Source organism: Salvelinus fontinalis, chromosome 5 (assembly GCF_029448725.1).
Source record: "Salvelinus fontinalis isolate EN_2023a chromosome 5, ASM2944872v1, whole genome shotgun sequence".
In the NCBI taxonomy this organism is placed as follows: Eukaryota; Metazoa; Chordata; class Actinopteri; order Salmoniformes; family Salmonidae; genus Salvelinus; species Salvelinus fontinalis.
The window spans coordinates 31,760,282-31,882,177 of record NC_074669.1 but is presented as its reverse complement, the minus strand read 5'-3'; the positions used below and the strand labels follow the sequence as shown (position 1 = coordinate 31,882,177).

The following is a 121,896-nucleotide window of genomic DNA, read 5'->3' as shown; positions in this document are numbered from 1 at the left end:
ATCTAATATGAAATATTAATTGGGCAAAAAGTACACGGACCTGTAACAAATAATCAAACTTTATTTTTGATTCGAACTTTGGCTCAAACTGTGTGAAAACGACCTTAGGCCAACAGCCCGAGGCGTAGCAAGCCACACATCGATTGAGCTGCCACTGTCTGGTCTCCCTACATATGCCGCATTTAAAACAACTGGGTACTCGGGGGTAAAAATACCATGTCAAATCATGACGTCAGTGATCTTCTGGTCGGAGCTCTAGACAGAGGCCCGAGCTCCCGAGTTAGATGACAGTTCAAATCGTTATTTCCCAGTCGGGGCTATTTTTTTTCCCGAGTTCCCAGTTATTTTGAACGCTCCGAAGTCGGAGATTTCCTAGTTCCCCGTTGTTTTGAACGCGGCAATAACATGACCACCACTGTGCTGCCACAGCAAGCAACTGTAGAATTCAACATGGCTGCCTTTCACGGTCAGTAAGGGAGTTATTTTCAAGTCAGAAGCGGATAGTTAGCGTTTCACTATCTAAATCCAGAGATAAATACATTTTCGTAGTTCGGGCCTCTCAAGCAGACCGCGATGGCTCAGTGCGTACAGTCGGTGCAGGAATTCATCCAGGACTCGTTTGTCCCTATGGTGGCGGTCCTGTGCAGCGAAGATGCAGAGAAAGTGACTCGTAAAAACAACCTGAATTTCTCGGAGCTGCTAAGGCCCTTCTGCCGGTTAACATCCGAAGGTAAGGGCTTTGACACACAACAACTAAACCTGTTTATGCTCCAGACCGACACATGACACAGAGACATCTTAAACCAAGCTATGTTTGCGGCATTGTGTGTACACAATTGTTAACTAGTTAGCTTTAGCATGATGCTGTCCTCCTAGCCAACTAAGCTAACGTTAGCCAATTGCATTTACCGCCGTCACTTGGCTGTGTCAAGTCAAGTGACAGGAAGGACTAACCAGCAGTAGCAGACGTGGTGTTGGAACAGGGGCCTTGTCTTGTTTCTTGAATGTGTCACACGATAGGGCCCACTTGACACCCAAGATATCTGCCAGTGTGCGGCTGTAACCGCCTTGGGTGCCTTTGTAACGTTTGTTAGTTAAAATTGCTTTCGTTTCAACGCAGCGGGGAAGAGGCCCACTTCTATTAGGGCCGGGGATGGGAAGGACGACTTGGGAGTTAACTAAGCTTCGCCTGTCATGCTAATTTAGCTAGCTAAATTGCTTAGACACCCTTCCTTGAAGTTGCAGCTATCGGCTTGCTATCTATATTAGCTAGTTAGCCAAATTCAGAGGTGCTTAGCCAGCAATCAGACAGTCATCTCGTGTGACACTGCATCAGACAGTCATCTCGCCACTGACTGAGCAACGCCCAACAACAACATTTGACTTAACGTAGCTAGTAAGCTCGCTAACTGGCTAAGCAAGATGGATTCTGAGACAGAAATAGACATTCAGTTGAACTTGGATTAAGCAGCCACTAGCCAGAGTGTCTTTGGCTAGAGTAGATGACGGTTGTATTCGTAATTCGGTTTAATGCTTGTTTACCACTGGCATTTAAAACGCCAGGTTACTCATGGTCAGACTGACAATCCAATGGCTTGGTTCCTCACTCATTATGTAATCTAGCTAGCTAGTTACCAACCTATATCCATCCCATAGGTACCATATAATATCTTTCCAAAGGGCAAGGCCTACCAATCACATCTAGTGTTTATTTTTGCTATGGCTGAAGTGAAATTGGAAAACTGCCGTGTTTTGCAAACAAGGCTCTAGGTTTTGATTATCAGGCTGTGATAAACTCACAGCCATAAGTGTCATTGCCCTATCATAACCATAGTTGTCAAATAATGAGTCCTCTCATAGACACAAGACACCATTTCTATTCGATTAATCAAATGTATAATCTCCCCAAGAGGAGCAGGAAACAAGGAGTGGCAATTTCACAAAACTCCAGAGAATAAGCTCTTGGTGTGTGTTTAACTTCCAGCACATTTAATAAAAAATCTGGAGGAATGTGTCCAGATTGTTGACGGGGCTGACTCAGAGGACATCACTGTGAAGAAGTGCCAGAGTGTTTTCCATGGAGCCTCAAAGTGGAGGGGTCATAATACACTTTAAAACCTAGCGGGGATTTTAGAAACACTTAGAATAAGGGCTGTGTTTCGTGTAGACTTACCCTGGCGTGACGTTTTGATAACCATTTAAATCTCTTGGGCAAGGTGACTTTCATCAATATATTCAGCTCTATTTAGTGATTTGAAAATGTTAATTAGCATCAACGTAGACATCATGCCAAACTACAAATCCCTGCAAGGTCCTGCGTGTCATCTCTAGCTGACACCTTTGCTAACAGCTGTAGTGTCAAACAGTGGCAACTTGTCATTCAGTGCAGGTGGGGCAGAACCCCACTTGTTTTGAGCCCCGCCTTTCTAGCCCCAAAATAATTAATCATATTTTTTGCCATTTAAGGGTCACACATCAGTTTGCAAACAATGTAAAATATATTGTTTTGTACAAAAATTGAGTTCATAAAGCCATATACAAACTTGGTCTCTTTTTTTCTTAAGGCAGCTCCAAAATGCAGGCGTTTCAGCCAAACTCAGTGCTTTCTGTAGTGGTGGGGCAGCCAGTGGAAGATACGGAGCCTAAGGGTTGGTACTTTCTCTAGTTGCGCCGTGATTGGCTCAGTCTTCTGTCACTCATGTGGATACTATGTCACTGCCAAATCTAAGGGTAGCGCTCGAATAGTCAAGCCCCTTGGGTGCTGCCATGGAGTTACATTAGAAGTGCTCTCAAGAAGGCACAAGGTCATTGGTCATAGATAAAATGACGTCAAATCACGTTATATCTATCATACTTTCAAAATCTTAGCTAGCAAGCTAGCAGTCATCATGAATCAAGTAGACATTCTACTGGCAAATCTTTTTTAATCCTTTTCATATGAAGAGAAATTATAAATAAAATGTATCTGTGCTCATCGGCCATTGGACATAAAAATTACACAAGTTGGAAATCGCAAATTCAAAAACGTGCACCGAATACAACAGGTGTAGTCCTTACAGTGAAATGCTTACTTACAGGCCTTAACCAACGGTGCTATTTTTAAGTAAAAAATAGGTATTAGGTTAACAATAAATAAGTAAAGAAATAAAAACAACAGTAAAAAGTCAGTGAAAAATAACAGTAGCGAGGCAATATACAGGCACTGGTTAGTCAGGCTAGTTGAGGTAGTATGTACATTTAGGTATAGTTAAAGTGACTATGCATATATGACAGAGTAGCAGTAGAGTAAAAGAGGGGGTGGTGGGACACAATGCAGATAGTCCGGGTAGCCAACGTGTGGGGGCACCGCTTAGTCGGGCTAATTGAGGTAGTATGTATATGAATGTATGGTTAAAGTGACTATGCATATATGATAAACAGAGAGCAGCAGCTTAAGAGGGGTTGGGGGGGGGGGGATGCAAATAATCCGGTAGCCATTTGATTACTTGTTCAGGAGTCTTATAGCTTGGGGGTAAAAGCTGTTGAAAAGCCTTTTGGTCCTAGTCTAGGTGTTCCGGTACCGCTTGTCATGCGGTAGTATAGAGAACAGTCTATGACTGCGGTGGCTGGGGTCTTTGACAATTTTTAGGGCCTTCCTCTGACATCGCCTGGTGTAGAGGTCCTGGATGGCAGGCAGTTTAGCTCCATGTACTGGGCCGTACGCACTACCCTCTGTAGTGCCTTGCGGTCGGAGGCCGAGCAGTTGCCATACCAGGCAGTGATGCAACCAGTCAGGATGCGAACTTAATGATGGTTTAGGAGTTGTGCCTGGCCACACAGTCGTGGGTGAACAGGGAGTACAGGAGGGGACTGAGCACGCACCCCTGAGGGGCTCCAGTGTTGAGGATTAGTGTGGTCGAGGGTGTTGAATGCTGAGCTGTAGTCATTGAATAGCATTCTCACTTAGGTGTTCCTTTTGTCCAGGTGGGAAAGGGCAGCGTGGAGTGCAATAGAGATTGCATCATCTGTGGGTCTGTTTGGGCAGTATGGGTCTAGAGTTTCTGGGATAATGGTGTTGATGTGAGCCATGACCAGCCTTTCAAAGCACTTCATGGCACTTCACAGCCGTGATTGCTATCTGCTCTCATGCATGCCTCAGTGTTGCTTGCCTTGAAGTGAGCATAGACGTAATTTAGGTCGTCTGGTAGGTTCGTGTCACTGGGCAGCTCGCAGCTGTATTCCCCTTTTGTTGTCTGTAATAGTTTGCCACTTAAGACAAGCGTCGGAGCCGGTGTAGTACGATTCACTCTTAGCCCTGTTTTGATGCTTTGCCTGTTTGATGTTTTGTCGGAGGGCATAGCAGGATTTCTTATAAACCTGTGGGTTCGAGTCCCACACATTGAAAGCTGCAGCTCTACCCTTTAGCTCAGTGTGAATGTTGCCTGTAATCCATGGCTTCTGGTTGGGGTATGTACGTACAGTCACTGTGGGGACAACGTCCTCGATGCACTTATTGATAAAGCCAGTGACTGATGTGGTGTACTTCTCAATGCCATCGGAAGTATCCCAGAACATGTTCCAGTCTGTGGTAGCAAAACAGTCCCGCAGTTTAGCATCTGCTTCATCTGACCACTTTTTTTTTATAGACCGAGTCACTGGTGCTTTGTTTGCTTGTAAGCAGGAATCAGGAGGATGGAATTGTGGTCAGATTTACCAAATGGAGGGCGAGGGAGAGCTTTGTATGCGTCTCTGTGTGTGGAGTACAGGTGATATAGAATTTTTTCCCCCCTCTGGTTGCGCATTTAACATGTTGATTGAAATGAGGTAAAACTGATTTAAGTTTCCCTGCATTAAAATCCCTGTTCACTAGGAGCGCCACCTCTGGGTGTGCGGTTTCCTGTTTGCTTATTTCCTTATGCAGCTGACTGAGTGCATTCTTAGTGCTAGCATCTGTCTGTGGTGGTAAATAAACAGCCACGAAAAGTATGGATAAACTCTCTTGGCAAATAGTGTGGTCTACAATTTATTGTTGGATACTCATCTTCAGGCGAGCAAAATCTAGAGACATCCTTAGATTTCGTGCAGACCCCCCCCCCCCCCCATCTTACTGGAATGTGCTGTTCTATCTTACCGGTGCAGCGTAAATCCCGCTATCTGAATATCCATGTCATCGTTCAGCCACTATTCCGTGAAACATAAGATGTTACAGTTTCTGATGTCCCATTGGTAGGATATTCGTGATCGTACCTTGTCTATTTTATTGTCCAGGGATTGCATGTTGGCAAGAAATTGACGGTAACGGCAGCTTTGCCACTTGCTGTCTGTGGATGCTTACGAGGCACCCCACTCTGTGTTCTCTGTACCTGTGTGTCTTTATCTTGGAAATGACGGGCATGTTGGCCTTGTCGGGTGTTCGAAGTAAATCCTGTGGGTCCTGCTTGTTGGAAAAAATAAATAAAATAATAATCTTTGTCTAATTCGAGGTAAGTCAACGTTCTTCTGATATCCAGAAGCTCTTTTTTGCCGTAATATACGGTTTCAGAAACATTGTGTATAAAACAAGTTGCAAAAAACCCACATAATAGCACAATTGGTTAGGTGCCCGTAAAACTGCTGCCATTTCTTCCGGTGCCATTCTACGCCTAAAGTGGTGAGTGGTTTGGAATTGCAAGTCGGGAACTCGAGGCTCTTTCTAGAGCTCGGACCTGAAGCTTACTGACGTCATCATGATTTGACTTAGTTTTTTTCCCGAGTTCCCAGTTGTCTTGAAAGCACCATAAATTCAGAGAATGCCAGAATCTGATGACAAAGTTTGCCACGAAGGACCGTCGTGCCACATTCCACAACGTGAGTCCAAAAATGTATTGTTTGCTTCTGCATAAAATATGTATAATGAGAGGGAGATATGCATACTGTAGCTAAGAAAGTAATACTAAGTATGTTGTGTAGTAAGCTGTTAGTAGCCCATGTGCCTCACCCTAATAATTTGGTCCCGTTTCCCTTCCTAATTTCACCTACAGTCGTGGCCAAAAGTTTTGAGAATGACACAAATATACATTTTCACAAAGTCTGTTGCCTCAGTTTGTATGACGGCAATTTTCATAAACTCCAGAATGTTATGAGGAGTGGTCAGATTAATTGCAAAGTCGCTCTTTGCCATGCAAATGAACTGAATCCCCAAAAAACATTTCCACTGCATTTCAGCACCGCCACAAAAGGACCAGCTGACATCATGTCAGTGATTCTCTCATTAACACAGGTGTGAGTGTTGATGAGGACAAGGCTGGAGATCACTCCAACATGCTGATTGAGTTCGAATAACAGACAGGAAGCTTCAGATGGAGGGTGGTGCTTGGAATCATTGTTTGTCCTCTGTCAATCATGGTTACCTGCAAGGAAACACGTGCCATCATCATTGCTTTGCACAAAAAGGGCTTCACAGGCAAGGATATTGCTGCCAGTAAGATTGCACCTAAATCAACCATTTATCGGCTCATCAAGAACTTCAAGGAGAGCGGTTCAATTGTTGTGAAGAAGGCTTCAGGACGCCCAAGAAAGTCCAGCAAGTGCCAGGACCGTCTCCTGAAGTTGATTCAGCTGCGGGATCGGGGCACTTCCTAACTAGCTGGATTGAAGCAAGGGTATGAATAGTAGACATGCAAGTGTATCCGTTCACTGTTTACAACAGGTTTTCAGCTCCCCAGACCTGTCATCAGCCTGATGGGGTGCCGTCGGTTTGTTCAGTTTACACCTGTGCTAATCTGTGTGTGTATAGCAATGGAATTTAACATCCAACCAATGCATCAAGTGTCGTGCTGTAGGTCCACCACACACCCGCAGGGTTGTGGGGTCCTGTCCAGAAACAACCCCTAGACCTAGACACGTGTTGAGATCTGAGACAATTGGACACGTGTAAGCAAAATTCCACCAAGCCTATCAGAGGGTAAGGTGGCGCGCTCAGTGTCACCACCCATCAATCCCTCTCAGATCTCACAAGTTCAGATGACAGTCTTATAACATGTTATTCAATAAATCTGTTTTGTTCGAAAAATGTGCATATTTCAGGTATAAATCATAGTTTACATTGCGCCTACAATCAGAAATTGCACCGAAAGCAGCCAGAATAATTACAGACACCAACGTGACATACCGAAATACTCATCATAAAACATTTCTGAAAAATACATGGTGTATAGCAAATGAAAGACAAAGATCTTGTGAATACAGACAATATTTCCGATTTTCTAAGTGTTTTACAGCGAAAACACAATATAGCATTATATTAGCTTACTACAATAGCCTACCACACTACCGCATTCATTTATTCATCAAGGCATGTTAGCGATAGAAATAGGCACGTTAGCGTTAGCGAATAAACCAGCAAAAGATATTACATTTCACTAACCTTCATAAACCTTCCTCAGATGACAGTCCTATAACATCAGGTTATACATACACTTATGTTTTGTTCGAAAATGTGCATATTTAGAGCTGAAATCCGTGGTTATACAACGTAGCATAACGTAGCATAACGTGCTAACGTAGCATCTTTTCCCCAGAATGTGCGGATATTTCTATTAGACTCTCACCTATTCTGACCAAATAGCTATTCATAAACATTACAAAAAAATACATGTTGTATAGGAAACGATAGATCCATTAGTTCTTAATGCAATCACAGTGTTAGAATTCTAAAAATATCTTCGTTATGACATAAGACTTAGTTATGGTAAGGGAATAACCAAAACCTGAGCGCAAAGCTACTAGTACACAGTTCGACAGATATATGAAATAGCATCACAAAATGGTTCCTACTTTTGCTGATCTTCTATCAGAATGTTGTACCTTTGGTCCTTTGTCCAGAAGCGTCTTTGTTTGGATTCAGAACGTTCTTTATCCCTCTTGAATTAGCAAGCACACTGGCCATGCGGCGCTAAGCTCTCCAACGTCAACAAAGTCAAACAACGCAACACAACTAACGTCCCGAATAAATTTCAATAACCTAATGAAACTATATTGAAAAAACATACTTTAGGATGATATTGTAACATGTATCAAATAAAATCAAAGCCGGAGATCATATTCGCCCATAACGACTGGTTTCCAGTAGGCAATAACAGGTCCCAACACGCGCCTTGCAGAAAACAGAAAATTGGGGACACGTTGTTCCAAGAAGGCTTATTCACCGTCAGACAGAGATAATCAACTCATTTTTCCTCTCACTTCCTCTTGACACCCGGGTGAAGGTGTATGACGTGCACATATAGCCATACCTATCATGCCCATTTATAGGCAGTCACATGAACAGAACATAGATTTCAGACTTTCCACTTCCAGGTCACAAAGTGTGCTGCCAAATGAGTTCTGTTTTACCCACAGACAAAATTCAAACGGTTTAAGAAACTAGAGTGTTTTCTATTCAATAGTAATAATAATATGTATATTGTACGAGCAAGAATTGAGTACGAGGCCGTTTAAATTGGAGACGTTTTTCCCCAAAAGTGAAAACAGCACCCCCTGTCCTCATCAGGTTTTAAGATCAAATTCTTATTTACAATGATGGCCCACCCCAGCCAAACACGGACGACACTGTGCCAATTTTGCGCCGCACTATTGGACTCCCAATCACGGCCGGATGTGATACAGCCTGGATTCGAACCAGGGACTGTAGTGATGCCTTTTCTACTGAGATGCAGTGTCTTAGGCTGCCGGGCCAAATTATAATTTTATTGGTTATTATTGTCAATGATTCTTTTTGATAGAATGGGTTCTATCATATGAACTATAGAAATGAAGTTTTTCTTTTGCATTCTTCTGGGAGGTTTAGCATGGCTGTAAATGATAGAGATGTTGACTATTTGAAGCACAAATAGACCTGGCTACCAGGCATGACAACAGTGACCATGTGACATTTTGAATGATTGTATATGTTTTGTTGTTGCTAGGAGTTATGGCCTCATTGTGCCTATCGAGATTCTTATTCCGGTAACTACACATGTGAAGCTGCAAGAAAATCCTATTTAAATGTATTTCATACCTTTTTGAAATGTTGACCCTGATGTTACACGTTTGCCTATTTATGGATAGAAATACCCATTTCAGATAGAATAAAGGCATTAGAATGAATCAGAGTCTGCCACAAGTAGAGCTCCTTCTGCAATAAACATCACGCTGGGTGCAAGACCATTGCTGCACGTCTGAAGTTTGCAAAAGTGCACCTGAATGTTCCACTGCGCTACTGGCAAAATATTCTGTGGACAGATGAAACTACAGTTGTGTTGTTTGGAAGGAACACACAACACTGTGTGGAGGAAAAAAAGGCACAGCACACCAACATCAAAACCTCATCCCAACTGTGAAGAATGGCAGAGGGAGTATCATGGTTTGGGGCTGCTTTGCTACCTCAGGGCCTGGACAGCTTGCTATCATCGACAGAAAATTGAATTCCCAAATTTATCAAGACAGCCTTACATTCTCTTGCAAAATATCTGTCTGCCAATTGAAGCTCAACAGAAGTTGAGTGATGCAACAGGACAACGACCCAAAACACAGAAGTTAATCAACAACAGAATGGCTTCAACAGAAGAAAATACGCCTTCTGGAGTGGCCCAGTCAGATTCCTGACCTCAGCCCGATTTTGAGATGCTGTGGCTAGACCTCAAGAGAGCAGTCCACACCAGACATCCTAAGAATATTGCTGAACTGAAACAGTTTTGTGAAGAGTAATGGTCCACAATTCCTCCTGACCATTGTGCAGGTCTGGTCCGCAACTACAGAAAACATTTGGTTGAGGTTATTGCTGCCAAAGGAGGGTCACCCAGTTTTTAAATCCAAGGGTTCACATACTTTTCCCACCCTGCACTGTGAATGTTTACACGGTGTATTAAATAAAGACATGAAAACATTTAATTGTTTGTTATTAGTTTAAGCAGACTGTGTTTGTCTATTGTTGTGACCTAGATGAAGATCAGATCAAATTTATGCAGAAATTCAGGTATTTCCAAAGTATTCACATACTTTCTCTTGCCACTATGTGTTTCAGCATGTTCGATGTGATCACTTTTAAACAAGATGTTGTTTTGAGATGCAAGATCACTGATTCTATGCAGTCTCTCAAACACACTTTCTGTCTCGTAGGTCACATGAGGGACCCCAACAACCAGGTGCAGGTGGTAAAGAACCTTCGTATCAGCGTCAACAACGTGGTGACACGCCCTTCTGTCCCTGCCTCCGGCGTCCCTGGCCATGCTCACCGACGGCTGCTCAGCGAGGTGGTGTTGACATGCCAACCGGCTGAGGGTGGTGTTGCCAATGTCATTACTGCTGGCGACTATGACCTCAATATTAGTGGTGAGTATATTCACAGCCCTTGACTTTTTCCACATTTTGTTGTTACAAGTTGGGATTTCATAGCCTTTTTTTTGTCAACAATCTACACAAAATACTCGAATGTCAAGGTGGAAGAAAAAGTATAACATTTGTATAAATAAAATCTTCATTACATAACTATTCCACACCCCTGAGTCAATACAAGTTAGAATCACCTTTGGCAATGATAACAACCAAGTCTTTCTGGGTCTCAAAGAGCTTTTCAGACCTGGATTGTGCAACATTTGCCTATTTATTTTTTTCTAAATTCATCAAGCTCTGTCAAATTGGTTGTTGATCATCGCTGGACAACCATTTTCAAGTTTTGTCATAGATTCTCAAGTAGATTCAAGTCAACTGTAACTCGGCAACTCAGGAACATTCATAGTCTTCTTGGTCAGCAACTCCAGTGTAGATTTGGCCTTGTGTTTTAGGTTTCCTGCTGAAAAGTGAATTCATCTCACAGTTTCTGGTGGAAAGCAGACAACCAAGTTTTCCTCTAGAATATTTTCCTGTCCCTAGCTCCATTCCGTTCATTTTTTTTATCCTGAAAAACTACCTAGTCCTTAACAATTACAAGCATACCTGTAACTTGATGCAGCCACCACTATGCTTGAAAATATGGAGAGTGGTACTCAGTAATGTGTTTTATTGGATTTGCTCCAAACATAACACTTTGTATTCAGGAGAAAATTGCTTAGAAGCTGTTGAGGAGCCTCTTGGTCCTAGACCTAGCGCTCTGGTACCGCTTGCCGTGCGGTAGCAGAGAAAACAGTGAATTACTTATGTGACTGGAGTCTCTGACAATTTTATGGGCTTTCCTCTGACACCGCCTATTATATAGGTCCTGGATGGCAGGAAGCTTGGCCCCAGTGATGTACTGGGCCGTTCGCACTACCCTCTGTAGTGCCTTACGGTCAGATGCCGAACAGCTGCCATAGCAGGCGGTGATGTAACTGGTCACGATGCTCTCGATGGTGCCGCTGTAGAAACCTTTGCGAATCTGAGGACCCATGCCAAATCTTTTCATTCTCCTGAGGGGGAAAATGTTTTGTGTCCTCTTCATGACTGTCTTGGTATGTTTGGACACCAAGGAACTTGAAACTCTCGACCCGCTCCACTACAGCCCCATCGATGAGAATGGGGGCCTGTTCGGCCCGCCTTTTCCTGTAGTCCACGATCAGCTCCTTAGTCTTGCTCACATTGAGGGAGAGGTTGTTGTCCTGGCACCACACTGCCAGTTGTCTGACCTTCTCCCTATAGGCCGTCTCATCGTTGTCAGTGATAAGGCCTACCACAGTTGTCATCAGCAAACTTAATGATGATGTTTGAGTTGTTTGGCCACTCAGTTGTGGGTGAACAGGGAATACTAAGTACACACCCCTGAGGGGCCCCAGTGTTAAGGATCAGCGTGGCAGACGTTTTGTTGCCTACTCTTACCACCTTGGGGCGACCCGTCAGGAAGTCCAGGATCCAGTTGCAGAGGGAGGTGTTTAGTGCCAGAGTCCTTAGCTTAGTGATGAGGTTTGTGAACAGCATTCTCATATACGTGTTCCTTTTGTCCAGGTGAGAAAGGGCAGTGTGGAGTGCAATAGAGATTGCATCATCTGTGGATCTGTTGGGGTGGTATGTGAATTGGAGTGGGTCTAGGGTGTCCGGGAGGATGCTGTCGATGTGAGCCATGACTAGCCTTTCAAAACACTTCATGGCAACCGACGTGAGTGCCGCAGGGCGGTAATCATTTAGGGAGATTACCTTTGCTTCCTTGGGCACGGGAACTATGGTGTTCTGCTTGAAACATGTAGGTTTTACTGACCCGGTCAGGGAGATGTTGAAAATGTCAGTGAAGACACTTGACAGTTGGTCTGCACATGCTTTGAGCACACGTCCTGGTAATCCGTCTGGCCCAGCGGCTTTGAATGTTGACCTGTTTTAAAGGTTTTGTTCACATCTGCTGCCGAGAGGGTTATCACACAGTCATCCAGGACAGCTGGTGCTCTCGTGCATGCTTCATTGTTGCTTGCCTCGAAGCGAGCATAAAAGGCATTTAGCTCGTCTGGTAGGCTAACGTCACTGGGCAGCTCGCGTTTGGGTTTCCCTTTGTAGTCCGTAATAGCTTAAGTCCTGCCACATCTGACGAGCGTCAGAGCATGTGTAGTAGGATTCAATCTAAATCTTGTATTGACGCTTTGCTTGTTTGATGGTTCGTCTGAGAGCATAGCGGGATTTCTTATAAGTGCCTGGATTAGTTTCCCGCTCCTTGAAAACAGAAGCTCTAGCCTTTAGCTCGATGCAGATGTTGCCTGCAATCCATGGCTTCTGGTTGGGATATGTACGTACAGTCACTGTGGAGACGACGTCATCGATGCACTTATTGATGAAGCCAATGACTGATGTGGTGTATTCCTCAATGCCTTTGGATGAACAGAACATATCCTAGAACATATTCCAGTCTGTGCCAGCAAAACAGTCCTGTAGTGTAGCATCTGCCTCATCTGACCACTTCCTTATTGGGTGAGTCACTGGTACTTCCTGCTTTTGTTTTTGCTTGTAAGCAGGAATCAGGAGGATAGATTAGGGGTCAGATTTGCCAAATGGAGGGCAGTGGAGAGCTTTGTATGCATCTCTGTGTGTGGAGTAAAGGTGGTTTAGGATTTCTTTTTCTCTGGTTGCACATGTGACATGCTGGTAAAATTTTGGTCAAACTGATTTAAGCTTGCCTGCATTAAAGTTAAAGTTATCGTTTTTTATGTCCTGTTGGTAAGGTAAACTTAATCGTAGGTTATATATTTTGTCATCCAATGGTTGCACGTTAGCAAGAAGAATGGACAGCAGTGGGAGTTTACTCGCTCGCCTATTGATCTTCAGAAGGATGCCCGATCTGTGGCCCCTTTTCCTGCGTCTTTTCTTCACACAAAAGGCGGGGATCTGGGCCTGTTCCAGTGAAAGCAGGATATCCTTATATGAAGGCTATTCCACGTGAGAAATTGCCAAGAAACTGAAGATCTCGTACAACGCTGTGTACTACTCCCTTCACAGAACAGCGCAAACTGGCTCTAACCAGAATAGAAAGAGGAGTGGGAGGCACCGGTGCACAACTGAGCAAGAGGACAAGTACATTAGAGAGTTTAGTTTGAGAAACAGATGCCTCACAAGTCCTCAACTGGCAGCTTCATTAAATAGTACCCGCAAAACACCAGTCTCAACCTCAACCGTGTAGAGGCGACTCCCGGATGCTGGCACTCCTCTTTCTATTCTGGTTAGGGCCAGTTTGCGCTGTTCTGTGAAGGGAGTAGTACACAGCGTTGTATGAGATCTTCAGTTTCTTGGCAATTTCTCGCATGGAATAGCCTTCATTTCTCAGAACAATAATAGACTGACCAGTTTCAGAAGAATCGTCTTTTTTTCCTTCCCATTTTGAGCCTGTAATCAAATCCCCAAATGCTGATGCTCCAGATACTCAACTAGTCTAAAGAAGGCCAGTTTTATTGCTTCTTTAATCAGGACAACAGTTTTCAGCTGTGCTAACATAATTGCAAAAGGGTTTTCTAATGATCAATTAGCCTTTTAAAATGATAAACTTGGATTAGCTAACACAACGTGCCATTGGGACACAGGAGTGATGGTTGCTGATAATGAGCCTCTGTAAGCCTATGTAGATATTCCATAAGAAATCTGCCGTTTACAGCTTCGATAGTCATTTACAATATTAACAATGTCTACACTGTATTTCTGATCAATTTGATGTTATTTTAATGGACAAAAAATTGGCATTTTTTTTCAAAAACAAGGACATTTCAAAGTGACCCCAAACTTTTGAACGGTGTTTGTGTACCTTTGTATACCTTTATTATTCCCCGCAAGCCCTACCACACCTTCCCCATTTGGAGTAAACTAATAAACAATAACACTTAGGCTTCTACTTCCAGCTTATACATACTATACACATCTTACAGACACAATCTATTTTACAATAGTTATATTTTGTTTTTAGTCCTGGCCTTCCTCTATTTTTGATGTCCATGCAGTTTGATTTCTATTTGCCATGTATTTGTAACTGTGCTATTTCACAAAAGTTCTTAACCTATATTCATTTTACAGACCCCGTATGTTTTACGTTTTGTCTTGTTATTATTAGTCCCACCCGTCAGCTCCATTCAACCCCTTCCATCTATCTCTTAACACCCTCCATTTTGGATTTCTATTTGCCATATTTTTCAACTGTGCTGTGATGCTTCACGGAAGTACTGAACCTTTTTATTCTCATAGTTTCTACAGATTATGAATTTAAATAAACTTTTTTGCTGAAACAATTATTATATTATTTATGACTTTTTAAATCACACAATCAATCAATCAAGTTTATTTTATATAGCCCTTCGTACAGCAGCTAATATCTCGAAGTGCTGTACAGAGACCCAGCCTAAAACCCCAAACAGCTAGAATGCAGTATTGCTATCTGCAGCGTTAGCTCTAGGTAAATGTTGCAATTCCTGTATCTGTGACCAAATATGAGCTACATATGGACAGTACCAAAATAAATGATCTAATGACTCTGCCTCCTCGCAGCAAAATCTGCAGAGCTGGGAAGATTGTATCCCGTGTGTGTGTGTGTGTGTGTGTGTGTATATATGTGTGTGTGTCATTTTGCGTGTCAATTCATAAACCATGTGCCAGGGAATCGGTACATCAAAAATCTCTTTCCAACTATATTGCAATTTATATGGCACAGCTGTCAATTTTTTTCGCCCTTAAATGAAACTGGTGTATATTTTTTATTTACGATAATTTATTTTTAACCAATTTTGGTCACTTTTTCCCCCTTCCACTTGCCTCTTCCATTTTTGTGGCAATGGTGCAATTAGTTCGTTGTAATTTTGGGTAGAGTAGACATTTCCATATGTCTGTGTTAGCTGCATATGTGACAACTCCACCAGTCCTATTGATATCATTTACAAAGATTATACCTTTTTTTTAATCATTTAAGGTTTTTTATCAATTAGTATATTTGAGTTTAACCACAATATTTGTTATATTATTTCTGTCTTTTCTGGTGGATTAAACTGAAATTGCAACCAACTTTATAAGGCTTGTTTAAAAAGAATTACGTTTTGGAGATTTTGTTTTCAAATAACTGAAAGTGAGCGGTTGTAATCTGAATAAAGGGAAAAAGACCATTCTTGAACATGGGGGGAGACATTACTAATTTACTCAGATTTAAGTATAACTTTTGTATAACTGATGCCTTTAGTGAGAGGTCTAATGATTTTAAAATGTAATCATTTCTTCCCTCCGAATTCATATTCATTATATAAATAGACCCTTACATTTTTTTTCTTGCCATTCCATATAAAATTGAATATTTTTTTCCTCATATAATTTAAAAAGCTGGTTGCTAGCTGTAGGAAAAACCATAAGCAAAATAGGTTAACTGTGATATGACTAAAGACTTAATAGCGGTGATTTTTCCACAAATAGACAGGTATTTTTATTTTCCGTGGTAGCAAGATCTTAACTATTTTTGGTGACTTTCTATAAAAATGTATTGGAGTGAGATCATTTCTGTCTTTCGGGATATGTGTATCGAGTATGTCCACATCTCCGTCAGACCATTTTATTGGTAAACTAGTTTGTGATTCAATACGTAATCATTTACACTTATCATAATTTGGTTTTAATCCAGAGGTTAGAAAAATTATCTTGAGGCTGTGGAGGAATTGTAATTGTGGATTTAAAAGAACATCAATCAGTGTACAATTACACCTTTCTTTATTGAGGCATTATCAGAAGTGTAAATCATAACTTACCATGCTCAAAGGGATATTAAATGTCTCATTTTATTTTACCCATCTACCCACCTTCTTTGTGAGGCATTGGAAAACTGCCCTGGTTTTTGGATGAATCTGTTTTTTTAATTTACCTTTTTATTTAACTAGGCAAGTCAGTTTAGAACAAATTCTTATTTTCAATGGCTTGTTCTGCCCCTGAACAAGGCAGTTAACCCACTGTTCCACGGTAGGCCGTCATTGAAAATAAGAATTTGTTCTTAACTGACTTGCCTAGTTAAATAAAGGTGTAAAATAAAATACAAATATGAGGTTTAGAGATGTGGTAGTCCTTCAAAATTCATGTTTAACACTATTGCACACACTGAGTCCATGCAACAAAGCAATTTTTTTACTCCTGAACTTATTTAGGCTTGCCATAACAAAGGGGTTGAATACTTATTGACTCGACATTTCAGCTTTTAATGCATTTGTAAACATTTTGAAAAACATAATTCCACTATGAAATTATGGGGTATTTTGTGTAGGCCAGAGACCCAAAATCAAAATGTTAAGTCATTTTAAATTGAGGTTGTAACACAACAAAATGTGAAAAATAAGCCAAGGGGTGTGAATACTTTCTGAAGGCACTGTATGTCTATTTTGTTTTTGTAGCCCTGGTTGTCCTGGAAAGGAAATGGTTAAATATAAGGGCTGTACATGCAGATAAATGAAAAGCCATTTTTGCTTTTTGGGGGGGGGGGACTGATAGGGTTAACTTCTTCTGGGCAGGTGGGACGGTAGCGTCCCTAAAACTTAAATAATCTATAAAATTTAAGACGGATAAAACTGTTTCTAATACCCGGATAAAAACAGCGTGAAGCGCGCTCCAGTTCACGCGCATCAAAACAGTAGAGTCCACCTGGAGTGACAATTACAATGAATAGGACTACTTCTTCATTTCTCAAAAGAAAAACATAGAACAATTTCTAAAGACATTTGACATCTAGTGGAAGCCGTAGGAACTGCAACCAGGTTCCTAATAATAAGGGTATCCCATAGAAAACAATTGGAAAATCGTATGACCTCAATTCTTTTCCCCCCTGGATAGTTTGTCCTCAGGGTTTCGCCTGCCATATCAGTTCTGTTATACTCAGACATTATTTTAACAGTTTTAGAAACTTTTGTGTTTTCTATCTAAATCTACCATTTATATGCATATTCTAGCTTCTGGGCCTGAGTAGCAGGCAGTTTACTTTGGGCACGCTTTTCATCCGGAGGAGAGGTTAAGGTTGAGCCCTGGGCTTGTGTTTTCTATGCAAGATAAATATTCCTCTCGAGGCGCATTCATGTTATGCGTGCCATAGGGAGGGAAACATGCATTCCCTTTTTTCTACTTTTTACCCCTTTTTCTTCACAATTTCTTGGTATCCAGTTGGTAGTTACAGTCTTATCGTTGCAATTCCCATACGGACTCGGGAGAGGCGGCGGTCGAGAGTGGTGCGTCCTCCGAAACACAACCCAACCAAGCAGCACTGCTTCTTGACACAATGCCCTCTTAACCCGGAAGCCAGCCACACCAATGTGTCGGATGAAACACTGTGCGCCTGGCGACCATGTCAGCGTGCACTGCGCTAGTGTGCGATGGGACAGGGACATCGCTGCCGGCCAAACCCTCCCCTAACCCGAATGACGCTGGGCAAATTGTGGGTCTCCCGGCTGCGACGGAGCCTGGACTCGAACCCAGAATCTCTAGTGGCACAGCTAGCACTGCGATGCAGCGAGAAGCCCTGGTAAACATGCATTCTGACAAGCAGTCAATGCACAACAATTCTTGCAATCATGGGGAAAACAGCAGTTTTAATGGCCGTTGTTAAAAGACATACACATAGCCTCCCGGGTGGCGCAGTGGTCTAGGGCACTGCATCGCAGTGCTACCTGCGCCACCAGAGTCTCTGGGTTCGCCCCCAGGCTCTGTCGCAGCCGGCTGCGACTGGGAGGTCCGTGGGGCGACGCACAATTGGGCCAGCGTCGTCCGGGTTAGGGAGGGTTTGGCCGGTAGGGATTTCCTTGTCTCATCGCGCTCCAGCGATTCCTGTGGCGGACTGGGCGCAGTGCGCGCTAACCAAGGGGGCCAGGTGCACGGTGTTTCCTCCGACACATTGGTGCGGCTGGCTTCCGGGTTGGAGGCGCGCTGTGTTAAAGAAGCAGTGCGGCTTGGTTGGGTATTGCTTCGGAGGACGCATGGCTTTCGACCTTCGTCTCTCCCGAGCCCGTACGGGAGAGCGATGAGACAGATAGCGATGAGACAGATAGTAATTATTAGCGATTGGATACCACGAAAATTGGGGAGAAAAGGGGATGAAAAAAAAAAGACATACACATATTTTACAGTAAAATATGGGTATTTAGACTCCGTGTAGGCCATACATTTTATTTTGTTTTGTATTATTTAAACTTAGATAGATAATGCATTTCAAACATTTCCATCAGCCGGTAGAGTTTCCCAAAGATGCACCTTATGCGAGCCATTTCATGTGACGGAGATGAACATCTCCATTAAACTTAGAGGGCAAATTTTTATATGCAACAACTAGGATGGGTTGTTAATGTGACTAGGATTGTGCCTTTGGCTTCTGGACAACCATAGACAGTTGATATGAAAACCAGTAGGACAGAAATGCGGTGAGTTTTTTTGTTATTAGCTTAGCTGTTCGCTGCTTCGTGCTGCTCCTCTCTCTCCCACTGATCCCTGCAGCCTCCGTCTGTGAGTTGCCTAGCAGCAAGTCTCCGCTCTGGCTTGCTCACTCTAAATAGAGACAGGCATTAGTTGATGTAAGAAAGCTACTTTCTAGCTCTATAAACTCACTGTATGTTATTTTTGGCAAAATAATAATTCCGATCCATCAAGACACTTCCTGTTTTATGACTGACACAATTTGTTAAATTCTGACACCAATTTAATTCTGCAAAACAATGCAAATGAACCTATAGACTGATAAGCATGTCCAGTCAAATTTCTTTTCAGATGCTAACTGGAGGCAAGCATGGTTTCTGTCTGCCAAATTAGTGTGACAGTCAGGCAACCTCCATAGTGCTGTCAAAGTAAAACTGAGAAGTTGGGCTTGGGCAGCCACAAGCCATAGCTGACTCCATTGAGTACACAGTACCACCAAAGCTGTTATCTGTGGTACAACCTCAGTCCCTTCTAAATTCCTATCGTGTCAAATCAGCCTCAAGTCCATTGTGCGTGAGATGGCGCTGTCGATCACGATTAAACGTCATTGAGCAAGCAAACGCTGAGACGAGGGCGCAGAGGAGAGATGAGTGCCGCGGGCACACAGGCCAGTCAAGAGTGAAGAAATGGTCTCGAGAGAGCAGAGGATGTCCCGCAATCCAACAGGCCAGACTTGAGAGCTTGCAAGTGTGATTTTGGGCAAGCAGAACCTCATTGCTCCAGATCACCTTTGGGTTTCAACAATTGCTTTTTTCCCCCCGATTTGAAATCCAATCTAGTGGTGGTGGTGGGCAATCTATCTGGTGCGTGTCTAGAAACCTTTGATTGGTCACTTACACTGGAGTGATGCACAAACGAACATGCTTACCCATGGCCAGTCCAGAGTGTGATTGCATGACATCCAACAAATCGATGTGCTTCAGAGCCGGCTGTTTAGCTTGCAAGCCAGCTTGAACAGTAAGCACAGAACGATTCATTTTAAATGCAAAGGAATTACCTAAAAATCATACAATGTGATTTTCTGGATTTTTGTTTTAGATTCCGTCTCTCACAGTTGAAGTGTACCTATGATAACAATTACAGACCTCTACATGCTTTGTAAGTAGGAAAACCTGCAAAATCGGCAGTGTATCAAATACTTGTTCTCCCCACTGTATATGTAGAGAAATGAATGTAGCAACTACATCCACTACAGATTGACCCTTTTTAAGTCTTTCAAAACTGTGTGATGTGTTCATTAGACTAATGGATTTATTTATTTATTTTCCGCATGAATTAGCTTGAGCAATAAGACCTACTTTTATTCCAAAGGCTGGGGTCCTCACTATGCAGCTGTTATGAGCTCATTTTTCACTGGCTGTCCACTTGTTTCAAAAACAATGATTGATCGGCAGCTTAAACTTCTTGAATTCAACCATTTTTGGGTTCAAATACACATTTAGATTTGTTTACAGCCATCCACAACAACCACAATCCGTAAGTCGCAAATAGCTAAATGAGAGGGCAGAAGTGTGATTCACATCCGTGCGCTATGTAGATATCAATAATATGTAATATCCGTATCGCCGTAGACTACACTTCTGTCATCCTTATCGCCAAGTGTTTATTAAAGTTGGATAGTCTTTGGAGCTTGACAGCAGTTGCACCATTGGAAGATATACCTTGGACTGTAGCCTACAAAAGCCTGTTCCTGCACTTTTCCTGCGCTCGATCAAAAACATTTGGTGTCGCCGCAGTGGTCTCTGACTTGTGGTCAGACTCGCTCAGGTGGAACAAATTTAAACTTATGCCTTTTTTCAATGTTGATTTGAATGTCATTGAGAAAACAACATGTGTCAGATTTTTTTTCTTCTCACAAATCCTTTCTGAATTGAAGTATAATCATCTTAGTTTTTCAAAAGTATCTAATCTGATTACAATATGTTTGCTGGTAACGGATTACAGTTACCGTTTTTTGTAATCCCTTGCATGTAAATTTCCCCAACCCTGCATGTGGGTACACAAATAATAATGGCATGATGGTAACATTGAAAGGAAGGGCTCGTTAAGAGAGTGTGCAGAAATTGAGAGAAAGGCAGGATTTAATATTTAGGGTATTTATTAAGCCCACAAGTACACAAAGCATATGGGGATTTTTTATAATATGGAGACACGAAGGGGAGACCCTTCTACATTAACAGTACATAACCAGTGCCAAATAATAGAATGTAAACTGAAATGAATGATTAACCAGCTAAACTCAGGTTAACATGTAATGATTGTCCACACTACATTCAAAGGAGGACTGAGGAGAAGCACCGCCATGCGTTCTCCAAACATTTCATTGAGGAAACAGATTTGTTTTATAGTAATTGTCTAATTTCACAGACAATAGTAGTTCCCAAATCAGTGTCAAAATATTTCAATTTGGCATTTTTTGTTGTTGTTTTGATTACATGCAGTAATACAGAAGTAAAATCGCATAGGTAGTCTCATCAGCTGTTATCAGCAAGCTAGAGCCATCTGTGGAAAGAGCACAAAGTCGATCAAAGATGTACTGAACAAAAATATAAACGCAACACATTTTACAATTTTTCTGAGCTACAGTTCATATAAGGATATCAGTCTATTTAAATAAATTAGGCCCCAATCTGGATTTCGCGTTATTGGGCAGGGGCGCAGACATGGGTGGGCCTGAGAGGGCATAGGCCCACACTCTTGGGAGACTGGCCCACCCACTGGGGAGCAAGACCCAGCCAATCGGAATTAGTTTTTCCCCACAAGTGCTTTGTTAGACATAACAAAGCACCTTGTTAGATCCCGCGGGTGAAGAAGCCAGATGTGAATGTCCCGGGCTGGCCTGGTTACACATGGTCTGCGGTTGTGAGGCCGGTTGGACGTACTGCCAAAATCTCAGAATCTGGGGTTCAGAACTTCACATTTTAGTGGCCTTTTATTGTCCCCAGCACAAGGTGCACCTGTATAATGATCATCCTGTTTAATCTGCTTCTTGATATACCAAACCTGTCAGGTGGGTGGATTATCTTGGCCAAGGAGACATGCTCACTAACAGGGATGTATACAAATTTGTACACAAAATTAGATGAATAAGCTTTTTGTGCATATGGAACATTAATGGTATATTTATTTCAGCTTATGAAACATGGGACCAACACTTTACATGTTGCATTCATATTTTTGTTCAGTGTGTATATATTTTGACATGTAGTAATTATCTCTGTCTGTGCGCTCGTGAGACCCATCTGCTTGCTGGACCACGTTCTGTGCTCTCGACTGGTCTGTGCACTAGTGGCACTCATTCTCTGCTCGCAGGACCCCGTTCTCCACTCATTGTTTGCTTGCTCAATGATGGACTTTAGAGGCTGATTTGACGCCATAAGTTCCTGGGCCAAGACCGATATGAGAAGAATGAACTCTGGCCACAGGTTCAGTAAAACTAAGACACAACAGAGGCCTGGAATCATCACCTGGTTAATGAGCTGTAGGATTGTAGTGTTGACGAAGAATGTGAAGTCCTGTAGTTCCCCAGACTGTCCTGTAGAGGGAAACAGACACTAGGGAGAGAACATGGGGGAGAGGGATGACCTGGAGTTATTTAGTATTTTTTGTTGTTGACAATAACAGCAAATGTATATTTTATTTATTTTTATTTTACCTTTATTTAACTAGGCAGGTCAGTTAAGAACAAATTCTTATTTTCAATGATGGACTAGGAACAGTGGGTTAACTGCCTTGTTCGGGGGCAGAACGACAGATTTTTACCTTGTGAGCTCGGGCATTCGATCTTGCAACTTTTCGGTTACTAGTCCAATGCTCTAACCACTAGGCTACTTGCCGCCCCAAGTATAGTGTAGTATGGGGGGTGATTTCCATGTTGATTTATTTTGTTAATTTCCTCTGCTGACCTTCTTCCCTCATTTTATTTTCTCTTTTACTCACCTGGATGACCCTTGGGTAAGAGCCTTCCTACAATCTCTGCCCTCTAACCTATGACTTTACAGGTCACACCTTTTGACAATGGATTATAAATATCCATAAAAGCTTTTGTTTACCTTAAATCAGCTCTGTGAAATGCTCTTTGCAGGACATTCTTTCTCACTGTATCTGATATGAATGTAGCCTAGAGAAATAATATATTTTGTGTTAAATTTCAGGAAAGTATAAAACAAAAAAGCAGGTTCATGAAGATTCTGGTTCCATTTTTCAAAGAATGAGCTTTGGGCAATGTTGTTGTGGTGATGTTACCACAGAGTGTGTCCCTCTTACGGTCCACTTCCTCAAACCTCTCCAATCCCCTCTATTGCTCCCATACTATTAGTGGACCTTGCTTGGGTCAAACAGCCTCCTCTAACCCTAACCTAAAGTTAAGTCAATCCAACCATGGCCCTCCTATGTCTCCCGTTGACCTATGAATGGAGCATACACATTACATGTTCTGTCGTCAATGTTTTGTTGAATGCTAAACTGAAAGCTAAGCTTGTGATTTGGGCTAACCTTTTCTCCAAGCTATATATAGGAGCACATTTGTAGGTTAAAGTGAGAGCCATGGTGGTAAGATTGACCCTAGTCTCAGTCTCCTATAATGCTGCGCTTCCCTGGTTTTATTGGTCATAACTACAATCTACTATGTGAGATAGTGTATATCTATGATGTTGGTACTGTAGATCTATGAGTGGTGAACATCAGTGGGTGCTCCTGTACAGGTAATGGGATGTTGCTAACGCTAGTCCCTGACTCTCTCCCCCTGTCAGATCGCTCTCTTAAAGCTAGCGTCCCCTGGTACAGTGACTGGAGGGACACACTAACGGAACTCAGCACCTCCAAGCACTACACAGGTACCTGTACTCTCACCTCACCTCACCTGGCCCACAGGTGTGTGGGGGGGAGGGCCCTCCCTCTTCTCTCCATTTACAGCTATCCCTCCCTCCCTCCGTTCCTCCCTCCCTCCTAACTGTGTAGCAGACTGTCCTTTTCTCCTCTCTAGTCTCTCCGTAGCAGACCCGTGTAGTGAACTCTACCATCTCTCCTTATTCTTTCTGCTCTCTCACAAGGTAGTAGTTTCAGATGTCCATATCAGGGATGTGATTTTTTTTCTTTTCTTCTTACATTTTCTTCCATGTATAAACAAAAATCCCACATTTCATGTTTTTACTACGTTGTCCTGATCACATCCCTGCATATGTTTGTGTACTTTTCCATATAAGTAAGTGTACTCTGTACTGGTTGTCTCAGAAATGGTCTTGTTATGTGGGTTCATGAAGTGACTCAGGGCATTAGAGCTCATTTTGATATAATCTTGATAATGGAACTATCTTTTCCTGCATCCTACACCAAAAGGAAGAACATTGGACACATAAAATAGTCTCTTCATATATAAAGGATGGGTGTAAAGTGGGAGCATTTAGTCAGTGGTCTTCCGTCTCCCATTTATATATAATTGGCCTAGGCCTATATCTAAATCCCAGGATATTAGATAGGGTGTCTTGTAAGATATCCGCATTCCAGAGTCCTGAGACTTGAGCCAGTGGAAATGGAAACTATGCTTTCTATCTTAGTCTGTTTGAAGTCAGGGTGGGGAATTGTTTATGTCCTGAACACTCTTCCTGTACTCTCACTTCTGTGCTCTATCAGTTAATTAGATTTTATTTATACAGGCCTCAAAGTGCCTTACAGTCATACATAGGCCCCCTAATTGGCTATGGCCTATTGCTTTCTGAGCCGCATCTCTAGGCACTCAGACTTCCCCCCGGCATTAACTCTTACTCCAAGTTAAAGGGTTTTCTCTCAAACAGTGAATTAAAGTTGATAACAGGGAATTGGAATTGATTCAAAACAGAAGGCTTTAAACTGAGATGAATCTTGACTGCCGCGTGCGTGCTTCTCAGTTACTGAGATCACTCACTGACCTGACTGAAGTGAGCTCTCTGATGCTCACTCCTGACTCACTCACGCAAAGTTTCCCTTGTATCCTGTGGCTTTATTTAGTAGCAAACAGACCTGGGTTCAAATACTAATACTATTTGGAATAATTTCAAGTACTTTGTTGCCTGGAGTGCCCGGTAGGCAGTGTTTGCACTTTTGGGACTTTTCTATTGGTCCTGTTGTGCCAGGCAAGCTCAATCAAGCACAGGTTAAGTATTGGAAATGATTTCAAATAGTACTTGAAGCCAGGTCTGTAAGTAGCATAGAACTCCTGATCTGTTTGGTTTTCTCTCAATCAGTAGGTTACTAACTGGTGGTCCTCGTGATGGAAGACACATAGCATGCCTGTTTGTACACAAGCATAGCACAAGTGTTAAAAACACAGACAATTTGTTTGATGAAATCCAATGTTGGTGTATTTGGTCGTTCTGGGTACACTTGTCCCCAAATTTGTGGACAGTGACACTAACAAATTGTTTTGACTTGACGTCATCTTTTGTCTTCACATTTTTCAAGGCTGAGCACTGGTTGCTTTAGAGATTCTTTTGAATAATTTGCCTGCCATAAAATGACTGTAAATGTATTACTGCCTAATCATCTGTAAAATGGGTCGCATGTTGATCCTCAATGCTGTTGTGCCTGTGTTGTGATGAATGTGGAAAGAGAGAGTACTAGTCTGAGGTGTCACGAAGGAGCTGTTCAGAGAACTCACACCAGAAATGGCAGAATTACCCGGGTTGTGTTCATTAGGGCACCCCATTTTTAAAGCTCATGAGATCTTCTTATTGGACCAGTTCAGATAGTACCCGAGTCAGTATGCAGACCAAGCTTCGCACTCATTCTTTGTTCACACACACACACACACACACACACACACACACACACACACACACACGTGTGTTACTTTACGTAGTTGATGTCTACATTTGGCCATGGTAACATTATATACTCCTGCTGATTTTTGTTATTCGGACAATAATTGGTGAATCTCTTGATGACAAATGTAGTCTACAACGAGCAGCGTGATGCTCTCTGCATCTCGAATGGGTTTAGGATAAAAGAAAATCCGGAAGTGGTACAAACCCTACTCTCATCTGGCTAATCAGTAATTCATCTAATTTCTCTCAGAGTATCATTTATTGCGGCTCCGCGATCAGACCCTTCAGCTGTGTGTGTGTGTGAGGGTTAGGCGACGTCGACCTTTGTCCTATCGTGATTATATACCCATCAAACTTGCTATACATAGTATTTCTTCCTATTGGCCAGCCCCAAACTCAACTTAAGCGACTATTGGGCGAAAGATAATGATGTTTAAAGCCTGGGCAGAGGCGAAGTGCATATTTTTTTCAAATATTCCTTTCTGGTGGACGAGCTTCAGCATGGAACAGGTGTGTCTGTGTGGCGCGCACATGATGGAGCAGTGACTGTTCCTCAGACAGTCTGTCTTACCATAGTGAGTTAGGTTAGACATCATGGGCTGGATAGAAGCAGTGTACCGTATTCAGAACTGGAAAATTACTATTCGATGAGGCAAATAAAGCAAGTAAAGAACATTCTAGATCTCATAAAGCTGTGATTGAGAAAAGCCTACGCTTTAGGCTGTAGATTGTTCGTCTTGTTAAAGCTGCAACTTTAGGACAGCGCCTTAAGCTAGAATATTTGGGAAACAAGCTACTGTTCCTAACTTTAACTTTTATGATAGGCCTAGTAGGAGGATAAGTTATTAGTCATTTTTCAGTCCTGCATGGATAATTTCTTTCTTAATAAGCTTAAACTTGTGCGAGACTCTGTTTCTTTACTCTGCGGCGCCAGTGAAGTTAAAGTAGGCTAAGCCATCGTCTGTCGCGTCCCCATTGATGATGGCTATCAATCATTGATAGACTATGCTATCGTAATATCGCTCAACCCTAGTGTGTGTGATGGCTTCTCCTGGCTGGTTGACCCTGGTGTGTGTAGACCTCTCTCTGCAGCCCCCCCCCCCCCCCCCCCCTTCCGGGTGTCGGCTACAGGTGCTCTATGCAGCTCCACTACCAGGGTGGGGGTGAGACCTGGTTAGAGTAATGTTCTCTCTCTCTCATCTTGTTGTCCTATCTCTCCAGCCACGACTCCCTGGTTTGAGGCGTACAGAGAGAGCTTCCTCCAGTCCATGCCTGCCTCCGACCATGAGTTCCTCAACCACTACCTCGCCTGTATCCTTCTCACTGCTTCAACGTAGTAGAATGAACACTGATGATGAGAGACAAGTTCTCTCGCTCTCTCTCACACTCCTCCTTTTTCTCACGGTCTTCTTTTGCCTCTCCTCTGTTTTCACCGTCCTTTCCCCACCCTTACTCGTTCTCCGTCTGCGTGGTTGCCTCCCCCTTTCCTTCTCAATCTCTTTGGTTGTGGTTCTTTGACGGCCGTCCCTGCAGGTCTGTTGGTGGTGTCGTCCAGTGAGGCTGTACCAGTGGAGAAGTTCCTCAAGCTGTCTCAGGAGCAGCACAGGATCCAGCACAGCGGCGAGTACACCAACCCCAAGTGGTTCATCCCCAACACACTCAAGTACTACGTCCTACTGCACGACATGAGCCAGGGAGACGAACAGAGGTGAGTAGTAGTGACGCAAACACCGCAGACATGCAAGTGCGCACACAACATCTCAGACAGCCAGGCTTATGACCTCGGCTCTCCTTCTCTTTAATCCACTGACCTCGGCTAACCCTGTGTGCGCGTGCCACCCCCCCCCACCGCCACGTCATTAGACCGAAGCAGTAATCAGGAAGGTGTTGACACCGCTCCTCATCAGCAGTTATGGATTCCCTTAATTATCTCTCTCTCCCCCTCTCTCAGGGCTGACTCTGTGTATGAGGATATGAAGCAGAGGTATGGTGCTCAGGGTTGTTACCTGTTGAAGGTCAACTCTCGTACGGCGGCAGCGGGAGCAGACGAACAGATCCCAGACCCATGGAGCCAGTACCTTCACAAGAGTAGCCTGCAAAGCCAGGTACAGTTGGGGCCCAGACAAAGTGTTCCAAGTATCTAGTTGCTAATGTACAGTAGCATACAACCGACAGTACCATTGTCGGGTTCATTAGGACACATTGTTTTGCGATGGAAAAAGAAGAACGTTGATTATTGGACAAGTTCAGCTTAGCACCTTCCTGTTTTACTCCGTTTCTGAATATTTTCTTCCGTTGCGTGCCTATTAAACATGACTCATCATTTTGTGTTTGCTCATGGCTGTTCCAGGATCAGTATGAGGATCCAGCCCCTGTAGTGGTGAACAACACGGCTGTAGAGAACAACGTAGGAGGAACATCCGAGGTGGACGGACACGACTCGGAAGAGAAAGGTGAGCGTAGCCACTTCGGCAGTACTCGGGAGCTGAAGATTTCCATGTCGTCGGCCACTCCTCAATTCGACTGCGTCTACGCGTACTCGTGGCTCAGCTGAAAAGAGCTCGGCGCTCAGCAACTCCAAGGTGGTTGGGAGTGCTCATCCACGGAAATGTATTTCAAACGTGTAAAATACACATTTGTATAGTTGAAGCCTCTTTTACACCTCCGTTGTGTATCTGATTCGTTCCTCTCACTCTACTGAAAGATTGATGGCATAAATAAATAAATACACAGCTCTAGTTCAGCTGACTTATTTAATGCAGATATACTCTATGCTCTTTACTAATCTATCTGAAGCCTGCCTGTGTTGACAACGTGGTGTTGATGATTTGTTCAGATTGAGTTTCCCAACATTCTGGACGCACATCCATCATGTGCTTAATGTACTTGACCATGTTTTGTTGTTGTTTACCCAGACGGAATCACCAACAGTCTGGCCACACGCCTTCACATTGTTGACAATGACATTGTGTGTCGTTTATCAGACGGAGTCTTGGTCAACAGTCTGGACAGCACCCATCCCCTCCAGCTGGATGCACCCAGTGACACGCCCGGTAGCCTCGACGCTCTCAGGGCCGTCGCCGTGGAAACCAAGCCACCGCCCCTCGCCACGGGAGTGGCAGCGGCCACCAGCCATGGGGCGTGCCTCACGCTGAATGACCACGACCGCATCAGACTGTTCATCCAGGAGTTTACCTTCAGGGGACTACTGCCTCACATAGAGAAGAACATCAGACAGCTCAATGACCAGGTAGAGACACGCATGCACAATGACCATTAGACGGCTCAGTGACCGCGTAAACGCGTGCTCCGGTACACTCTGTGTTGTTCTTATATTGACACGTTTATTGGTAACTGTCCGTCCGTGACTGCTGCCATATCAACCTCCTGTCAATATTGATTCATCAGTCCTTCTGCTATTGCAATTTTTTTTTTTTTGCAAAATCGCCAATTCCCTGCATGTTATGCGAGGATTTTCAAATGTAACCAATAACCACATAAAACAGTCAAATCACTTCAATATTACAGCATAAAACTGTCAAGTTACTGCACTACAAAAAAAAAAATGTGGACAAAATCATTGTAGATTGCCATGCAAAAATCAAGCATTTTTGCCTGCAAAAAGCACTCCCAAAAAAAGCTGCGAAATCTTGGAGGGATTGATGGACATGATCAATGATATGACCGTTGGCCTCCTAATGATCTGAACTCATTCATTCTCTCTCCCTCCCTCTCCCGCTCTTCATCCCTCCCTCTGTAGCTGGTCTCCAGGAAAGGCTTGAGTCGCTCTCTTTTCTCTGCCACTAAGAAGTGGTTTGGAGGTGGGAAAGTTCCAGAGAAGAGTATCGCTGAACTGAAGAACACTTCTGGCCTCCTGTAAGTACATCCCCTTCCTCCTCAACTTCCTCTTCATCACCATCATATCACCATTAGCGAGGAGATTGTCCAGTTAGCTTTGGTCTTAGCACTTACGATCACACTGCTTACTGACTAGTGTTTGTCAAGGACGGCCGAGTCCTCTCATTATTAACAGATAAAGCCTTCGATCACACTGTGTGCATACCATATGTACCAGACAATCACATTTACTGTGTTCAACCATCCATGTGTCTGATCAAAGGTGCAGAAGGACAGGATGGAGAGAGTTAGAACTCATCAGAGATTAGCTCTAGGCTTTCACCCAAAGCAGTGTACAGTTTGCATATTGAATTCTTCTGGATGGAGGTTTGCCATCAGCCTATGGGCCCTGGTCAAAAGTAGTACACTAAATAGAGAACACTAGGCTGCCATTTGGTGAGGCAACTTCAGAATGGTTCTGGATGGCAGTTTGCTAACACCTTCATCTCCTGAGCTGTCTGACCTTTGCTCTTCGTCCTGTGTGATGTCATTAGCTATCCCCCAGAAGCCCCTGAGCTGCAGATCAGGAAGATGGCTGACCTTTGTTTCCTGGTTCAGCTCTATGACCTGGCGTACAGCTGCTACCACACGGCCAAGAAGGATTTCCTCTCTGACCAGGCCATGCTCTATGCCGCTGGGGCACTGGTGAGAACACGCACATACACTGATGGAAAGAGAACACACACGCGCATACACACACACTCTCAAAGAGAACGCACACGCGTGAACACACACGTGCATACACGTGCTCATACACACACGTCGCATGCGCACACGCAAAATACATTGTCTTGAAGGTTTGTGAACTGTCTCGAGGAAAGGACACAGCAGGATGTAAGGTTGAGATGCCAGAAGGTAAAGTAAGTGCTTGGCGGCAGCAGCAGCACATCAGCAGTACTGAATCTGAGCACACGCACATCAATCTACCCTGTACCTCTGAATGACGTCAGCAAAACATGTTTTTGTTGTACTCTTGGAGACCTGAGCAGTACGATATCTACCACAGCAGACTAGACAGAAAATAAATGTGGAGTTTTTCCTGTAGAATGTTCAGAGGAGTCATGGAACATATAGAACAAAGACTGTAATTTGATGTCTGGGAGAACCGAAGCGTAATTGAAGCCACAGAGACAGAACTAGAGGTGGCGTCACCGGTGCACATCTGAAGAAAGCATCGTGACAACATCGTAATCTTACTTTCCCTAGACAGATATACAACACTGAATGATATTGGAAAATGGCCACACACACACACCGTATTGATCTCCCTGCCCTCTGCTGCCCGTCCTAGCATCCTGCGGTTTTAAGCATGCTGCCACGCCTCATGGCTTTCTGGGTCACCGGAATATTAATGGCAGACAGGTGTGTGTGTGTGTGTTTAGCCAGAATATTAATGGCAGGCCGATGGTCTGGAACCGTGACCGCCCCTCACGTGTCTGATACCTAGCCACATCACACCCACCATTTATAACACTCAACACTGATGGTTGTATGGATATATGAGAAATATATTTGAAATGATTATCTTTCTCTTCTTTTGCTGCCCCTCTCTCACTCTGCTCTCTTTCTCCTCTCTCTCATTCATCTCTTTCCCCTTATCTCCCCCCTCTCTCTCTGCATCCATCCATCCCTCTCACTCATCTCTCTCTCTGTAGGAGATGGCAGCAGTGTCTGCGTTTCTACAAGTTGGGGCTCCAAGGCCGTATCCAGCACACTACATGGACACGGCAATACAGACATACAGAGATGTGTCCAAGTACGACATTCTCACACACACACACACACACACACACACACTTTCAGGTGCTGTCACAAAAATGCACATTGACTAACAATGCCCGGTAGGCTAAAATAACCAGCCTCATAGCTGAAAAGCCGCATGCAAGCCACAAAACTACAATAGGCTCTCACCCCTGTGGTAGTGTGTGTGTGTAAGAATGTTTTATGAAAGTCTTTCCCCCCATACAGGAACATGGTCCTAGCTGAACGTTGTGCTCTGCTCAGTGCTGAGATACTAAAGAGTCAGGCCAAGTACTCTGATGCTGCTACCCTCCTCATCAAGATGACCAGTGAGGTGAGAAGACTACTAGAGCACGACCGATATATCGGGTCACCGATATTATCGGCCAATATTGGCCTTCTAACGCTATATCGTTATTTGCCGATAATTCCACCGATAACCAGTAAATGGGATGGAAAAAGTCTCATTGCTTATCTGAACACTTGCGGCCATTCTCATGTCATTATTGTCACAATGTAAGAAGTCAACATGTGAAGCATTTTTCTTAGACAATTGCTCTGTTGGGATTGACAATAATGACAATTCATTGTGGAGTAATGATTTAATTTCCTCGCTGTTAAACAGTATCGATAAGTGTTTGTCCCCCCAAAGAATCGGTATTGGACCCAAATAAACAGTGATCGGGCTCTAGACGCTACTTCCGATTTATCATTATATCAGGTTCTTTATTTTTACACTGTCGATTAACCTCTGGCTCTGTGTAATTCTGTAGCGAATCACTGTTACGTGTAGCCTATATTTGTGTGAAACTTTTGTAATGTTACTGCCGTTTTGAACAGGTTTCTCTTGCAAACAAGATTTTATCTCAGTTAGACTAACCTGTACAATTAAAATGTTGTGTGGCATGTCCAAGGTATTAGCTAACCTGTATAACCCTGTCTATCTCCCTCCCAGGACTCTGACCTGCGTTCTGCCCTCCTATTGGAGCAGGCAGCCCACTGTTTCATTAACATGCGGAACCCCATGGTCAGGAAGTTTGCCTTCCACATGATCCTGGCAGGACACCGCTTCAGCAAGGCAGGGCAGGTGAGTGGGACTGAAATAGGCTAAAGTTAGGCTTTGTTCTGTAGACATGCAACTGAAGAGGGCGAAACAGGGAGATACCATGTACTTGGGTATGTAAATTCCTGTTAAAGAGGAATTGCGGGTGTATAAACACCAATCAGGCCTTTGTAAAAGCAGAATGTGGTGATCTGAGACGAGGTGAGACAGGAGTGATTCTACTGGTGGGTCAGACGGGTGATATGGTTTCTGTCCTTCTGAAGCCCCGTTTGAGCGGGAGGCCTGACGTCTTCAAAGTTCTAGAATTGTTAGAGCATTCCATTTCAGAACTCTTGATGGAGCGTGTTGATTGTTTTCTCCCCCTCCTCTCTCTACCTGTCATTATCTCCCCCTCCGCTTTCTTCGGTCTTCCTCTTGCCCTCTGCTGTTTCTCCCTCCCTGTAGAAGCGCCATGCGTTGCGGTGTTACTGCCAGGCCATGCAGGTGTATAAGGGTAAAGGCTGGTCCCTGGCTGAGGACCATATCAACTTCACTATCGGCCGCCAGTCCTTCACCCTGCGCCAACCAGAGAATGCTGTCACAGCCTTCAGACACATCCTCACCAATGACAGCCAGCAGACCTCCACTCAGCAGGGAGCCTTCCTCCGGGAATACCTCTACGTCTACAAGGTAACACACTTACAATGTTAATAAAATCCTATCACAACCTTAAAACAACCTTTCCACAGCGTTGGCACATTATTACAACCCCACAGCAGGGAGTCAAAGAAACAAGATCACAACACAACCTATACATAACCTCAATATTACCTTAATACAGCCTACCACAGGGAGGCTCAGGAAGCCTTCCTTAGAGAACCTCTATACCCCTGAACAAGGCAATGGTGTGATAGACTCTGGAATGACACAGGCTGTCCTTGTGTTGCATCGTGTACAGGTACAATATTCATATAAATTCATACACTGTGTACAAAACATTAAGGACACCTATTTCCATGACATGATGTCACTTCAATCAATGTAGATGAAGGGGAGGAGACAGGTTAAAGAAGGATTTTTAAACCTTGAGACAATTGAGACATGGGTTGTGTATGTGTGCCATTCAGAGGGTGAATGGGCAAGACACACAAGATTTACGTGCCTTTGAATTGGGTATGGTAGTAGGTGCAAAGTGTACCAGTTTGTGTAAAGAACTGCAATGCTGCTGGGTTTTTCCCATGTGTATCAAGAATGGTCCACCATCAAAAGTACATCCAGCCAACTTGACACAACTGTGGGCAGCATTGGAGTCAACATGGGCCAGCATCCCTGTGGAATGCTTTCAACACCTTGTAGAGTCCATGCCCTGATGAATTCAGGCTGTTCTGAGGGCAAAAGGGGCAGATGCAACTCAAAATTAGGAAGGTGTCCTTAATGTTTTGTACACTCTGTGTATATTCAGTTTATTTAACATGGGCTGTCACTCAAAAAAGTTACGAAAGTAAGAAATACATACAGAAAAATGATCATATTGGTCACATGTGATTTTCAGGTGGCCTATACCTTCCAACTCCCCATTCCACCCAGCCCAACATGTTTCTGTCCTGCTCCCCATCCTTATCTTTACTATCTTTATCATGTGGTATTGTGTGTAGATGGATGAGGACAAACTTTTTTTTTTTTAATAAGGCTGTAATGTAATAAAATTTGGATAAAGTCCAGAGTGCTGTGTGTGTGTGTGTGTGTGTGTGTCTACAGTGTCTATCTGTTTGACTTCATATGTTTGTTTATTTGTTGGTGTTGGACTTTAGCTGAGATTATTCTTTACAGAGCCAAGTATACAGTAGTTGACTAGCACCATTCATTCTCGCTGTTGATAATTCAAATGTTATAACTTCTAATAGTAACTGTAACCACTGGCGAGTTGGGAAGAGTGAGTTGATTGCCATCTAAGAGCCAACATCTTTTTTGCAACAGTGCTGCCTGCCAGCAGTCAGATTCAAGGAGCTCAAATCAAATGTTATTAGTCACATGCGCCGAATACAACAGTTATTCCTTACAGTAAAATGCTTACATACAAGCCCCTAACCAACAATGATATCATTAAGCAACATAGCAGACTTCATTTTTACATTCATGCACTTCTAAATTAATTTTGTAATTTGTCCCAGAAGCATTTAACTGCAGGGCACTCCAACATAATTACAGAGGAACGTGTCTGCCTGATTTTATGGTACACAGTGAACAGTTGGGAGTTGGGGCCAATTTCATTGTTAAAGGTTTCCTTGGTGTTAAATGCAGTCTGTGAACAAACATAAAATGTTTAAGTTGTGATGCCATGGTCACATTTTCCATATTCTGTTCCAGTTAAGGGTTGTTCAAATTCACTTAGGTCGAGGCTTGGGTGATAGCTGGGGTATACGTATATTTCGAAATACCGACTATGATTTTCAATACCGTAAGTTGGAGGCAGCTTATGGTATAGAAATGAACATGAAATCCTCTGGTAACAGCTGGGCATTCCTGCAGTCAGCATGCCAATTTCGTGCTCCTCAAATCTTGAGACATCTGTGGCATTGTGTTGTGTCAAAACTGCACATTTTAAAGTGGGCCTTTTATTGTCTCCAGCACAAGGTTCACCTGTTGATCACGCTGTTTAATCGTCTTTTTGATATGCCACACCTGTCAGGTGGGTGGATTATCTTGGGAAAGTTGAAATGCTTATTAACAGGAATGTTAACACATTCGGCAACAAACATTTGAGAGAAATAAGCTTTTTTGTGCATATGGAACTTTTCTGGGATCTTTTATTTCAGCTCATGAAACATAGGACCAACACTTTACATGTTGCGTTTTTGTATTTTCTGTTCAGTGTATAAGTACCTATGAGTAATCTAAGATGTGTGAAATAAACTATATCCAGCTGTGCATTTGGTTTGCTAACTTTCAAGCTAAGTGCCTGGATGTCAAGATCAAGGGCTTGGTTACAGAAGAGACATTCAATCCCCTCCTTGATCAAGATCCTTGTTTTTTGTTGTGATGCCCCTTGTGTGCACATTTTGGTAATATCATATACTGCGGTATGGTTTGGCGGTTTAAAAAATGTGGATCCCGTTCAACCCTACTTAGATCTGTGGATCATACTTTTTTTAATGGCTAGCCCTGAATCTGAACTTTCCAGAAGTTATTTATACGTCGTATGAAATTAGATTTGATAAAGATCAGTTCTTTTGGGAACCCATATAATTTATTGATAACAACTGACCTTCTCACAGCTCTTCTACAGTCCTGTTTTTTTTGCTTTGTTGGTGTTTTGGTATCGAGCATCATGGTACTAACACTGGTATCGGTATCAAAGTCAAAATTACGGTATCGTGACCTTACTCTGTCCCCTGGCCCTCCCGACTAGAGTGGGGGCATGTTGACTCACTCCTGGGTTCGCTCCAGCCAGTGGGAGCGAATCATTGGCTAGCCTGCTGTCCCTCAGGACTCCATTACCCAGAAAGACATGAGGCAGTTATTTTGATAGATACATGTTCCATCTTAAATAACCTAAAACCCCCCCCCCACTAATTTCCTTGTATTTTGGTCCTTTTAAAACCTGCAGTATGTAGAATAGTGTGCTATAGCTTGGACAATAAATAAATATGGATAGGACTCCTGATGACAAAAACATGTTGTTTTCTACATTAGGTATGGGTGAACAGAGAATACATTTTCTTCCCGGTACAGGACCTCCTATATGTGCGTGCACCCAAACAATGTATGGGCGTAATCATAGAATTGGATACAGTATAGAATCCCTATTAATTCAATAGGTTTTCTGTGGGCCTAGTCGTAAAGATTTGTCATTTTAACTTTTTGAATGCATTACCTTTTATTGTGGCATTAACACAACCAGTCATGTTTTCATCGCATTGTCAAACAATCACTTCAAAGTTTTTCTTTACTAGGCTACCTGCACACGTTCAATTCACTTGCAACATATTTCCAGCCTCCAAACAGTGGTGAATGGAAAGAGACATCTCTTACACAAAACACCAAAAACTGTCACGACATTTGGTAATCGTCATTAGGCCAGAATTTATGCATCCATTGCTGTCTGCACGTGTCTCGGTTTTGGCCAAATTTCCATGTTCTCGTCGAATCGCATTTTGGAGAGTAGGCTATACAAACTTTTTTTTCTACTCCATTCGCACATTTTTCATGCATCTGAAATGCAGAAGTGATAAAAAAAGTGGTGTAATAGCCTAGATTTTACTTGACATTTTTCTTTAATTATTGTGATGGGCTCATGTTTTACCGGTACGGCATACCCCCAATATTACCGGATTGTACCGCCTTACTATTCACCCCTAATATTAGGGCTGTTTTCCTAAAGAAATCACATCCACTTCGTATTTTGTTTCCTTGTCGCAATACTGTTGTCGTCAGTGCCCTACTGTACACACTACAGAACTCTGGTACTGTGTGTGTACACTAAGTGTATTGCAATAGTGAAATTGCACGTTTCTTTTGAGTGATAGCCGTATTAAGTTGTGTCAATACGAAAATGTGACAATCCTCTAATCTGGCATTTCTTAATTTGTATACTAGACTAATATTTAGAAGTAATATTAACTTGAATAATAATGAAATGCTACACAATAGTGTAGTTGTGGAGAAAAGCCACGTGTTTCTTTTGAGTCGTCGTTCCCTCCCCCCGTGTACTTTGGCCTGGCCAATTTCTGTAACCTCATTCCAAGACCGTCACAGCCTTGTGTGTTAAGTGTCTCCTTGCTCTGTACCTTTTCCTCCAGAATGTTACGGGGGCATGTGAGGTGGCGCTACCCCAGCTGCCCCTACCCTGCATCAACAGCTCTGCCACCAGGGTCTACTTCGGCCATGAACGCCGCCTGGCAGAGGGTAAGACTGAGACAAACACACACACTGCTCACCAATCATACATTTCAAGCTGCAAAAAATAGCAGTGTGACAGAGTGCATTGTGTGTGAACTTAAATGTGCGTTTTGAGACTGTGAAACGAGACGTACGTCTAGTGTTTGCGCACTGCTGCTGAGCGACTATCTTCGTCATTAAAGAGTCAAACTTTGAATGAAGATCAGAGGAGTCAAAGATCATGTCCCAAATGGCACCCTATATAGTGCACAACTTTTGATCAAGTAGGGAATAGGGTGCCGTTTCAGACATTACCAAAGTGTGGCTGCCTGGGCTGAAGAAAGTTCCTTCCTGCCGTCCACTGATTACAGCTGCTTCATTTAAACAGGCCCTCAAAACAAAACATCATTTAATTTCCTACCATACCTTCTGTCCTTAGATATTTAATTTAGGATTACTATGGCCTGAAGACATTTCAAATCAAAAACACATTTTCAGCACAAAAGAAGGTATTGTCCTGTGAGGTTTGAGACGTGGCATACCGTTACATACGTGTGTGTGTCATAAGTGGGGAGTGTTGGTGTTGAGTACTGAAGGTCACATAAACATGAAGTTAGATGAGTAATTTATCCCCTGACACTGTGACAACAGAGCCAACAATAGAGTGTGTGACATTTATGGAATGTTTGTAGGAGTGTGTATGTTTGTATCCCTTTTGTACCAACCAACTCATATAGCCATTTTTTTTTTACCCAAAATGTCCTTGTTCAGTTGTATTATTGCACTATGCATTATGTGCTACTGCATAGTGCTGGTTTGATCCATAATGACCTGATTGATTGATCAATCAATTGGTTGTGATTTTGATCGATTTAATTGTAGAGATGTGCATCTTTCACTTTCAAGACGATTTGATACGCATCTAGATACATGGGCTCCGATATGACACAGGAACGATATGTTTTAGTTTGAAATGATTTGGTGCAATTCTGAGCTGAGCCATAGGGGAAACTGGGCATCTACCACACCACTATCAGTTAGGGGGTGGGGCAATGTTTGCTTTTTGTCCCCTCCCCACTTTTGATCTGAAATCACAATCAGCCATCAGTCATTTTTGCAGATTTAAAGTGTAATTTATCAATATTTATATTTTTAAATTAGCTATGACATATCCGAAGTACTGCTATATATTTATTGGCTTCAACCCGTCTCATAATCCTTTTATTTTTTGACCGTTTTGGAAGTTTTGACGGACTCTGAGCTTCTTTTCTGCTGTCCATGTTGTGAAATGATTAACTTTATCCTGTAAATCTAAAAATGACCATATATACTGATAGTTTTGGTAGTTTTGCTTAAATAATTGCTAATGGTGAACCTGAACAATCAAAATAAAATGGAATGTGAGCCCTGATCAGCGTGTAGCCTACCTATAGCCAGATAAGAGTTTTCTCTGGCGGTAGCATAGGCTTCTTTCATTCCGGTAAAACATCATTTTCAACTGCGCAGTTGATTAACATAACCCAGTTAATTTACATTGGTTTTCACTCAACTTATAAAGCAGCTTTGCGCAAGCCATTTTGGACATATCAGATCAGGAATAGGTCTACCTCATTGGGCAGCACGCGAAGCTGCGCACAGTTTGGCTACGCTACTGATAATGCCTGTTAGTTTTTTACATGCAAAATGACTTGTAGATCAATGACTGTCAACACAATGACATGCTTAGTTCGACACTGAAGAAGAGGACGCAGTTGGCACAAAATATGAGGTATTTTCGGAACTGATGCATATCGGTGAATCGTTGCATCCCTAATTGATTGTGATATTGATTTATTAATCAGGTGAGAAGCAGGCAGCCACCCACGTGTCCTTGGACCAGGAGTTTGACCGGGACCTAGCTGCCATGTGGCAGGACCTCGAGGAACAGGTGGTTGCCGCCGCGAAACGTGGTGTCGTTCCGGCAACGTTTCAACCCACCCAATGCTGCCTGAACAGTCAGACGGACAACCTCCGCTTCCCACTTGCTGTTGTGGAGGGTAACTACACTAGCACTTCTGTCTCTCATCCCTCCTCCTTTTAGCACGGCTTTCTGTTCTTATCCCCCCCCCTCATCTCTCTCTGTCTTCTATTCAACTTTAAGTCTGATAGCTTGATAGTTAACCCACTCACACAACCCTTCACCTACAACCACACGCATATTATAAATAGTATTACATTCACTATCCTCACATAGTGCCTTTCGGAAAGTAATCAGACACCTTGACTTTTAACACATTTTTTCCCCTCATCAATCTACATACAATACCCCGTAATGACAAAGCAAAAACTGTTTTCTGTCATTTTTTGCAAATGTACAATATCGTTCAAAAGTTTGTGGTCATTTTAGAAATGTTCTTGTTTTTGAAAGAAAGCACATTTTTATGTCCATTAAATTAACATCAAATTCATCAGAAATACAGTGTAGACAATGTTGTAAATGACTTGTAGCTGAAAACGACAGATTCTTTATGGAATATCTACAGAGGCCCATTTTCAGCATCCATCACTCCTGTGTTCCAATGGCACGTTGTGTTAGCTAATCCAAGTTTATCATTTTTAAAAGCTAATTGATCGTTGGAAAACCCTTTTGCAATTGTTAGCACAGCTGAAAACTGTTGTTCTGATTAAAGGAGCAATAAAACTGACCTTCTTTTGACTAGTTGAGCATCAGCATTTGGGTTCGATAACAAAATGGCCAGAAACAAAGACCTTCAGAAACTCGTCAGTCTATTCTTGTTCTGAGAAATGGAGGCGGCCCCGGTGCACAACTGAGCAAGAAGACAAGTATATTGGAGTGTCTAGTTTGAGAAACAGATGCCTCACAAGTCCTCAACTGGCAGCTTCATTAAATAGTACCCGCAAAACACGAGTCTCAACGTCAGCTGTGAAGAGGCGACTCCAGCACTCTTGTCTCAAACCTGAAAGAATTACTCAAAACCTGAGTTCCCTTTGTCATTATGGGGTATATTGTGTAGATTGACAATTTTAGTAATTTAATACATTTTAGAAGTTGTGTTGTCTGTGTTCTTATCCTGCTCCCTTCCTCTTGTCTCTTCCTTTTGCTGATACCTCGCTATCCCTTTCGCCGCTACCTCCCTCGCTCGGCCCCTCGCCCCCCCCGTTGCTCTCTCTCCCTCTCTCTCCCTCTATCTCTCTCCCTCTAGAACCCATCATAGTTGAGGTGGTGTTCCGGAACCCTCTAAAGGTTCCACTGGTTCTCTCTGACCTCTCGCTGCTGTGGAAGTTTACACTCAAAGACTTCAATCGACCGCATCCACAGGACGACTCGGTCGGAGATGCTGTGGCCATCAGCAATGAGAAGGAGGCCAGCGTTCCCAGGGTAAGAGTGTGTGTTACCTTTGGTCTTTGAGGCTACAGTACTGTAAGAGCAGGGTCGTATTCATAAGTACACACTGTAGCAAAACACCTTTTTCTTATTGGATAAGTCCCACAGTTTCAGTATGTTTTCTATCGTTTGGTGCCTGTTGAATAGGACCCTACTATTCTTCAATCGGCTTGTCATGTCTGCAAATGTCATCAGCAAGCTCATTTAACCTCTACTTTTTACAATCCCTCTTGTTGCAGACCCCACAGAAAGATGACGTCATTGCCACAGAAGTCATCCCAGAGTTCTACCTGAGCCCTGAGGAGACGAAATTGGTAAGCTGCGTTTTATGATTCTCTAGTTCTCTCTTCTTGCTGTCTTTCCTCTCACCCTAATTTTCTGTGACTTCTCTCTATGTCCGACCCTCAGTCTTTTCTTTTTCTTCTTAAAAGTCTATCAATTTCTTCTGTCTGATTCCTCTCTGTCACCTCTCTCAGGCTCGTCTGAAGCTGCTGCCCCACCAGACAGGTCAGCTCAACATCCTGGGTCTAGTCTATAACCTGGCCTCCACCTCCTCTACTGGAGACACTACTATTAACAGCACCGCAGCCTCACAGAGCGAAGGTAACATACACATGGTCATGTAGTCACACACACAGTGAAACCAGTACTATAATTAAGCAATAAGGCCCGAGGGTGTGTGGTATATTGCCAATATACCATGGCTAAGGGCTGTTCTTAGCACAGCTTACACGGAGTGCCTGGATACAGACTTTAGCTGTGGTATATTGGCCATAATACCACAAACCCCCGAGGTGCCTTATTGCTATTATAAACGGGTTACAAACGTAACTAGACCAGTAAATAGTAATTTTCTGTCATTCACGAGGAATAGGACCTGATATACCACGGCTTTCAACCAATCAGCATTCAGGGCTTGAACCACCTGGTTTATAATCCTGTTTTGGTCCCGCTCACCTGACGGTTGCGATCCTCTCAACAGGTCCCTCAGCGGCAGAGGGTACTTCAGTTCGTGGTCGACAGGACCTAGAGATCCAGGGACCGCGGTTGAACCAGACCAAAGAGGAGAAGACCTCAGTCAGTCACGGTCCTGACCGACGTCTTGACCCCACCATCACCCCTCCCATGCCCCTGCTAGAGGTATTCACTCAATTCCAAATCAACCCTTAGCCCCTTGATCTCTAGGTCCCTACTCACTGGACACTTCTGTAGATCTGAGAGGATTGGATTGGTGGAAGTAATTCTTAGATTCACAGGAATGGCCAGGGGGTAAATGTTTGATTCAGGGCTCGTCCTTTATCCTCTGCTGTCTGCCCTCCTCTTTCCCTGTATGACTGATGGTTTGATACCAGCGATGTGAATCGGTCTGTGGTAGATTTCATCTACCATTTTTCCCATCTACATTTTCAATTTCTGCGATGTATTACCATTTAGATTGAACTGGGCAGTATATGAGTAATTATGGGATGGATTCAGACTGGTCTATATTCAAATGACTGGCAGCCAAGTCCCTCCCTATCACTGCTTTATATATCTGCCAATCTCATGAGAAGGGCTGTTACACTGTAACTTGTCACACACTAACTAACCTCTCTCTGTCCCCATTTCTCTATCACTATCCCACCCCTCTTCCTCGCTCTCCCATTTCTCCCCCCCAGGTATTCTTCCTCCAGTTCCCTACTGCCCTGCTATGTGGTGAGATCAGGAAGGCTTACGTGGAGTTCTGTAACATGAGTCGCGTTACCCTGTGTGGCCTGCGGGTGGCGTCCACGCACCCAGACTTCTTTACCTTTGGAAGCTCCTCCTTAGCCACACCTCTCACCCCCCTCAGCCCCACCTCGTTTGAAAACTGCTCTGCCTACAAGACCCTGGCCACACCCCCTGGCGCCACGCCCGGGTCTGTTGCCGCGGTGACACTGGTTTCAGAGGGGGACTTTGGGTCAGGGACAGGGTTGAGGGGAGGAGGAGTGTCCGGTGCGGGTATGGGGGGTAAAGGGATAACGGAGATCCCTCTAGGAGAGGGGACACTAAAGCCTGGAGAATCTACCCAGCTGCCCCTGTGGCTGAGAGGACCGGACCAGGAAGGAGTCCACGAGATCCACTTCCTGTTCTACTACGAGAGCGCCGAGAAGGGAGGCAAGATCAGGTAGGATATTCACTACACAAGCCAAGATCAGGTATGGGAGAGTTATTCAAGAACAAAGTATGATACACACTGCATACTGAAAAGCCACATTGGACCAGCCATTAAAGCAGGGAAGAGAATCCAAATCAGGTTGGGGAGAGCGAAAGAGCAACCTTTCATAATGCGATAGGGCAGAGGTTATTAAAAAGAGAGGCCTCTTACTCATTGCACATTAGGCTTACACCAGCCATCCAGAAATGGGAGAGAGCTGCCTGTTAATCAGGTAGAAGAGAGAGCAGGCTATTCTATTCAGGTAGGACCTTGGGGAAGCTGCCTGATGCAAGACATGAATGCAAGAAACTATCTCATTATAATTTTTTAAATAAAAGATGGATTGGAGCTGATAGAATCCTAAAACAAAATGGTGAAAGCTGCCTACGTTTGAAGTCTTCACACAAAACTACACAAGTTAAGATCAGGTAGAGGAAGAGAAGACTGATATTCACTCATTAGTCAATGCACATTAGTCAGTGCACAAGCCAAATAGTGTAACACGAAGCGCTAAGGGGAGAAAGTAGTTGAAGTTGAATGAAAAAGTTTTAATTTCACATATTTTAGAGCAACTATTCTGTTCGAGTGGACTTGATGGGTGTAGTCAAGCAGTAGAAAACTTACGATGAGTACCGGCCAAACTTAAGCACTGCTATTTTCTATACTTTAGAACCAGAATTCCCAATAGAAGCTAGCCAGCTAACTAGCTAGTAGTCAGTTAGCCACTGCTAGCGGTCATCAGCTAACCTTAGCCCAGTCAACTCCTGCCAGTATGCACAGCGAGATTCAACCCAGAGCATACCGGACTGCTTTTTCTCCACCAAATCTCCATGTCTCCGGATTCCTACTGCAAGCTCTGAATCTTTTCACCTGGATCATCGCAGCTAGCTAGCTGCTCTTCGAGTGGCTACTCCTGGCTAACGTCTCTGTCCCGAAGCAAGTACCGGTTAGCCTGGAACTAGCCTCGTGCTAGGCCCATCTCCCGGCTAGCTGAAGAGGTTCATCAGCCACTCCTTGGGCTACAATACCTATTTTGCAAATTGTCCTGGAACCCTTTTACTGCCGACATAGAGCCCCGCCGATCCATCACGACTGGTCTACAGAAGTAATCTGCCCGAAGGGGTTTCAACAGGCTCGTCCGTTGCGACGTCCCCTGAAAGGCCCATCCGCTAGCCGCGGCCCACTAGCTGTCTAGAGTATATCGGACTGTTAGCTGAAGAGGTCCATCAGCCAATTTCTTGGGCTACAATACCTATTTTGCCAGCTACAATACCTATTTTACCAATTGGCCTGGACCCTTTTACTGCCTACACGGAGCCCTGCCGATCCATCACGACTGGTCTGCTGACGTAACCATCCGCGGGGGGGCTACAACTGACTCTTCCGTCGCGACGTCCCCCTAAGGCCCTTCTGCTAGCCCCGGCCAGCTAGCTGTCTGAATTGCCGTGTCTCCAGCTCGCCTAGCTACTCACTGGTCCCTATGATAACTCGGCTATGCATGCCTCACCATAATGTCAATATGCCTTGTCCATTGCTGTTTTGGTTAGTGATTGTCTTATTTCACTGTAGAGCCTCCAGCCCTGGTCAATATGCCTTAGCTAGCCCTTTTGTTCCACCTCCCACACATGTGGTTACTTCACCTGCTTTAAATGGTGTCTCTAGAGACAACCTCTCATCGTCACTCAATGCTTAGGTTTACCTCCACTGTATTCACATCCTACCATACCATTGTCTGTACATTATGCGTTGAATCTATTCTTCCACGCCCAGAAACCTGCTCCTTTTACTCTGTTCCGAATGCACTAGATAACCAGTTCTTATAGCCTTTAGCCGTACCCTTATCCTACTCCTCGTCTGTTCTTCTGGTGATGTAGAGGTTTATCCAGGCCCTGCAGCGCCTAGCTCCACTCCCATTCCCCAGGCGCTCTCATTTGTTGACTTCTGTAACCGTAAAAGCATTGGTTTCATGCATGTTAACATTAGAAGCCTCCTCCCTAAGTTTGTTTTATTCACTGCTTTAGCACACTCTGCCAACCAGGATGTCCTAGCCATGTCTGAATCCTGGCTTAGGAAGGCCACCAAAAATCCTGAAATTTCCATCCCTAACTATAACATTTTCCGGCAAGATAGAACTGCCAAGGGGGCGGAGTTGTAATCTACTGCAGAGAGAGCCTGCAGAGTTCTGTCTAACTATCCAGGTCTGTGCCCAAGCAATTTGAGATTCTACTTTTAAAAATCCACCTTTCCAGAAACAAGTCTCTCACCATTGTCACTTGTTATAGACCACCTTCAGCCCCCAGCTGTGCCCTGGACACCATATGTGAATTGATTGCCCCCCCCCCATCTATCTTCAGAGCTCGTATTGTTAGGTGACCTAAACTGGGACATGCTTAACACCTTGGCTGTCCTACAATCTAAGCTAGATGCCCTCAATCTCACACAAATTATCAATGAACCTGCCAGGTACAACCCCAAATCCGTAAACACGGGCACCCTCATAGATATCATCCTGAACAACCTGCCCTCTAAATACACCTCTGCTGTCTTTAACCAGGATCTCACTGCCTCATTGCCTGCGTCCGTAATGGGTCCGCGGTCAAACGACCACCCCTCATCACTCTCAAACACTCCCTAATACACTTCAGCGAGCAGGCCTTTATAAACGACCTGGCACGGGTATCCTGGAAGGATATTGACCTCATTCCGCCAGTAGAGAATGCCTGGTTATTCTTTAAAGGTGCTTTCTTCACTTTTTTAAAAGTGCTTTCTTCACAAGCATGCAACCATGAACAGATATAACCCTTGGTTCACTCCAGACCTGACTGCCCTTGACCAGCACAAAAACATCCTGTGGTGTACCGCATTAGCATCGAATAGCCTGCGCGATATGCAACTTTTCAGGGAAGTTAGGAACAAATATACACAGGCAGTTAGGAAAGCTAACGCTAGCTTTTTCAAACAGAAATTTGCGTCCTGTAGCACAAACTGTTCTGTGACAGTAAAGTCCATGGAGAATAAGAGCACCTCCTCCCAGCTGCCCACTGCACTGAGGCTAGGAAACACTGTCATCACCGAAAAATCCAGATAGCTGATGTTCTGAAAGAGTTGCAAAATCTGTACCCCTACAAATCAGCTGGTCTAGACAATCTGGACCCTCTCTTTCTAAAATTATCCAACGCAATTGTTGCAACCCATATTACTAGTCTGTTCAACCTCTCTTTCGTATCGTCTGAGATCCCCAAAGATTGGAAAGCTGCCGCAGTCATCCTCTTCAAAGGGGGAGACACTCCAGACCCAAACTGCTACAGACCTATATCTACCCTGCCTTTCTAAGGTCTTTGAAAGCCAAGTTAACAAACAGATCAACAACCATTTCCAATCCCACTGTACCTTCTCCGCTATGCATTCTGGTTTCCGAGCTGGTCATGGGTGCACATCAGCCATGCTCAAGGTCCTAAACGATATCATAACCACCACCGATAAAAGACAATACTGTGCAGCCGTTTTTATCGACCTGGCCAAGGCTTTCGACTCTGTCAATCACCACATTCTTATTGGCAGACTCAACAGCCTTGGTTTTTCAAATTACTGCCTCGCCTGGTTCACCAACTGCTTCTCAGAGTTCAGTGTGTCAAATCGGAGGTCCTGTTCGGACCTCTGGCAGTCTCTATGGGGATACCACAGTGTTCAATTCTCGGGCCGACTCTTTTCTCTGTATACATCAATGATTTTGCTCTTGCTGCGGGTGATTCTCTGATCCACCACTATACTGTCGCCACCGTTCTGTGTACTTCTGGCCCTTCTTGGCCACTGTGTTAGTTAACCTCCAGACGAGCTTCAATGCCATACAAAACTCCTTCTGTGGCCTCCAACTGCTTTTAAATGCAAGTAAAACTAAATGCATGCTCTTCAACTGATCGCTGGCCCCACCTGCCCGCCAGTCCAGCATCACCTACTCTGAACGGTTCTGACTTAGAATATGTGGAAAATTACAAATACCTCGGTGTCTGGTTAGCCTGTAAACTCTCCTTCCAGACGCGCATTAAGCATATCCAATCCATAATTAAATCTAGAATCGGCTTCCTATTTCGCTACAAAGCATCCTTCACTCATGCTGCCAAACACACCCTCGTAAAACTGACAATCCTACTGATCCTTGACTTCGGTGATGTAATTTACAAAATAGCCTCCAACACTCTACTCAGACTGCATCCAATTTGCTATCACAGTGCCATCCGTTTTGTCACCAAATCACCATATACTACCCACCACTGCGACCTGTTTGCGCTCGTTGGTTGGCCCTCGCTTCATATTCGTCGCCGAACCCACTGGTTCCAGGTCATCGATAAGTCTTTGCGAGATAAAGCGCGGTCTTATCTCAGCTCACTGGTCACCATAGCAGCACCCACCCGTAGCATGCGCTCCAGCAGGTTTATTTCACTGGTCACCCTCAAAGCCAATTCCTCCTTTGGCCGCCTTTCCTTCCAGTTCTCTGCTGCCAATGACTGGATCGAATTGCAAAAATCACTGAAGCTGGAGACCCATATCTCCCTAACTAACTTTCGGCATCAGCTGTCAGAGCAGCTCACAGATCACTGCACCTGTACATAGCCCACCTGTACTGTACATAGCCCATCTGTAAATAGCCCATCCAACTACCTCATCCCCGTATTGTTTTTTTTTGTTACTCCTTTTTACCCCAGTAACTCTACTTGCACATTCATCTTCTGCACATCTATCACTCCAGTGTTTAATTGCTAAATTGTAATTACTTCACCACTACAGCCTGTTTATTGCTTTACCTCCCTAATCTTACCTAATTTGCACACACTGTATATAGATTTTTTCTATTGTGTTATTGACTGTACGTTTGTTTATTCCATGTGTAGCTCTGTTTGTGTCGCACTGCTTTGCTTTATCTTGGCCAGGTTGCAGTTGTAAATTGTTCTCAACTTGTTCAATGAGGTGAAATAAAATAAAACATTTGCTCATTGGAGATCGAATGAGATCAAATTGTGGCACTTTTGAAAAGCCATATCATTCTACTTTAGAAAGTAATACATCTTTCTGTTAAAGGACCTTTTGCATTTTACAGAATGTGCCTGATCATCTGTTTAAATCAAATGGTTTACTTGTAACGTGGTTTCTGTAGTTTCAATTATGGTGAGCCTGCTGCATTACTAAGCACGACGATTATGAGTTGGAAATGCATTACATGAACTCAATCTCTTTCCTCGTCTCTCGTTCCCTCCACCCGTTTATCTTTTTACCATCCCTCCATCTAACTTCTGCTCTCCTTCTGTCACTCCACTCATGTTCTCTGCTTTCCTCCATCTCAAACCCCTCTCTCTCTCTCTCCCTAGTCACCGGGTGTTGCGTCACACAGTATTTATTTGTGCGAGTCGTTCGCTGTCTGTTCGGGCCACAGCTTGTCGTAGTAACACACTGCCTGAAGAGGAGGAGGAGGAGAGGAACGGCAGCATGCTGGTGTTTGTTGACGTGGAGAACATCAACTCGGTGAGCTCCACAAGCATGCTGTATACACACACTAACACGTTCCATTGTAATACTCATACACACACATACTATTTCAGTCACACAATCACTCGCAGTTAAGCTGATGTTTGATGGAACATTGTTATTCAAGGTTCCGCTTTTGTGTTCTGTACAAGTATGCTGATGTGAAGATTTGATGTACACATGAAGGTTATGACAGACATTGCTGTTCAATGTGTTGACTTTAAATGCTGGTCGTTATGATACATATTCGCGCTTTCTCTCTCTCTACAGAGCGAGGCTGGGGTGCGTGAGTTTCACATTGCACAGGTCTCTAGCAGCAGTAAACAGTGGAGACTACACAAGTGTATAAACCCAGCAGAAGACAAAGGTTTGTCCCTCTCTGCTCTCCGTAGCCATCTCAGAAGGGACTACAAATAGTCTTAAACTCATTTACTGGATGACTAACATTTCGGTCTCAGCGTTTGATCTGTGCATTTCCATTCAAAGATGCTTGATTTAAGAAGTTTCAGTTTGTGGCATTTCACTCTTTTCTCTTAATTCTTTCGCTCTGTGTCTTTCTGTCATTTAATTTGGAAGGATTTGATTTAGATTTTTGTGTTGCTGAGGAGTCTATCACTAGGTGATATCTTGTCTGTGGAAACTAAGTCATTTCCTAGTTAGCCATGTGGCAGACTGGCTTAGGAATGTTTCACTTCATCCACTGGATTGGTTTGATGTGTTGGGTTGTGTTGCACAGCTGTTAAGTTCATTAGATAGATGCCTTTTGGTGGTTTGATCAGTTAGGTTTACTTGTTTGGAGGGGCTACCTTGATTTGACTATTTAATTTATCCTTTATTTAACTAAGCAAGTAAGAACAATTTCTTATTTACAATGACGGCCTACCCCGGCCAAACCGGGACGTCACTGGGCCAATTGTGCGCCGCACTATGGGACTCCCAATCACTGCCGGATGTGATGCAGCCTGGATTCGAACCAGTTACTGCAGTGATGCATGCCTCTTGCACTGAGATGCAGTGTCTTAGACCACTGCGCCACTCGGGAGCCCTTCATTTGGTCTATGCTCCTAAGTCACAGAACATTTTAGAATCACATTTTAGTCATTTAATAGACAGTCTTATCCAGAGCGGCTTACAATTGGTGGCTTTTTATGCTATCCTATAGTTATGCGACCGCCCCCCATTCAGCCACAAGCGTTAGTGAGGTCGGGTACTGTTGGGTGATAAGCCTAGCTCGCAGTCGGCATTCCAATTCATCCCAAAGGTGTTCGTTGGGGTTGAGGTCAGGGCTCTATGCAGGCCAGTTTTTTCTTCAAGTTTTTCCACACCGATCTCGACAAACCATTTCTGTATGGACATCGCTTTGTGCACGGGGGTCTGGGGCTGATTTTCATGTTTCGGGCTAGGCCTCTTAGTTCCAGTGAAGCAAAATCCTGTCATGCTGAAACAGGAAAGGGTCTTCCCCAAACTGTTGCCACAAAGTTGGAAGCACAATCATCTAGAATGTCATTGTATGCTATAGCGTTAAGATTTTGCTTCACTGGAACTAAGGGGCCTAGCCCGAAACATGAAAAACAGCTCCAGACCATTATTCCTCCTCCACTAAACTTTACAGTTGTCACTATGCATTCGGGCAGGTAGCGTTCTCCTGGCATTCACCAAACCCATATTTGTCCTTCAGACTGCCAGATGGTGAAGCGTGATTCATCACTCCAGAGAATGCGTTTCTACTGCTCCAGAGTCCAATAGCGGCGAGCTTTACACCACTCCAGCTGACGCTTGGCATTGCGCATGGTGATCTTATGCTTGTGTGAGGCTGCTCGGCCATGCAAACCCATTTCATGAAGCTCCCAACGAACAGTTATTGTGCTGATGTTGCTTATATAGGCAGTTTGGAACTTGGCAGTACAGTTGAAGTCGGAAGTTTACATACACTTAGGTTGGAGTCATTAAAACTCGTTTTTCAACCACTCCACACATTTCTTGTTAACGAACTATAGATTTGGCAAGTCGGTTAGGACATCTACTTCGTGCATGACACAAGTCATTTTTCCAACAATTGTTTACAGACAGATTATTTCACTTCTAATTCACTATCACAATTCCAGTGGGTCATAGTGACATAATTTGAGTCAATTGGATGTGTACCTTTGGATGTGTACCTGTGGATGTATCTCCTTCCGTCATACCGCTCCGGAAGGAGTCGCGTTCTATCTCAAGAGATGAATGTATTTTGGTGCTAAAAGTGCAAATCAATCCCAGAACAACAGCAAAGGACCTTGTGAAGATGCTGGAGGAAACGGGTACAAAAGTATCTATATCCACATAACTTGAAAGGCTGCTCGGCAAGAAAGAAGCCACTGCTCCAAAACCGCAATAAAAAAGCCAGACTACGGTTTGCAACTGCACATGGGGACATGAATAGTACTTTTTGGAGAAATGTCCTCTGGTCTGATGAAACAAAAATATAACTGTTTGGCCGTAATGACCATCGTTATGTTTGGAGGAAGTGGTGATCCTAACTGACCTTAGACAGGGAATTTTTCCGAGGATTAAATGTCAGGAATTGTCAAACTGAGTTTAAATATATTTGGCTAAGGTGTATGTAAACTTCAGACTTCAACTGTATGTGTCACTACCGCGCTTCATTACTCGCCGCTCCTGTTCTGTGAGCTTGTTTGGCTTACCACTTCGTGGCTGAGCCATTGTTTCTCCTAGACATTTCCACTTCACAATATCAGCACGTACAGTTGACCAGGGCATCTCTAGCAGGGCAGATATTTGACCAATTGACTTGTTGGAAAGGTGGCATCCTATGATGGTGCCACGTTGAAAGTCACTGAGCTCTTCAGTAAGGCCATTCTACTGCCGATGTTTGTCTATGGAGTTTGCATGACTGTGTGCTCGATTTTAAACACATGTCAGCAACAGGTGTGGCTGAAATGGCAGAAACCACAAATTTGAAGGGGTGTCCACACTTTTGTCTGTATATGTATATAGTGTACCTTGATTCAGATCCAGCTCATGTTATTCAGCTCTCTGCGAGGCTGGTTAAACTATCTCCGTGGGAACCAGCTTCATGACTGATGACCAGTGGCGTGGTCGGTGGCCAGGACACATAGCCGAGTGCAGAGTGAACTTTTAGCCACTCCCTAGATCAGTGTGTTATATTATAGTTCCAGGAATCAGCACACACACCACAGGGTGGCAAGTCTGGAAGTCGGTCACTTTGCTCATTTTTGCTCTGTTATCAGACATGGAATTGTGGTGGTATAAGGTGGCAGTGACCAGAACAGAGTGGAAAAGAGACCCCCCCCCCCCAGCACAGTAGACTTGCCCCCATAACATTACACATTCACATTTAATCAGAATGGCTATCTGTGGTGGTTATTCTTCCTCAAGTGTGTGTGTGTCTTGCAGACAGCTGCCCCGGTAGGTGTGCTACGCCACACTGCTGACGAGCTAATTAGCCACAGCAGGATGACTCGATAATGCACACAGCGTCAATATCCGTACTCCTCTGCCAATACTATCTCTTATCCTTTCCTCCCCCTCTTTCCATTGTTCTCCCTCTCATACTAGTTCACAGCCTGCGGCTGGCGTAGAAGTGCTAGTTGGCTCCATACAATACATTAAGCTACATCATGTTTTCCTTCTATAATAGTAATTGCTGTTTGTTAATAGGGATGGGAATTGCCAAGGATCTCACATTATGATATTATCACAACACTTAGGTGCCGATATGTAATGAGATTCTCACGTTTCTATATGTATTGCGATTCAATACTGCAATTTGATGTTCCAAACATATTGCTCACGATGTCTGCTGTAGAGAGACTTCTACTTCAGGGGTAGTAGAAGTGATGAAAATGTGGTGGTCCACTAGAAAAAAAGTGGAAAACAAGCTATAGGATGAAGAAAATAATAAAGTATTGACACAGGTACAGCCGACTAGCGCTTGGTAAGGCTACCTACAGTAGCAAATATATATATAACATATTAATGGACAGCATATTTTTGCTTTTTATCAATAACAAGGACATAGAAAAGCAACAAAAAAATTAATTTAAATAACATAAAATTGATCATATACTGTGCGCCTTGCATTCTAAATAAGTCAGTGTCACAAGCAAAGCACCCCCTCCATGCTTCACTGTGGGAACCACACATGCGGAGATCATCCGTTCACCTACTCTGCGTCTCACAAAGACACGGCGGTTGGAACCAAAAGTTTTAAATTTAGACTAAACAGACCAAAGGATACATTCTTCCGGTCTAATGTCCATTGCTTGTGTTTCTTCGACCAAGCAAATCTCTACTACTTATTGGTGTCCTTTAGTAGTGGTTTCTTTGCAGCAATTTGACCATGAAGGCCTAATTCACGCAGTCCAGTTGGATGTTGAGATGTGTCTGTTCATTTAACTCTGAAGCATTTTTTGGGGCTGCAATTTCTGAGGTTGGTAACTGTAATGAACTTATCCTCTGCAGCAGAAGTAATCTCTGGGTCTTCCTTTCCTGTGGTGGTCCTCATGATAGCCAGTTTCATCATAGCTCTTGATGGTTTTTGCGACTGCACTTGAAGAAACTTTCAAAGTTCTTGGAAGTTTTCCGGATTGACTGACCTTCATAATATGGGCTTGGTCTTTCACCAAATAGGGCTATCTTCTGTACTCGACTCCTACCTTGTCACAACTGATTGGCTCAGACGCATTAAGGAGGAAAGAAATTCCACAAATTAACTTTTATCAAGGCACACCTGTTAATTGAAATCCATTCCAGGTGACTACCTCCATGAAGCGGGTTGTGGAAATGCCAAGAGTGTGCAAAGCTGTCACCAAGGCAAATAGTGGCTACTATGAAGAATCCAAAATTGAAAATATATTTCGATTTAGCACTTATTTTGGTTACTACATGATTCCATATGCGTTATTTCAGTTTCACAGTTTTCACAGTTCCACAGTCTTCACTATTATTCTACAATGTAGAAAAAAAAAACTGGAATGAGTAGGTGTGTCCAAAACAGGAAAACCTTCCTAATAGTGTGTTGACAGCCTCAATTTGTCAGGGCATGGACTCTAGGTGTCGATAGCATTCCAAAGGGATTCTGGCCCATGTTGACAACTGTGGGAAGCAGTGGTCAAGTTGACTGGATGTCCTTTGGGTGGTGGACCATTCTTGATACACACCAACTGTTGATCATGAAAAACCCAGCACTGTTGCCGTTCGTGACAGACTCATTGGATTTAATAGGTGACGTCAATAAGGGATTATAGCTTTAACCTGGTCAGTCTGTCATGGAAAGAGCAAATGTTCCTAATGTTTCATAAAGTGTGTTTGTGTGTAAACATTATTTATATATATTTTTACAAAATTCGAGTTAAATATCATTGTCTAAAAATAATAACATAAGTAACTTGTTTCCCCCCCACCACTTTGTTAATCACACACACATTTCCGTGGGCTTAGAACAAAAATCGCACACACACTATCCACTTAGAACTGAGCTGCAGATGGCCCATAATGGTAATCAGTGAGCTGAAAAGAACATCAATGTGTTAGAACATTAGATGTCTTTTATAGCTTTGTGTGTGCGCATGCAGGGAGAGCAGCCAACCTGTTAGCTCTCTGAATCATCACCCACTCTTAGACTTTAATTGGCTAACTTAACAGTTGACATTTTAAAATATGCTCTTTGTTAGCAGTAAAGAGAGCTGGCCTTATCTGATACATAGCTAAATCATTTATTAGCATGCCTTCATACAGTCCAAGGGTGCGTTTTTTTATTTTTTTTATTTAACTAGGCAAGTCCGTTAAGAACAAATTATTATTTACAATGACGGCAAGGCAAAAACCCTCCAGCGGGGACGGGGGCTGGGATTAATAATATGACAAAACTCACATCACGACAAGAGAGACAACACAAGACTACATAAAGAGAGACCTAAGAAGACAACAACACATGACAACACAGCACTGTAGCAACATGGCAGCAGCACAAAGCATAGTACAAACATTAGTGGGCACAGATAACAGCACAAAGGGCAAGAAGTTAGAGACAACAATACATCACGCAAAGCAGCCAAAACTGTCAGTAAGTGTCCATGATTTGAGTCTTTGAATTAAGAAATTGAGATAAAACTGTCCAGTTTGAGTGTTTGTTGCAGGTCATTCCAGTCTCTAGATGCAGCCAACTGAAAAGATGAGCGACCCAGTGATGTGTGCGCTTTGGGGACCTTTAACAGAATGTGACTGGCAGAACGGGTGTTGTATGTGGAGGATGAGGGCTGCAGTAAATATCTTAGATAGGGTGGAGTGAGTCCTAAGAGGGTTTTATAAATGAGCATCAACCAGTGGTTCTTGCGACGGGTATATAGAGATGACCAGTTTACAGAGGAGTATAGAGTGCAGTGATGTGTCCTAGAAGGAGCATTGGTGGCAAATCTGATGGCCGAATGGTCAAAAACATCTAGCCACTTGAGAGCACCCTTACCTGCCGATCTATAAATGATTTGTCTGTAATCTAGCATGGGTAGGATGGTCATCTGAATCAGGTTTAGTGAAAGAGGATTTAACTTTAGCCTGCAGCTTTGATATGTGCTGAGAGAATGACAGTGTACCGTCTAGCCATACTCCCAAGTACTTATATGAGGTGACTACCTCAAGCTCTCAACCATCAGAGGTAGTAATCACACCTGTGGGGAGAGGGGCATTCTTCTTACCAAACCACATGACCTTTGTTTTGGAGGTGTTCAGAACACGGTTAAGGGTAGACTAAGCTTGTTGGATACTAAAATTCTTTGTCGTAGAGCATTTAACAAAACATCCCGGGGAGGGGCCAGCTGAGCATGACTATCATCTACATATATAAGCATGAGAGAGCTTCCTTCTGCCTGAGCTATGTTGATGTAAATTGAGAAGAGCGTGGGGCCTAGGCTTGAGCCTTGGGGTACACCCTTGGTGACAGGCAGTGGCTGAGACAGCAGCTGTTCTGACATCATACACTGCACTCTTTGAGAGCGGTAGTTAGCAAACCAGGCCAAAGACCCCTCGGAGACACCAATACTCCTTAGCCGGCCCACAAGAATGGAATGGTATCAAAAGCGTTTGTCAAGTCAATAAAAATAACAGCACAACATTGCTTAGAATCAAGGGCAATGGTGACATCATTGAGGACTTTTGAGGTTGCAGTGACACATACATAACCTGAGTGGAAACCAGATTGCATACCAGAGAGAATACTGTAGACATCAAGAAAGCAAGTCAATTGATTATTGACAAGTTTTCCAACACCTTTGGTAAACAGGGAATAATAGAAATAGGCCTGTAACAGTTAGGATCAGCTTGATCTCCCCCTTTAAATAAAGGATGAACTGTGGCTGCCTTCCAAGAGATGAGGACATGTTGGACAGGCAAGGAGGCATGTCTGAGTCAAATAGGAATCCTAACTTAATGACTTGATTTAAAAAGCTCAGCCATGTGCTTCTTGTCAGTAACAACCATATCATCAACGTTAAGGGACATGGGCAGCTGTGAGGACGAGGGTTTATTCTCCAGGTCTTTAATCGTTTTCCAGAACTTCTTGGGGTTAGACCCACAGAGAGAACTGCTCCTTAAAGTAACTAACTTTGGCCTTCCGGATAGTCTAAGTGCACTTATTTCTCATTTGCCTGAACGAGAGCCAGTCAGCCTGAGTGTATGCGTGTGCCGAGCCTTTCGCCAAATGCAATTCTTGAAGTGGAGTAACTGCCAGATCACGGTCGAGCCAGGGGCTGAACCTGTTTTTCATTTTCATTTTCTTAATGGATGCGTGTTTGTTAACAATGTCACTAAAAATATCAAAAAGAAGGTTCACGTGTCTTCGACAGAAGGGATCAAGCTGATTCCATACCTGTTTAGAGGCAAGGTCATAAAGGACGTCTTACTCATTCAAGTTTTTAGCAAGCGTCTATGACCAATCAAGACAGGTCGTTTCACTGATCAGCCATTACGAACACAGGCTGTAAAACAGTGATTACTAAGGTCATTACAGAAAACACCAGACTGATACCTCTCAGGATAATTTGTGAGGATAACATCGAGGAGAGTAGCCTTTTCTGAGTGTTTTGAGTCATACCTTGTGGGATTGGTAATCTGGGGAAGATTTGGGGAGTCCCATTGCTTTAGCACTTGGTCAAGTGGTTTAGGCATGTCCCAGTTTAGATCACCTAGCAGGACAATTTCAGACTTAGTGAAAGGGGCCAGGAGAGTGCTTAGGGCATATAGGGTACAGGCCGGTGCTGATAGAGGACAATAACACCCAGCAACAGTCAACAAAGAGCTATTTGAAGGTTTAATGCTTAAAACCAGCAAATCAAATTGTTTGGGGACAGACTTGGTGGGGACAACCGAGCACTGAAGGGGATCCTTGGTAAAGATTGCCACACCTTTGGAAGATCTGTCTTGCCGAAAAAGGTTATAACCAGAAAGGTTAACATCAGTATTCAAAACTTTCTTAATAAGGGACCGTACATTTGCAATATGGAGATCCTCATCGATCATATGGGAAATGCCACTCGCCTCCCTTATGTAGGTAATAAGCTTCTAGTGTTAACGTGCAGAAAACCCGGGCTTTTACAAGAGCAGAAATCAGTGAAGCAGATATCAAAGCACAAGTCAGAATTGTGGCTAGAAACAGTAGATGGGTCAGGGTTGTGTACATGCACATTTCCAGATATCATCAATAGTAATACAATCAAGGCATGGCAGAGGACAGGGAGAGCTCTGCGATGTTGATTTATGACATTTGAATGTGCATTAGATGGCAACAAGATCATATTATACAGCAATTTCATCAGTTAACATAAATACAAAGCTGGCGAGAAGTGGTTAGAATAGGATGGGAGGCCAAAAGTCTGTATAACCAATAGAGAGTCAGAGTCCTGAGTGTGGGAACAAACATAGTCTGTCCCATGGTTGGGTAAAGAAAGTTCGTAGCCAGCAAAGCATGCAGGAGGCAAATAGCAAAATGCACAAGAAAACAAATATAACGATTTGGGGCTAGCCATTGTAAGTTCAGAGTTACCTGCCCCAACAGTGCCTGTGTGCTGGAGGTGAGCAAAAGCTCGGGAGAGAGGGGGGAGTGTGGTAGGGGCAACAACCAGGGCAGACTTTGAACAGATCACCAGGTGGAATCCAAGCAGCAGTGTAGCAGGCAACTGGAGTAGGTGCCACACCCACTTGGGAAAAGCTTTAATTTCTGGAGGCAGATTTCTTGTATTAAAAAAAAATGCCAGCAGATGGTCTCTGAACAGCAGGAGGGGGCTTCCATGCCCTTGGATTTGGGTGGGGTAGCCTGCCATTTGTTGGGCTCATGCTTCGACACCTCTCACTTCATACCTCAGGGCTAATTGAAGTTGTATCTGGTCTGTCTCAGTTCCAGGTTGGATGGTGTCCTTGGTATTATTAATCCTTCCAGGTAATTTTGTCCAAAATTAGGTTGTAGGTTTGGAGTTTTAATCTGGAGGGAAGGTTTTGCTGTGTGGGGTAGCATCCTGTATATGTCCCTCCCGAAAAAATCCAAGTTTAAAACATGTTGGAAAATGTGAGAGCTCACATGCAGCTGTGTCTATCTCGCGCTCTCCCCCTCACTGTGTATATGTAGTGTGTGTCATGATCATGATGCTTTGATAGTTGTTCTTAGAGGCTTTCTGAGTTACTGTAAGAATGCTGTTCAAGAGTGTTTGTTAGAGTTCAGAGAGGGAGGTCGTTCCTTTCATCCTCCTCTTGTTGTCATTCTAGACTGCAAACTCACCAGCAGAGAGAGAGGAAAGCTGTGCTTCAGAGCAACACGATGCAAACCCCTGCAAGGTAACATGATACGCATCACACACACACACACACACTACCAGCAATATCGGTCAATATGGAGAATCTCTTTTCTCTCATGCCTGTTTTTAACTTCTGTTTTTCAGTTCCCTTGAAGGCAGCAGAGAAATACACATTTGCAGACCTGAGCCTTGGGAATGAACTGGTATGTGGAGGAAACACATTGTTGTTATCTGTGACTGTCAATGCTGTCATGTTATTGCTGTGAATGCATTATAAAAGAGGGGAAAAAACGATCAGCCTTTCCCTTCCTCTCAACGTCTGGTGTCTCCTCTCCTCAGATCATCACCTCCACCACTCCATGTGCAGATTTCTTCTTCCGGAGGTGTCAGCCCTTGGAGTCACTGAGACCTCCCGTTGCCATGGAGATACAGGGGAGACATTCCAGGAGTCAGGGGGTGGGGCATGGGGGCGGGGCCAAGGATATAGCGGGCGTGGTCAGGAAGTGTAACGAGGTGGACCTCGACATCATCATCCTCTGGAAGGTAAAACCACAGAATTAAAGGGACTCTTACCATTACTAAACTCAGCAAAAAAAGAAACTTCCCTTTTTCAGGACCCTGTCTTTCAAAGATAATTAGAAAAATCCAAATAACTTCACAGATCTTCATTGTAAAGGGTTTAAACACTGTTTCCCATGCTTGTTCCATGAACCATAAACAATTAATGAACATGCACCTGTGGAATGTTAAGACACCAACAGCTTACAGACGGCAGGCAATTAAGGTAACAGTTATGAAAACGTAGGACACTAAAGAGGCCTTTGGACTGACTCTGAAAAACACCAAAGGAAAGATGCCCAGGATCCCTGCTCATCTGCGTGAACGTGCCTTAGGCATGCTGCAAGGAAGCATGAGGACTGCAGATGTGGCCAGGGCAATAGATTGCAATGTCCGCACTGTGAGATGCCTAAGTCAGCGCTACAGGGAGACAGGACGGACAGCTGATCGTCCTCGCAATGGCAGACCACGTGTAACAAAACCTGCACAGGATCGGTACATCTGAACATCACACCTGCAGGACAGGTACAGGATGGCAACAACTGCCCAAGTTATACCAGGAATGCACAATCCCTCCGTCAGTGCTCAATAGGCTGAGAGAGGCTGGACTGAGTGCTTGTAGGCCTGTTGTAAGGCAGGTCCTCACCAGACATCATCAGCAACAATGTCGCTTATGGGCACAAACCCACCGTCGCTGGACCAGACAGGACTGGCAAAAAGTACTCTTCACTGACTAGTCGCGGTTTTGTCTCACCAGGGGTGATGGTCGGATTCGCGTTTATTGAAGGGATGAGCGTTACACTGAGGCCTGTACTCTGGAGCGGGATCGATTTGGAGGTGGAGGGTCCATCATGGTCTGGGGCGGTGTGTCACAGCATCATCGGACTGAGCGTGTTGTCATTGCAGGCAATCTCAAAGCTGTGCGTTACAGGGAAGACATCCTCCTCCCTCATGTGGTACCCTTCCTGCAGGCTCATCCTGACATGACCCTCCAGCATGACAATGCCACCAGCCATACTGCTCGTTCTGTGCATAATTTCCTCCAAGACAGGAATTTCAGTGTGGCCAGCGAAGAGCCCGGATCTCAATCCCATTGAGCACGTCTGGGACCTGTTGGATCGGAGGGTGAGGGCTAGGGCCATTCCCCCAGAAATGTCTGGGGACTTGTAGGTGCCTTGGTGGAAGAATGGGGCAACCTCTCACAGCAAGAACTGGCAAATCTGGTGCAGTCCATGAGGAGGAGATGCACTGCAGTACTTAGTAGCTGCTGCCATTGACTGTTACTTTTTCTTTTGACCCCCCCCCCCCCCCCCCCCCCCTGTTCAGGGATACATTATTCAATTTCTGTTCGTCACATGTCTGTGGAACTTGTTCAGTTTGTCTGTTGTTGAATCTTATGTTCATACAAATATTTACACGTTAAGTTTGCTGAAAATAAATGCAGTTGACAGTGGGAGGACGTTTCTTTTTTTGCTGAGTTTACTTAGTAGTAGTACGACTATTACTAGTATTAATACGACTACAGAATTTAAATAGACCTCAAATGCGATTAATACTAATATTGTACTAGCCATATATAGGGCTGTGGTATTACACTGCACAAAACATTAGCAACACATGCTCTTTCCATGACAGACTGACCAGGTGAATGATCCCTTATTGATGTCACTTGTCAAATCCACTTCAATCAGTGTAGATGGGGAGGAGACAGGCTCAATAGGGCTTGCTTGACATTAACATTTGTCTGTGTGCCCGGGACAAATTAAAAACATTGTTAGACAAGAAGAATATAGAATTAAATTGTCCCAATGGACAAGTAAAAAAAAAAAAAAAAATTCACACAAAAATCATAATATCAAACAATTAGACACTGAGCCATTTCTGATGAATGTATTGTAGGGATGCATTGGCAGGCACGAGCCGTCTTTCAATCATACAGTTTTTGAGATCAAAGCGAGCCACGTGTGCACATTTGTTCATAAACACTACATGACCAAAAGTATGTGGACACCTGCTCGTCGAACTTCTCGTTCCAAAATCATGGGCATTAATATGGATTTCGTCCTCCCTTTGCTGCTTTAACAGCCCAGTCTTCTGGGAAGGCTTTCCACAAGATGTTGGAACATTTCTGCGGGGACTTGTTCCCATTCAACCACGTCGGGCACTGATGTGGGCCATTAGGCCTGGCTCGCAGTTTGCGTTCCAGTTCATCCCGAAGGTGTTTGATGGAGTTGAGGTCAGGGTTATGTGCAGGCCAGTCAAGTTCTTCCACACCGATCTCGGCTAACCATTTCTTTATGGACCTCACTTTGTGCACAGGGGAATTGTCATGCAAAAACAGGAAAGGGCCTTCTACAAACTGTTGCCACAAAGTTGGAAGCACAGAATTGTCTAGAATGTCATTGTATGCTATAGCGTTAAGATTGTTCCTTCACTGAAACTAAGGGGTCTAGCCCGAACCAGATGAGGTGTGATTCATCACTTCTGAGAACGCATTTTCACTGCTCCAGTGTCCAATGGAGGCGAGTTTTAGACCACTCCAGCCGATGCTTGGCATTTCACATGGTGATATTAGTCTTGTGTGCGGCTGCTCAGACATGAAATCTCATTTCATGAAGCTCCCGACGAACAGTTATTGTGCTGAGGTTGCTTCCAGAGGCAGTTTGTAACTCGGTAGTGAGGGTCACAACCGCGCTTCATCACTCGCCGCTCCTGTTCTGTGAGCTTGTTTGGCCTACGACTTTGTGGCTGAGCTGTTGTTTCTCCTAGACCTTTCCACTTCACAATAACAGCACTTACAGTTGACCAGGGAAGCTCTAGCAGGGCAGAAATTTGACGAACTGACTTGTTGGAAAGGTGGCGTCGTATGACGGTGCCACTTTGAAAGTCACTGAGTTCTTAAGTAAGACCATTCTACTGCCAATGTTTGTCTATGGAGATTGCATGGCTGTGTGCAACAGGTGTGGCTGAAATAGCTGAATCCACTCATTTGAAGGGGCGTCCATATGTTTTTGTATTTAGACTCACTCCAGGCTGCCCGGCAAGAACAAGGCAGACGTGTCCATATACAGAGTTTAATTGGCTCATGGTCAGCACCACACATTAGAACACACAGGCTTGAAGTGAGCTTCATGTTACAATTAGGAATGGACTTGTGGTTCTGAAAGGTAAGAACCAGTATATGTTGTTAAGCTATGCAGTAGGAATATCTACTCAGGAAAGAATCGCATAGCATTAGGGATGCCCCGATATGAAAGTTTTGGCCAATGCCGATATCCGGTATTTTCCTTGCCACAAAAAAATAACGATTCCGATACCGGCCTTTTTAAGCATTTTTGTACTGTTAAATAGTTAACACACACGGTAAAGAGGCTCAGAGAGAATGCCACCGAGTACTTTTAAGTTTTAACCCCACGGTTTATGTCGGCAGTTTTGTTGAGCAAGCGTTTCAATGCCTTGACCGAGGGTATCACGTCTGCTGCAGACGCAGTTGATTATCTTATGTCTCGAGTCAGTTGTTCGAATGGCGCTAGGAGTGTGTTCATGTCTCCAAGTTTTAATGGCATGTTCTCCATTGAAATTGAAGCAGGAGTATGAGAACCAGCACATTCTTGAGCATGCAATACGGCTTTCCTCAGTAAAAATCCTCGTCAACCCACTGTGCTGTCAGACTTAGCATGCTCATGGGGCTGACATCGCTGGTCCAAATGTCAGTGGTGAAGCTAAAAGCCAACATCATCCACAACAGAGAACGGTTGATTGTCAAGGGCAATGAATTCAATTATCTTGGCGTTAATGGTTTTCGCTTTCGAGTTGTCTCGCTGAAATGTTCTTACTCTTTCAAATGACTGCTCAACTTGAACTTGTTTAGTTGTTTGAAGTTAATTGTATTTTTTGTGGCATCATTGTCATCTACTTACCTTATACGTATGCACATCAGCTTTGACATTGGTTTTGTACATCGCCTTTAAACTAGACATCGGGCCGATGCCGATGTTGGCATTTTTAGTTAATATTGTCCAATTCCGATATGCTCACCGATATATTGTGCATCTATACAGGGATATACTGGTAACCTAGTGGTTAGAGCGTTGGACTAGTAACCGAAAGGTTGCAAGATGGAATCCCCAAGCTGACAAGGTAAAAATCTGTCGTTCTGCCCCTGAACAAGGCAGTTAACCCACTGTTCCTAGGCCGTCATTGAAAATACAAATTCGTTCTTATCTGACTTGCGTAGTTAAATAAAGGTAAAATAAAAAAAAAACAGTCACATAACAGCATACATTAACAGCAGTATATGTATAAACATCTCACAGGAGAGAGAACTTACTTAGACATGATTTATGGCCCTTGCTCTCAGGACTGGTGGTGCTCTTATCTGATCTTTTTCTGGTGCCATTAGTCAAATCTCACTGCGCATGCAGAGCCGAGGACAGACTGAAACTTCTAGAATCTCGCATCATGACTTAAAGATGCACTACTATGCAGAAGTCACTCCGCCATGTCCTGGTTGCTACAATTCTAATAGTTTGCTTAATTCCAGTTTGTGTCAAAACAAGCAGGTATAGGGTAGAGCATCATTGTACCATCCAAACCGCTGTGAAATATATTTTCCATAACCAAAAACATTTTATTTTCAGCTTTTTGAAACTGGTGTACAAAACAGAAGGTAAAACGCAAAAACTGAACTTTAAGAACGGGAAGCATAAAAATAGCACGCATAGAACTTATCTACCGCTTTTTTAGACTTGCTTTGAATGAGAATGACAGATCTATAACTCTTTCTATGTGAAATTGGTCGGGTTGCCCAAAAAGTGACATATTGCAGCTTTAACAGTAGCGCAAACTGTGAAAGCGCAGAGGTAAAGTGCGCATTACAGGCTATAGGGAATAACCATCTCTATACAAGAACGTCTGTTGCACAACACTCATGCATTCAATTCAATACAGGCCCTTATAAACGACATGCACATTGAGTGTCTGAAATGTACATCCGCTCCAGCGGTACTATACAGCTACAGTCACATGCGCAGACCTAGCCTTTTTTATGTGCTCCATTGTTTAATTATGCATTAGTAAAATGCACTCTTTATGTTAAGTTTTTATTGAGGTATTTGCTGCTGTTTTGCTTTTGGCATCAGGCCAAATGATGTTGCTAATGTTTGTTGTTGTAGAAAGGCCTATGATAGTTGACAATATTTATTTGTTTGTTTACAGGCATTTGTTGTTGAGGACAACAAGCAGGTGATCCTAGAGGGACAGCTTCATGTGGCCCTACAGACCATCGACAAAGAGGCCTGCTCTTTGACACAGAAAGAGGTACACAAATGTATTGAGAAACAATTGTAAACGTTCAAATCACCATTTTGTTCTGTGTAGTGTACACACAAGCTGAATAACTATACACACTCCTAGACTCCTTTGCATTGCGACTCAAGCACAAACAAAACAAAGCGATCCTACTTCTTGGAGAATGCACTCTCTCTCTTATTCACTACCTAAAAGCCCCTATATCTCCCTGCCAAGGTCCAACAGGGCGCTGAGTGTTTACTTGGTAACCTCCCAAACACCCTGTAAGCTGTGGGGCCAGGGTGACACTGGAAAGCTTGGTATGTTGGACTCAAGCCTGGTAGAGGTTTTTACAGGGTTAGTGTCTACTCTGACGTATGCTCCTCATGGGTGTATAGGCCAACATGAGTAAGGAAGGGTCTACTCTACACAGATGAGTGCTTAAGAGGCAGGCCCATGCTTTGCTATCTCAAAGCTGAGTGGAAGAGTTTTTTTTATTTAACCAACTTTATTGATCCCCAGAGGTAAAATTAAATTGGTCACCACTCAACCGGCATAGGAGACATACAGTAAGGGAGGCAATATACTGTACACAGATACATCAACACATATACAATGCATTCGGAAAGTTCAGCCCCCTAGACATTTTCCACATTTTGTTCCGTTACAGCCTTAATCTAAAATGGATTAAATTGGTTTTTCCCCCTCATTAGTCTACACAAAATACACCATAAAGACAAAGCAAAAACAGGTTTTTATAAATGTTTGCAAAAACGGAAATATTACATTTACATAAGTATTCAGAACCTTTACTCAGGACTTTGTTGAAGCACCTTTGGTAGTGATTTACAGCCGCAAGTCTTCTTGGGTATGACTCCACAAGCTTGGCACGCCTGCATTTTTGGAGTTTGTTCCATTATTCTCTGCAGATCCTCTCAAGCAATGTCAGGTTCGAAGGGGAGCGTTGCTGCACCGCTATTATCAGGTCTCTCCAGAGATGTTCGATCGGGTTCAAGTCCGGGCTCTGGCTGGGCAACTCAAGGACATTCAGAGACTTGTCCCGAAGCCACTCGTGCGTTGTCTTGGCTGTGTGCTTAGGGTCGTTGTCCTGTTGGAAGGTGAACCTTCACCTCAGTCAGGTCCTGAGTGCTCTGGAGCAGGTTTTCATCAAGGATCTCCCTGTACTTTGCTCTGTTCGTCTTTCCCTCAATCCTGACTAGTCTCTCAGTCCCTGCTACTTAAAAACATCCCCACAGCATGATGATGCCACTACCATGCTTCACGGTAGGGATGGTGCATGGTTTCCTCCGGACGTGATGCTTGGAATTCAGGGCAAAGAGTTCAATCTTGGTTTCATCAGACGAGAGAATATTGTTTCTCATGGTCTGAGAGTCATTTAAGGTGCCTTATGCCAAACTCCAAGTGGGCTGTCATTTGCCGTTTACCTAGGAGTGGCTTCCATCTGGCCGTTCTAACATAAAGGCCTGATTGCTGGAGTGCTGCAGAGATGGTTGTCCTTCTGGAAGGTTCTCCCATCTCCATAGAGGAGCTCTGTCAGCGTGACCATCGGATTCTTGGTCACCTCCCTGATCAAGGCCCTTGACTTTAGGAAGAGTCTTGGTGGTTCCAAACTTCTTCCTTTTAAGAATGGAGGCCAGTGCTCTTGGATCTTCAATGCTGCAGAAATGTTTTGGTACTCTTCCCCAGATCTGTGCCTCGACACAACCTTGTCTCAGAGCTCTACAGACAATTCCTTCAACCTCAATAGCTTGGTTTTTGCTCTGACATGCACTGTCAACTGTGGGACCTTATATAGACAGGTGTGTGCCTTTCCAAATCATGTCCAATCAATTGAATGTACCACAGGTGGACTCCAATCAAGTTGTAGAAACATCTCAAGGATGATCAATGGAAACGGGATGCACCAGAGCTCAGTTTCGAATCTCATAGCAGTATCTGAATACTTATGTGAATAAGGTATTTCCTTTTATTTTTTTTGTAATACATCTGCAAACATTTCTCAACCTGTTTTCATTTTGTCATTATGGGGTATTGTGTGTCAATTGATGAGAACAATTAATACAATACATTTTAGAATAAGGCTGTAACATAACAAAATGTGAAAAAATGCAAGGATTCTGAGTACTTTCCGAATGCACTGTACCTGAGCGTGGATGGCTAGTCAAAGTACAATATATGACGTCTATAGAAACGTACTCAATTCAAATAGGTTTTTATTGACGTCATATCATTCTGATGTATACCTTTTTAAATCTATATTGTCCTTGCTGTATGTATCCTATGTTGGTGACGGTATTTAGTCTCTATGGATCAATAAAGTTGATCCACTTCAATTAAAATATGTTTCTATGGAATGCGTCACTCCTGTATACCAAGCAGTATGTTATGTTTCATACCACCATTGTACTCAGCTGGAATGATAAAGTTTTAAGATAGTTGAATGTTTTATTAGTGACGCTCTCGGTGCTGTCAGTGAACCAACCAACGCTTGCGCTCTTCAAAACGTTTCTCTCCAGCAGTAGTCAAGGATGAGCTTAGAGCTTAGCAATGTCAAGTGTATCCAACTAACTGCCACACACATGTTCATGAACATACTCACTTACCTTCTCACATACACACACATCTTGCACTTTGCCAGGGTGTTCAAGGAGTGTGTGTGTGTGTGCGTATGTTGATGATGTCATGCTGTCTAACAGTGTATACGGAGGGGGGAATGCCCTTCAGGAGTGATTGGTGCAGAGATGAACAGTGGCTCCCTCCATCTCTGCTTAAATGAGTAAGGAAGGTCAGATGACTTGTTTAGTAGGTGGAGAGAGGGATGGCTGATGGTTTGCTGTACTGAGAGTGAGAGCTGTCTCCAGAGACTGGCCAGTGGAGGGCATTGAGGGACATAGAAGATTCTTAGTCTGTATGTAGTCTAAGACTTCTAAGTACCTCAGCTCCATACTCTACTGATGTGCCGTTATAGGCCTACTATACAGATGGATGTTTATATACAGTACCAGTAAAAGTCTGGACACACCTACTCATTCAAGGGTTTTTCTTTATTTTTAGACAAAAACTATGAAATAACACACATGGAATCGTGTAGTTTCCAAAAAAGTGTTAAACAAGTCAAAGTATATTTTCTATTTGAGATTTTTCAAAGAAGCCACCCTTTGCCTCGGTGACAGCTTTGCACACTCTTGGCATTCTCTCAACCAGCTTCATGAGGTCATCACCTGGAATCCATTTCAATTAACTGGTGTGCCTTGTTAATTTGTGGAATTTCTTTCCTTAATGCATTTGAAAAAATCTGTGGTGTTGTGACATGTTAGGGGTGGTATACAGAAGATGGCACTATTTGGTAAAAGACCAAGTCCATATTATGGCAAGAATAGCTCAAATAAGTAAAGAGAAACAAAAGTCCATCATTACTTTAAGACATGAAGGTCAGTCAATCTGGGAAATTTCAAGAACTTTGAAAGTTTCTTCAAGTGCAGTCACAAAAACCATCAAGCACTATGATGAAACTGGCTCTCATGATGACCGCCACAGGAAAGGAAGACCCAGAGATTACCTTCTGCAGAGGATAAGTTTATTACAGTTACCAGCCTCAGAAATTGTAGCCCAAATAAATGCTTCAGAGTTCAAGTAACAGACAAATCTCAACATCCAACTGTTCAGAGGAGACTGTGTGAATCAGGCCTTCATGGTTGAATTACTGCAATACTAATGGACACCAATAAGAGAGATTTGCTTGGGCCAAGACGCACGAGCAATGGACATTAGGTCTGAGTGAGTCCAAATTTGAGATTTTTGGTTCCAACCGCCGTGTCTGTGAGACGCAGAGTAGGTGAATGGAGGATCTCCGCATGTGTGGTTCCCACCGTGAAGCATGGAGGTGGTGTGGGGGCGTTTTGCTGGTGACACTGTCAATGATTTATTTTGAATTTGTTTTGATGTCTTCACTATTAATCTACAATGTAGAAAATAGTAAAAATAAACAAAAATTAGTAGGTGTGTCCAAACTTTTGACTGGTACTGTAGGTGATATTTGGCTCTGGATCCAGATTTTGCTGATTGAAATGTTTTCAACTTTGACACACATACACACACACACACTTTATCACACGCCACAGGCCCAAAGTCACATTCAGCAAAGATTAAAGATGGTGTCTTTTTTTTTTGGTCTTCGTGAAGACATATCAGAGGGTGACGAACCAAGCCATTAAGTGTTTGTGTCTGTCTGTGTGTGTGTGAGAAAGTGACACCTTATCACACTTTACAAAATATGTCAGTGAAGTTTTTTTCTCTTCACTTTTAGCATACACGATCACATGCACATCACAGCGGTACACTACCCTCCCACACACAGTAGTGGGATTTAATGACAGAGTGGGTTTAATGTATGAGTATTTCTGTGATTTGATGTGGCTCTGCAAATTCACGGGATGCTTTGGAGGCAAAGCCAAATGTAAACTGAGGTTTTTGGATATAAATATGAACTTAATCGAACAAAACATACATGTATTGTGTAACATGTTGTCCCGGGAGTGTCATCTGATGAAGAATATCAAAGGTTAGTGATTAATTTGATCAATATTTCTGCTTTTTGTGACTCCTCTCTATGGTTGAAAAATCGCTGTATGCTTTCTGTGACTAGTTCCTGACCTAACATAATGATATGTTCTGCTTTCGCTGAAAAGCTTTTTTGAAATCGGACACTGTGGTTGGATTAACGAGAATTTGATCTTTAAAATGGTGTCTAATACTTGTATGTTTGAGAAAATTGAATTATGAGATTTCTGTTGATTTGTATTTGGTGCCCTGCAATTTCATTGGCTGTTGGCGAGCGGAACCCCAGTCCCAGACAGGTTTTAAGTGTACATCTGTAAGGAACAGACTAAAAATGTACCCACTGGCCGACACAAGCAGTCTCCATCTCTCTTCTGCCTAGCCCTGTGGAAGTGTTTTTTTGATTTGGTTTTAGCATGAGATCCTCACTCCTGTCTAAAAATAACTTTCCCCTTTCTACCTCTTCCACCCGCTCACCCGGCCTGACCACATCATACCACCCTGCATAACACTGCTGGCTTGCTTCTGAAGCTAAGCAGGGTTGGTCCTGGTCAGTCCCTGGATGGGAGACCAGATGCTGCTGGAAGTGGTGTTGGAGGGCCAGTAGGAGGCACTCTTTCCTCTGGTCTAAAGAATATCCCAATGCCCCAGGGCAGTGATTGGGGACACTGCCCTGTGTAGGGTGCCGTCTTTCGGATGGGACATTAAACGGGTGTCCTGACTCTCTGAGGTCATTAAAGATCCCATGGCACTTATCGTAAGAGTAGGGGTGTTAACCCCGGGGTCCTGGCTAAATTCCCAATCTGGCCCTCAAACCATCATGGCCACCTAATAATCCCCAGTTTACAATTGGCTCATTCATCCCCCTCCTCTCCCCTGTAACTATTCCCCAGGTCGTTGCTGCAAATGAGAACGTGTTCTCAGTCAACTTACCTGGTAAAATAACGGTAAAATAAAATAAATAAATAAACATAGACATTGCCAGACTTTCTAAAAAAATGTATTATTGTTTGTTGTTTTAAACTCCCCCCTCACACACACACACACACCTTCCTCCAAGACAAGCCGTTGCATAGCAGCAGTGTCCATGGCGCGCTCATTCATAACGCTGGACAGAACTTCTCTCATCCCTTATTCCTGTAGCCTTTTATAGCTCTGCACGTGAGTCGCCAAGACACCCTTTTTCCCTCCCTCCGTCTCTCTCGAACCCTCGCTTTCTCATAAAGACCCTCATTTCCTAACTGGAATTGCCTTTAGCAAAAGTTTGCTAAGAATTACTTAGTGATTGTTTCTACCTACCCTGGCTTGAATATCAGAATGCCATGTAGGTGAATTGCATTTATAGGGCTCATAAATGTATAGAAATAGAACATGTTCATGTTTCCAGTGCATGACTAGCTATATGGATGACTTGACGTCCTGTGTTAATGTTTTGATCAACACCCTCCCAGCCTGTTAATCTCTGCCTCTAACCCGACACTCTCTCACACACACACACACACACACACACACACACACACACACACACACACACACACACACACACACACACACACACACACCAGCTGAAAACTGTTCCTATTATCAAAACGTGGAATTACAGTTCTATGAATGTCTCCAGGAAGGAAATGTTGTCAGAGGCCATTAATAATATTTTTTAAAAGCAAATGTTCTGCGCAGAGCAGGCTGCACAATGGTGAACAAATTATACCACAACAAATAGTCTGTATAGTTACATGTACAGGTAACTGCCAAAATAAAGGCAACACTTGAGTAAATGAGGGATAGAAAGTGTATTGAAAACATGTGTTCCACACAGGTGTGGTTCCTGAGTTAATTAAGCAATTAACATCCCATAATGCTTAGGGTCATGTGTAAAAAATATCCAGTTGCCCATTATTTTTGCTACCGTGGCTAGAAGAGATCTCAGTGTCTTTGAAAGAGGGGTCTCAAAGGAGCATAGGGGGTTTAAAGGGGGTGGGGTGTGTGTGTGTCACCAGATCTCAACCCAATTGAACAACTATGGAAGATTCTGGGAGCGATGCCTGAGAGTATTTTCCACCACCATTTTCCATCACCAACCACACCAATTGATAGAATTTATTGTGGAAGAATGTCACGTCCCTCCAGACCTGTAGAATCTATATCAAGGTGCACTGAAGCTGTTCTGGTGACAGTTACCTTTATATACAAGCAGTATGTGTTTGACATAAGGGTCTCTGACTTAGTGGTAAGAAAGTTTGTGAACCCTTTAGGGTTTTCTGTATTTCTGCAAACATTTGACCTAAAATGTTTTCCGATCTTCATCTCTTCTACTAATAATAGATCAAGTGAACCCGATTTTAAACAAATAACAAACAATTCTACTTTTTCATTTCGTTATTGATCAAATTGATCCAAAATTATATTTATTTGTTGGAAAAAGTATGTGAACCTCTAGATTAATCCGCTCAATAAAGTGTATTAAAGTAGTCAAAAGTTTAGTGTTTTGCCCCATATTCCCAGCACACAATGACTACATCAAGCTTGTGACTCTACAAACTTGTTTGATGCAGGACCTTTGGCAGCGATTACAGCCTCGAGTCTTCTTGGGTATGACGATACAAGCTTGGCACACATGTATTTGAGCAGTTTCTCCCATTCTTCTCTGCAGAGCCTCTAAAGCTCTGTCAAGTTGGATGGGGAGTGTCGCTGCACAGCTATTTTCAGGTCTCTCCAGAGATGTTCAATCGGATTCAAGTCCAGGCTCTGGCTGGGCCACTCAAGTATATTCAGAGACCTGTCCCGAAGCCACTCCTGTGTTGTCTTGCCTGTGTGCTTAGGGTTGTTGTCCTATTGGAAGGTGAACCTTCGCCCCAGTCTGAGGTCCTGAGCACTCTGGAGCAGGTTTTCAATAAGGATCGATTTCCCTCGATCCTGACTAGTCTCCCAGTCCCTGCTGCTGAAAAACATCCCCACCGCATGATGTTGCCACCACCATGCTTCACGGTAGAAATGGTGCCAGGTTTCCTCCGGACGTAATGCTTGGCATTCAGGTCAAAGAGTTCAATCTTGGTTTCATCAGATGAGAGAATCTTGTTTCTCATGGTGAGAATTTTTTAGGTTCCTTTTGGCAACTCCAAGCTGGCTGTTGTGCCTTTAACTTAGTTGCTTCTGTGTGGCCACTAGCATAAAGGCCTGATTGGTGGAGTGCTGCAGAGATGGTTGTCCTTCTGTAAGGTTTTTCAATCTCCGAAAAGGAACTCTGGAGTTCTGTCAGTGTCCACAGGAAACAGGATGCACCGGAGATAATTTGTCTCATAGCAAAGGGTCTGAATACTTATGTAAATGTATTTCTGTTTTTAACACATTTCTAACCTGTTTTCGCTTTGTCATTATGGGGTATTGTGTGTAGATTGAGGAAAATATTTAAATACATTTTAGAATAAGGCTGTAACGTAACAAAATGTAATGGAAAAAGTAAAGGGGTCTGAATACTTTCCAAATGCACTATGCATCGGCAGTGTGTTTGAGGTAATGGTGTTGACGTTTGCTCTTCCTGCATCCTGATCTGATTTGTGTTCCTCTGTCCTGTTGTAGGATGCTCAGGAGATGGTGCTGCTGAAGTTTAAACCGGAGCTGCCGCCTCCAATGACACGGCCCTCCATGGAACAACTCTCCCACCTCATCAAGACCAACCTGCAGTACCCAGAGAGCTACAGCCACCCCTTCAATCAGAAGAGGTAGCACAGACGCGTAACATGACCAGCTAGCCAAACAATATAATTACCAAACCAAGAAATAGCATCTTGAGAGTAATTTAAAACAGCCAGCAAGCATTGACTGCAGCGGTGCTCCGTGTTATGCGACTGAAAAGTTATATGCGGTGAAGAAAGGGAGACATGATTAATGGTGTAAAAAAAAATATATATTTATGTCTCTTTTGGCTCTTTTCCCCCCCGGTAGTCTGTGTATGGTTCCAGTCACTTTGACTCTGTCTAACTGCTCCCTGGCTCAAGTTGATGTCATCATTGACCTACGCCACAAACCTACCAGGTAAACATAACACAAACTCACTCTGTACTGTTAAATCTGCCATCTGTTCCTCATGTTCCTGACCAAATGTTTACCTGATAAACTGCATTCTATTTATCCTCCTGGTTGGAGTGAGCTTTCGATTTTCTTCTCTCCCTCTGCTGTCATCCCTCTTTCTCTAACTTTTCTCCCATCCCTCTACTCCCTCCATCAGCCCCGAGTCTCTTGAGGTGCACGGTTCGTTTACATGGCTGGGCCAGACGCAATTCAAGCTACAGTTAGGGGCACAAGAAGTGATGCGAGTGCAGCTGCGAGCTTGCTTCCTGCATGCGGGCGTCTATAATCTGGGAACGCCACGGGTCTTTGCCAAACTGGCGGACCAGGGAGCCATGTGTGAGACCAGCCAGCAGACGGCCACGCCAGCACTCATCATCATCATCAACAGCACCTGAACATTGTCCCGCCCCATCATCAATAGCCAATTAACCATCTGTCAATCATCACTACCAAGGCTCCAGAGTCCCCCATTGGTTGGCAACAACAGGGTTGAGAGACGCACCCAGCAAGAAATATCTTCCACATCCCATCTTTCCACCCAGTTTCAAATCACCCACTCCACTCCCCGCCCTAAAAAGTTGACACATTTTTCCAATTATCTAAAAACAAAATAGAATGTTCAAATTAAATTGTGCATCAGTTCAGCTTGTAACCACTTTGATGGTCCGACTGTTAACTATTTTATGTCCCAGCAACAAAGCAAAACATCATGGACTTACATGTGGAAGAAGGGACTATTTTCTCTCTCTCTGCGTATGAGTCTATCATCTCAGTGGAGGTGCTTTGGATTTGACCTTTTTTTATTTTATGAAATCAACCCGTGAAAGGGAAGGACACAGAACAGACAAAGACAATGACCTGTCTCCTATGGTAACGGTGGCATCTGTCTGCTGCCAGAGATTTTTATTTTATTTTTACTGTTGAAAAACGAATCACAGGGTGTTGAGTTATCACAGTAGTGATTGCATTGTTTACTTCCTGGATTAACCTGGATGAGGACGTAGGAAGAGCTACCCCACATGGACCAGACTGTCGGCACATCACAAACCCTTTAGAATATGAACCAGAGGTTGACCACTATACTATGATAAACGAATCCTTTGACTGACAGGCCCTGATGCTGCCTGCCCACCTGTCTGTTGTTGGTCTGTAGTCCATCTGGATTTACTGTGCAGTCAGTCCCCACGAGCACACATGTAATTTTCTACAAAACAAACTAATGAATCAATCAAATCAATGTGTTCCCTATACTTCTCCCTCATTGTCCCTCCTCCACCTTGTGATCAAGCTGTTATTTAAATGTATGTATTTACTCAACTGCTTTTCAGATGAAAATGATGTATTATATTTATAACAAATTTACTGTAAATAGAAATAAAACGTAACCAATGATATGGGCTGTGAGATACAGTAAATGTCTCCTCTGTATAGTGAAATGTGTGGACGACGTGGTGATTTGTAATACTTTTCAGGGCAAGTTTTATTTGGAAATTCCAAATGGCACCCTGTTCCATATATATTACACTACTTTTGACCAGATCTCAGTGTGTACTATAAAAGGGAATAGCGTGCCATTTGGGAAAAAGACTTAATGACTGTCTCTTTGATGCAGTGAATATAGTTCGACCCTCAATTAGCCTATCTCTGTAGATCTGCTCCGTCTCTTAATGCCAACTCTGTTTTTAGTGCATTAGGAGCGATGTCTTTGTCAAGCTGTCCTCTGTCGCTATATCTCTCTGATACACACACTTACACTGATGTGCGTCTATCTCTGTATCAGTTTCTCAGTCAAATGGATTCTCTAATCGCCGAATACTAATTATTTCTGGAAAGATTGCGTCTAACAGATGCAATTTGAACATTTGTAAAATATTAGAAATGATATTGTAAAATGGTGTTTAAAGGTATGCCTTGCCAGGAGCTTTCACATTCAAGGATGCACAGAGAAACTGAACCTAATAAATCTGCTGACACATACTAATCTGGGCAAAGCTTAAAACATGAGATATTTAATTCAGAAGTTTTAGTGTGAAGTTACCATTCTTTAATAAAGCATTAATAATCTTGTTGGTACCTAATAAATTAACAGAAGTTAAGTTGTAAAGTCCCCTCTGGTTCTCTACATTCTTGGGGAAAGAAGGGTTTCTACAGGCTTATCCTTGTAGTAGAATAACCCTTTAGTGTTCTTCCTAGAACCATAAAGGCAATTCGTAATCCAATTCCAACCTTGCCTTGAGGCCACAGGTATGTGATGAAAGCAACCACTAAACAGGGAATCCAAAGCTCAGATCGTGTAAAAATAGATATTTCTATTCCAAAGGTAATTTCATAGGCTATATTCCATCGATGAGCGAAGTGCCCAGGAAAGGCTCCATAATCCTTTCAAATACCTGTGATGAACATAATAGAAAACCAAAAAAGATGACTTCATCAACCATACTCCATAATTCATGAAGCAATATTTATTCTTATATTCTATATTTTTCTAAATGGAGCAAAATAATAAATATAGCATGAATAAAGTGTGAATTTGGCTCGAACAAACTCTTTCGCCTGTAAGGAAAATGAAAGTGAGTCAGTCAGGTCTATCATTACCATCTTAACCCCATCTGTCCTGGACTAAACCTCTGTGGCCTTTGTCACAGGATCAGGGTGAAGTCCACTCAGACAAATGATACAGTTATGGCTAATGGCTGTCTGCCTGTAGGAGTTGGCGAGAGTGCACAAACAGATCTGGGACCAGGCTAAGTAATGGTTCCTAACCCCCTCATTCTCCCTGCCAACTCTCACTTCCTACCTTTCTATAGTGACCAGATAGAGTAGCAACACCCCTGGCTCCTACTCTCTCTCTCTGCCTCCCACCCCCTCTCAGGTGATTCTCATTCAAACAGGGAGGCCAGAGCTTCACCCTTCCGTTTCAGAGCTCAACTGGCTGTAATTGATTTGGAGCAGAGCTCTCTCCCTCTCACATTAACTAATATAGGGGTAGATAGAGCAGGAGATGAGGGATGACTATATAGGCAAACGTACCATGAAAGAGAAAGCAGTCACGACCCACTGAAAGCAGACAAAAATGACCATGAAGACAAGACTCATGCTGTCAGATGTCCTTACTCAATCCCTCTCTCACTGTCATACATACACAGACAGGTAAAAATGCTTCCTCTGGCACCCCTCCCCTGCCCCCTACATACACACTCCCAATTCAAAAGACTTTATTGACATGGCAAGTTAAATCACTTACATTGTCGAAGTACACATGGTCGGACTAACAGTAATAATAGTAGTAGTGATAATGATATTTACATTGACAGCAACAACAATAAACATAAATACAAGCTCTGTCTCACTGCAGAACACTTAGATATTTATCCACGTTTCTCCAAACATAAAATGTCAAAGTCTTTTTGACACCCTGTGTTGACTCCTACCCAGTATCGTACCGTTTCTACAAATGTAGAAGTTGCTCCAAATTTACAAGGTTAAGGTTTTGGGTTAAAATATTCAGTTTAGGGCCGCATTCCAAATGGTTAAAGTAAGGGTTAAGGTTTGGGATAGGGTTAAACCCCACCAATGGGATTGAACACGCAACCACAGCGTTTGTAAACCCAAAAGACGCAACATGGCAAGACTTCCGGGAACGTTGGCGAAGCAGACCAGACCGAGGTCTAAAGGCACAACCTAGATTCGAGCCAATGTCTTAAGTCGTTGAACATGCTATTACTCCAACCTCGTGAAAGGAGTGCTTATTTATTTGATCGCCTGCACATTGCGCAGTTCGGTGCGAGTTGACCTGTTTCTGCGCATGAGCTAAGCTAGCCAAAGTTGCCATGATATCGCCGACAAGCATGATTGAGTATTTCTATTGGAGAAGCAGTTTCTGACTATCTTCACACTGTACGATCCTTGACGCAACCTTCTGAGCCAGATTCATCGGTTTACGCCCATCCGCCACCCCTGTCCACAACACCCTAGCAAAACCTAAACATACATGATGGTAACAGTGATCACTATTGTCCCTAGTGGCCAATTTTGAAGGCGTTTCCAGATGTCCTCAAGACCTCTATAGACAACCAATTTCGAAGTCACTCTTGAGCGATCTGCCTGAATAAATAACAGTAAGTGGTAGGCTTGTTTTAACATGACTGAAAAGCTGCATGATATGAAAGCCAAAACAGAATGGCAAATACCATTTGTAACATTGTAATTCTCTCACTCTCTCTCGTTCATTAGATGAAGAACCTGTCTAAGTTAATTTACACGTGTCAAATGGTAACAACTTAATTGTATTGGATGCTCCTCTCTTCATGTTGGATTGCTTTTGTAGCACTGGGGTTAATAAGGGTGATGAAGCATACTGTGAATTCAGAACCCAAGAGAATTGAGGTAAAGAGAAGCTGTGTGTGCTACAGTATATCTCGCTTTGTCACTGTCTATGGTTCTAAAGCCACACTCTGCTGTGGTTGGTGGCAGGTACATTTGAAGTCAGAAGTTTACATGCACCTTAGCCAAATTACATTTAAACACGGTCTTTCACAATTCCTGACATTTAATCATAGTAAGAATTCCCTGTCTAAGGTCAGTTAGGATCACCACTTTATTTTAAGAATGTGAAATGTCAGAATAATAGCAGAGAGAATGATTTATTTCATCACATTCCCAGTGGGTCAGAAGTTTACATACACTCAATTAGTATTTGGTAGCATTGCCTTTAAATTGTTTAACTTGGGTCAAACGTTTTCGGTAGCCTTCCACAAGCTTCCAACAATAAGTTGGGTGAATTTTGTCCCATTCCTCCTGACAGAGCTGGTGTAACTGAGTCAGGTTTGTAGGCCTCCTTGCTCGCACAGGCTTTTTCAGTTCTGCCCACAAATTTTCTATAGGCTTGAGGTCAGGGCTTTGTGATGGCCACTCCAATACCTTGACTTTGTTGTCCTTAAGCCATTTTGCCACAACTTTGGAAGTATGCTTGGGGTCATTGTCCATTTGGAAGAACCAAGCTTTAACTTCCTGACTGATGTCTTGAGATGTTGCTTCAATATAGCCATGCAATTTTCTTCCCTCATGATACCATCTATTTTGTGAAGTGCACCAGACCCTCCTGCAGCAAAGCACCCCCACAACATGATGCTGCCACCCCCGTGCTTCACGGTTGGGGTGGTGTTCTTCGGCTTGCCAGCCTCTCCCTTTTTCCTCCAAACATAACGATGGTCATTTTGGCCAAACAGTTCTATTTTTGTTTCATCAGACCAAAGGATATTTCTCCAAAAAGTACAATTTTTGTTCCCATGTGCAGTTGCAAACCGTAGCATGGCTTTTTTATGGCGGTTTTGGAGCGGTGGCTTCTTCCTTGCTGAGCGGCCTTTCAGATTATGTCGATATAGGACTCGTTTTACTGTGGATATAGATATTTTGTACCTGTTTCCTCCAGCATCGCACCCTGCAGCTTAGACGGAACATTGGTTATAGGCCTAATAATTATGATTTATTGGCAATTTATAAAATGTGTTAGACTATTAAGTAGGTCAAAATTACTTTTTTTCATATTTAGGCTATAAGTGAGTTGTTAGTGTGTTTTGTTAACATTCAAATGGCACGGTATGATTCTCTATCAAGACCTGAGCTAGTGCTTTTAGCACTCTCTTATTTCACACGGTAGGGAATTTAACAACAACAACGTGATAAGAAATGAAAAACAACACGCTCAATCGAAACCGTCTAACCTTTTACAGAGCGCTGGTGTAACACCAATCGCTGTTGATCCTCCCACTTCTGTTGACCCACCTACTTTCAGACACACACATAATAAATTATTTGAGAGAAGCAGCGACCCCATGAACCCAAAGGCCCTTACTGCAGCCCCACGGTGTCCATGGCGACAAAATATAAGGGAGTTGGGCGGACGGAAAGAGACCACTTACACCCACCGGAAACCATGTCTGCACCACCAGCAGAAATGAAATTGAACGAATCCAAATTTATTTATGTGATCACTCTAAAACCCCCGCACAAATGTATATTTGGTGCAATGAGAATCGCCCGATATACCTGCTAAACCGCTCGCCGTTATTGGATTCCGTTCAGCGATTTGGTGAAGTAGGTAGCCAAGTGTGAGTGTTTTAGAAACATCGTTGAGATTTGTATGAGAGGAGGCAGCGGTGCAGACCCGCTCCCATGGTCTTTTTTTTTTAAACCTTCGTCGCCGGGCGAGAAAATACATATCTAACTAGCAAGCTAAACATGGATCAGTATCACGAGTATTCTTAAGAAATTAGCCAGTATTATTTGTCTACTCATGTCAGTAACTACAGTAGTTAACGGTTTCAGTATGAGTATGCCCGATCGATGGTTTCGTTGAGGCTTGACAGTGCCTGATGCAGGCCTGCTTTTTTCTATCTGGAAATTTCTTGACTGGGGAAAGCCGCCCATACGGGATTTCATGACTTCCTAGCATTAGCCTTTTTCGCTGCATCCCCGACTCAAATGATGCGTGTTGTGTCGTTGCATTGATTTTGGATGATAATATCATCTACTTTTAGCATATCAATTTAATATTTTTTTTTATCCAAACGGTATATTTTTATGGGATTATCGGTAAATTCGAAGCAAATATGGTGAATTGGAAGCGGCTGCTGCGGGTGTCGAACCGCTCATTTTTGGCCTTCATTTTTTTCTTCTCCATGTCTACGACTGGTCTCTACTTCATATATGTGGCTCCTGGAATAGGTGAGTTTATTATCTTAACATGAACACCTAATTTTATGTTATTATCCAAGCTTGTGCCAAGCAAGCTACATTGACATCAACAGAGATGCCATAGACAGTACAGTGTGAAACTGTGGGGATGCTTCCTGCCAGTTAATACTACTGTAGCTTCCTGCTAGCCTAGTTAGGTTAGCCATTTAACGTTAGCTATTTAACTCACGTTAGTTAGCTGGATAGCTAGCCATCCGATCCGCTTGCCTACAGCTGCAGTATTCCTGTGTTTTAACTAGCAGTCTTTCAATCTTCGTGGTGTATCAGTTGTGATAATGGGAAAATTCGGAGTATAACGTATTTCTCATCCTTGAGTTGAGGTAGGTTTGTTCTACAAGCCATATCTCGCGTCGTGTCCCCGGTCTCTTAATATACACGGGAATGTTGTCTGACCCTAGTTAAGATGTAAGGAAGCTGGTTGGATCTGCTGGCTAGCTAACTAAATAAGCTAGCTAATCGTCCAGGGATCGGTTTACAAACTATTAGGCTTAACTAGTGAACCGATTATTTATCTTCTCGATATAGCTAGATAATCATTTGGATGATTGCATGATAAATTACCTACTTTGGCCGCCTTTCCTTCCAGTTCTCCGCTGCCAATGACTGGAACGAATTGCAAAAATCGCTGAAGACTTGTATTTCCCTTACTAACTTTAAATATCTGCTACCTGAACAGCTAACTGATCGCTGCAGCTGTACATAGCTCATCTGTAAATAGCCCATCCAATTTTACTACCTCATCCCCATATTGTTTTTATTTACTTTTCTGCTCTTTTGCACACCAGTATTTCTACTTGCATTTCATCATCTGCACATCTATCACTCCAGTGTTAATTTGCTAAATTGTAATTACTTGCTACTATGGCCTATTGATTGCCTTACCACCTCATGCCATTTGCACACAATGTATATATACTTTTTTTCTCTCTATTGTGTTATTGACTGTACCCTTGTTTATTACATGTGTAACTCTGTGTTGTTGGTGGGTCACACTGCTTTGCTTTATCTTGGCCAGGTTGCAGTTGTAAATGAGAACTTGTTCTCAACTAGCCTACCTGGTTAAAGGTGATATTATTTTTTAAATGTAAGGTAACTAGGCAGCTCAATATAACGTCCTCTGGCTGCTGTAACGTTAGTCAACATTGAACAATCATGCGCTGTCTCTTCTACAAAGTGTGCTTGCTCAGAAACAAGCTAGTTTAACTTATTGAGTTATTCATTTTCTTACACGGATTTCAGAAAGGAACATTTAACTAATTATTCACTAGGTCTAACTTAGTAACTTAACACATAGCAGCATTCTCGTATGAATATCTGTCATGCTGTTGAACCATGCCATGGTGGGAAGGGATATGGAGTTGCTGACAGAGCCAGCAAGTAGAGCCACATGACCAACACTGCTAACTACCTAGTTGTGTGGTTTAGTAGCTAGGTAGTGTACGTCTGATAGGCCTATATGTATTTCACATGAACACAGTGAGCAAGGTAACCTAGAATAAGATCCATGTTTATGTCATTAATCCAATCAGCCAATGTTTAGTAAGATGGCAAATATGCCAGCTTTTCCCAAGTAAGTCATGTCTTGAAACAGTTTGCTTCTTTGATGAGCATATTAGTGGTCCCAGGGGTAAAATCCCAACAGCATATCAGTAGCTAAAAATAATTGGGCCTTTGTCTGAAGCAACACAGGAAAAGGGTGTTAGCTTTTATTTACACATGGGTAACCAGCTGTTCGTTCGGTTTATATCTGTAGTTACAACACTGTCACTATGAATGGTACAGTGTTTTGGCTACTGCTAGGCCATAAGGATCACGCTATGGACATAGTGCTGATCAAAGGAGGCTGGTGGGAGGAGCTATAGGAGGACTTCCTCATTGTAATGGCTGGAATAGAATCAAATGGAACAGTATCAAACATGTAAACCACATGTTTGACTCCGTTCCATTGATTTTAGTCCAGCCATTACAATGAGGAAGTCCTCCTATAGCTCCTCCCACCAGCTGCCACTGGTGCTGATTATAATATACAATATTCTGCAGCACTATTTTGAACAGGATAACACAGACAGCCAGGCAACTATCCTGGTCCCAGATTTGTTTGTGCTGTTAAGTCAACTCATATGTCCTACAATGATAACGGTAAGACTGTAATAATAATTTATTGAATGTATTAACAGAAATTACCGGTACCAAACAAACATTGTATATTAGAAAATGTAAATATACTGGTGTAACATCCCCGCGGCCTCTGCAATGGATTAGTCCACTCAGACAGGTGTGAATCAGACAAAATCATAAATGATTTTTATATATTTTCCATTGCTCAAAAAAAAAAAAAAAAAATCTAGGTTGACCAAAAGCCTATCGATCAAACAATCGATTAAATGGGGTCAGCCCTACTGTATATACAATAGTACGTGGACACCCCTGTAAATTAATGTATAAAATCGAACACACCGCCATGCAATCTCCATCGACAAACATTTGCAGTAGAATGGCCTTACTGAAGAGCTTAGTGACTTTCAACGTGGCAGTCTTCCAACAACTAAACAAGTTGAGCAGTCATTTGAAAGAGTAAGAACATTTCAGCAAGGCAACTCGAAGGTCGAAATACATTAACGCCAAGATAATGGAATTCATTATGCTATGGGCGTCACGACTGACATTTGGACCAGCGATGTCAGCCCCATGAGCATGCTAAGTCTGACAGCACAGTGGGTTGACGAGGATTTCGTACTGAGGAAAGCCGTATTGCATGCTCAAGAATGTGCTGGTTCTCATACCGCTGCTGCCATTTCAATGGCATTTGAGAGCATGTTTGAAACTTGGAGACATGAACACACTCCTAGCGCCATTCGAACAACTGACTTGAGAAATAAGCTAATCAACTGCATCTGCAGCAGACTTGATTCCGTTTGTCATGGCATTGAAACGCCTGCTCAACCAAACTGCCCGAAACTTCGAAATGTACTCGAGGCTGTGAACAAGCGATTCGGTGGTATTCTCTCTGAGCCTCTTTACTGTGCTCGATGCTAGGTACAAGGACCGCTACTTCGATGCAGACAAGAAACAGGGTTTACGTGAAATGTTACATACACAGCTGGACAAGATGGAAACGGACACAGTGCTCACCGAGGAAGAGAGGCCACGGACAGACAGAGCTGAAACTTCACTGCTTGACAGGTATGATGAAATCCTGGTTGAGAATGAAACGACGAAACCGCACAGCAAGTAAGTGAAAGAAATAGGTTTTGATTATATTTTACTGGTATTTGGCATTTTATTAGGATCCCCATTAGCTGTTGCAAAAGCAGCAGCTACTCTTCCCGTGGTCCACACAAAACATGAAACATAATACAGAATGACATAATACAGAACATCATTAGACAAGAACAGCTCAAGGACAGAACTACATTTTTAAAAAGGCACACGTAGCCTACATATCAATGCATACACACAAACTATCTAGGTCAAATAGGGGAGAGGCGTTGTGCCGCGAGGTGTTGCTTTCTCTGTTTTTTGAATCTAGGTTTGCTGTTTATTTGAGCAATATGAGGAAGGAAGTTCCATGCAATAAGGGCTCTATATAATGCTGTACGTTTTCTTGAATTTGTTCTGGACTTGGGGACTATGAAAAGACCACTTGTGGCATGTCTTGTGGGATAAGTGTGTCAGTTGTCTGTAAGTTGACTATGCAAACAATTTGGGGTTTTCAACATATTAGTTTATTGCAGTCAGTCTCTCCTCAACTCTTAGCCAAGAGAGACTGGCATGCATAGTATTAATATTAGCCCTCTGATTACAATTAAGAGCAAAATGTGCCACTCTGTTCTGGGCCAGCTGCAGCTTAACTAGGTCTTTCCTTACAGCACTGGACCACACAACTGGACAATAATCATGCTTTGTTTAATGCCAGTGGCAGGTCATTGGTAAAAATAGAAAAGAGGGCCTTGAGAGCAGCCCTGCGGTACACCACACTTTACATGTTTGACATTAGAGACGCTTCCATTAAAGAAAACCCTTTTGAGTTATATTAGATGGATAGCTTTGAATCCACAATATGGCAGAGCCATAACATGTTTTTTCAACAGCAGTTTATGGTCAAGAATATCAAAGGCTGCACTGAAATCTAACAGTACAGCTCCCACAATCTTCTTCTTATCAATTTCTTTCAACCAATCATCAGTCATTTGTGTCAGTGCAGTACATGTTGAGGCCCTTCTCTACAAGCATTCTGAAAGTCGTGTTATTTTTTTTACAGAGAAATAGCATTGTATTTGGTCAAACACATTTTTTCCCAACACTTTGCTAAGAGCTGGCAGCAAGCTTATTGGTCTGCTTTTAGAACCAATAAAGGCCGCTTTACCACTCTTGGTTAGCGGAATTACTTTGGCTTCCCTCCAGTCCCGAGGACAAAGATTTTCCTCTAGGCTCAGATAAAAAATATGACAGATAGGAGTGGCTATAGAGTCAGCCACCAACCTCAGTTGCTTTCCTTCTAAGTTGTCAATGCCAGCAGGTTTGTCATTATTGATCGTTAACATTAATTGTTCCACCTCTCCCACACTAACTTTACAAAATTCAAACTTGCAATATTATTATTTTTTTATACATGATATAAAGCTCACTGTTTGTCATGGGCATTTCCTGCCTAGGTTTGCCCACTTTGCCACTGAAATCAGCATTAAAATAATTGGCAACATCAAATGGTTTTGTGATGAATTATCCATCTGATTTGATGAAAGATTGAATTAAATTTGCCTTTCTGCCCATAATTTAAAGTACTGAAGTTTATTTTCTCCATTATTCTTGATATCATTGATCTTGGCTTCATAATAAAGTTTCTTCTTTTTGTTGAGTTTAGTCACATAATTTCTCAATTTGCGTTAAGCCAGTCAGATTTATTAGCCAATCCTTTTGCCCCATCTCTTTCAACCATACCGTTTTAAATTTCGTCAAATCCATAGAGCCTTAACAGTTATAACGATCAGTTTCTTAACAGGTGCATGTTTATTAATAATTGGAAGAAGAAATTTCATAAATTCATCATGTGCAGCGTCTGGATGCTCCTCATTAATCACATCAGACCAACAAATATTTTTAACATCCACGTAAAAGTCACAGCAAAATCTTTTGTATGATCTATTGTACACTATTTTAGGCCCAGCTGTTGGAACTTTGGCTTTCCTGGATATAGCCACTATATTGTGATCACTGCATCCAATGGGTACGGATATACAGTTGAAGTCGGAAGTTTACATACACTTAGGTTGGAGTCATTAACTCGTTTTTCAACCACAGCACACATTTCTTGTTATCAAACTAAAGTTTTGGCAAGTCGGTTAGGGCATCTACATTGTGCACGTGTAACCGATGTGAAATGGCTAGCTAGTTAGCGGTGGTGCGCGCTAATAGCCTTTCAAACGGTGACGTCACTCTCTTTGAGACCTTGAAGTAGTGGTTCCCCTTGCTCTGCAAGAGCCGCGGACTTTGTGGAGAGATGGGTAACGATGCTTCGTGGGTGACTGTTGTTGATATGTGATATGTGCGGTCCCTGGTTCGCCCACGGGTCGGGGTGAGGGGACGGACTAAAGTTAAACTGTTACACACGACACAAGGCATTTTTCCAACAATTGTTTACAGATTATTTCACTAACGATGTATATCACAATTCCAGTGGGTAAGAAGTTTACATACACTAAGTTGACTGTGCCTTTAAACAGCTTGGAAGATTCCAGAAAATTATGTCATGACTTTAGAAGCTTCTGATAGGCTAATTGACATAATTTGTGTCAATTGGAGGTGAACCTGTGGATGTATTTCAAGGCCTACCTTCCAACTCAGTGCCTCTTTACTTGACATCATGGGAAAATCCAAAGAAATCAGCCAGGACCTCAGAAAACAATGGTAGACCTCCACAAGTCTAGTTCGTCTTTGGGAGCAATTAACAAACGTCTGAAGGTACCACGTTCATCTGTACAAACAATAGTACGCAAGTATAAACACCATGGGACCACACAGCCATCATACCGCTCAGGAAGGAGATGTGTTCTGTCTTCTAGAGATGAACGTACTTTGGTGTGTAAAGTGCAAATCAATCCCAGAACAACAGCAAAGGACATTGTGAAGTTGCTGGAGGAAACGGGTACAAAAGTATCGATATCCACAGTAAAACAAGTCCTATATCGACATAACCTGAAAGGCCGCTTGGCAAGGAAGAAGACACGGCTCCAAAACCGCAATTAAAAAAAGCCAGACCGGTTTACTTTTTGGAGAAATGTCCTCTGGTCTGATGAAACAAAAATTAACACTGTTTGGCCATAATGACCATCGTTTTGTTTGGAGGAAAAAGGGGTGATCTTGCAAGCCGAAGAACACCATCCCAACCGTGAAGCACGGGGTTGGCAGCATCATGTTGTGGGGGTGCTTTGCTGCAGCAGGGACTGGTGCACTTCACAAAATAGATGGCATCATGGAATAGGAAAATGGTGGATATGTTGAAGCAACATCTCAAGACATCAGTCAGGAAGTTAAAGCTTGGTCGCGAAGGGGTCTTCCAAATGGACAATGACCCCAAGCAGACTTCCAAAGTTGTGGCAAAATGGCTTAAGGACAACAAAGTCAAGGTATTGGAGTGGCCTTCACAAAGCCCTAACCTCAAGCCTATAGGAAATTTGTGGGCAGAACTGAAAAAGCGTGTACAAGCAAGGAGGCCTACAAACCTGACTCAGTCACACCAGCTCTGTCAGGAGGAATGGGCCAAAATTCACCCAACTTATTGTGGGAAGCTTGTGGAAGGCTACCCAAAACATTTGACCCAAGTTAAACAATTTAATGGCAATGCTACCAAATACTAATGAAGTGTATGTAAACTTCTGACTTCATCTGTCGCTTTAGAACGAAGTTCTACAGTATTAGTAAAAATGTGATCGATTCATGTGAACGATCTTGTTCCTGTCGTGTTTGTTAACACCCTGGTAGGTTGATTTAATACCCTGAACCTGATTACAGATGCTTGGGACATACGTACATGCCAACAAAATAATTTTTGGTGCGTGTAACTTTTTTTTTTTTAATTAGGCAAGTCAGTTAAGAACAAATTCTTATTTACCATTACGGCCAAACCCTGACAATGCTGGGCCAATTGTGCACCGCCCTATGGGACTCCCACTGCATCTCAGTGCCTAAGACCGCTGTGTGTGTGTGTAACTATTTAACTGTACTAGAATGCTTAAGGCCTAAGGTTTTATTTATTTTTGGCAAGAAAATATCGGTATTGGCCAAAAATGTCATTGTTGCATCCCTAAGTTAACTTTTTTTTGTTAGTTTGCAGTTGGACAATTTATGCTCCCCACATATAACAACCACAGAGTGATGGAATGCCTCGAACGCAAGATCATAATTTCTGTCTCGCACGGTGGAGGAACATATTGCCTCTAGCCTACTGCACATGGTAAGCTGTAAGTGGCACTTCACTTTTTAGTATGGTAAATGGCTGTGAGGATTTTTATACAATATTCACAACATATTGACACAATTACAATCTTTATAGAATAAAAATAGAATTTCATCAATTACATGTGGTAATATGTATTTGTGTGAACATTTAGCTAGCAAGCGAGCAGTAAATTAAACAAAGTGAATTATCTCCTCCCTCTCTCCCCGGTTTTAGCTTATGGCTATCAGTTTAGCTGGCTAGGTTTAGGATACTAATACTAGCTCACAAGTGATAAACTTTGCTAGCTACAGTGCTTTTAGAATGTATTCATACCCCTAGACCTATTCCACATTTTGTTACAGCCTGATTCAATAAAGTAAAACATGTATAAAAATAAAAAATCTCACCCATCGACACACAGTACCCCCTAATGACAATGTAAAACATGTTTTTAGACATTTTTACAAATTTACTGATAATGGGAACTAATTTACATAAGTATTCACAACCCTGAGTCAATACATGTTACAATCACCTTTGGCAGCGATTACAGCTGAGTCTTTCTGGGTAAGTCTCAAAGAGCTTTCCACACAAGACTTTTCAACATTCTTCAAGCTCTGTCAAGTTGGTTGTTGATCATTGCTAGATAGCCATTTTTAAGTCTTGCCATAGGTTTTCAAGTAGATTTTAAGTCAAAATTTACTAGACCAATATTCAATGTCATCTTGGTTAGAAGCTCCAGTGTGTATTTGGCCACATGTTTTAGGTTATTGTCCTGCTGAAAAGTGAATTGGTCTCCCATTGTCTGTCAGAAAGACTGAACCAGGTTTTCCTCTAGAATTTTGCCTGTGCTTAGCTCCATTCTGTTGCTGTATATATTTTTATGACGTGGTACTCGGTGTGTGGTTAAATTTGCCCCAAACATAACGCTTTGAGTTCAGGACATGAAGCTAAACAGTTTTGTCACATTTTTAGCACTTTCACTTTAGCGCCTCGTTGCAAACAGGATGCATGTAATCTGGTAAGGCTTGCTTCTTTTCACTGTCATTTAGGTAGTCATACACCATCCAAGTGTAATGAATAACTTCTCCATCCTCAAAGAGATATTTCATGTTTTGCCAATCTACCAGAAGATGCCCTTCTTTGCGAGGCATTAGAGAACTTCCCTGGTCTTTGTGGTCGAATCTGTTTTAAATTCAGTGCTTGACTAAAGGGCCTTACAGAAAATGGTATGTGTGGGTTACAGAAATGAGGTAGTCATTCATAAAAAATCATGTTAAAGACTATTGTTGCACACAGTGAGTCCATGCAACTTATGTGACTTGGTAAGCACATTTTTACTCCTGAACTTATTTAGGCTTGCAATAACGAAGGGGTTGAATACTTACACATTCAATATATTTCAGCTTTTTAATTAATTAGTAAAAATAAATAGAAAAATTCTAAAAACCACTGACATTGTGTGTAGACCACAACATCTGTTTAATCCTTTTTCAAATTCAAGCTGTAACAACACAAGGTGGAAAAGTGTAAATACTTTCTGAAGGCACCTTATGCTATTGACATACACAAACAAAATCAATCTAGTTGACTTATTTTGCTAGCTAGTAATAAATTGCCACATTAATTCAGAAAGGAAGAGGATATCTAGCTATATAGCAAGAAGGTTAGCAGCTGCATCATCAACAAGAAGCAACTGTGACAACATTGATCCTAAGATCACAGAATAAACTTTCCAATTGAGCAAAATCCACAATCCACCCCTCTAAAGAAAGCATGGCTCTGGGGCTTCTCCGATATGTCCCCAGCCTGGCCGCAAAGCGCAGCCCCTTGAAAACTTGCTCTATACAGTGACCTCTGTTGCAGCCAGGCTTGGAATTTCATGATTTGAGGGGCATGGCCATTTGGCCTTTAAGAAGTGCCCAGTCTGTCCATTTAACAAAAATAGGCCATCTTAAATTGATTTGAAATCCGAAAAAAAAGCAATTCTGTTAAGGGAAAAACATCAGTATATGTGAATGTACATGAATAATTGACCTACATGTCGAGTTGTAGGTGATAGCCGATGCTGACATGAAGAATGTGCCTGAAAATCCACACTTTAATGAGACTTAATTACACGTGTGTGTATACATTTGAAGTCGGAAGTTTACATTCACCTTAGCCAAATACCTTTAAACTCAGTGTTTCACAATTCCTGACATTTAATCCTAGTAAAAAGTCCCTGTCAGTTAGGATCACCACTTTATTTTAAGAAAGTGAAATGTCAGAATAATAGTAGAGTGATTTATTTCATCACATTCCCAGTGGGTCAGAAGTTTACATACTCAATTAGTATTTGGTAGCATTGCCTTTTTAACTTGGGTCAAAAGTTTCGGGTAGCCTTCGACAAGCTTCCCACAATAATTTGGGTGAATTTTGGTCCATTCCTCCTGACAGAGCTGGTGTAACTGAGTCAGGTGTATAGGCCTCCTTGCTCGCAAACGCTTTTCAGTTCTGCCCACACATTTTCTATAGGTTTGAGGTCAGGGCTTTGTGATGGCCACTCCAATACCTTGACTTTGTTGTCCTTAAGCCATTTTGCCACAACTTTGGAAGTATGCTTGGGGTCATTGTCCATTTGGAAGACCCCTTTGCGACCAAGCTTTAACTTTCTGACTGATGTCTTGAGATGTTGCTTCAATATATCCACATAATTTTCCACCCTCATGATGCCATCTATCTTGTGAAGTGCACCAGTCCCTCCTGCAGCAAAGCACCCCCACAACATGATGCTGCAACCCCTGTGCTTCACGGTTGGGATGGTGTTCTTCGGCTTGCAAGCCTCCCCCTCTTTCCTCCAAACATAACGTTGGGCATTATGGCCAAACAGTTCTATTTTTGTTTCATCAGACCAGAGGACATTTCTCCAAAAAGTAAAATCTTTGTCCCCATGTGCAGTTGCAAACCGTAGTCTGGCTTTTTTATGGAGGTTTTGGAGCAGTCGCTTCTTCTTTGCTGAGCGGCCTTTCAGGGTATGTCGATATAGGACTCGTTTTACTGTGGATATAGATACTTTTGTACCTGTTTTCCTCCAGCATCTTCACAAGGTCATTTGCTGTTGTTCTGGGATTGATTTGTCCTTTTCGCACCAAAGTACGTTTATCTCTAGGAGACAGAATGCGTCTCCTTCCTGAGCGGTATGACGGCTGCATGGTCCCATGGTGTTTATACTTGCGTACTATTGTTTGTACGGGTGAACGTGGTACTTTCAGGCATTTGGAAATTGCTCACAAGGATGAACCTGATTGTGTACCATTTCTGAGGTCTTGGCTGATTTCTTTTGATTTTCCCATGATGTCAAGCAAAGAGGCACTGATTTGATGGTAGGCCTTGAAATACATCCACAGGTACACCGCCAATAGGCTAATTGACATAATTTGAGTCAATCAGAAGCTTCTAAAGTCATGGTATTATTTTCTGGAATCTTCCAAGCTGTTTAAAGGCACAGTCAACTTGGTGTATGTAAACTTCTGACCCACCGGAATTGTGATAATTGTTGGAAAAATTACTTGTCATGCACTAAGTAGATGTCCTAACCGACTTGCCGAAACTTTAGTTGTTTGAAAAAACAAGTTTTAATGACTCCAACCTAAGTGTATGTAAACTTCCTACTTCAACTGTATATGTATCTCTATCTCAGGGAGAATTTTTTGGGGGGCCAGAAACAAAGCACTTTCTTCTGAAACTCGTCAGTCTATTCTTGTTCTGAGAAATGAAGGCTATTCCATGTGAAAAATTGCCAAGAAACTCAAAATCTCGTCCAACACTGTGTACTACTCCCCTTACAGAACAACACATACTGACTCTAACCAGAATAGAAAAGAGTGAGAGGCCCCGGGGCACAACTGAGCAAGAGGACAAGTACATTAGAGTCTAGTTTGAGAAACAGATGCCTCACAAGTCCTCAACTGGCACCTTCATTAAATAGTAACCATAGACAGGTTCCAAACTGTCTCAAAGTCAACAGTGAAGAGGCGACTCCGGGATACTGGCCTTCTAGGCAGAGTTGCAAAGAAAAATCCATATCTCGGACTGTCCAATAAAAAGAAAACACTAAGATGGGCAAAAGAACAGACACTGGACAGAGGATCTCTGCCTAGAAGGCCAGCATCCCGGAGTCGCCTCTTCACTGTTGACGTTGAGACAGTTTGGAACCTGTCTATGTTTAGGGGGGTAATAGCCTAGTCTAACCACTTTTTAAACGGTACTAGCAGGTCGCAAAGTAGCGTAAGCGACAGGTTTACTGGATGCAATTTTTCCAAAACGGCAGCTCGTTGTTGGAACATATATTTTCCTACTTCAATCAGTCCATTTTGAATTTGTGATAAAATTGTCCTCATTTTGCAAGGAATGTAAATTGTGTATCCCACCATTTTTATAGTCTTATTTTTGTAGATCTAACAGGAGCTTGTGTAGCACGGGTGTGTAGAGGGAGCGGCAGAACACAATTTAGTGAGTGTGGCATGGGGAATTTAGGGAAAAGTGATGCTTTGTTTCTTTTTTGTTGTGCCCCGCAAAAGAACATGTAATGGAACAATCAAAAAATAATAATTTAGGACAAGCCACAAAGCACATCTACCAAATAGTTTTACAGTATTTGGTTAAATTTAGTTTTGAGTACTCGAACAGACATTTATTTGCATTCTGTACGTTTAATTAACATTGCCTTGTGCCTTGTAATTCCGTTACCAAAAGCCCACGTATCTTTATGATATTTTCTCATTTCTCTTTGTCATGAGGGACGATACTGAAAGTTCACAGAAGTAGCAAGTAAAGGTAGACATACCAATTTAGTGTTTTTACTGATATCAAGTTTGTTTATGAAGTGATGATTAAAACCTGTAATTCTGTTACCGTAATTGAATTATGGAAAACTGTAATGTAATTAATGCAATTAAGCTACAATGGGAAATCCTAGTACTGACAAAACAGTTGGGTCACCTGCTACTGTCCTCCCTTCCACTGGCATACTGTTATGTTCAGCTCATAATGTTTTTTTTTTCTCTTTTTGTGGTCAAAGCAAGACTGATAGTCTGGACAACCCCTCACGCTTCCTCTCTCTCTTTGACACTTTCTCTCGGATGTCGCCTGGCTCTTACTGACTCATACCACCTATCCTCTTTCCATTTACTGTAACAAGCATCCTCAACTACTGAGCACTGACCAACATCAAATGATATTAGTCACATGCGCTGAATACAACAGGTGTAGTAGACCTTACAGTGAAATGCTTACTTACGAGCCCCTAACCAACAATGCAGTTAAAAAAAGAAAATACGAATAAGAAAAAGAAGTAACAGGTAACTAACAATAGCGAGACTATTTACAGGGAGGTACCGGTACAGAGTCAATGTGCGGGGGAACCTGTTAGTTGAGGTAATATGTACATGTAGGTAGAGTTATTAAAGTGACTGCATAGATGAAAACAGAGTAGCAGTGGTTTAAAAGAGGGGGGTGGGCAATAGTCTGGGTAGCCATTTGGATAGGAGTCTAATGGCTTTGGGGGTAGAAGCTGTTTAGAAGCCTCTTGGACCTAAACTTGGTGCTCCGGTACCACTTGCCGTGCGGTAGCAGAGAGAACAGTCTATAACTAGGGTAGCTGGAGTCTTTGACAATTTTTAGGGCCTTCCTTTGACACCACCTGGTGTAGAGATCCTGGATGGCAGGAAGCTTGGCCCCAGTGATGTACTGGGCCGTTCACTCTGCCCTCTGTAGTGCCTTGCCGTCGGAGGCCGAGCAGTTGCCATTCCAGGCAGTGATGCAACCAGTCAGGATGCTCAACGCCCATGGATGTTGAAATTTGGTCAGTCCGCCCTGGCAGGACCAAATCTGAACCAATCATAGATGTCTGTTTTGCAAGTTTGAAAAGTACAATACAGTAAAGCACACGAGTGCAGTATAATGCACTGTGTGTTCAAACTTGTGAAACATAGACGTCCATGATTGGTTTCAGATTTGGCTTGGTCCAGACCAATCAAATGTGATCTTTTGTATATTTCTACCTTTGTGTAGCTATTCAGGATGCATCACAATGAAGATTTTTTTAAATTCATTTTCTCTATATTACTGATCAGGGACACATGATGTAATTCCGTTACCAGATGTAAGTCCACTTCATATAATGTAGTTCAATAACCAAAATATCTTCTTTTTTTTAAAACTCAAGGTGTCATGTCGTAGCTGACACCACATTCTTTCTGCAGATATCTTTGAATCTTAATTCGGAGCTTTGGAAAATGTGATCTCATAAATAATTTGACCATAATTCTGTTACCAGACTTTGCATCTGCGGAGTTCTTCCAGTAGAGATTTTTGTGTGAAATTTTCTGTTGAGATGGTTCAAAGCAGAGTTGTATGGTTTGTTAAGCTTTTAAATCAATCAGTGAAATATCTGAGTCAAAGCGCAGTTCCGTTAGCATGAATTGCCCTTATGCAACGACTATTTTATAAAATGTTTATTTATTAGTAAACATTTGTAGGCTTTTCAATTCACTTTGACATTATGGAGCATTTTGTGTAGATCGATGACCCCAAAAAATCTCAAGTCGATCTTATTTCAATCAGACTTTGTAATACAACCAAATGTGTGAAAAATCCAGGGGGTGAATACTTATGACACCCACTGTACAAATAAACACATTTCAAAGTGCTTGAAAAGCAAAACAAACATCAGTTGAAGTATGAATGACATGTGTATAGGTTTGGACTTAAGAAGTTTTGAGTAGTGTAGTCCTCCAACAGATGACATGACAGTCAAGCACAAGGCTTGAGCAGAGGGATGTTCAGGTGGTCAACGGGGGGAGCTGAGCAGCCAGAGCAGGTCTTCTGGGCGCGGGCAGCTACAGAACTACCAAACACCAACATTATGTCTGAATAGGGTATTGGGCCACCACGAACCAGAACAGCTTCAATGCACCGTGGCATAGATTCTACAAGTGTCTGGAACTCTATTGGAGGGATGCGACACCATTCTTCCACAAGAAATTCCATCATTTGGTGTTTTGTTGATGGTGGTGGAAAACACTGTCTCGGGCACCGCTCCAGAATCTCCCATAAGTGTTCAAATTGGTTGATATCTGGAGACTGAGACGGCCATTGCATATGGTTTACATTGTTTTTGTGCTCATCAAACCGTTCATTGACCACTCGTGCCCTATGGATGGGGGCATTGTCATCCTATGGGGGTATAGCCACTATAGCCAAAATAATGGCCTGCCGAGCATTTTATACATGACCCTAAGCATGATGGGATGTTAATTGCTTAATTTACCCAGGAACCACATCTGTGTGAAGCACCTGCTTTCAATACGCTTTGTATCCCTCATTTACTCAAGTGTTTCCCTTATTTTGGCAGTTACCTGTCGCTCAAGGCATCTCACTGTCCACATCTCAATGGTATCTTATCTAGGTAATGGTACCAGGCAGTATTAGCTAGCTAGTTACGGCTACTCTGACTCTTAGCTGGCTAGCTAGCTTGCTAAATGTACTAACTAGCGATTAGCATTAGTGGCTAACTAAGTTATTTTAGCAACACATTGCTAAGAAAAAACAAAACTAGCAGACACTAGTTACACAAACGAATAGTGTAATTATTTAAGACTTGTGGAAGCAGCATGTCACCAACATCGTTGCATCCATCTGACCATTCAGAGTGAAAGGCAAGTGGTCGAGCAACTACTATCTCCTTGAGTGTCAGGGCTTGGTGTGGTTAGCGGCATGCAGGAGGATAGGGAGAGAGATTACTCATAGAAAACGGGGAACTATAAAAATAAAAAAAAGTATTATACACGCCGATGTTGCACATTTAACAAAGCAAACATTGAAATACCATTATAGAAGGTAAAGTAAAAACGAATACCGGTCCGTGCATCAGTACCGGTATAGTAAAATGCGGTATACCGCCCAGACCTATTAGTTGGTGTTTCAGAGTAAAGGACTCTTAGTGCTAGACCGGTCCTCTGTAATGGGTGATCGATCAGATAGTGTGCGGGGCTGGGAGTGTGTGGTGTCTGTGTGAGTTTGTAGTTTATTTGGTGCCTGTGTTTGTAATTGATGAGATGGGTGTGTAAGTTGATGAGATGCGTGAGTGTGTAAACTGATGAGGTGTGTAACCTTAGCTGATGAAGTGTGTGTGTGCCCTGGCTGTTTTGCTGCATTAGTGGTAAATGTTAAATGATTCAGAGCCCCTAGCCTCCTCTAGGCTGGGAGTGGGACTGCGAGTGCGTTCCGAATAGACGCACTACTTTTGACTGGGGCCTATAGGGTGAGGTGCACTATATAAGGAATAGGGCTCTATTTAGGATGTAGCCAGAGACAGGGATTTCCTGCCACTTATCTTGCCACCCTGTGTCTCATCACTGTTAGCTGCTGGTACAGAGTTAAACTGTGGCATTGAGTGACCGCTGAGGTTGTTCCTTTATGGCCAAGAGACTGGGGGAGGGAAGGCTTTTACGCAGGCGACTTGAGCAGTCAGGAAATGTACTGTCGTGGACTGGTACGTGAGTGGGGTGTAATTGAACCAGTCAGACTAAAGTGATTGCACTCTTTCCTTTTGTCCCTGTCTTTCCTATGTCTCTCTCCCTCCTTTTCCTCGCCCTCCCCTCCCGCTCTCCCTCTCCCTGTCTCAATCCCTCTCTCCAGCCAACACCTACTTCTTCATGGTGCAAGCCCAGGGCATCATGTTGAGGGATAATGTGAGGACCATTGGTCAGATGATCAGACTCTACACCAATAAGAACAGTACTCTCAACGGCACAGGTGAGTTTGATAGGAGGTAAGCCAGACGGGGTCTCCAATCTTAGGAGGGTAGTAGACCAGACCAACATGACACGATGGGCAGCCAAAAATCACAAGATTGGCCCTCGCTCAAATTCTGAAAATCAAATCAAATGTTATTGTTCACGTACACATGGTTAACAGATGTTAATGCGAGTGTAGCGAAATGCTTGTGCTTCTAGTTCCGACAGTGCATTAATATCTAACAAGTCATCTTAACAATTCCACAACAACTACCTAATACACACAAATCTAAAGGGATGAAATAAGAATATGTACATATAAATATATGGATGATTTGATGGCTGAACGACATAGGCAAGATGCAATAGATGGTATAACATACATTACTCATCTGTATATGAGAATATACTGTAAGATGCATTGTTAAAGTGGCATTATTTAAAGTGACTAGTCATCCATTTATTAAAGTGGCCAATGATTTGAGTCTGTAGCAGCCTCTGAGTTAGTGATGGCCGTTTAACAGTCTGATGTCCTTGAGATAGAAGCTGTTTTTCAGTCTCTCGGTCCCAGCTTTGATGCACCTGTACTGACCTCGCCTTCTGGATGGCAGCGGGGTGAACAGGGAGTGGCTCGGGAGGTTGTTGTCCTTGATGATCTTTTTGGCCTTCCTGTGACATCGGGTGCTGTAGGTGTCCTGGAAGGCAGGTAGTTTGCCCCGGTGATGCGTTGTGCAGACCGCACCACCCTCTGGAGAGCCTTGCAGTTGAGGGCGGTGCAGTTGCCGTACCAGGCTGTGATACAGCCCGACAGAATGTTCTCAATTGTGCATCTGTCAAAGTTTCAGGTTTTTAGCTGACAAGCCACATTTCTTCAGCCTCATGAGGTTGAAGAGGCACTGTTGCGCCTTCTTCACCACACAGTCTGTGTGGGTGGACCATTTGTTTGTCTGTAATGTGTACGCTGAGGAACTTAACTTTCCACTGCTGTCCCGTCGATGTGGATAGTGAGGTGCTTCCTCTGCTGTCCACTGTCATCTCCTTTGTTTTGTTGACGTTGAGTGAGCGGTTGTTTTCCTGACCCCACACTCCGTGTGCCCTCACCTCCTCTCTATAGGCTGTCTCGTTGTTGATGGTAATCAAGCCCACTGCTGTAGTGTCGTCTGCAAACTTGATGATTGAGTTGGAGGCGTGCATGGCAACACAGTATTTGGTGAACAGGGAGTACACTCGGGGCCTGAGCACGCACCCTTGTGGGGCCCCAGTGTTGAGGATCATCGAAGTGGAGATGTTGTTTCCTACCTTCACTACCTGGGGGTGGCCCGTCAAAGTCAAGGAACCAATTGCACAGGGCGGGTTTGAGACCCATGGCCTCAAGCTGAATGATGAGCTTTGAGGGTGTTATGGTGTTGAATGCTGAGCTGTAGTCAATTAACAGCATTCTAACATAGGTATTCCTCTTGTCCAGATGGGATAAGGAAGTGTGCTGTGATGGCGATTGCATCGTCTGTGGAACTATTGGGGCAGTAAGCAAATTGAAGTGGGTCTAGGGTGGCCGGTAAGGTGGAGGTGATATGATCCTTGACTAGCCTCTCAAAGCAATTAATTATGACAGAAGGGAGTGCTACGGGGCGTTGGTGGCCATCTTGAAGCATGTGGGGACAGCAGACTTGGATAGGGAGCGATTTGAATATGTCCGTAAACACACCAGCCAGCTTGTCTGTGTATGCTCTGAGGACGTGGCTAGGGATGCCTTCTGGGCCGGCAGCCTTGTCAGGGTTAACACGTTTAAATGTCTTACTCACATCGACCACGGAGAAGGAGAGTGGCACTGTATTATTCTCAAAGCGGGCAAAGAAGGTGTTTAGTTTTTCTGGAAGCAAATGTGGCTGGTTTTCTTTTTGTTGCTTGTAAACCCTGCCACATACATCTTGTATTTGACCCTTTGAATTACGACTCCACTTTGTCCCTATACTGACATTTCGCTTGTTTGATTGCCTTGCGGAGGGAAGAACTACACTGTTGATATTTGGCCATATTCCCAGTCATCTTTCCATGGTTAAATGCTGAGGTTTGCGCTTCCAGTTTTGTGCTAATGTCGCCATCTATCCACGGTTTCTGGTTAGGGTAGGTTTTAATAGACACAGTGGGTACAACATCTCCAATGCACTTCCTTATAAACTCACCGAGTCAGCGTATAAATCAATTTTATTTTCTAAGTCTGCCCGGAACATTTCAGTCTGCGTGATCAAAACAATCTTGAAGCGTGGATTCGGATTGGTCAGACCAGCGTTGAATAGTTCTAGTCACGGGTACATCCTGTTTGAGTTTCTGCCTATAGGACGGCAGGAGCAAAATGGGGTCGTGGTTGGACTTGCCGATGGGAGGGTGGGGGAGGGCCTTGTATGCATCGCGGAAGTTAGAGTAGCAGTGGTCCAGTGTACTACCCACACGAGTGCTGCAATCATTATGTTGATAGAATTTAGGTAGCCTTGTTCTCAAATTTGCTTTGTTAAAATCCCAAGCTACAATAAATGCAGCATCAGGATATATGTTTTCCAATTTACATAGAGTCCAGTGATGTTCCTTGAGGGCCGTCGTGGTATCTGCGTGAGTGGGGGATATGCACAGCTGGGATTATAACTGACAATAATTATCTTTGGAGATAATGGTCGGCATGGTCGGCATTTGATTGTAAGAAATTCTAGGTCAGGTGAACAGATATACTTGAATACCTGCATGTTATTTGTATGTATTATGGATCCCCATTAGCTTCTGCCAAAGCAGCAGCTACTCTTCCTAGGGTCCAGCAAAATTAAGGCAGTTTATGATTACACCATGAGTTGTTAATCATGAGGCATACACCCCCGCCCTTCTTCTTACCAGAGAGATGTTTATTTCTGTTGGCGTGACGCATGAAGCTGTACCGATTCCAACAACATATTGAAAGTGAGACATGTTTCCGTGAAACAGAGAATGCTACAATCTCTGTCTCTCTGGAAGGCAACCCATGCCCTAATTTCGTCCACCTTGTTGCCTGGAGACTGGACATTGGCGAGTAATATACTCGAAAGCGGTGGGTGGTGTGCACGCCTTCGAAGTCTGACGAGGAGGCCGCTCTGTCTACTTCTTCTGCGGCAATGTTGTTTTGGGTCGTCCTCTGGTATTAGATCCAATGTCCAGGGTGGAGGTCCGAACAAAGGATCTGCTTCGGGAAAGTTGTATTCCTGGTTGTAATGTTGGTAAGTTGACGTCGCTCTTATATCCAATAGTTCTTCCTGGCTGTAAGTAATAACACTTAAGATTTTCTGGGCTAACAATGTAAGAAATAATACATAAAACACTACTGCGTAGTTTCCTAAGGACTCGAAGGTGACCATCTCTGTCGCCTCCGTCTTGCCAAATACTAAAGGGACTGCAGGTGCTGCTATTTTCCTTCTGAGGTTCTTGTGATTTTTGGCTGCACTTTGTCACGTTGGTCTAACTGCTGTCTACTCCCCTCCACCTCCTATCTTAACCAGCATTCCTCTCTTACCAAAAAATGGAAAGTCAATGTCCATTAAATACCCTACTAATTTATTCGGACAGTGAAGCTAAAACTTTTAATTTGGCTCTATTCACCAGCATTTTGGATTTGAGATCAAGTGTTTCATTTGAGGCAACAGTACAGAATGTCACCTTTTATTTGAGGGTATTTTCACATCTGTTTTACCGTTTTAGAAATGAAAGCACTATATCTAATCCCCCCCATTTCAAGGTGTCATATGTATACTGAACAAAAATTATAAACGCAACATGCAACCATTTAAAATAATTTACAGAGTTACAGTACATATAAGGAAATCAGTCAGTTGAAATAAATAAATTTGGCCCTAATCTATGGATTTCACATGACTGGGTAGGGGTGCAGCCACAAAAGGGCTTTATTACAGAAAATACTCCTCTGTAGGCTACATCAAGCTTGTGACGACAAACTTGTTGGATGCAAAAAAAAAAGATGTTTAACCTTGCAAGTCAGTTAAGAGCTAATTCTTATTTACATTGACGGCATACCCTGGCCCAACCCGGACGACGCTGGGCCAATTGTGCGCTGCCCTGTGGGACTCCCAATCACTGCCGGATGTGATGCAGCCTGGATTCGAACCAGGTACTGCAGTGAAGCCTCTGCACTGAGATGTGGTCTTGGACCACTGCGCCACTCGGGAGCAATATAAATGAATGGAAAATAATATATTGTCATTTTGGAGACACTGTTATTGTAAATAAGAATAGAATGTGTTTCTGAGCACTTCTATATTGTGGATGCTACCATGCTAATCATTAATGAATTGTGGAGTGAGAAAGTCAGTGGCATAAATATAATACCCCCCCCTCAGAAAAATAATTTCTACACTCCCATGTTTTTGGTAATCATGGGAGGTTAAGATGTCTTGGGGGTATGATCTTTGTACCTCTAACTTTCTCACTCATCATTCAAGATTATATGTAATAATGGTAGCATCCACATGAATGTAGAAATGTTCAGAAACATTATATTCTTATTTACAATAGAAATGACTCCAAAATGACAAAATACATGATTTAACATCATTTATATTGGCCACAACATAATCTTAAATACAACCAAAACAATCTGTAAATGCACCCAACAAGATTGTAGAGTCACAAGCTTGATGTAATCATTGTGCTAGGTATTTGGGATCAAATACAATTCTTTTGACTACTTAAACACACAAACAGTGCCTTCGTAAAGTATTCAGACCCCTTGACTTTTTCAACTTGTTACGTTATAGCCTTATTCTAAATTGGGTAAATCAAGGTGTCTGAATTCTTTCCAAAGGAAATTAATAATTTAATTTGTCCAAATACTTAGTGCCTTCCGGAAATATCGGCACCCTAGGTAAATATGATCCAAAAAGGCTGCAATTTTTTTTTACTTGTTTATCAGCTTGATCTTACACTCAAAATATCATATGAATTTCACCTTTTTGAGTTAAAATTGTTCAGAAATAATAGTCATCAAGAAAAAAACATTTTATTCCAAAACATGCGTGTCACACTTGTTGGCACCCCTAGAAATTCTGATTAACAAAATCGAATTGATGTATATTCCGATTGATTTTACCTTTCGTTTTATTCTTTAGGAACTCTTAAGTGGTCAACCATGACTTCCTGTTTCACTGGTGTATAAATATGAGTTGACACATGCTAAACTTCCTTAGTCATATCCATCAACATGGGAAAGGCCAGAGAACAAACGCATGAAATTAGACAAAAGTTTGACCTTCACAAGTCAAGCAATTGCTATAAAAAGATAAGTACATGCCTGAAAATACCCATCTCCACTATTAGGGAAATAATTAAGAAATGTACAAAAAAAATGGAGCTGTGATGAACTTGCCTGGAAGGGAACTCAAGTGTATTTTGCCTCCACACAGTGAGAAGGATGGTTCAAGTGGCAAAAAAATCTCGAATGATTAGTTGTAGAATTGCAGAAGTTGGTTACATCTTGCGGTCCCAAAGTCTCCAAAACTACAATTAGACGCCACCTCCATGCCAACAAGTTATTTGGATGGGTTGCCAGAAAGCCTCTGCTGTCACCAAACCACAAATTTAAGTGCCTGGAGTTTGCTAAATGACATTGGAACGTTGATTGGAACCAGGTTCTATTGTCTGATGGGACTAAAATAGAGCTTTTTGGCAACAAACACCCTAGGTGTGTTTGGTGTAAAAAGAGCCATGGTCATACAGAAAATAACTTAATCCCCACTGTGAATTATGGTGGTGGGGCTGTTTTACTTCCAGAGGCCCTGGGAACCTTGTTAGGATACATAGGATCACGGACTCCATCAAATACCAGGAGATTTTAGGACAAAACCTATCAGCCTCTGCCAGGAGGCTAAAACTGTGTCGTTGTTCGATCTTCCAGCAGGATAACGATCCAAAGCATACCTCCAAATCCACACACAAATGGTTCACTGACCATAGAATCAAGCTTTTGCAATGGCCATCCCGGTGAGCTGAAGAGGAGAGTCTACAAGTGAGGACCAATGACTGTGAAGGACCTGGAGAGTTTCTGTATGGAGGAACGGTCTCAAATATCTTCCTATGTGTTCTCCCACCTCATCAAACATTATAGGAGACGACTCAGAGCTGTTATCTTGGCAAAGGGGGAGGGTGCACAAAGTACTAAATGCTGGGGTGCCAATAATTGTGTTATTTACAATTTTAAATCTAAGGTAAGATTCATATGACATTTTTCTATGCCTTTTTTGTTCATCTTTACCTAGGGTGCACAAATTCCGTAGGGCACTGTTTGACAAGGGGGGACTAGATACGTAAATCGCTAAACTTTCAAACGTATCTATGAAATTGTTGCATGATGTACTGTCGCCTTATGAAACATTTTGTATAGCCTAATTTAAAAGTTGTAGCTTCATTGTCCAAATATTTATGTAGGGGAGTGTATAAATGACATCTCAATCATCTCCCTTTTAGGTAGATCTTACTGATTTTGAATAGGTAGTGGAGGGGAGTAGGCAGTGCTTCAGCCAATATGAGACGAGGGGCAGCCAAAAATCCCAAGAATGACCCTCACTCTATCTGCAAGAGAGCTAGAGTCGGTCAGGTTTAGGCCTATTTTTCTTCTAATATGTTTTTGTGATTTTTGGCTTTACTTCGTCTAATGTTGGTTGAGACACTGTCTACTCCCCTCCACTACCTATTAATCAGCATGATCCAGCTCTAAGCTACCTACAAGGGCAATATAGAAAAGTAATTTATACAATCAATCAAAAAATAAATAAATGTCTTGTGTGTTCCTGTAGATTACCCAGATGGCAGTAACTCCAGTGAATACATGTCCCAGCCAACCGCATACCTCCCTGAGAACTTCACATACGCCCAGAACCTCCCCTGCCCAGAACGCTTACCTTCTATGAGTAAGTAATCCGAACGCTTGTCTTCAAACCATCAGTTTGCCTACTGAGAGGATTTTATCAAACGCATGATACTTACGGGAATGCATTGCGACGCAGACTCGACAGACCAGGCTGGGAGGAGTGAAAAATGTGTCCTTGGTAGTATTTTTTTTCTCTCAAAATAAAGACAACACAGATTCGAGCCAATGTCTTAAGTAGCTAAAACTGTCATTACTACAAACTTTTGAAAGTGACAAAAAGGACATGTTAAAATTGTCAACAACTTTATATCGAGCGGGTGCCTTTTTGATTTGACAGGCCCGCTGCACATGCTCAGTTCTGCTCGACACGCCCATTAGACCCGATGCCGTGTTTCTGCGCATGAGCTGTGCTAGCTAACATCGTGAGAAGCAGTTTCTGCCTATATTGAATTTTTACTATGATCAGGTCGTGTTATTATGGAACTCACGAGAGAAGCTACTCTTGGCTGTCTCTGTGCTTTCTCTTACTATTTCTCAATCTTTTGCTCCTCATTCTGTCCCAGTCGCTCCCCCTGTAGGATGTGTGTGGCTTATCATGCCGGTTATATCTACATAGGCACTTTAGCTACAGTTAAACGTATTGCATTACCCATTTCACCTCTGCTATCAATGAAATCTGAAGATAAACGGTAGGAGAGTGCCATGACACATACAGTGCATTCGGAAACTATTCAGATCCCCACATTTTGTAATGTTACAGCCTTATTCTAAAAATGATGAAATAGTTACCCCCCCCAATCTACACACAATACCCCATAATGACAAAGCAAAAACAGGTTTTTAGGAATGTTTGCAAATATATGAAAAACAAAACTGATATCACATTTACATAAAAGTATTCAGACCCTTTACTCAGTACTTTGTTGAAGCACCTTTGGCAGCGATTACAGCTCCAAGTCTTCTTGGGTATGACGCTACAAGCTTGGCACACCAATATTTTGGGAGTTTCTCCTATTCTTCTTTGCAGATCCTCTCAAGCTCTGTCAGGTTGGATGGGGATCGTTGCTGCACAGCTATTTTCAGGTCTCTCCAGAGATGTTTGATCGGGTTCACGTCCGGGCTCTGGCTGGGCCACTCGGACATTCAGAGACTTGTCCCGAAGCCACTTCTGGTATGTCTTGGCTGTGTGCATAGGGTCATTGTCTTAATGGAAGGTGAACCTTCGCCCCAGTCTGAGGACCTGAGCGCTCTGGAGCAGGTTTTCCTCATGGATCTCTCTGTACGTTGCTCTGTTTATATTTTCCCCGATCCTGACTAATTTCACAGTCCTTGCTGCGGAAAAACATCCCCACAGCATGATGCTGCCACCACCATGCTTCACCGTAGGGATGGTGCCAGGTTTCCTCCAGACGTGACGCTTGGCATTCAGGCAAAAGAGTTCAATCTTGGTTTGATCAGACCAGAGAATCTTGTTGCTCATGGTCTGAGTCCTTCAGGTGCCTTTTGGCAAATTCCAAGTGGGTTGTCATGTACCTTTTTACTGAGGAGTTGCTTTCATCTGGCCACTCTACCATAAAGGCTTGATTGGTGGAGTGCTGCAGAGATGGCTGTCCTTTTCGAACATTCTCCCATCTCCACAGAGGAACTTTGGAGCTCTGTCGAGAGTGACCATCGGGTTCTTGGTCCTCCCTGACCTGGGCCCTTCTCCCCTGATTGTTCAGTTTGGCTGGCCGGCCAGCTCTAGGAAGAGTCTTGGTGGTTCCAAACTTCTTCCATTAAAGAATGATGGAGGCCACTGGTCTTGGATGTCAGGGTAGGTTCCTTGTCAATCATTGGCTTATTGGTGAAATCAGTAGTCAGACAATATCTTTAAGTAAATCAATCAAACCTTTTAATAATGAAATTGCAGACAGAAGTTGACAATGGAAACACAGCACGTATGTTTCAGAGTAAGTTCTGTGAAATAAAACCGGTAAAGGTTGCTTTAACCTTTCTGGCGAAGGCGTTCCGCAAGCGACCCACCTCGACAACATCCGGTGAAATTGCAGAGCACGAAATTCAAAGAAATCACAAATGGTCCTTTTGTTCGATAGCCTTTCTTTATAACCCCAAAAACTCAGTTTAGCTGGCACGCTTCATTCAATAATTCACCGATTTCCCTCCTCCAAAATGCATACAAAATGAATCCCAAACGTTACCAATAAACTTCTCCAAACAAGTCAAACAACGTTTATAATCAAGCCTCAGCTACCCTAAAACGTAAATAAACGATAAAATATAAGACGGAGAATCGTTATTGTCTTTACCGGAGATAAACCACAAAGATCGTGCTCTCATCCAATCGCATGAAAACACTACAGCCAAAATGGGAGCCACTTAGAAAAACTACAAATTCTAGCTAATCTTTCCAAAAACCAGCATGAAACTCTTTCTAAAGACTGTTGACATCTAGTGGAATGCCCTAGGAACTGCAATCTGGGACGATTTCGCCTCATAATAAACATGACAGCCATTGAAAACAGTGGTAGGCTGAAATTATTATTCTTTTTTGAATTGTTTGTCCTCTGGGGTTTGCCTGCCATATCAGTTATGTTATACTCACAGACATAATTTTAACAGTTTTAGAAACTTTTGTGTTTTCTATCCAAATCTACCAATTATATGCATAACCTAGCTTCTGGGCCTGAGTAACAGGCAGTTTACTTTGGGCATGCTTTTCATCCAGACGTCAAAATACTCCCCCCTAGCCCAAAGAGGTTTTAATATACTTGCAGTCAACCCCTTGTGGTGTAACTGCCTACGTCAACACCTTCTACTCATGAGACCAAGCCCATGCATATACACTTATGCAAACTTGCAGGAGAACAATAGTCCAGTGTTTTCTAAGGGCTCAGCAGTAATTGTCCATTCATGTGTGGGTTACAGTGGTATGTCTGATTTGTCTCTTATGTATTTACTTCCCTGCAGGTGTCTGTGTCTCTTTTAGCCTTGAGGCTCTTTCTCACACACACCCTTTTGACCGCAATTGCTCACACTTCTGTTTAGACCATTTCTATAAGAGGCAGAGACTAGTAAAGAACTGTGGAACAGTATTTAACCTTATAATGCATATATTGCTATTCTGTGGTCCAGGACCCTATATATGTAGTGGGGGATGGTTTTATAGCTCGTCCCCTTCTATTAATACAACATAAGCATAATAATTTGGTGCAGCCCCTATCATGACCCCAAGGTGACCCCCATCCAGGGACTTTCAATGCTGCAGACATTATTTTGGTACCCTTCCCCAGATCTGTGCCTCGACACAATCCTGTCTCTGTGCTCTACTGACAATTCCTTTGACCTCATTGCTTGGGTTTTGCTTTAACATGCACTGTCAACTGTGGGACCGTATGTGGACAGGTGTGCTTTCCAAATCATGTCTGATCAATTGAATTTAACACAGGTGGACCCCAAACAAGTTGTAGAAACATCTCAAAGATGATCAATGGAAACAGGATGCACCGGCACTCAATTTTGTCTCAGGCATTCAGACCCTTTGCTATATGTAAATAGGCTATTTCTGTTTTTTGATAATACATTTGCTAATATTTCTAAAAAAAACTGTTTTTGGCTTTGTCAGTATGGGGTATTGTGTGTTGATTTGAGAAAATGTTTATTTAACACATTTTAAAATACAGCTGTAACTTAACAAAAAGGGAAGGGGTCGGAATACTTTTCCGAATGCACTGTACATGCTTCGGCCTCGTAATTCAATTTTAGTTTAAATTTAGTTCAAATCTTCCCCGCGCTTGGAAACACTACAGCCAAAATGGGAGCCACCTAGAAAAACTACAATTTCTGGCTCATTTTTCCAAAAACCAGCATGAAACTCTTTCTAAAACTGTTGACATCTAGTGGAAGCCCTAGGAACTGCAATCTGGGAGGATTTCGCCTCGTAATAAAAGTGACAGCTGTTGAAAACAGTGGTAGGCTGAACATATTTTGGGGGGGGGGGGTGGTTTGTCCTCGGGGTTTCGCCTGCCATATCAGTTCTGTTATACTCAGACATAATTTTATCAGTTTTAGAAACTTTAGAGTTTTCTATCCAAATTATATGCATATCCTAGCTTCTGGGCCTGAGTAACAGGCAGTTTACTTTGGGCACGCTTTTCATCCGGACGTGAAAATACTGCCCCCTACCCAAGAGAGGTTAAACAGGTGTGTGTGTATTTACTGAAATTGTGTTGTGTGTGTGTGTGTGATCAGTGAGTTCTATGGATGTCAACATGACTTTGTAACAGGTGTGTGTGTGTGTATTGACTGAAGGTGTGTGTATTGTGTGTTCTCAGAGTGTGTCCTATGGATATGAATATGACTAAACAGTCCCTCCAGGATTTTTCGACTCAACTTTTTTGGTGCAAAATCAACAATTCCCCCATATTACACAAATTTGACATCACTGCACTTGTTTCTATATTAAACAGTTAAATCAAAGCTATTTTACCGCATTAAACTGTCACATCACTGCAATACAAAAAGAGAGCTTGTAATGAACTATTCATCACACCTTTACTGCATAAAATGTTTCAGTCAAGCCACATGTCAATAAACTTTTTCTGCATAAGTGCATTTTTGTGGCAAATTGGACAAAAAACATTGAAAACAGGCCATGCAAAATGTCAGAATTGCCGCAGAAAAATCCAGCAGTTTTGCCTGCAACTATTTTCTTTTTAAAGCAACGCAGTGAAATCCTGGATGGACCGACTAAGATCCCACGGTGTGTGTGTGTGTGTACTGAAGGTTTATGTGTATGTTCTCAGAGGGTCCTATGGATGTCAATATGACTGAGATCCCTATGGAGGAGATTGATCTGAAGTTCTCTAAGTATCTGGATGTTCACTTTGGAGGACACTGGAAACCCAAGGACTGTAAACCACGCTGGAAGGTATGACTGTTAACATGTATGACTGAGGAAATGTGTGTGCTTGTGCGGTTCAGTTATTTTACTACTTTTATTCTCATCTCTATTAGAAAATGAAATTGAACTGTAGCCATATTTGTATACACCGGTGTCTTTCCTCTATTAGAAGCATTTGATTTTCTACTTCTGGTCTGTCTGCCCTGCTCCCTCTGTATTAGATGCACAGGAGCGTATACATGCTGTGTGTGTCTGACTGTCCACTCCTGCTCCCTGTGTAGGTGGCCATCCTGATCCCGTTCCGTAACCGCTACGAGCACCTTCCCATCCTGTTCCAGCACCTCACCCCCATGCTGCAGAGACAGAGACTGCAGTTTGCATATTACGTCATCGAGCAGGTAACCCAGCTGTAACACAGCTTTAAACAAGTTCTGTTGACATTTAGTCTCCCTTCATCCTATTCAGCCTCACTAGTTTGTCAACTCTGCCACCCACTGGTGAGAAATGTGGAATCTATGATGATGAGCTGTAGACAGATTAGCTCACATTGCTCTTTCTTCGACCTCTCTTTCTCCCCCCCTTATCAGTTTGGAACTCAGCCAGTGTTAATTTTGGCACTTTTTTTGTCTAGTATTAGTCACATTTTTGTTATTTGAATACTGATTTAGTCTAGTTATTGTCAACTAAATGCCGTATTATTGAAGTCACATTTTAGTCATCACATTTTTATTGCCTCATTAACTTATAGTAAACAAATCACTGACTTCGATGTGCACAAACATACACAGCTTTGTCCTACCAACACATTTTTCGGCATAACATCCTATCGCATGATTCTCTTCCCTTGGCAGAAGAACACATTACTCTGCAGCAGCTTTAAAATCACACCCCTTGACAATTCTCCAGATTTTCCCCCGTGTCACTGGTTCCACTACCTTTTTCAGTTGGTGGCACCAGCCCATGATTTGGTCGCGTAAATGTTTTTCCCCACAGTGTCACACACTATATATACAGTATCAGTCAGAAGTCTGGACACACCTACTCATTCCAGAGGTTTTCTTTATTTTTTTACAATTTTCTACATCGCAGAATAATAGTGAAGACATCAAAACTATGACATAACATATATGGAATCATGTAGTAACCAAAAAAGTGTTAATCAAATCAAAATATATTTTATATTTGAGATCCTTCAAATAGCCACCATTTGCCTTGATGACAGCTTTGCACACTCTTGGCATTCTCTCAACCATCTTCATGAGGTAGTCAACTGGAATGTATTTAAATTAACAGGTGTGCCTTGTTAAAGGTTCCTTTGTAGGGGTGGTATACAGAAGCTAACCCTATTTGGTAAAAGACCAAGTCCATATTATGGTAAGAACAGCTCCATCATTACTTTAAGACATGAAGGTCAGTCAATATGGAAAATTTCAAGAACTTTGGAAGTTTCTTCAAGTGCAGTTGCAAAAACCATTAAGCGCTATGATGAAACTGGCTCTCATGAGTTACATCTGCTGGAGAGAATAAGTTCATTAGAGTTAATTTCACCTCAGATTGCAGCCCAAATAAATGATTCACGGAGTTCAAGTAACACACACATCTCAACATCAACTGTTCAAAGGAGACTGTGTGAATCAGGCCTTCATAGTCGAATTGCTGCAAAGAAACCACTACTAAAGGACACCAATAAGAAAGACACTTGCTTGGGACAAGAAACACGAGTAATGGATGTTAGACCGGTGGAAATCTGTCCTTTGATCTTATGAGTCCAAATTTGAGATTTTTGGTTCCAACCGCCCTGTCATTGTGAAACGCCGAGTAGGTGAACAGATGACCTCCGCATGTGTGGTTACCACCGTGAAGCATAGAGGAGGTGTGATGGTGTGGGGGTGCTTTGCTGGTGACACTGTCTGTGATTTATTTAGAATTCAAGGTAAACTTAACCAGCATGGCTAACACAGCATTCTGCAGTGATATGCCATCCCATCTGGTTTGCTCTTAGTGGGACTCATTTGTTTTTCAACAGGACAATGACCCAACACACCTCCAGGCTGTGTACGGCCTATTTTGACCAAGAGAGTGATGAAGTGTTGCATCGGATGACCTGGCCTCCACGATCACCTGACATCAACCCAATTGAGATGGTTTGGGATGAGTTGGACCGCAGAGTGAAGGAAACGCAGCCAACAAGTGCTCAGCATATGTGGGAACTCCTTCAAGACTGTTGGAAAAGCATTCCTCATGAAGCTGATTGAGAGAATGCCAAGAGTGTACAAAGCTGTTCAGGCAAAGGGGGGGCAACTTTGAAGAATCTAAAATATATTTTGATATGTTTAACACTTTTTCTGTTACTACATGATTCTGTATGTGTTATTCACAGGAAGAAAAGTTATAAAGAACAATGAACACAAAAGCTGAAATATTTCCCACACAACAAACTTACAAAGACTAAAAGCACCCTCAGGAAAATATATGTTTTAATTATGTCCACATTTTCGGCCCCCTCAGGTTCTCTGGCAGGCTATTCCAGAGGCTGTGGGCATAATAACTAAAGGCTGCCTTTCCATGCCTCTTAGTCCTAGGCTTTGGGATAGTTAAAATGCCAGTGCCAGATGACCTGAGGGACCTGCTGGGTACATAACGTAAAAGCATGTCTGACATGCATTTGGGTGCACAATCATGGATTGATTTAAAAACCAATACAATAATCTTAAACTTAATTCTAAAACTCACAGGCAGCCAGTGCAGAGATCTTAAAACCGGTGTAATATGTGCTGCTCTCTGTCTGGTCTAGGTCAGTACCCATGCTGCAGCGTTCTGCGGTTGAGCAATGGCTTTCTTGGTACACCAGACAGGATAAATGTTTTTAGTGAAGTGACCATGTAATGAATGTTCAGCTCGCACTGATGCGATCAATTAAAAAATGTGACTCGCACAGCTAAGTCCAAGGGTTGTGAAATGTGACACTGGTTGCAGTGTGGAGCCCTGCCCCTTGACATACTGTAGCTATATTCTAATTAAAGTTCTGTCGTAAGTAGTGGTCTGATAGGTTGCACCAAGCTAATTAGCAAGCATTATCAATCTCCTATTTCCTGAGAGTATATGTTGGAATAATGTGCTTTCAGATGTCTCTTGAGGTTGGCAGTATATTTCCCCGTCATCTTGTAGGTGCTAACACTGTCTTCTCCCATGGAAACATTGCATTAGGGCTTGTTTGAATCGACATAAGTAAAGTGACTCAAAACATTGACCCTTTTTTCTACCGGGAGCTTATACCATCAGGAGAGTAGCCATGGCGTGTGCCTTATTTGCATCAATGATTTGTTGCCGCCAGATTGGAGAACGGTTGCTGGGCAGAGAGGTGACTCATGAATGACCTGGGCATGGTATTTATTTTCTACCGCATTGCGATAAGAAAGCCTTACAATTCTGCTTATGTCATGCATGCTTTTGATTGGACCAAACAAAGGACACTGAAAAGCTCTCCAAAAACTCTTGTACAGCCCACTTACTAGTCAGATTTTGGTCAGACATACTTTAGTCTTGTCTCATTTTCCTAAAGCAAAGTGAAAAATGTATTTTTCTTTTGTTATTTTTTTCTGGGTCTCTTTAGTCTGTTTTATCGTCTTGTCAATTGCCACTGATAAATAGGTGTTTGACAAATATTTCTGTCACTATTTTTGTTGACAAAATGTAACACTGGACCAGCCCTGTTGGACCAATAGGGCCATGTTTAACTTGGGTTAGGGTTAGTCTAACTCTTCTTTCTCCCTCCATCAGTCTGGTACCCAGCCGTTCAACAGAGCAATGTTGTTTAACGTGGGTTTCCTGGAAGCCATGAAGGATCTGGACTGGGACTGTTTGGTGTTCCACGATGTCGACCACATCCCAGAGAACGACCGTAACTACTACGGCTGTGGTCAGATGCCTCGCCACTTCGCAGCCAAACTGGACAAATACATGTACCTGTAAGTCACGACTTGAATCAGTCCGGAATTGGCGGAAAATAGCAAAATGCTGTTTTTCAGCTAACTTCCTACAATTCTATTTATTTCTCAATGTAGCTTAGAGAAACATTCTTAATTTTTTTTATAAATTGGTACCTCTGGACATGTACCCTGCACGCACCATCAGTAATCCATGATTATATAATAAAAAAATATATAGGTCAATTTTTTTCTGCATACTTTAGTCATTTTAAGTTTATACTTACGTTTTTACAATCCCGAAAATGTATTTCTAAAAATTATAATTATTTTTCATTTTCTGGTATTGCGGCAACATTTTAGCAGTGGCGGTGCGCTGCTGCTAAATGAATACAGAGCAAACTCTGTGTTCCTGGACTAAGGCTTAATTTATGAACAGATTTTCCAGTCTGGTTATGTGTGTCTCTTCTACATTTGCAGACTGTATGGTAAATTGTCTGAAAACATAATTGTGGGTCTGTGTTGTATCACAGCCAAACTTATTCTTTGTTACCTGTTTGCTTTCCTGTGATACTGACTGGTAAGGTTTCTCCTTTTTTCTTTTTCCTTTCTGTCGTTTTGTTCAAAAGTCAAATCTTTCCCCAGGCAAAGCTAGGCTATGTTGTTGTCTGTGTCTGTCCTCTGTCTGTGTTGAATGTGTGTTGCGCGTGTTACAGGTGTGTGTGTCTTGTGTCTTGTGGGTAATGCTGTGTGTGTTGTCCACAGACTACCATATGGTGAGTTCTTTGGGGGTGTGAGTGGACTCACAGTGGAACAGTTCCGCAAGATTAATGGCTTTCCCAATGCGTTCTGGGGCTGGGGAGGAGAGGACGATGACCTCTGGAACAGGTCAGTTAGTGTGTGTCTGTGTGTGTTTGAGAGAGACAAATCTGTTATCTGATTGGGTAACTTAATGAAAGGCTTTGTTTGTCCCTCTCTCTCATAGAGTACATTATGCTGGTCTGAACATCACAAGGCCGGAGGGAGAAGTGGGTAAATACAAGTCCATCCCACACCACCACCGGGGAGAGGTGCAGTTCCTGGGCAGGTCAGTAGATGCCATGCTAGCAGTTCATAGCAGGCGCCGTAACCATGTCAAAGAATGTTTACCTAACATTACCTCAAACATCACATTAGCTTAGCTCTCAATACAGCGTTGCTCCAGGAAGTCCTCGTTATATGTGGTATTCATGAAAATACACTACATGACCAACAGTATGTGGACACCTCGCAGGGGTGGAAACTCCAGTCCTCCGGGGCCTGATTGGTGTCACACTTTTTCTCTAGCAAACAGCTGATTTAATTAAATTGCATTCTAAACTGAAGATCATGATTAGATGATTGTTGGAGGCAGGTTTGTTAGTTGGGGCTAGGGAAAAACTGTGACCGCAATCAGGCTCCCGAGGGCTGAAATTGCCCACCCCTAGTTGAACATCTCATTCCAAAATCATGGGCATTAATATGGAGTTGGTCGCTCCTTTGCTGATATAGCAGCCTCCACTCTTCTGGGAAGGCTTTCCGCTAGATGTTGGAACATTGCTGCCGGGACTTTCTTCCATTCAGCCACGAGCATTAGTGAGGTCGTGACAGACAATTTTTTACGCGCCTTCAGTACTCGGCGGTCCCGTTCTGTGAGCTTGAGGGCCTACCACTTCGAGGCTGAGTCGTTGGTACGCCTAGACGTTTCCACTGTACAATAACAGCACTTACAGTTGACCGGGACAGTTGTAGCAGGGCAGAAATTCGACGAACTGACTTGTTGGGAAGGTGGCATTCTATGACGGTGCCGCGTTGAAAGTCACTGTGCTCTTGAGTAAGGCCGTTCTACTGCCAATGTTTGTCTATGGAGCTTGCTTGGCTGTGTGCTCAATTTTATACTCCTGTGAACAACAGGTGTGGCTGAAATAGCCAAATCCACTAATTTTAAAGGGGTGTACACATACTTTTCTATATATAGTGTACCTAAAACAGTCCCTTGCTTTAAAAATCTCAAGGTAGTGAACACTGTTAATCCTACTACTTGAGTGCAGCTGTTCCCTCATCTCTATCGCCCTTTGTGGACAGGAGTAAATAACTTAATTTCTATTTTATTTCAATACCTTCAACTTTTCACTATATCCAGCCATCTGCACCTTCTCATGTTTTACTTCACATTTTATGTACTTAAAGCAGTGGACTATATAGGGAATTGAATGCCATTTGGGATGTATCCCAGGTACTGGAATATTCATGTTTATAAAAAATAAAATAATAAAAGGAAATAATTTTGTTTATTTATTTCAACACAATTCTGTGCTCACTCTAGCCTTGGTGCAACCACAGAGCTATGATTGATAGAATGAGAGTTGCGTACCTTCCAGGCCTAGTGTCAGTGGTTTGTGGTACTGTATGTGCGTGGGTGTTTTCTGTGCCAGCATTGAGTTGTTAACTCCCCATCCGCTGGCCAAGTCCCTTTCGCCGTGTTGACAGTCGTCAGTCCCTTTTTAACATAAGTCAACCAGGTCTCATCCGCATTACAGTCCTCATCGTAACTCTGCACTAGAGAGCTATGTTCAGATGCAGGGAGGGACAAAGGAGGAGAGAGGGCAGAAGAGTTTCTCTCTTTGGGTAAGGGTTTTCCTTCTGCAACCAGAGCACAAGTTCCTCCAGACAGTGTACGCTAATTCATTAGCGTTAAAGCTAACTAAAGGATCCTCCTGGTTTCATTATGCAAATGCTAACTATGGATCTCCCTAATGTCATTAGCATTAATGCTAACTAAGGATCCCTGTGGTGGTGTGTATAATTGGATTCATTACTGTCAATGCTAACCTGGCTAATTCCCTTTCATCTCCTCTCGCTGTGACTCCAGCTATAATTGCCAACTGCTAGCTTATCCTCCTCTCCCTGTGACTGCACCTGAAATGGCACCCTATTTCCTACACAGTGACCTACTTTTGATCAGGTCCCCTGGAATAAATATTTATATGTAGGGTGGCATTTTGAGCTGTGACTGGTGGTATGAATGCTAACTGCTAGCTAATCCTCCTTCCCCTTCCTTTCCTCTCTCTGCAGGTACAAGCTGCTGAGATATTCCAAAGAGAGGCAGCACCTGGATGGCCTGAACAACCTCAACTACACCCCTGAGATCTCCCTGAGCTCCCTGTATAAGAACATCACCGTGGACCTGCACCCTGATCTGGCACCCATTGCAGACTACTGAACTCTTGACTCCCACCTGACCCCCTTAAACCCTTCACACTCCCTCAAGCATCAAACGGTACCCCAAAGCTGGGCAAAGAGGGGCTGGGGGTGGGGTCGGAGGCACACCATGTAACGCTGCCAAGAAACCTTACTCAAAAAAACAAAAAAAACATGAGAGGAAGGGGCATATAGGGTCTGTTTAATCGAACAATTGATTGTGTATGTTTCTGTGATGATTGTGAATGGTGTGTGTGTGTGTGTGTGCGTGCTTGCAAGGATGTGTGTATCTGACTTTTTGTGTCCCTGTGTCACTGCATGTCAGTGTGTTCATGCCGGCTTTAGCTACTAAGCTACTTCACATCAACACTTCATAATACATTATGAGGAGGGAAGGACAGCATTAGTTTTTCCCACATCTGATGTTTACTGCAACGCCTTAAAGTGTCAGGCTCCGCCTCAGAACCACGGCTCTCTGGCCGCCTCCCAAATGGTACCCTATTCCCTATAGGGCTGGAATTGCCAACGTCCCCACAATATGATAATGTCACGATACTTAGGTGCCGATATGTATTGCTATTCGATACTGCCATTTTTTCCCCATTTTTTTATTTATTTTTATTGCCATTTGATATTCCAAATATATTGCTCACTATATACTGAGTGTACAAAACATTAGGATCACCTTCCTAATATTGAGTTGCACCCCCTTTTTGCCATCAGAAAAGCCTCAATTCATCAGGGCATGGACTCTACAAGGTGTCAAAAGCGTTCCACAAGGATGCCGCCCCATGTTGACTCCAATGCTGCCCACAGTTGTGTCAAGTCGGCTGGATGTTTTTTGGGTGATGGACCGTTCTTGATACACACGGGTAACTGTTGAGAGTGAAAAACCCGTCAGCGTTGCTGTGACATTCTCAAACCGGTGCGCCTGGCACCTACTACCATACCCCTTTCAAAGGCACTTACATCTTTTGTCTTGCCCATTCACCCTCTGAATGGCCCGCACAATACATGTCTTAAGATCTAAAATATCCTTCTTTAATGTCTCCTCCCTTCATCTACACTGATTTTGAAGTGGATTTAACAAGTGAAATCAATAAGGGATCATAGCTTTCACCTGGATTCACCTGGTCAGTCTGTCATGGAAAGAGCAGGTGTTCCTAATGATTTGTACACTCAGTCTGTCTGCTGCAGAGATGAGAGAGCATGAGAAGACGAATAAAAGTGCTAAAAACATTTTGGATCACTATTTAAAAAGTTGGAGAACAAGCTATGGTATTTTTCATCCAATAGGTTTGGCGCAGGTACAGCCGACTAGCACTAGCTACAGTTACGAGAGGGGGGAAAAAGTTATTTTTCTTTTACAAATCGATTCGTAGAATCAGGTATTGATATCGTCCAAAAATAATACTGCTATATGTAACTCGATGTAGTTTTTTCCCCCCATCACAAATTCCCTATATACTGAAGTGCACTACTTTTGATCAGAGGCTTAATGCACTACTTTTGACCAGGGCCCTTAGGGCTCGGGTCAAAAGTAGGGCACTATATAGGGAATAGGGTGCCATTTGGGACTCTGACTTTATCTCACAGCACCGCTCAGCACAGCTTTAACTTCTAACGTCTCAGTATCACCTTACGAGCCAACAGACATTTTTGTCTTCATGTTATATCATTTTTTTTACACATTGTTCGTTTTTTAAAGATGAAACATGTATTCAAGCATATTCCTTAAAGAGGAGGAAATAGGAGAGGAGCTAAGCGAAGGCGACTTGTGTGTTTATTGTGATGTACATTTTCTGATATGATCTATTTTCTTAGTATTTATTTTTTTCCTTTTTTAACGGATGTTTTAGATCACTCGGTCCTACTTCTCTGTGTGTCACATGATGAGCGTTTTGCTGTTTCTTTGCTGCACTGCCGACACGCATGATGCACAGAACATGTGTAAATACTGGCCACTTAAAAGCTTGAGCACAGAACACGTATGTACATATTTGAACAACTAAACGTTCAGAGCCTGTTAGTAGTTATTCCAGTGGATTTGAATTTTGTTTTGGCAGCTACCTTCTTCCTGACGACTTAAAGGACTTTACAGAGTGATGGGTTCTTCCATTTCACTGGGAAGATGTAACAATAGATGGACATTTGGCTTTAAAAGAATGAGAATCTCTTAGGTTGACTATCTTTTGCATGCCTTGATTGATTTTGTTACTAGATGTTTTTTTTAAGCATAATTTATTTGATAATTTCAAGATGTTTACTTTTTCAGTTTTGCCTTTTAGAGTTTGTTTTTTTTCTCTCTGAGGCGCACAGTGTGAAAATAGACAAATTGACGTTATGGAGCGTGTTCCTGTACAGAAAGACAGATGGGGGCCAGGGTTCAAAGGACTGTAGTAGCTCTGGTCCAGGGTGTTCTGTGTAGTTTGCTGATGCTGAGCCTTCAACAGCAAGCCACATGTAACGCCCTGGACCAGAGCTAAGGACTGTTGCTGCTAAGTGGTAAGCTGAGATGTCATTCTATCTTCCTCTGGTGTGTGTAGTTTGCTATTCTGGAGGAGGAGTGTATACAGTGCGAATAGCGTGTTTGGCACAGGATTATGTTTCAGCTTGTGGTTTGGGCTGGTGTGTGAGCTGTGATGTGATGTGATCCTAATAGGCTTGCGAGGTATTTAGGGGCCAGAATGAAAGAACAGTAGCTAAAGCTAACAGTTAACCCTGTTCTTGAATGGCACAGACTGAAATCTTGGCCATGAATAGCGAAGATTAGCCAGGAAAAAATGTAGGCAGTTGATTTCTTTGTACCTATTAGCGTTTTTTCTCTTGTACATATATTTTACCCATACAGTTCATATTTAAATTGTCTGGGTGTTTTGCTAGTGATGTTGATTTATCAAATGTATGTCTCAAGTAGAACCGCTCTATTCAAACTACCCATGTTTTCTCCATCACAGTATTGCAGTACTGGGAACCTCCTGTCCTGCTCCAAACATGGTGTTTGTCCAAAATGGCACCCTGTGTCCTATATAGTGCACTTCTTTTGACTGGAGTCCTATGCGTCCTGGTCAAAGTAGTACACTATATAGGGAGTAGGGTAATTTGGAACGTAGCCTAGCTCTCTCTGTCCCGTCACGCTTGTAGTGCTGTGGAGGAGCGGCCTGAAGATGTTTACAGTCATTTTCGCTCCAAAGCTAAAGTGGCTAACGAAGTGCCAGGCTAAAGTATGTTTTGGTTAACAGACATTAGCTACGGTTACATAAGACCTCAATGGTGTATTTCTGACCAATTGGGTGAGGTGAGACAGAATCAAAGAAGACATGATAGTGATAAGACATTCTGTTGGAGGTGGTCAACTGTGCCAAAGTTCCACTTCTGATACCTACCCATCCTAATTCTTCCACCTGCCTCTTCTTCTACACTTATCTCTACTCGTCTTTCCTTCCTTCCCTTTTTTAAATGAATTCTCCTCCCATGAGCTCCTCTATGGTGTCTCAGCATCCAGATAGACTAGTGTTGATAGTAGCCATCAGGGTGTAAGTGTTAAAATAGCCATATATCTATGACATATATACAACATACAGGTAACTACTAAAATAAAGGAAACACCAACATAGTGTCTTAATAGGGCGTTGGGCCGCCAGAACAGCTTCAATGCGCCTTGGCATAGATTCTACAAGTGTCTGATAATGGGCAACTGGGCATTTTTATACATGACCCGAACATTGATGGGATGTTAATTGCTTAATTAACTCAGGAACCACACCTGCATGGAAGCATCTGCTTTCTTTACTTTGTAGCCCCCATTTATTCAAGTGTTTCTTTTATTTTGGAAGTTACCTATATATCTCTGTATATGTCTCTGGGTATTGGGTATAGGTCAGTGTTAGGGACTGGGTTGGGGGCTTCTCTTTTGCGATGCCTTTTGCTCAGTAACGGGTTTTTGCACAAGAGGATAAACGCTGTCGTTGTTTTTATATACATTGTGGAAGTTATGGGCAGCCTAGCTGTCCCCCCCACTTGAGGGCGCTATGAGTTACTGTAGCAGAGAGATGCACTCTGAGTCAGTAGCTTCTTTCTCTGGATCCCGTCATCTCACTCGCTGGAAGGGATCCGCTTCTTCACATTCTCTCTTCCTGTCATCGTGTCTGACTTTTTCAATCTGTTCAGGGAACAGTGTGAAAAGTATTAAAGAGATGAATTAGAGAAAGCACCCGTCACTGAAGATTATCTAGGGTCAGTATTCTCGCTGTGTCCCAAATGGCACCCTATTCCCTATATAGTGCACTACTGGCTCTGGTCAGAAGTAGTACACTATATAGAGAATAGGGTGCCATTTGGGACTTCACTCAGAGTTGTACATATTGTTATTGCCTCTGAGAGGAGTAGGGGGTGATGTATGGAAGGAAGGGTAGTTTAGGGGGTGGCTGGGCAGTGTGCTGGCTACACCCGGTCGCTAGTGGTTTGGTTTACACCCCCAGCCCAATTGGGAGGGGGGTCAAGGGACCCCCCCTACTCTCCCCTCCTACTGCCTCTGTTGGTTGTACGAATATCCAAAAATAGATATAACATTTTTCTAATGAGTATATTCACCATTACATAATTTGTAATGTAGAGTATGACATTTTTGCAGTATTCATTTGTGCCTTGAGTTATTTTTTTTTATTCAACTTTTTTTTTTTCATACTGTTTTCACTTTGGATTCTTGGTTGAAAGTTACAGTAACGGTTTGGATTGTTTTTAAACTGAAGTTAGTGTATTTGCTTTTTTTATTTTCCAACTAGAATGGAGCTCTGGCACAACGTTTCCATGACAACAGGCTGTGTAGGATTTCAAAAGGAATCCTACTCAAGTGTCTGTCTATTGTGTTGGTGTATCAATGATTGACTGTATCCAATTTTTCCTGCTGTCCAATCAGAGGCCTGTTCTACTCTGGCCATGACATGTACAATCGTCTTGGATTCTCAGCTCTCCGTTCTTCTCACTATACTCTGCTATGTCTGAACAAAGAGTCATAGCTGGAGCCTGAGTGCAGACTCTTGCATTACTACCATCCACCAGGAAGTGGAGGATGACACAGAGGAAGTAGTGACTTTTGAATGGAAATCTATGGGAATGAAGTGTCATCTGGTATACAAATAATATATTTGCTCATTCAATGTCAGGCATATTCATTTGACTTTATGGGTTTGTACTTAGATTGTTCGGAAGATGCATTTATAGAAATATGAACTTTAAACACATTGTCGATTTGGCCCAAAAAAACAAGCTTAATTCGATGTAGCGCCTACTAATGCGCCTCTTGCGTCTAGTTTAGCCATTTCATTTTGCTAGAGTTCCTGTCCCCCTCTGACAACGCAGACAACTTTCTACATGGTGAAGCTGAACGGTTAGCCATCTTGTCAATCTTTGGTATAACAGCCAGTAAAAGACTATATACAAGAGTTGAACTGTTGGACTTTGTAAAGTTTTTTTTTTTTTTTTTTTTTTTTGTCAACAAAATATGAATAAAACACATTCATTGCCATGTTCTGGGAAACACCTCTGAAACCTCACGTCTTTTCTTTGTCTTGTTTCTGCATCTCTCGCCACTGCTTTCTATAGTGACTTTTTTGTCAGTAGGATACTGAAAAAGTAATACATAGTCCTACACAAATGAAATGCATAGACATCTTACAGGCTAATACATGCGTATAACAAGTTAAATTATACAGTACCTGTAGGCCTCAGGTATGTGCTACCCACGGATTCACCTTCCCTACAATTATCCACTTTTATCACTAGTAAACCTACACAGTAGCCTATAGAAGGGAGCTGAACTAAATCATTAATGTGCGTTTTCTTCCGACAGTTGGTGTTACTCCTACGAGACGCTCCTCCCTTCACTGACCAGTGCAGACAGTCGTCCCACTTTATGTAGTAATATGATGAATGTGTGTGGCAGTGTTCGTTAAACAAAGGCTCAGTCAGTCGTCTACCTGCTCGTTATTTGTTAAGCTTGGTCAGGTGTGTGCGTTTATCACGACAGCCGTGGTAGTGTAGGAGAAGGGACTCCACAACAGGGCTGGGGTGTAGTAACGATGTCCTTCCGCGTGGGCCTCGAACACCACCTGTACACACGGCACAGCAGTTTGTGCTGCTTTTTCACCTCAATCCCACAGACCAACATTCAGGAAGGCAGATAACTTTTGGCCAACTAGGTCTGTGACTTTTTTTTTTTTTACTGAGGACAAACAAAATTGTAGCAAAGAAAAAGCTATTGAGTCAAAGCCAGTATGCGGTCATAAGCAATTAATTCACAGAATGTCTCTGCACAAAATGTTCACACAACCGTTCAGTTGTACAACCTGTGTTAATAAGGAAACGGGACACCATAGTAAAACAAAACCGGATATAGTTACAGAGCATCACATCATGCTACATAACCTAAGTTTGTGTTCTAGGTCTCTGAGAGCAGTAAGCGGGTTAGGGATTGTACTCACTTCGGCAGTCTTGTGGAAAGCGTGGTTCCCAGAGACTTCCAGTAGGCTTCAGAGTCAAACGCAACACGGTCCACCCCCGTCTGGAAGTCCTGCTCTGAGATCAAATGATGTACTTGTCACGTCTGTCATTCTGAAGGAGAGAGAGTGCTGTCACAGTTTTTGAAAACTTTTCTAGGTTAGTAGAATACCATTTAATAATGCAGTTGGTAGAAAAATGTGTCCACATAGTAGAATGTACATTTTATATTAGTAATGAACAACATTTCACATGTACACACCAAACAGTAGTGCATCCTCATACGTACCTACTAGCAACCTGTGCCCAGATCGTTCCAATGGCGTCTCGTCGGGAGACACTCAGTGCCACGGGCATTGAGCGTCTGACTCGCCGTGCCTGTCCTGGACCACAAACCACAACCACAGCCATTGATATAACTAAAATACCAATCCATGAACAGTCACACAATACACACAGTAACACAGTCATAATCAACCATACACATAACACAGGGCCTGGTATACAACGACGAACACTACAAACTGACTACACCAATATAGACAAATAGTAACACTTTTCACCATCAGTTGGCGCCAATCATTGGCACATCTATGCGGCTATGCCAGCCAGACACAACACAGCCATCAAGGTCAGAAATACAGACATGGCAACACGCCAACTATGTTCTTAGAGAATGAAAGTAACCTACTGTAATGCATTCTCTCACAACTGTGCCATTTTTTGTAATGTCTGAGCTTTGGGTTTCGAGGATAGAAAATTGTAGGTAAGCCTAGGCAACAGGAAATGTGTCTGTTCCAGTGCTCCCATGTAAAATTGGAGCGGAAAGACAATTTTTTCCCCCCTGATTTGAGTCAAATTTCTAGTGTAGTTGGAGGACAAAAAGGTTGAAGTG

General features: G+C 42.7%; 2 protein-coding genes across 4 annotated transcripts; both read left to right on the top strand.

Annotated features, from left to right (window-relative positions):
* The first annotated feature begins 223 nt into the window (after positions 1-223).
* On the top strand, positions 224-73,978 carry LOC129855471 (trafficking protein particle complex subunit 8-like). Of its 2 annotated transcripts, XM_055923175.1 has the most exons (30): positions 224-730; positions 10,117-10,329; positions 23,601-23,684; positions 26,871-26,960; positions 27,183-27,357; positions 27,601-27,754; positions 28,000-28,102; positions 28,634-28,899; positions 29,410-29,525; positions 30,041-30,191; positions 31,202-31,302; positions 31,515-31,620; positions 32,242-32,373; positions 32,794-33,018; positions 37,128-37,233; positions 39,048-39,242; positions 40,410-40,585; positions 40,831-40,905; positions 41,068-41,194; positions 41,574-41,731; positions 42,250-42,737; positions 48,131-48,284; positions 48,558-48,654; positions 58,062-58,130; positions 58,235-58,293; positions 58,430-58,633; positions 63,866-63,967; positions 72,095-72,237; positions 72,461-72,550; positions 72,744-73,978. In XM_055923175.1, exons 1-30 carry the CDS (start codon positions 574-576, stop codon positions 72,979-72,981), a joined length of 4,554 nt encoding a protein of 1,517 aa, XP_055779150.1. In that variant the 5' UTR covers positions 224-573; the 3' UTR covers positions 72,982-73,978. The 2 variants fall into 2 exon arrangements, with proteins under 2 accessions (XP_055779150.1, XP_055779151.1); XM_055923176.1 differs by lacking the exon at positions 23,601-23,684.
* Positions 73,979-78,418: 4,440 nt separating this feature from the next.
* On the top strand, positions 78,419-120,053 carry LOC129855469 (beta-1,4-galactosyltransferase 6-like). Of its 2 annotated transcripts, XM_055923173.1 has the most exons (10): positions 78,419-79,312; positions 82,379-82,525; positions 95,463-95,579; positions 102,385-102,498; positions 107,261-107,385; positions 107,640-107,756; positions 111,139-111,326; positions 112,050-112,172; positions 112,270-112,371; positions 114,378-120,053. In XM_055923173.1, the coding sequence occupies exons 1-10, from the start codon at positions 79,198-79,200 to the stop codon at positions 114,523-114,525; spliced, it is 1,296 nt and encodes a 431-aa protein (XP_055779148.1). In that variant the 5' UTR covers positions 78,419-79,197; the 3' UTR covers positions 114,526-120,053. The 2 variants fall into 2 exon arrangements, with proteins under 2 accessions (XP_055779148.1, XP_055779149.1); XM_055923174.1 differs by lacking the exon at positions 82,379-82,525 and having other exon boundaries at positions 78,423-79,312.
* Positions 120,054-121,896: the final 1,843 nt, after the last annotated feature.

Coding starts and splice junctions, on each gene's coding strand:
- LOC129855469 (XM_055923173.1), top strand. CDS start 79,198: ATGGTGAATTGGAAGCGGCTGCTGCGGGTGTCGAACCGCTCATTTTTG. Junction 107,386..107,639: donor ACTGTAAACCACGCTGGAAG/GTATGACTGTTA, acceptor CTCCCTGTGTAG/GTGGCCATCCTGATCCCGTT. Junction 112,173..112,269: donor GACGATGACCTCTGGAACAG/GTCAGTTAGTGT, acceptor TCTCTCTCATAG/AGTACATTATGCTGGTCTGA.
- LOC129855471 (XM_055923175.1), top strand. CDS start 574: ATGGCTCAGTGCGTACAGTCGGTGCAGGAATTCATCCAGGACTCGTTT. Junction 31,303..31,514: donor ACATACAGAGATGTGTCCAA/GTACGACATTCT, acceptor CCCCCCATACAG/GAACATGGTCCTAGCTGAAC. Junction 40,906..41,067: donor GCCCTGAGGAGACGAAATTG/GTAAGCTGCGTT, acceptor CACCTCTCTCAG/GCTCGTCTGAAGCTGCTGCC.